Source organism: Oncorhynchus mykiss, chromosome 5, assembly GCF_013265735.2.
Source record: "Oncorhynchus mykiss isolate Arlee chromosome 5, USDA_OmykA_1.1, whole genome shotgun sequence".
Taxonomy (NCBI): Eukaryota; Metazoa; Chordata; class Actinopteri; order Salmoniformes; family Salmonidae; genus Oncorhynchus; species Oncorhynchus mykiss.
In genome coordinates this window covers 57,427,833-57,541,243 of record NC_048569.1, presented here as the reverse complement: position 1 = coordinate 57,541,243, position 113,411 = coordinate 57,427,833, and the positions used below count along the sequence as shown (strand labels likewise).

Genomic DNA, 113,411 nt, shown 5'->3' with positions numbered 1-113,411 from the left:
CAGCGAGCTGAGATAAGGGGGGACTTTACCTAGCAGGGTCTTGTAGATGACATGTAGCCAGTGGGTTTGGTGACGAGTATGAAGCGAGGGCCAGCCAACGAGAGCGTACAGGTCGCAATTGTGGGTAGAATATGGGGCTTTGGTGACAAAACGGATTGCACTGCGATAGACTGCATCCAATTTGTTGAGTAGGGTATTGGAGGCTATTTTGTAAATGACATCGCCAAAGTCGAGGATTGGTAGGATGGTCAGTTTTACAAGGGTATGTTTGGCAGCATGAGTGAAGGATGCTTTGTTGCGAAATAGGAAGCCAATTCTAGATTTAACTTTGGATTGGAGATGTTTGATATGGGTCTGGAAGGAGAGCTTACAGTCTAACCAGACACCTAAGTATTTGTAGTTGTCCACGTATTCTAAGTCAGAGCCGTCCAGAGTAGTGATGTTGGACAGGCGGGCAGGGCAGGTAGAGATCGGTTGAAGAGCATGCATTTAGTTTTACTTGTATTTAAGAGCAATTGGAGGCCACGGAAGGAGAGTTGTATGGCATTGAAGCTTGCCTGGAGGGTTGTTAACACAGTGACCAAAGAAGGGCCAGAAGTATACAGAATGGTGTCGTCTGCGTAGAGGTGGATCAGGGACTCACCAGCAGCAAGAGCGACCTCATTGATGTATACAGAGAAGACAGTCGGTCCAAGAATTGAACCCTGTGGCACCCCCATAGAGACTGCCAGAGGTCTTGACAGCAGACCCTCCGATTTGACACACTGAACTCTATCAGAGAAGAGTTGGTGAACCAGGCGAGGCAATCATTTGAGAAACCAAGGCTGTCGAGTCTGCCGATGAGGATGTGGTGATTGACAGAGTCGAAAGCCTTGGCCAGATCAATGAATACGGCTGCACAGTAATGTTTCTTATCGATGGCGGTTAAGATATCATTTAGGACCTTGAGCGTGGCTGAGGTGCACCCATGACCAGCTCTGAAACCAGATTGCATAGCAGAGAAGGTATGGTGAAATTCAAAATGGTCTTCTAAGGTCTTTTGAAGACCTTAGAAAGGCAGGGTAGGATAGATATACTTCTGTAACAGTTTGGGTCTAGAGTGTCTCCCCCTTTGAAGAGGGGTATGACCGCGGCAGCTTTCCAATCTTTCGGGATCTCATACTATACGAAAGAGAGGTTGAACAGGCTAGTAATAGGGGTTGCAACAATTGCGGCAGATCATTTAAAAAATATATATATGTATATATATATATTTTTCCCCCCAATTTTGTGGTATCCAATTGTTAGTAGTTACTGTCTTTTATCATCGCTACAACTCCCGTACGGGCTCGGGAGAGACGAAGGTCGAGAGTAATGCGTCCTCCGAAACACAACCCAACCAAGCCGCACTGCTTCTTAACACAGCGAGCATCCAACCCGGAAGCCAGCCACACCAATGTGTCGGAGGAAACACCGTACACCTAGACCTGGTCAGCGTGCACTGCGCCCAGCCCACCACAGGAGTCACTAGCGCGCAATGAGACAAGGATATCCCTACAGGCCAAACCCTGCCTAACCCAGACGACGCTGGGCCAATTGTGCGTCGCCCCATGGACCTCCCAGTCGCGGCCAACTGCGACAGAGCCTTGGCTCGAGCCCAGAGTCTCTGGTGGTACAGCTAGCACTGTGCCACCCGTGAGACCCTCGGCAGATCATTTTAGAAAGAGAGGGTCCAGATTGTTTAGCCCAGCTGATTTGTAGGGGTCCAGATTTCGCAGCTCTTTCAGAACATCAGCTATCTGGATTTGGGTGAAGAAGAAATGGGGGAGGCTTGTGCAAGTTGCTGTGGGGGGTGCAGAGCTGTTGACCTGGGTAGGGGTAGCTAGGTGGAATGCTAGGCCAGCCATAGAGAAATGCTTATTGAAATTCTCGATTATCGTGGATTTATCAGTGGTGACAGTGTTTCCTAGCCTCAGTGCAGTGGGCAGCTGGGAGGAGGTGCTCTTATTCTCAATGGACTATCATCGACGGAATCATCGACGCTATCATTGATGGAAAAATCAATTTCCAAGTTTATCCAGACATTTTGCAGTAGAAAGTAAGGCTATCTGACCACCAATTGAAGCTCAACAGAAGTTGGGTGATGCAATAGGACAACAACCCAAAACACAGAAGTAAACAAACAACAGAATGGCTTCAACAGAAGAAAATACACCTTCTGGAGTGGCCCAGTCAGAGTCCTGACCTCAACCCGATTGAGATGCTGTGGCATGACCTCAAGAAAGCGGTTCACACCAGACATCCCAATTATATTGCTGAACTGAAACAGTTTTGTAAAGAGGAATTGTACAACATTTCTCCTGACCGTTGTGCAGGTCTAAACCGCAAATACAGAAAACGTTTGGTTATAGGAGTTTGGAGTTTATTGCTGCCAAATGAGGGTCAACCAGTTATTAAATCCAAGGGTTCACATACTTTTCCGCCCTTCTCTGTGAATGTTTAAACAGTGTGTTCAATAAAGACATGAAAACGTATAATTGTTTGTGTGTTATTAATTTAAGCAGACTGTGTTTGTCTATTGTTGTGACTTAGATGAAGATCAGATCACATTTTATGACCAATTTATGCAGAAGTCCAGGTCATTCCAAATTTCTTGCCACTGTATTTTGATTTAACACTTTTTTGGTTACTACATGATTCCATATGTGTTATTTCATAGTTTTGATGTCTTCACTATTATTCTACAATGTAGAAAATTGTAAAAAAAATAAATAAAAACAAACTTTGAATGAGTAGATTTGTCCAAACTTTTGACTGGTACTGTTAGTTGTGGCTTAAGGCGGCACACATAACTCTCTATAATGCACCATTGACTCAAATCAAATGTTATTTTGAGTGCATTTTACACTAAGGGAGAAAAGCTCTTAATAGTCCACTCAATGATGGTACAATTCCTTAGTTTTCTGTTAGGGCCTACTTTAAATGCTTTAGGCTAACAGGTATACAGCCTAGGATACACATCATACAGTGGGTTGCATAATGTATGTTTAACAGTTGTCATGGAGCCAATATTAGGCTATGGGAAAGGTATCTGCTAGCCTGGTTGCCATCTCAGTTCAACTATTACATTCAAGGAGTGGAATAGCTAAAAAGACTGATACCCAGACTTAGGTATCTGCAGTGAGCATGAACATATTGCTTATAGAAGTTGAGATCCTATTAGTCTCATTAAATAACACGAGTCTCCTAAATAATACATTCATTGACGTGTCCTGTCCAGTGTGAGAATTCTAGCAGAGCTAAATCGATTCTATGCCTACACTATTTTCTTATTTTCTATCCATGTGGGGGCGTAACGCCTCACCTAACTCGCGCTAGCTGTGCGAACAGATGATACAGCATTGCGCGGTATGAGCTCAGAAATGGAACAAAAGAAATCATCCTAAAACAGGGAATGGTGGGAGCACGGATGTGGAAAGTATAGAAGTTATTTTGAACCCATTAGCAAAGGCAAATCATTATTTGGGCCCTGATTTAAAGGGTAGTATTTTGGCAAATGTGCTGTAAGCGCGTTGCTCCCCACCAAAGCCAGCTACAGGGGAGGGACTGCCGATTTCTCGACTTTGCAGCTCTGAATGAAGGGGAGGGGGTCCGTAGACCGAAATTGATGGTAGTGGGCTACTGAGGAAGACTACTCCTCTTGATATTAAAGGCAAAATACACATTTCAGTCGAACACAGCAGAGTTGGTGAAACGGGACGGTGGTGAAACATGGAGTAAGTAGACTTTTGACTTAACTGCATGTAGCCTATTATTATTGTATAGACTAGGGTATTTTATGCACTGACAATGAATGTTCTGGCTCAATTTGAACGATTTCGCCCCGATTGCCACACCTGCAAAAGGGAAAGAATATGTAGGCGAGCTAATTGCAATGTAGGTCTTTTGGGGGGATGAAATGAGGTATTGATTTTTTCGAAACAGTGAAGAACGGATTTTTAATAGGCGAAGTTAATATTTTGATAATAGTCAACCTTAAAACATCGCCAATATGCAGACAAAAGATAATGTCATGTTATTGACTTCAACTTGCATCGCATTTATTTGTCCTCTCTTCAGTGCTCAGTGTTGGGCAAAACATCAAGGCTTTTTAAAAATGTGCGCCTATGCTGTAAAATACTGGACCTATATCTAGACAGGGCAAAGCCGCATGTTCAATAGGCAGTCTATGTAAGGAATATCCTCTTAACAACAGCTGGGGATTTATGTGAAATAAAACATGTGTCCAGAATAACTACTCCCGGCTATATTTGCACGTGTAATTAGCCTACCGTGGATTTTAATGGTCAACCATAACAACTATTTGTAAAATGACCTATCGATTTAGGCTCAGTTTGTATTTTGGGGGATCAATATGGGGAACGTGTGATGCATGCTGCGCATGTTCCTAAATAGCGCGCCGCATATGGGGGATCCTGAATGTCATAGTCCAGTGGTGTGAATGTCGTGCTATTTGGAAATAGGAGGGAGCGCCAGACAACGGTACCAGCCAGCCGTGCCTGCTCTTAATTGTGTGAGTGGTGGGTGCGCATGCATGTGTAGGAACCGGGGCGTGCATTTGTAGGAGCCGTGTTTTCATTTTCTCCCGTTTTGACAGAAATGGGCTGTTCCAACATGGCTGAGTGAGCTGATGCGGCTGCTTTAGTGTAGCCTACATAGACACAGAAAGGTGTTATAGGAAACATGTCATTACTTTGCCATTATGGCTGACTACGGGAGTGAACGTTATTTACAATAAGGGTTACATGGAGAAAATCGGACCTCTCTGAAATGAAAATGGATGGCACTCCCTTCAGCAAAATGTATATAATCTAAACCGTCCCCGAACGCTTGAAAAAAAAAAAAAACAAGTGACCCCTTCTATACAAAGTAAGTGGATAGTAGAGAACATATCTTCCGTTACCCTCAATTCTTGGACAGACCAGAGCCTTAGAAATGCAGTTTTAGAAACTGTTCTTCATCCTGTAAGCATTACATGGCAGTGCAGGAATTTTGCTAGCACACAAGACTGCGGGACAGAAGGTTGTGGGTTCGCAGACCACCGTGGACAAGAATAAGGATGGAAAGGTCTCCTTTATAGTAAAAGCATTGCACGAATCAATGATTTTATTTGCAGGTCCGAGAAAAGATTGCATTTTAATAAACATTTCATGCAATGCTACATCGTTTTACGCATTAGCTGAATCTTTTTAAATAGGCTAATGGACAGAAAGATAGGCCTGTGTTCATCTCATCATATTTCGCCAATGCCAAGTAAGTGTGACTTGTTTGTAACGAAGCTGACCCTGTTTGCAAGTAATTCAATCTGAGAAGTCATTCGGAATCTGAGCATGATACTTCAAAAAATGTGGCCTACCTGGATATAGCAGCTTATTGCATAATTTCCTCTGTCAAACAAGTAGGCCTACTACATATTTCTTAAATAGGAAAAAATAGGCTCCAACACAAAGCCCTCTCATTGTTTGTAAAGTCTAATTAAAATGAAGATGTGTTTATCAGATTTGATGGCCTCACAATAAACCAGATTCAAGAAACTTGAAGCAGCAGCTGTGGCACAATCAATTGTAAATGGACAGCTCATGGTGCTGAAAGTAGGCAAATTCATTCGAGTAGGCATAATTCATTTCAACCATCATGGGCAAGACACATGTTGTTTTTAATAAAAATGAATTATAGTAGTAGCAAGCTATCAAAGTTGACCTCAGGTTCTCCTTCTCATCTCTGCGCTCTCCTCAAACTGAAAATGACATACATGTAGGTGATAGGCTAGTCCACGAGCAAGTGCATTTTTTTGGACTAGGCCTAATAAAGTATTATTTCGCTTTTGACTCTCTTCCTGAACTGCCACCGTAGCCCTACACAGTTTTTGATCAGCAAGAGCAGAGAAGGCATGGGCTCAGGGTTGGATTATCCATTAGTGTGTGTAATACAGCCTAGTTGTATTTACACCATACCAGCAGCTATCTTAGAAATGTAACTTTGCTCTTTGTGTCTCTGAGCATGCACTTCATAGCCTATAGGCTATGGATCATTTGATTGAGACCACACTAAATAGCCTATAGGCGCACTTGATATTGCGTGCCCAGCGGAGAATCAGAGATGAGGGGCGGCATCTGGCACACATGGAAATTTAGCCTGACAAGCAACTAATTCTAAAACACTGAGAAATATTGAAATTTCATCAATTACAAATTACATGACCCTCCCCTGGACTAGATTTAAAAAAAAAAATACTAAACCCTCCCCTTGACTGAAATTGAAAAAGCACGATCTCCCACACTTTCCTCCATGTAACCATTCTGTACATTTCCATATATCCTTAAGTATCCATGACTGACTTACAGTGAGATGAACAAAATATAAAAAGTATACATGAAAATACAATGGGCAATAGGGGACCATGACCATCTTCCATTGTTGCAGGCCTAAGAGCCCACTAATATTACAATGTTACAGTGATGTTGCAGCATTGTTACAATGATTCTTCTTCTTTTTCATAGCCCACATTGCTTCCATCTGACTATCCATCACCTTCGTTTCACCTGACATACTCCAACATCCTCAAGAATGCTATTGTTTATACATACCAATTTGTCATGTTTAACACAGTAGACCTATTTTATTGATTGATATTAAGATTTGTGTTTATTGTTCCACGTTTTGAAGGTGCCAGTAGTAAAGTAGAGCACAAGTGTATGAATTTAAGTTGAAATTACGCTGTAGGCTCCTATGAAAGAGGAAGTGAGTAAAACTGTGTTATAAGAGAATATAGTGCAACATACACGTACCATACAGAGTGCATGTTTGATATCCATCATGGAGCCATGGACTTGAGAAACATCTCCGTTTAAATCCAATTTGAGTTGATTTTGTCTAGGGATGGGAGTTTCACTATTCAAATAGTATCTTACATTTTTGTTTGGATGTCCGGATATTCGAAATACATGTGTTTTTTTAAAGTACTGCTGAGCGAGGGAGAGAGGCTGGCACCCTATTGCTGCAGCTGCAGAGGGGGCGGTGAGTATTGTGGGTGAAAAGAGCCGAATGAGCTACTGTCGCCTACCATTGAATGTCTGACTGACTTGTCGCAATACTACCACCACCTGGCTAACGTCTGCGTGACCCCTGTGTCTTATGCTGTTGCCTACCATTGAACATCGGAAGCCTCGTTCACGCCTGATGTCCACCAGATGCATATGCGTTTTGTTTTGCTGGATGTCTAGCCTGCATTTTTCGTACTTAATGCACGTGTGCTTCGCTTTTCGACTAGCTAAAAGCTAGCTATTTGGAGTATGTGTGTGTACTTCCGATTGTACCACCGCACGGTAAAGCAACACACAGTTTAAAAGATTGAATGCATGCAGGAACACAGAACACAGTGCAGCAGCCTAGTGTAGCATCCCCAACGTAGCATTACGGACTGCTGCATTGACAATGAATGACTTCCGCCGGAACGCAAAGAGTTTGATGCATCTGGTTGACACGAGGTGTCACATTACTCATAAGCACTCAGTTACGTTGCACCGGATGTCATCTATTTCAATAGGGATGTCCACAACGCAGTGGAATCGCAATGCCCCCTTGTGGTTGAAGACTTTGTTGCCAGACGGATACTTTGACATTTTCCAAACATTGCGTTGTCTTCAGTCCAGCCAGAGTCTGTAGAAGAACAGGAAGTTACCAAACCACAGAAGAAGAGAAACATTTGGTTTTTGGCGATGGCTTTATGGGATAGCTAGCATCTTGCAAACAATTACCGATTCCTAGAAGTTAGTACTATTTTAATAGTCATGTTAAATAATACACATTGGCTTTTAAGCCAATTAGATTATATGACTGTTGCCTCCGATTTAAGTTTATTGTGATGGTAAGGACTTAAAAAAAATATATATTTATTAGGTGGAGGTCGCTAGCTACTAGTGGTATCTTCAAGATAGCCTAGCTTTTAGCTAGCTAGCTGCTCTGCTGTGCAAGCTAGCTTGACTTGCTATAAAGTTGGAGAAACAAGTTGAGGAAGAAGTAACTTAACAAAACATGTTTTATTATCACCTGAAACAATATATTTATCCTGTCTTGAATGAAAATGTAATATTTTACAATCTCCCAAAAATAAATGTGATCTCTGACAAGAGACAGCCTCTCCTCCACCTTGCATTACAAACACTACACCCATAGATAGAACAATGAGACAGATATTTCACTGGTTGTATAAATGTGAAGCATCCGGTTGGCGTTTCCACTCACTACTAAATATGGTGATGAAAGGAATCCCAGTGGCCGGCAGTGGGGGAAGATGGGGCGAGATTGATTTTGGCCGACATTCTGCAAATTTTCTCCTTGATTAAACATTTGATCTCAAAGCGGTTTTCTGTTTCCAAAACTAGAATCTGTAACAAACAGAGCAGACTATGTTTTGCAGACTTTACCCTTTGCCCCCCCCCCCCCCCCCAAAAAAAATGGCATAGTTTAGAAGGAGTGCAAGGGCGAATTTAGTTATTGCCCACACTCACTTCCCAGATTAGGCGTTCCCCTACGGACATATGCAAATAAATGCTAGAATGTGCCAATAGGATCTCGCTAGCTCGTGCTTGGCTTTGCCCACCTTGCTTGTTCTGCCCATGATAGGCTCTGGTCTATTTTAGGTTAAAAATAGTATTGAGCTATATTGTTCATCGGCAGGCTATTATAATTCCGTAAGCCTCTCAACTGCCGGAGGGTCTACTCAGAATTTCTATTCTACTTAAAAAATATATTTTAGGTTCAAACAAAGCTGTCTTCCTTTTACATGGTAGGCAACTGCCTATTCCGTTTTTTTTGTTGTTGGGACATTTGATGTAAACACCATGGCAACGATGCACTCCAGTAGTAATCATGTATCAATTCACTGTAGCCCTATCTATAATATACAGTGGGGCAAAAAAAGTATTTAGTCAGCCACCAATTGTGCAAGTTCTCCCCACTTAAAAAGATGAAAGAGGCCTGTAATTTTCATCATAGGTACACTTCAACTATGACAGACAAAATTAGAAAAAAAATTCCAGAAAATCACATTGTAGGATTTTTAATGAATTTATTTGCAAATTATGGTGGAAAATAAGTATTTGGTCACCTACAAACAAGCAAGATTTCTGGCTCTCACAGACCTGTAACTTCTTCTTTAAGAGGCTCCTCTGTCCTCCACTCGTTACCTGTATTAATGGCACCTTTTTGAACTTGTTATCAGTATAAAAGACACCTGTCCACAACCTCAAACAGTCACACTCCAAACTCCACTATGGCCAAGACCAAAGAGCTGTCAAGGGACACCAGGAACAAAATTGTAGACCTGCACCAGGCTGGGAAGACTGAATCTGCAATAGGTAAGCAGCTTGGTTTGAAGAAATCAACTGTGGGAGCAATTATTAGGAAATGGAAGACATACAAGACCACTGATAATCTCCCTCGATCTGGTGATCCACGCAAGATCTCACCCTGTGGGGTCAAAATGATCACAAGAACGGTGAGCAAAAATCCCAGAACCACACGGGGGGACCTAGTGAATGACCTGCAGAGAACTGGGACCAAAGTAACAAAGCCTACCATCAGTAACACACTACGCCGCCAGGGACTCAAATCCTGCAGTGCCAGACGTGTCCCCCTACTTAAGCCAGTACATGTCCAGGCCCGTCTGAAGTTTGCTAGAGAGCATTTGGATGATCCAGAAGAAGATTAGGAGAATGTCATATGGTCAGATGAAACCAAAATATAACTTTTTGGTAAAAACTCAACTTGTCGTGTTTGGAGGACAAATAATGCTGAGTTGCATCCAAAGAACACCATACCTACTGTGAAGCATGGGGGTGGAAACATCATGCTTTGGGGCTGTTTTTCTGCAAAGGGACCAGGATGACTGATCCGTGTAAAGGAAAGAGTGAATGGGGCCATGTATCGTGAGATTTTGATTGAAAACCTCCTTCCATCAGCAAGGGCAGTGAAGATGAAACGTGGCTGAGTCTTTCAGCATGACAATGATCCCAAACACACCGCCCGGGCAACGAAGGAGTGGCTTCGTAAGAAGCATTTCAAGGTCCTGGTGTGGCCTAGCCAGTCTCCAGATCTCAACCCTATAGAAAATCTTTGGAGGGAGTTGGAAGTCCGTGTTGCCCAGCAACAGCCCCAAAACATCACTGCTCTAGAGGAGATCTGCATGGAGGAATGGGCCATAATACCAGCAACAGTGTGAAAACCTTGTGAAGACTTACAGAAAACGTTTGACCTCTGTCATTGCCAACAAAGGGTATATAACAAAGTATTGAGAAACTTTTGTTATTGACCAAATACTTATTTTCCACCATAATATGCAAATAAATTCATTAAAAATCCTATAATGTGATTTTCTGGATTTTTGTTCTAATTTTGTCTGTCATAGTTGAAGTGTACCTATGATGAAAATTACAGGCCTCTCATCTTTTTAAGTGGGAGAACTTGCACAATTGGTGGCTGACTAAATACTTTTCTAGCCTATATATAGTTGCCATCTTTTTCTCTCCTCAAGTCAACATCTTCATTATTATGTTACAGAAATTCCAACTTTTGATCAAGTGGTTAAAGCCTTGATCAAGTGGTTATAGCCTTGATCAAGTGGTTATAGCCAGGCTATTAGGCATACTAGAACGTTGTTTATTTAATGATAAGCATCACTGGCATGTACAGTTTCTCCTGACCCCCACAAGTTCGGAGTTTTGATTAAAGAGATTTAAGTCCAGACAGGTTAGGCCTATTTTAGGAAACTTTCTGAATGGACATAGAGAGAATTAGCAAACTCGTACACGCACACCCACACACCTAAAAGGACCATCAATCAAAGCCGTCTGCAGCCATCTCTCTCAGACATAAGCAAATCACATTTCTCCTTTCCTCCCCAAAACACCAAGTCTTAGCTTCAAATCCTTTCTGTCGGATATCAGAAATGAGTTTACATTATAGGATAATGCTAAATCAATGTAGCCTATCATATCAATTAAGGGGAAGATATAGAGACAGCTGTGATATAGGCTATATGAAGATGAAATTGACAACCATTAGAAAATTGAAACACATCCATAGCCTTTCAGCCGTTGATTAATTTTAGTGAAGCAATGGATGGTTATGTTGACACTAGGCCTACATTTTAATATGAGTGCTTTATCTAAATCTGTGAAACCACTTATTGATAAGGATAGCCTAAACTGCGGTTGATATTTCACTGTTCCCTTCTTGGAATTCACGCAAATCTGCTGGCAACTCGCCTATCTCTTCCTCCTCTGTCTTGCTCTGAAATAGACAATGAACAGCGATATACACTGAACTAAAATATAAACGCAACATGTAAAGTGTTGATGCCATGTTTCATGAGCTGAAAAAAAAAATCCCAGAAATTTGCCATACCCACAAAAAGCTTATTTCTTTCAAATTGTGTGCACAGATTTGTTTACGTTCCTGTTAGTGAACATTTCTCCTTTGACAAGATAATTCATCAACATGACCGGTCTGACATATCAAGAAGCTGATTAAACAGCATGATCATTACACAGGTGCATCTTGTGCTGGGGACAATAAAGGCCACTCTAAAATGTCTAAAGTTTTGAGGGAGTGTGCAATTGGCATGCCAGAGCTATTGCCAGATAATTTAATGTTCAGTTCTCCACCATATGCCGCCTCCAACATAATTTTAGAGAATTTGGTAGTGTGTCCAATCGACTTCACAACCGCAGACCACGTGTAACCACACCAACCCAGGACCTCCACATCCGTCTTCTTCACCTGCGGGATTGTCTGAGACCAGCCACCTGGACAGCTTATGTAATTGTGGGTTTGCACAACAGAATATTTTTATATATATATATATATATTTTTAAAACTTCTTACTACTTTTTCTCCCCAATTGGTAGTTACAGTCTTGTCCCATCGCTGCTACTCCCGTACGGCCTCGAGAGAGAGGCGAAGGTCGAGAGTCATGTGTCCTCCGAAACACAAGCCTGCAAAGCCGCACTGCTTCTTGACACACTGCTCGCTTAACCCGTAAGCCCACCGCACCAATGTGTCGGAGGAAACACCGTATAACTGGTGACCGAATTCAGCATGCGCCCGGCCCACCACAGGAGTCGCTAAAGTGCGATGGGACAAGGACATCCCAGCTGGTCAAACCCTCCCCTAACCTGGACGACGCTGGGCCAATTGTGCACCGCCTCATGGGTCTCCCCGTCGCGGCCGGCTGCGACACAGCCCGGGATCGAACCCGATCTGTAGTGATACCTCTGTAGAATGTGGCGCCACTCAGGAGGCCACAACGGAATAATTTCTGCACAAACTCTCAGGGAAGCTCATCTGCGTGCTCGTCGTCTTCACCAGGGTCTTGACTTCAGTGGGCAAATGCTCACCTTTGATGGCTACTGGCACGCTGGAGAAGTGTGCTCTTCACGGATTAATCCTGGTTTCAACTGTCCCGGGCAGATGTTAGCGTCGTGTGGGGAGAGCAGTTTACTGATGTCAACGTTGTGAACATAGTGCCCGTGGTTATTTAACACTTCTTGGTTACTACATGATTCCATACATGTTATTTCATAGTTTTGATGTCTTCACTATTATTCTACAATGTAGAAAATAGTAAAAATAAAGAAAAGCCCTTGAATGAGTAGGTGTGTCCAAACTTTTGACTGGTACTGTAACTGATCACGCTATGTAACGGGGAATGAATACATTAACAACGGAGGGTAGCTGAAAAAAAAAACGATTCACACAATGAAACATCAAACTGCGCACGAATATTGTCGGGAGGAAGACGGAACTTATACACCCCTATAGGCCTACGTGTCTTATCCAAACACTCATCCCCTCTTTCTTGTCTAGACATTTTTTCATTTTACTCAGTAGCCTTTATACTCAATAGCCTACACATAATCTTTACAAGGAATAGGCCTACTTTCAAACATGTGGTGAGGTGCTAAGTAGTAGTAATTTATTGAAAATCAATGAATATTTGAAAATAATGCAATTTCACTCATTTTTTCGCAGGGGCCATGCGGCGCATATCTAAAACCATAATTATTTTTTACAGATGCCTGTTCTTCCATAAAAACCAGAAGATAGTAAATGCCATTAATCACAATGGTTAGCCTATGCAAATTAATAGGAAAACATTTAGGCCTTATTCATAGGACTACATTTAGCCTATTTGGAGGTGCGGGGAGAGGTCAAAGGGTCCTAGAAGTTAGGCTATTGTTTGTCAAATATAGATTAAATACAGTTAAAGTTGGAAGTTTACATACACTTAGGTTGGAGTCATTAAAACTTGTTTATCAACCACTACACACATTTTTTATTAACAAACTATAGTTTTGGCAAGTCGGTTAGGACATCTACTTTGTGCATGACTCAAGTCCTTTTTCCAACAATTGTTTACAGACAGATGAATTCACTGTATCACAATTCCAGTGGGTCAGAAGTTTACATACACTAAGTTGACTGTGCCTTTAAACAGCTTGTAAAATTCCAGAAAATTATGTCATGGCTTTAGAAGCTTCTGATAGGCTAATTGACATAATTTGAGTCATTTGGAGGTGTACCTGTGGATGTATTTCAAGGCCTACCTTCAAACTCAGTACCTCTTTGCTTGACATCATGGGAAAATCAAAAGAAATCTTGGGAGCAATTTCCAAACACTTGAATGTACCACATTCATCTGTACAAACAATAGAATGCAAGTATAAACACCATGGGTCCACGCAGCCGTCATTCCGCTCAGGAAGGAGATGCGTTCTGTCTCCTAGAGATGAACATACTTTGGTGTGAAAAGTGCAAATCAATCCCAGATCAACAGCAAAGGACCTTGTGAAGATGTTGGAGGAAACAGGTAAAGTAAAACGAGTCCTATATTGACATAACCTAAAAGGCCGCTCAGCAAGTAAGAAGCCACTGCTCCAAAACCGCCATTAAAAAGCCAGACTACGGTTTGCAACTCCACATGGGAACAAAGATGGTACTTTTTGGAGAAATGTCCTCTGGTCTGATGAAACAAAAATAGAACTGTTTGGCCATAATGACCATCTTTATGTTTGTAGGAAAAAGGGGGAGGCTTGCAAGCTGAAGATCACCATCCCAACCGTGTAGCAAAGGGGTGGCAGCATCATGTTGTGGGGGTGCTTTACTGCAGGAGGGACTGGTGCACTTCACAAAATAGATGGTATCATGAGGTAGGAAAATGATGTGGATATATTGAGGCACCATCTCAAGACATCAGTCAGGAAGTTAAAGCTTGGTCACAAATGGGTCTTCCAAATGGATAATGACCACAAGCATACTTCCAAAGTTGTGGCAAAATGGCTTAAGGACAACAAAGTCAAGGTATTGGAGTGGTCATCACAATGTGATGTGTGGGCAGAACTGAAAAGGTGTGTGCGAGCATGGAGGCCTACAAACCTGACCTACAAGCATTCCTCCTGACAGAGCTGGTGTAACTGAGTCAGGTTTGTAGGCCTCTACAAACCTGACTCAGTTACACCAGCTCTGTCAGGAGGAATGCGCCAAAATTCACCCAACTTATTGTGGGAAGCTTGTGGAAGGCTACCCAAAATGTTTGACCCAAGTTAAACAATTTAAAGGCAATGCTAACAAATACTAATTGAGTGTATGTACACCTCTGACCCACTGGGAATGTGATGAAATAAATAAAAGCTGAAATAAATCATTCTCTCTACTATTATTCTTACATTTCACATTCTTAAAGTTAAGTGGTGATCCTAACTGACCTAAGACAGGGAATTTTTACTGGGATTAAATGTCAGGAATTGTGAAACTGGGTTTAAATGTAAAGGTGTATGTAAACTTCCGACCTCAACTGTATAGGTGATAGTGGGCTAAATCAAGGATAAATATAGCCGAAATGTTCAGGCTTTGTCATGATCTGTGATCAAAATAGACGGGGGGTTTTCGGGTTCCGTTCAGGTTATAGGTTATGTGTAAGAACGCAACTGCACTGAAACAAATAACCTGATTCAATGAGATTCCCCTCTCCTGAATTGTTTTGGGGTTGATCTTTTAAGCTTTTTGGTCTATAGATAGATAGACCCATACCGCTTCTATTTTTTGGGCTGTTTGCTGTAAGCATAGCCTACCACTAATATTCTAAATTCCAGAGCATTTTAAACAACCACAGTTTTTTGTTGTTGTGGGATAACGATACTTGCTTTATATTTAAAATTAAATGTTTTGATAGGCCTATAGGCCCACCATGAACCCATGTTGAGGCTGAGCATGGCCTTCGATAGGCTCGTGGACTATGCAGAAAGCATTGTGGAGTTAATTGTTGTTATAACCTATAGATCACTCTTTATATAATCTGGAATGTTGTTTTTTCTCACAATTTATAAACCAACAAGAGGTAGCCTTGCTTTTGCCCTTCTCTATAACACGAGTTAGGGTATGTCCTTGCATACCCCTTCAATTCAAGCCCTACTTTTAACCATAACACATAAAGCCCTCCACAGAAGTTGATAGCATACAGCCTAAGGAATGCATGGTGACAGTGATTGCATCTGTCAAACAGGTAATCCTACCTCCTTTTTCTGAATAGGGCTCAGACGAAGCCATCCTGTCCATATTCATTTGAGAAATAGGACTATATCACCTATAGGCTTTGTACGCAGTAATGGTGGCTGGCTGCAAATCAACTAGCCTAATATTTTTTTTGTATAGAGGTGATAGGCCTATTTTGCCGACAAATTAAATTGATTAGATTACACTGCCAATTAAAAATAATTTAAAAAGCATGTACATGCAGACATCATGAAGACGTTTGTAATGCGTTCATGGTGAGATCTTTTATAAAAACGTACATGTAAAGTGACACGTGCCATGTAAGTGTAACGTGTACATGATGAGACCACTGTCTACATGACGTGAGCGTGTCACGTGACATGAACGTCACGGGTACGTGTAGGCAGCTTGCCACCTATACTTTTATTTTTGTCTCCATTGACTGTCCATGTTAATTCATGGCGGTGTTTTATGGCGCTGGGGAGACGTTAGGTGACACGCTGAGAGGCATCAGTAGCTTCACAGGGCTTGATTCTAGCATGAATCACTCGCGTTGGTGTGTTTGAGATGGGAGCAAGCAGACGGAGGGAGAGAGAGCACCATGGCAACTCGGCTACAGCCAAGGCTAGCTAACTTGTAGCAGCCACCATGTTATGTATCATCCCATATAACAGTGCCTGTCTTGACTGGTGCAGCCTAGAGAAGCTAGTACTATAGTTAGCTAGGCTAATTGAGGCCACATGCTGTGCATTCTCCCCAACCCCATTCAGATAAAACAACAACCTAACTGTTGGTTGCTGGTTGTAGCCTACTCGCTTAGCTTACTTTTCATTCCGTAATTTTATTCCATCTTGCATTGCATTAGTGAACTCTCACTCCACTTGCTACACATTAAGCCTCTTTGCCGCTTTGATTGGCCAACATAAACAATACTTGGAGGCTACCGCCTTTTTATGGGGAGCACACTGTGCACGTCATAAAAACTACATTGAGTTTGTGGTATGTCATGGTACATACTTGTATGTATTAATGTCACAAATGACTACTCATACGTTCATGTTTTTGAATAATTCAATATTCGAATAACATGCACATCCCTAATTTTGTCTTTTAATTATTTGTTTGCAATTATTCGACATCTAGTCGAATATTTTCTTTACCAGACCATGATAAACGTACAAAACTAACCAACACAAATCCTTCTTCATTTCCCTTCTAAGTCGTAAGCTGACAGATACACAGATTGTTCTTCCCACTGCTAATGGCCAACCATGTGCCATTCAATATGTGCCGGACCTTCCAAGTATTGAGATTCCATGGAGAAGCTCTTGGGAGAGCAGATAGGCTGAGATCGTGCTCTTATTTTATTCAGCCTCTCTCATGCCTCAGCCTCTACCTCTCTCACATTCCAGTCATGAAGACTGATCCGCTCCCTGCCATCTCTCCACTTCTCCTTGTTCATCCTCCCTATCCTCTCTTCTCTGCATGGGTCCTCCTTTTCTTCTTCTCAACATCCATTTGGCGTATTCCAATCGTATAAACATATGATTAGATACAGTATATATAGTATAACACTTACAGTATTAAACAATAATCCAACACTCTTAAAAGGACAATAGAAGTTGTCTCATCCCAGTCAGCCCACAAGTGTAATCATCAAGCCAGTCATGCCAGCCAGTGGTGTCCCAGTCCCCCTCTGTCATTTTTCAATCACAGTGACACACATTCAAACGTAGCCTTGGGGGCAGACCTTGTGCAGCAGAGGGGAGTGTGGCAGTGTGGTGTGGGTCATGTCGTCGAGGGTTAGCGCACAGACACATTTGAGGCTAATGAGCAGGCTAGCTTACACAGCCCAGGGCAGCTAGCCATAGCTGCATATCTGGTACATAGATAGATCATAGATACATAGCTGCATATCTGGTACATAGATAGATCATAGATACATAGCTGCCTATCCGGTACATAGATAGATCATAGATACATAGCTGCCTATCCGGTACATAGATAGATAATAGATACATAGCTGCCTATCCGGTACATAGATAGATAATAGATACATAGCTGCATATCTGGTACATAGATAGATCATAGATATATATAGCTGCAAATCTGGTACATAGATAGATAATAGATACATAGCTGCATATATGGTACATAGATAGATCATAGATACATAGCTGCCTATCCGGTACATAGATAGATAATAGATACATAGCTGCATATCTGGTACATAGATAGATCATAGATATATATAGCTGCAAATCTGGTACATAGATAGATAATATATACATAGCTGCATATATGGTACATAGATAGATAATAGAGACATAGCTGCATATCTGGTACATAGATAGATAATAGATACATAGCTGCATATCCGGTACATAGATAGATAATAGATACATAGCTGCATATCTGGTACATAGATTGATAATAGATACATAGCTGCATATCTGGTACATATATAGATAATAGAGACATAGCTGCATATCTGGTATATAGATAGATCATAGATAAATAGCTGTAATACATGTAGAGTAGCTGTACAAAGCTACTAAACAGGCCTCACTAGACTTTTCATTATGTTTTTTAACAAATAGTGGTAAACATGTTTCAACATACTGTGCAACGGGCCCTTTGTACTTTTGCTTCCACTGGTTTTCACTGGTAACAACTCCAAGGGTTTGGATGATTTTGTGTTGCTGTTTGTGTTTTCCCAGCACAGCAACTAGTTCCCCCTCAGATATTTTTTTTTCGCAGGGGAGGTCTCCATAGAAACCATGCATTCTTTCAGTTGGCTGGACAGTTTTGTTTAGAGTCCTTTGAATTACAGCTTTACAAAAACATACAACAAAGAGATGTTGATCTCAGCTAGTGCTTTATGTGGCCGACACCTCTGGAGGAAGGTATGGCCTCTGAAAACAGAGATAGACTGTGTCAACCAACAAGGCTTTGATACATTTATATCTACGTTCAATGATTCAACTAAAGTGCAGCTATTGGTTGTTTCTTGTTTGTCTCCATCATAAAAGCATTATCCAACGTTTGAAGGGATGGTTCAGCTTTTATCATGACTGGAAAAAACCTGAGCCATCTTTACTTGAACATTATACAATCTGATGCTAATGAGATGTACTTACACATTTGGTGCAGAAGCAACAATAATACCCAAGTTCAAGAATTTGTCTGACTGGAATATCACTTGTGTCAGTTTGACTTGGAGATCTTTGAGACTCCATTTCTCTCATGAGACTTCAGATAGAAGTAAGTGTTCTATAAATTATATGAGTAACAGTATCTCTCTCATTGAACACTTGCAAGGGCGATTTGAAAGTGAGGGTGAGTTGAGTGTTTTTTGCCTGGTCGCTAAAAACAGTTGGTCTACAGTGCCTTGCGAAAGTATTCGGCCCCCTTGAACTTTGCGACCTTTTGCCACATTTCAGGCTTCAAACATAAAGATATAAAACTATATTTTTTTGTGAAGAATCAACAACAAGTGGGACACAATCATGAAGTGGAACTACATTTATTGGATATTTCAAACTTTTTTAACAAATCAAAAACTGAAAAATTGGGCGTGCAAAATTATTCAGCCCCCTTAAGTTAATACTTTGTAGCGCCACCTTTTGCTGCGATTACAGCTGTAAGTCGCTTGGGGTATGTCTCTATCAGTTTTGCACATCGAGAGACTGAAATTTTTTCCCATTCCTCCTTGCAAAACAGCTCGAGCTCAGTGAGGTTGGATGGAGAGCATTTGTGAACAGCAGTTTTCAGTTCTTTCCACAGATTCTCGATTGGATTCAGGTCTGGACTTTGACTTGGCCATTCTAACACCTGGAAATGTATATTTTTGAACCATTCCATTGTAGATTTTGCTTTATGTTTTGGATCATTGTCTTGTTGGAAGACAAATCTCCGTCCCAGTCTCAGGTCTTTTGCAGACTGCATCAGGTTTTCTTCCAGAATGGTCCTGTATTTGGCTCCATCCATCTTCCCATCAATTTTAACCATCTTCCCTGTCCCTGCTGAAGAAAAGCAGGCCCAAACCATGATGCTGCCACCACCATGTTTGACAGTGGGGATGGTGTGTTCAGCTGTGTGGCTTTTACGCCAAACATAACGTTTGGCATTGTTGCCAAAAAGTTCAATTTTGGTTTCATCTGACCAGAGCACCTTCTTCCACATGTTTGGTGTGTCTCCCAGGTGGCTTGTGGCAAACTTTAAACAACACTTTTTATGGATATCTTTAAGAAATGTCTTTCTTCTTGCCACTTTTCCATAAAGGCCAGATTTGTGCAATATACGACTGATTGTTGTCCTATGGACAGAGTCTCCCACCTCAGCTGTAGATCTCTGCAGTTCATCCAGAGTGATCATGGGCCTCTTGGCTGCATCTCTGATCAGTCTTCTCCTTGTATGAGCTGAAAGTTTAGAGGGACGGCCAGGTCTTGGTAGATTTGCAGTGGTCTGATACTCCTTCCATTTCAATATTATCGCTTGCACAGTGCTCCTTGTGATGTTTAAAGCTTGGGAAATCTTTTTGTATCCAAATCCGGCTTTAAACTTCTTCACAACAGTATCTCGGACCTGCCTGGTGTGTTCCTTGTTCTTCATGATGCTCTCTGCGCTTTTAACGGACCTCTGAGACTATCACAGTGCAGGTGCATTTATACGGAGACTTGATTACACACAGGTGGATTGTATTTATCATTAGTCATTTAGGTCAACATTGGATCATTCAGAGATCCTCACTGAACTTCTGGAGAGAGTTTGCTGCACTGAAAGTAAAGGGGCTGAATAATTTTGCACGCCCAATTTTTCAGTTTTTGATTTGTTAAAAAAGTTTGAAATATCCAATAAATGTCGTTCCACTTCATGATTGTGTCCCACTTGTTGTTGATTCTTCACAAAAAAATACAGTTTTATATCTTTATGTTTGAAGCCTGAAATGTGGCAAAAGGTCGCAAAGTTCAAGGGGGCCGAATACTTTCGCAAGGCACTGTATTGTGACAGTCTGACATGATCATTGGCCTGTTTTGAGGAAGCATCTTTGTCACTCCTCCTTTTGTTCATTCATGTCACTTTGAGTGTACGGTGCTTTGTGAAGGGCATGATTGCCTTAGTGCCCCTGTGGTCTCCCAATCAGGCGTTCGCTGTTAACCAAACACAATTTATCTTATTAAATCTGTTATACTCCCATTCTTACTTCCACTCCTAGCCAGGGCTGCTTTGCGCCAGGGTAACGTAATGGCACGGCAGGAGCCACAGACTCCCATTGGAACTCCTGCATGCAAGGTCACATTGCTTCTTTGCGGCTCACACCCCTCTGAATGCTCTTCTAAATCATTACTAAGGGAGATAGTGGGCCGTGCCCCATGTAAAGGCCTCAGTGCTAGACTTAAATACCAAAGCCCATGAGATTAGTGGTAGATATATAGTTTCTCATTGTTTGCTCGTCGCACGGTCAACTGAGCAGACTGAAAACGGACGCGTAATGGCCTTTGTCATGTCGTTTTAAGCACCATTTCATTCAACCCGTACGAAATGTTGGGGCAGCCTCCTCGGTACGTTTAGTGTAAGATGACAACAGTGATACAAATAGAATGGTGGACGTGATTAAAGGTCTATTCACTTCCAGCCCTTGTGGCTCCGTGAAAGATCACGGGGACTGTATTCAGTCGTCTTGCATTCCTGCTAAAGGAAAACGTTCTCCGAGGGACAAACAGCAGTGAAAAGTGTCATATGAGCTGTTCCTCTGGGGCGCAAAGACTGAGCAATATTCAGGACAAGAGATGTGTGTCTTAAGACATTGGACATTACTTCCATGGCCATGGAAATGTATAACGCAGCCTAGTTAGGCAAAGTGGAATGACGAACAATAGCCTTGGTTAGTTTAACCCAAGTCTTGAATAAATACATGATTGTATTCGTTGTGCACATTTTAAGTTTAGATTCGGTCCATTTTGTAAGTCTACTGTATTAGTGTCTTACTGTGAAGTCATTGTCTATTAATAGTTCATAGCCTCCTGAAAATGTCTACATATAGACACATTTTGTGTCAATTCCCAAATGATGTGAATGTCATGTGGTGGTATTTTCATTGCTTTGTCAGATTATGATTACAACAATATGCATAATTAATCTGAGGATGTCTATGTGCTATTTATGTGACCGTATGATGATGGTTGATATGCATGTGTTTATTAGTATGTAGTGTGGATTTGTGCCCTTGTTGTTGCTATATCTGTCATATTTTCATCTATTTTATCATCATATTTATCATCATGTTGGAGTATTATATTTTTGTTATATTCATTCATGCACATGACATTTCAATGTATTGTCACACTCAGAAGGCTGTTTCCTGTGTGTTTCTCACTAATGTATGTGGCTGCAAATGGACTTTTAGTGCCTACTCTAATGGCTCACAGTGTCTCACTCCATCCTGTTGTCCAAACAGGATGAGACCAAGGAAACCCACACGTAAGTACGGATTCATCGATCGCCAAACTTTGAGATTAAACAACAAGCAGAAGAGAAACTCTTCCTAAGCAAACAATTGTAACTATTTCTAGACAAAAGCATTCAAGAGCATTTTGGAATGGTAAGAATTTGATTTAGAAATTCACAAAAGTAAAACATAAAATATTGTGACAACCGGGACTGATTTGGGAGTGTAGGAATGTCAAAGCATTCCTTTCTGTTTACAAAAGGCACCCTGTAATCTGCTCATAGCCAGGCTGCAGATTCATCCATCAGCAAAGGTTTTGAGATATTTTAACTGTATTTTGCCCTCCTTGGTCTTTATGCTAAAAGGTTAAGATAATCATCTCTGAGCCCTGAACTTGTCAGCAGTGACATTTCCTCATGGTTTTATTGCACTGGGATTATTTATCTGTGTGGACCTTATCAGGGCACGCCCCATTAGCCTTGTGAGGGTTTGAGTCAGAGTTGGAGCCTCCATTGTCCAGGGGAGACAGTGGTGGTCGGGCTAGGGGAGGAAGGCAGGCCAGCAGGGTTGCAAAATTCTGGATACTTTCCCAAAGTTGCCTGTTTTTTCTGAAATCCAAGCTGAATGGTTCCCAGTTGAAGTATTATTTTCCTGCTCATTCACTCCTGATTTTCGGAATCCTTAAACTGGGATTTTATGAAAAACCTTGGAAGTTTCAAGAATTTTGCAAGCCTAGCCTACACTCTCAGAAAAAAAGTTTCCAATCTGTTTTTTTGCCTGTCCCCTTTTTGGTTCCAGAGAGAACCCTTTTGGGTCCCATATAGAACCCTCTGTGGAAAGGGTCCTACATGGAACCCAAAAGGGTTCTCCTATGGGGACAGCCGAAGAACCCTTTTATGTTCTAGACAGCACCTTTTTTTCCAAGTGTAGGGTACCGAGTGCACAGACAGTGGCAGCCACAACACCGTGACACACCTTCCCCATGAGTCTAGTAAATGGTGTTACATCACCGTCTGTCTCGGTTTCTCTTCTTTCATCGTTGTTGTTGTTAGGTTTTGAAATCAGCAAGGGCACCATAATGGCTTACCATATTTCCAATAGCTGAACTATGATTGTGTAGGACCAGATAAGCTGCAATAAGTCAAAAGGACACTAAAATGGGCAAAATTACCAACCCAAATAAAGAGTAGATTTATGAGTATTCAGTGCAAGTACCCCACCCTATTCTCAGCAGGGCAGGAAATGTCTTGAGACTAGTGGTGGTCTGACTCCATGCCCCTCCCTTCTTTTGCTGCTTGAGGAGGGTGCTGGAGGAAGTGCCCCAGTGTTGTGTTTGGGGATAGAAAAAACCCCAAGCTCTTCTTTTCTATTGGTTCGTTGTCGGTCTGCATGATGTGACCCCACCCAGTCTGTCACTGTGTCTGTGTCCTACACTCCATGTGATGAGGGACAGGATGCCCGTTGGCCTCGATCGCATTACACTGCAGACTAGCACTCTGGACGAATCAGGCTCTTTAGAGCTGCCCTTTGCCGACTCTGCAGAATAATTCCTGTCATTGCGGGGGACAGTGGTGTCGAACATGAAGCCTCAAAGCTGTTCTTTGTCATCTACATGTTTTGTTTTGCTTTTTGGGCTTGACATCATCGGTAAGACATATTCAGCCCTGCTTTGACAACAGAACGTCTGGCCTATGAAGTGTACACTCAGAAAAAAATGTGCTAAGTACTACCATATAGACTTCTTTGGTTTGTTCTACCTAGAACCCTCTATGAAGGGTTCTGCCTAAAACCATCTGAAGGGTTCTACCAAGAACCCTTTTGTCCTCTAAAGCAGTGCTTCTCAACTGGTTTTGGCTTGGGACCCAAATTGAACCAGGTTGTCTCAGTCGCGACCAAATATTCGCCTCCCGAAAAATAATCGGCAAAATACAATCTTGAAAACTATTTTTAATGCTGTATTCATATTAAATGTATCAATTATATGACAAGGGAACAACACCACTTTCATTGTCAATAAGAACATTTTGCCCATATTCTTGACAAAAAATGTTATTACCTCACTTTTTTGAGACGACAAAATCAACCAAAATAGGCCTGCTAATAGCTCTATATTTTTCTCTGAGATTAAGTTATTAAGTTCATTATCATTTCTTACACACTTTCTACCTGGTTTAAGTCGTTTAAGTTCAGACTGGAGTATTTCTTTGTTTTTTTTTTGTACTCAGACACCTGCAACCCAACAGTTTGCTGCTCTGAAGGTTCTTCCTAGAACCCTCTATGAACGGCTCTACCGACAACACTTTTATAGTTTTTTTAAGGGATTTCCTAGAACCTTGTAGGAAATGGTTTTCCTGGCACCCACCAAACCCAGATTTGTCCATCAGAATGCCAGATAGTGAAGTGTGATTCATCAGTCCAGAGAACGTTTCCACTGCTCCAATGGTGGCGAGCTTTACGCCACTCCAGCCGACGCTTGGCATTGATCTTAGGCTTATGTGTGGCTGCTCGGCCATGGAAACCCACTTCATGAAGCTTCCGAATAATAGTTATTATGCTGAGGTTGCTTCCAGAGGCAATTTGGAACTCGATAGTGAGTGTTGCAACCGAGGACAGAGGATTTTTACACGCTACACGCTTCAGCACTCAGCGGTCCCGTTCTGTGAGCTTGTTTGGCCTTCCACTTCGCGGCTGAGCCGTTGTTGCTCCTAAACGTTTCCACTTCACAATAACAGCACTTACAGTTGACCGGGGCAGCTCTAGCAGGGCATACATTTGACGTACTGACTTGTTGGAAAGGTTGCCTCCTATGATGGTGCGACGTTGAAATTCTATGAGCTCTTCAGTAAGGTCATTCGACTTCCACTGTTTCTCTATGGCGATTCCATGGCTGTGTAGTCGAGTTTATACACCTGTCAGCAAAGGGTCTGGGGTGTCCACATACTTTTGTATATATAGTGTATATCATCAGGCCTTTCTTTGAGGGCCTAGTTATAACATAACACATTGGTGATACGAAACTCTTGGTTTACAGGCCGTATCAGGCCTGCAAGTCACATTATGCTCACTGATGTGTAATTCCTATTGGAATCCAGCCAGAGTGAGGATATCTAACAATTTTAACTTTTAATCACCAGCAAACTGCCATCAGAATGCATGCCAGGGTAGTGATGATTGATGAATGAGGATAATCTAGATTGGAACAACCATCTCAGTAATGGGTGCAATAAATTGAACAGATTGGATTAGTTTAGAAAAAGGTTTGCTATTTATCTTTGTGTAGCACAAGATTAATCAACCAATCGATGTACATGCAAAAACACAGATATTTTAAAATATTTGTATCAGGATAGTGATGGACGTGCTCAGGGGGTGTGCCGACCTGGCCATACTCGTATTACTAATCGTATCCGTAAATTGACAGTTTATAGTTGGATCGGATCGGATGATACTCGTGATTGGAAAACCCAAAAGGGTTTTAATATGCCTTCATAGATGTTGGAAAAATACCTATCTTCCTGTGTGTTTTTAGACAAAACAATCTGCAGATTAGGAGCGGTGCGAGGAGGGGTCTGTGTCTGCGTGTGCTCAAACTTGCAGCGGGCAGAGACAAGTTTGCTGTCACTCAGTCAGAATGCATCGGCGTTTCATGTTTTGTATTTTCCCCCTACCCTCGCTATGCTTGTTAGATATCATGCACATTGATAGCTTGCTACAGTTCTAGCAAATGTCCTTGCCATTTGATTTATCATTTACATTTTAGTCATTTAGCAGACCCCCTTATCCAGAGCGACTTACAGTTAGCGCGTTCATCTTAAGATAGCTAGGTGAGACAACCACATATCACAGTCATAGTACATTACTATAGTACAACAATAAGGGGAGGTGGGAGCTGAGATTTCTTATTTTTGAGGTAGGGTTTTTAGACGTTTTCATGGTGCCAGGACAGAGAAGAATTTTGACTGGGCTAAGCAGGAGCTAATCTCCCATAGGGGTGGGACGGCCAAGAGACCAGAAGTGGCAGAACGGAGTGCTCGGGTTGGTTTGTAGGGTTTGAGCATAGCCTGAAGGTAGGGAGTGGCAGTTCAGTTCCCTTTGCTTTTTCGTAGGCAAGCACTATGGTCTTGTAGTGTACATTTTTTTTGGGGGGGGGGCATCTTTATATCAAGTGCAAGGTGCTGTGTGGTCTTAGTAACAGGCTAACAAGCGACAGCAGCAATCTAAACGATTCGACTGAACCATGCGAGGAGAAGTGATCAGGTGAAATGATGAAGCTAAGCGAGTGGATACAGCTTCGCTCTATCCAATCAGAGCAGCAGGATCAACGTACAGCCCGCCCTTGTCTATACAGACAGGCAAACTAGCCAGTTGAGTTATTTAGACCATGTAGGACCGCGCACTTGATTGAAAGATGAACACTGGCACCAGAAAATGTAAATCTTTCAGATCAGGGATAATAACAGAAAATACTGGGATCATAATCGTATCACGACAATTGCCCATATGCGTTACGATACTCGTTTTGTTTGAATACTCGGCACACTCCTGTGCGTGGTTTGTAGTGTTTTTCTCCTTACAGAGTAAAAATGTCACAATCACACTCAACTCTGGTTATTAACACCAACACTGGGGTTATTTTACACCATTTAGTGTTAATTTGACTTCTGTATCAACATTAGAAATGTTGCACTGAAAATCAACACTCTAATGGCTAATTTGCTGTGTAGTATACAATACACTGCTGGTTCACTCATACTCCCTTCTCTTCTCCTACCCTCTGCTCAATAAAATCACAGAAAATACTAATATGAAAGATGGAAATCATGACAAAGATATCAACTATGTCAGTGCTGTACAAGTAAAATTATTAAGGGAATACCAGATACCAAATATTCCCAGATACAGTTGAAGTCGGAAGTTTACATACACTTAGGTTGGAGTCATTAAAACTCGTTTTTCAACCACTCCACAAATTTCATGTTAACAAACTATAGTTTTGGCAAGTCGGTTCGGACATCTACTTTGTGCATGACACAAGTAATTTTTCCAACAATTGTTTACAGACAGATTATTTCACTTATAGTTCACTGTATCACAATTCCAGTGGGTCAGAAGTTTACATACACTAAGTTGACTGTGCCTTTAAACAGCTGGTAAAATTCCAGAAAATGATGTCATGGCTTTAGAAGCTTCTAATATTCTAATTGACATAATTTGAGTCAATTGGAGGTGTACCTGTGGATGTATTTCAAGGCCTACCTTCAATCTCAGTGCCTTTTTGCTTGACATCATAGAAAAATCAAAATAAATCAGCCAAGACCTCAGAAAACAATTATAGACTTTGGGAGCAATTTCCAAACGCCTGAAGGTACCACATTCATCTGTACAAACAATAGTATGCAAGTATAATCACCATGGGACCACACAGCCATCATACCGCTCATCAAGGAGACGCCTTCTGTCTCCTAGAGATGAACGTACTTTGGTGCGAAAAGTGCAAATAAATCCCAGAACAACAGCAAAGGACCTTGTGAAGATGCTGGAGGAAACAGGTAAAGAAGTATCTATATCCACAGTAAAACTAGTCCTATATTAACAGAACCTGAAAGGCCGCTCAGCAAGTAAGAAGCCACTGCTCCAAAACCGCCATAAAAAAAGCCAGACTACGGTTTGCAACTCCACATGGGGACAAAGAAATGTCCTCTGGTCTGATGAAACAAAAATGGAACTGCTTGGCCATAATGATCATTGTTATGTTTGGAGGATAAAGGGGGAGGCTTGCAAGCCGAAGATCACCATCCCAACCATGAAGCATGGGCGTAGCAGCATCATGTTGTGGGGGTGCTTTTCTGCAGGAGGGACTGGTGCACTTCACAAAATAGATGGCATCATGAGGTAGGAAAATTATGTGGATATATTGAAGCAACATCTCAAGACATCAGTCAGGAAGATAAATCTTGGTTCCAAATGGGTCTTCCAAATGGACAATGGCCCCAAGCATACTTACAAAGTTCTGGCAAAATGTCTTAAGGACAACAAAGTCAAGGTATTGGAGTGGCCATCACAAAGCCCTGACCTCAATCCTATAGAAAATGTGTGGGCAGTACTGAAAAAGTGTGTGCGAGCATGGAGGCCTACAAACCTGACTCAGTTACACCAGCTCTGTCAGGAGGAATGGGCCAAAATTCACCCAACTTATTGTGGAAAGCTTGTGGAAGGCTACACAAACTGTTTGACCCAAGTTAAACAATTTAAAGGCAATGCTACCAAATAATAGTTAAGTGTCTGTAAACTTCTGACCCACTGGGAATGTGATGAAAGAAATAAAAGCTGAAATCGTTCTCTCTACTATTATTCTGACATTTCACATTCTTAAAATAAAGTGGTGATCCTAACTGACTTAAGACAGGGAATTTTTACTAGGATTAAATGTCAGGAATTGTGAAAAACTGAGTTTAAATGTATTTGGCTAAGGGGTATGTAAATTTCTGACTTCAACTGTACATGTATCTACGGTTTAAAACATTCTCACACCTATCTTTTTAAACGTATCTTATTACTCAAACTCCTGATGTTAAAGTTTGAACAATGAGGTAAACACAAATGCTTAGTCACTCTAAAAAAACATTATAAAAAGCTTAATCAGATTCAGAAGGGTTCCAAAGAATCATTCTTACCTTCCAAAGAATCGTCAAATAACCCTTTCTTCCAAAAAAGGTTATTTGGACAGTTAAGGTTCTAGGTAGAACCATTTGTCTTGCAAAGAACCCTTCGATGAAAATGGTTCTTGGTAGAACCCTATCCCTCCCCAAAGAAGCCTTTTGGAACCCTTTTTTCTAAAAGTGTATGGCCTAGAAGTGAAGGGCATGAAATTACCTACAGATGTAGGATCTTATGCAGGAAATGTAAAACATGTAGTGTATTTGAGGTTTAAAAAGGCTCGATTTTCCCTTATGTTTTTATTTCTTTCAATCCCTACAAAAATGTCCATTAATTATAATCCACATAATAATAAAATTGACCTGTTGCTGCAGGATTGTTTTCCTGCTGTAGCAAACTGCCTCAAATTAAGATCCTACATCTGTAACAGTGGTAACAGGAGAGTAAAATAAGCTGGCCCATCTAGACATTCTCTCCGCTTGAGAGGAAAAACATCTGCTGCAGTTCATTTGTGTGTCTGATGTCATTTTTTGGGGAATACAGAATAGATGTCTCAGATTCCATATTCTCAATGAGCTGGGTTTATTTTATAAGTAAAGATATATTGTGTCAGAGTGTAACGGTTTTCGTAGGTGGAAGAAGGAGAGGACCAAGGTGCAGCGTGGTAAGTGTTCATGTTGTCAATTTAATCAAAACTGAACACTAAACAAAATAACAACAAGAAATAACGAGAACGAACCAGTTCTGTCAGGTGATACACACAAAACAGAAAACAACTACCTACAACTCAAGGGCAAAAACAGGCTGCCTAAGTATGGTTCTCAATCAGAGACAACGATTGACAGCTGCCTCTGATTGGGAATCATACCAGGCCAAACACATAGAAAATCAAACATAGAACAAAACATAGAATGCCCACCCCAACTCACGCCCTGACCAACCTAAAATAGAGACATACAGTGCCTTGCGAAAGTATTCGGCCCCCTTGAACTTTGCGACCTTTTGCCACATTTCAGGCTTCAAACATAAAGATATAAAACTGTATTTTTTTGTGAAGAATCAACAACAAGTGGGACACAATCATGAAGTGGAACGACATTTATTGGATATTTCAAACTTTTTTAACAAATCAAAAACTGAAAAATTGGGCGTGCAAAATTATTCAGCCCCTTTACTTTCAGTGCAGCAAACTCTCTCCAGAAGTTCAGTGAGGATCTCTGAATGATCCAATGTTGACCTAAATGACTAATGATGATAAATACAATCCACCTGTGTGTAATCAAGTCTCCGTATAAATGCACCTGCACTGTGATAGTCTCAGAGGTCCGTTAAAAGCGCAGAGAGCATCATGAAGAACAAGGAACACACCAGGCAGGTCCGAGATACTGTTGTGAAGAAGTTTAAAGCCGGATTTGGATACAAAAAGATTTCCCAAGCTTTAAACATCCCAAGGAGCACTGTGCAAGCGATAATATTGAAATGGAAGGAGTATCAGACCACTGCAAATCTACCAAGACCTGGCCGTCCCTCTAAACTTTCAGCTCATACAAGGAGAAGACTGATCAGAGATGCAGCCAAGATCACTCTGGATGAACTGCAGAGATCTACAGCTGAGGTGGGAGACTCTGTCCATAGGACAACAATCAGTCGTATATTGCACAAATCTGGCCTTTATGGAAGAGTGGCAAGAAGAAAGCCATTTCTTAAAGATATCCATAAAAAGTGTTGTTTAAAGTTTGCCACAAGCCACCTGGTAGACACACCAAACATGTGGAAGAAGGTGCTCTGGTCAGATGAAACCAAAATTGAACTTTTTGGCAACAATGCAAAACGTTATGTTTGGCGTAAAAGCAACACAGCTGAACACACCATCCCCACTGTCAAACATGGTGGTGGCAGCATCATGGTTTGGGCCTGCTTTTCTTCAGCAGGGACAGGGAATATGGTTAAAATTGATAGGAAGATGGATGGAGCCAAATACAGGACAATTCTGGAAGAATGGAGTCTGCGAAAGACCTGAGACTGGGACGGAGATTTGTCTTCCAACAAGACAATGATCCAAAACATAAAGCAAAATCTACAATTGAATGGTTCAAAAATAAACATATCCAGGTGTTAGAATGGCCAAGTCAAAGTCCAGACCTGAATCCAATCGAGAATCTGTGGAAAGAACTGAAAACTGCTGTTCACAAATGCTCTCCATCCAACCTCACTGAGCTCAAGCTGTTTTGCAAGGAGGAATGGGAAAAAATGTCAGTCTCTCGATGTGCAAAACTGATAGAGACATACCCCAAGCGACTTACAGCTGTAATCGCAGCAAAAGGTGGCGCTACAAAGTATTAACTTAAGGGGGCTGAATAATTTTGCACGCCCAATTTTTCAGTTTTTGATTTGTTAAAAAAGTTTGAAATATCCAATAAATGTCGTTCCACTTCATGATTGTGTCCCACTTGTTGTTGATTCTTCACAAAAAAATACAGTTTTATATCTTTATGTTTGAAGCCTGAAATGTGGCAAAAGGTCGCAAAGTTCAAGGGGGCCGAATACTTTCGCAAGGCACTGTACAAAAGGAACTAAGGTCAGGACGTGACACAGAGGAATGGTGATCAGTGTGAAATGGGCTCAATTCAAAATTGACAAAGGAAATGTCAAAAGGAAAAATAATTATAGTTATTCCATCTCTGAATTCAGATAAAACTGGAAAATAGTAGCAGGCTTCATGGCTAGATCACTGTGTATTATTGCATTGCTATTGAGCCTGGGTTCCGCTGCACTAATTCTACATTTACTCTAACAGTTACTTCATCTTTCTGTCATATTTTGCTAAATATCTTGTCGAGGAAACTGTTTGGTTTATGCGTTGGTTTCCGAATTGTTATTATGACGCACTCAGAATAAGCACCAAGCTCACTCCAAATCCCCTGACCACATCAGCAATGCGGAACACATCTCTCAGTATTTGAAGTGACTCGGCACCTGCGCTCACTAATTTCCCCATTTCCTTTGAATTTTTTACCTGCCTAATCTAATCAAGCTGAGCTGACATATTTCACATACTTTTTTTAGTTTCCTGCACTCAGAACTGTGTCATTGTCCTTGCCATCACCAAGACTTGACTCGAGTATATCCTACTTAGTATGGCATCACTGATTCCGAGAGAAATTGGAATCCTTGAAAAGCCTGCAGTTTTCCCAAGGAGTAGATTTCCTGGATGTGCAATGCATCCTGAAATGCCAAACTTCCAGGGGCCAGAGAGGAGATGGCATGGAGGATGATGGCATGGAGGATGATAGCATTGGCCTAAGCATAAACAATAATGATACAACAACACACAGGCAACACTACCGCACCTCCAACTGAAGTAAAACTAAGATCTAAAACCACATAGAATTTCACAATATGTGTAATCAGAGTAGTTTGTAAAATACCCGTGCAATATACACTGAGTGAACAAAACATTAGGAACACCTGCTCTTTCTACGACATCGACTGACCAGGTGAAAGCTATGATCCCTTATTGATGTTACCTGTTAAATCCACTTCAGTCAGTGTAGATGAAGGGGAGGAGACAGATTTAAAGAAGGATTTTTAAGCCCTGAGACAAAAGAGACATGGATTGTGTATGTGTGCCATTCAGAGGGTGATTGGGCAAGACAAAATAGTTAAGTGCCTTTGAACAGGGTATCGTAGTAGGTGCAGGGCGAGTGTGTCAAGAACTGCAACGCTGCTGGGTTTTTCACCCTCAACAGTTTCTTGTGTATATCAATGGTCTACCATCCAAAGGTCATGCAGATAACTTGACACAACTGTGGGAAGCATTGGAGTCAACATTGGCCAGCATTCCTGTGAAACGCTTTTGACAACTTATAGAGTCCCTGCCCCGACGAAGTAGTACTGCTAGGTTTTACACTGTCAAGTGTAAAAAAATAAAAAATAAATATATATATATATATATATATATATATATATATATATATATATATATATATATATATATATATATATATATATATATATATATTATAAAGCACTGTACAAATGATACATTTGTGACATCCATATTTAAAAAATAAATTACAAAAATGAATCAACACAGTAATATGAGATGTGTGTAAAACATGTACATTATTCACTCACTCACTCACTCACTCACTCACTCACTCACTCACTCACTCACTCACTCACACACACACACACACACAGAAACACCCACCACCTCCTATCTTATACCAGAGCTGTGTGGCTGTGTGTTGGCCAAGACCCATTTGATCACCCAGCTCACTGTTCAAACCCTCAGAGTCCTCTCTGACCACCAGGTCACAGCACACCACAGATTCACTTCCAATGAAATGTTCAACTAAAAAAATATAAACATTGAAATGAAATAAAAATGTGTAATAAAAAGGGCATGGTGTGCCAGTTTTTGGTCAGTATTCATGAGTGAAGTGGGCCAGTACTCTGCAATACCCCCAGGCATTAGAGCCCAATGTGTTGATGCTGGAAGTCTTAACATTCCCACAGAGATTTACCACGGCCATTTTGTCTGGCCCCATATTGATACATTTATCATCCTATCTCTAATGACAAAAAGCTTCAAGGGCTAATATTGTGCAACGCAACAATTTACGCATTTATGAAATATTTAGAAGGGGACATTTTTCATGAAAACGAAGCAGTTTCTGTGGAAGGGGAACAATCTCTTCTTTGAGGCCTGACCAAACCCTCCTGCCGTTGTTTGTGCTTCATTAAAATGCACACGTGACAGTGAGAGAATTAGCTTGTGAATGCTCCGAGACGTATGATATTCATTTTGGAGAATTCCGAACATTCAAAGCATGCACTGACTCAGTACTGCAGCTGAAAAACAAAACAAAATCCTGGCTAGATTGTTAATTTGCAGAATAGATTCACTACTGCTCTTTGACCCACTAGTAACCCTCTGAATGTTTCTGCACAGATTGATTAGTTCATCTCCTGATTTTGCCACTCAAACAGCCTCCATCAAACCTCTGAGCTTAGCCTGTACAGATTGGTAGATAGCCTTTACTTATTGGTGGATAGCCATTACTTATTGGTAAATAGCCTTTACTTATTGGTGGATAGCCTTTACTTATTGGTAGATACCTTTACTTATTGGTGAATAGCATTTACTTATTGGTAAATAGCCTTTACTTATTGGTGAATAGCCTTTACTTATTGGTGGATAGCCTTTACTTATTGGTGGATAGCATTTACTTATTGGTAGATAGCCTTTACTTATTGGTGAATAGCCTTTACTTATTGGTGGATAGCCTTTACTTATTGGTGAATAGCCTTTACTTATTGGTAGATAGCATTTACTTATTGGTAAATAGCCTTTACTTATTGGTAGATAGCATTTACTTATTGGTAAATAGCCTTTACTTATTGGTGAATAGCCTTTACTTATTGGTGGATAGCATTTACTTATTGGTGAATAGCCTTTACTTATTGGTAGATAGCATTTACTTATTGGTGAATAGCCTTTACTTATTGGTAGATAGCATTTACTTATTGGTGAATAGCCTTTACTTATTGGTAGATAGCATTTACTTATTGGTAAATAGCCTTTACTTATTGGTGGATAGCATTTACTTATTGGTGGATAGCATTTACTTATTGGTGAATAGCCTTTACTTATTGGTGGATAGCATTTACTTATTGGTAAATAGCCTTTACTTATTGGTGGATAGCCTTTACTTATTGGTGAATAGCCTTTACTTATTGGTAAATAGCCTTTACTTATTGGTGAATAGCCTTTACTTATTGGTGAATAGCCTTTACTTATTGGTAGATAGCCTTTACTTATTGGTAGATAGCCTTTACTTATTGGTGAATAGCCTTTACTTATTGGTGAATAGCCTTTACTTATTGGTAAATAGCATTTACTTATTGGTAAATAGCCTTTACTTATTGGTGAATAGCCTTTACTTATTGGTAAATAGCATTTACTTATTGGTAAATAGCCTTTACTTATTGGTGAATAGCCTTTACTTATTGGTGAATAGCCTTTACTTATTGGTAGATAGCCTTTACTTATTGGTGAATAGCCTTTACTTATTGGTAGATAGCATTTACTTATTGGTAGATAGCATTTACTTATTGGTGGATAGCCTTTACTTATTGGTAGATAGCATTTACTTATTGGTAGATAGCATTTACTTATTGGTGGATAGCCTTTACTTATTGGTAAATAGCCTTTACTTATTGTTGGATAGCCTTTACTTATTGTTGGATAGCCTTTACTTATTGGTGAATAGCCTTTACTTATTGGTAGATAGCCTTTACTTATTGGTGAATAGCCTTTACTTATTGGTGAATAGCCTTTACTTATTGGTAGATAGCATTTACTTATTGGTGGATAGCCTTTACTTATTGGTAAATAGCCTTTACTTATTGGTGAATAGCCTTTACTTATTGGTGAATAGCCTTTACTTATTGGTAAATAGCCTTTACTTATTGGTAGATAGCCTTTACTTATTGGTGAATAGCCTTTACTTATTGGTGAATAGCCTTTACTTATTGGTAAATAGCCTTTACTTATTGGTAAATAGCAGTTACTTATTGTTGAATAGCCTTTACTTATTGGTGAATAGCCTTTACTTATTGGTAAATAGCCTTTACTTATTGGTAGATAGCATTTACTTATTGGTGGATAGCCTTTACTTATTGGTAGATAGCATTTACTTATTGGTGGATAGCATTTACTTATTGGTGGATAGCCTTTACTTATTGGTAGATAGCCTTTACTTATTGGTGAATAGCCTTTACTTATTGGTAGATACCTTTACTTATTGGTAGATAGCCTTTACTTATTGGTAGATACCTTTACTTATTGGTGAATAGCCTTTACTTATTGGTAGATAGCATTTACTTATTGGTAAATAGCCTTTACTTATTGGTAGATAGCCTTTACTTATTGGTAGATAGCATTTACTTATTGGTGGATAGCCTTTACTTATTGGTGAATAGCCTTTACTTATTGGTGGATAGCCTTTACTTATTGGTAGATAGCATTTACTTATTGGTAAATAGCCTTTACTTATTGGTAGATAGCATTTACTTATTGGTGGATAGCATTTACTTATTGGTGAATAGCCTTTACTTATTGGTGGATAGCCTTTACTTATTGGTGGATAGCATTTACTTATTGGTAAATAGCCTTTACTTATTGGTAGATAGCATTTACTTATTGGTGGATAGCATTTACTTATTGGTGAATAGCCTTTACTTATTGGTGGATAGCCTTTACTTATTGGTGGATAGCATTTACTTATTGGTGGATAGCCTTTACTTATTGGTAAATAGCCTTTACTTATTGGTGGATAGCCTTTACTTATTGGTGGATAGCCTTTACTTATTGGTAGATAGCATTTACTTATTGGTAAATAGCCTTTACTTATTGGTATATAGCATTTACTTATTGGTGGATAGCCTTTACTTATTGGTGAATAGCCTTTACTTATTGGTGGATAGCCTTTACTTATTGGTAGATAGCCTTTACTTATTGGTAAATAGCCTTTACTCATTGGTGGATAGCCTTTACTTATTGGTGGATAGCATTTACTTATTGGTAGATAGCATTTACTTATTGGTGGATAGCCTTTACTTATTGGTGAATAGCCTTTACTTATTGTTGGATAGCCTTTACTTATTGGTAGATAGCCTTTACTTATTGGTGAATAGCCTTTACTTATTGGTGAATAGCCTTTACTTATTGGTGGATAGCCTTTACTTATTGGTAGATATCAAATCAAATCAAATGCGCCGAGTACAATAGTGAAATGCTTACTTACCCCTAACCAACAGTGCAGTTTCAAAAAAATACAGATAAGAATAAGAGATAAAATGAACAAGTAGTTAAAGAGCCGCAGTAAAAAAAAATATATATATATATACAGAGGGGTGCCGGTACAGAGTCAATGTACAGGGGCACCGGTTATTTGAGGTAGTATGTACATGTAGGTAGAGTTAAGGGGGTGGGGGGGGCAATGCAAATAGTCTGGGTAGACTAGATGTTCAGGAGTCTTATGGCTTGGAGGTAGAAGCTGTTTAGAAGCCTTTTGGACCAAGACTTGGCGCTCCGGTACCGCTTGCCGTGCAGTAGCATGAGAGAACAGTCTATGACTAGGGTGGCTGGAGTCTTTGACAATTTTTATGGCCTTCCTCTGACACCGCCTGGTATAGAGGTCCTGGATGGCAGGAAGCTTGGCCCCAGTACATCAGTAGTGATGTGATGTACTGGGCAGTTCACACTACCCTCTGTAGTGCCTTGTGGTCAGAGTCCGAGCAGTTGCCAAATCAGACAGTGATGCAACCAGTCAGGATGATCTCGATGGTGCAGCTGTAGAACCTTTTGAGGATCTGAGGACCCATGCCAAATATTTTCAGTCTCCTGAGAGGGAACAGGTTTTGTCGTGCCCGCTTCACGGCTATCTTAGTGTGCTTGGATCATGTTAGTTTGTTGGTGATGTGGACACCAAGGAACTTGAAGCTTTCAACCTGCTCCACTGCAGCCCCGTCGATGAGAATGGGGGAGTGCTCGTTCCTCCTTTTCCTGTGGTCCACAATCATGTCCTTTGTCTTGATCACGTTGAGGGTGAGGTTGTTGTCCTGACACCACCCGGTGCCTCGTTGTTGTCGGTGATCAGGCCTACCACTGTTATGTCATCGGCAAATTTAATGATGGTGTTGGAGTCGTGCCTTGCCGTGCAGTCATGAGTGAACAGGGAGTACAGGAGGGGACTGAGCACGCACCCCTGAGGGGCCCCTGTGTTGAGGATCAGCGTGGTGGATATGTTGTTACCTTCCCTTACCACCTGGAGGTGGCTAGTCAGGAATTCCAGGATCCAGTTGCAGAAGGGAGGTGTTTAGTCCCAGGGTCCTTAGCTTAGTGATGAGCCTTGAGGGCACTATGATGTTGAACACTGAGCTGTAGTCAATGAATAGCGTTCTCACATAGGTGTTCCTTTTGTCCAGGTGGGAAAGGGCATTGTGGAGTGCAATAGAGACTGCATCATCTGTAGATCTGTTTGGGTGGTGTAGAAATTGGTGTGGATCTAGGGTTTCTGGGATGATGGTGTTGATGTGAGCCATGACCAGTCTTTCAAAACACTTCATGGCTGCAGACATGAGTGCTATGGGTCGATAGTCATTTAGGCAGGTTACCTTAGTGTTATTGGGCACAGGTACTGTGGTGGTCTGCTTGAAACATGTTGGTATTACAGACTCGGACAGGGAAACGTTGAAAATGTCAGTGATCACACAGTCTTCCGGTACAGCTGGTGCAGTGTTATTTGCCTCAAAGCGAGCATAGAAGTAGTTTAGCTCATCTGGCAGGCTCGTGTCACTGGGCAGCTCTCGGCTGTGCTTCCCTTTGTGGTCTGTAATAGTTTGCAAGCCCTGCCACATCCGACGAGAGTCAGAGCCGGTGTAGTGCGACTCGATCTTAGTCCTGTATTGATGCTTTCTCTGTTTGATGGTTCGTCGGAGGGCATAGCGGGATTTCTTATAAGCTTCCGGGTTAGAGTCCCACTGCTTGAAAATGGATGCTGTCTGTAATCCATGGCTTCTGGTTGGGGTATGTACATACAGTCACTGTGGGGATGACATCATCTATGCACTTATTGATGAAGCCAATGACAGATGTGGTGTACTCCTCAATGCCATTGGAGGAATCCCGGAACATGTTCCAGTCTGTGATAGCAAAACAGTCCTGTAGCTTAGCATCTGCTTCATCTGACCACTTTTTTATTGATCTAGTACCTGGTGTTTCCTGCTTTAATTTTTGCTTGTAAGCAGGAATCAGGAGGATGGAATTATGGTCAGATTTGCCAAATGTAGGGCGAGGGAGAGCTTTGTAAGAGTCTCTGTGTATGGAGTAAAGGTGGTCCAGAGTTATTTTCCCTCTGGTTGCGCATTTAACATGCTGATAGAAATTTGCTAAAACTGATTTAAGTTTCGCTGCATTACAGTCCCCGGCTACTAGGAGCACCGCCTCTGGGTGAGCGTTTTCTTGTTTGCTTATGGTGGAATACAGCTCATTCAATGCTGTCTTAGTGCCAGCATCTGACTGTGGTGTTATGTAAACAGCTACAAAGAATACAGATGAAAACTCTCTCGGTAGGTAGTGTGGTCTACAGCTTATCATGAGAAACTCTACCTCAGGCGAGCAATAGCTTGAGACTTCCTTAGATATCGTGCACCAGCTGTTGTTGACAAAAATAAAAAAGAATGTCCTGTCCTGTCCCGCTGTCCTATCCTGCCGGTACATCGTATAACCAGCCAGCTTTATGTTGATGTTGTCGTCGTTCAGCCATAAGCAGAAGATGTTACAGTTTTTAATGTCCTATTGGTAGTTTAATCTTTTCGTAACTCGTCGATTTTATTGTCCAAAGATTGCACATTTGCTAGCAGAATCGAGGGAAGTGGGGGTTTATTAGATCGCCTTTGAACTCAGATCACGGGGCTCGGGGCGTGTTCCCGAAGGAGCCCTATATCCTCCGCCTCCGGCTCGTCAGAGTCGTGAAAGAAGAAAAAGGATTCTGCTAGTCCTTGGTGAGTAATTGCAGTCCTGATGTCTAAAAGTTATTTTCGGTCATAAGAAACGGTAGCAGCAACATCATGTACAAAATTAGTAAAAAAATAAGTTACGAACAATGCAGATAAACAAACAAAAAAACACAATCGGTTGGGGACACATAAAACATCTGCATTCTGCTCCGGCGCCATTTAGATAGCATTATTGGTGAATAGCCTTTACTTATTGGTGGATAGCCTTTACTTATTGGTAGATAGCCTTTACTTATACAGATTTGGATTTGGCCTAGCTGTGGCTGGGGCTGAGGCATAAAGCACGTGTCGCTGTGTATGCTAGCATCGTTTATGCAGTGTCCTAGAGGGTGCTATAGGTAGCATTCAGATTAGTCAGCAGCGATGGTGGCCAGCACATGGCTTTGTCCTGTCCTCTCCCTCTCCCTCTCTCTCCGACCTGTCAGCCCAAAGCTGCTGACTGGGCACACAGCAGCAAGCAGGCATTTCCCCCAGACAATAGCCCATACATGATGCAGCTCTGCTGAATTCTGCATACTCGGACCCAGCAGTCACAGCCACACATAGCATTAGCATTAGCCTAGCGTAAGCATTGAACATGAGCCGCGTTAATAGCATTCTGCCCCCGGGACATAGTGTCTACGCGAATGAAAATGTCTGGTAGATATGGTCCTAGGCTGAGTTCTGCTGTTTCACCTTGAGACCCTAGTTGTGAATTATAACCACCCGCTCTCCGCTTTCTCTGCTTACCCCTTCAGCTTCTCAGACCATTCTCCACTGTAAGCCAAGCAGCCAAATATATTTCACTTAGGAGCCCCAAAAAAACACATGGTATTTTTACAGGTGGTGTGTGTTATATAGGGGGTGGTCCTGGGGGATGGGAAACACATGTTGGGGTGGCAGAGGTTGTTGGGGCCGGCGGGGTAGGGCTGTAGCGCAGGCCAGGCATTCCTGCGTTCCCTCATGGCATGCCGTGTGTCTCATCTTTCAAACAGGGCTATCAGAGGGGGGCCCGTTCCCGACCAGCACACTCCCAGTCTGGGATGGAATGGTACTAGGGGTGCTGGTAGTGGTGGTGTTGTCTGGGTGGGATGCATACCTCTCCTCTCCCTCTCTTCTCCCATCGGAGCATGCTCTGACAGAGCTCTGAGGCATCTCAGACGGGCTGTCTGTCTTGTGACCTTCCAGGAGACGTGCGGTCAGTCATTACGCTGTGTGAGGCATTGTAAGTTCACATGAAGAGTCACTGTCCCTGTTGTAGAGAGAGAGAGAGAGAGACACTGTGTGCAGCTTGAGGTTTCCCCTACTGTGACTTCATAACAAATTATGTCTTGATGTCATATTTTGGTATTGGAAGTCTAGCAGTTTTTCGGGGGGATTTTGCAACCTGCCTGTGGAGAAAGCAAGGGGAAACATTGGCAGCCTTGCATCCTGCGTTCTCGCTGGATGCTCTCTCTCTCTCTTGACACTGTTCCCCTGCAGTCTCCTCCAGGAAAGAATTCCATCATTTTCACCCTCCCCCTCAAAAGAAAACTAGCGTGAAAAAAGATGATATTGAGCCAGCTTGAGCCTCAGCTTGTCTCTCGCCCTTTTTCACGCTCAACTTGTCTTACTGTTATTTATCTAATTATGTAATTCCGGTGTCGGTCATCTTGGCTAGCCCACGAAACCCAGAGTGACAATGCATTGCTACGGATGTCGATCGCTCTTTTAGACGAGGGCTCTTGAGTCATGCACTCACTCAACTTGGTCCTTGCCTATTCTACTAAGCTACCACTAAGCTACTGGCCATTGCTGCTTGAGGCTAGATTGTCCTTTTGTTACACGTTCTCTGGGGTTGAAAGATCAAGGAGAGGCTGTCCTTCTGGCATTCTTACACAGACCTCTCAACTGGAGCGTAGAGACAAGTGCTGCTGCACCGTATGCACGGCAGATCAATCCTCTGGAACCTGGAGGAGCCAAATTAATCCAGGGCCAAACTCAAACTGGCCAGAGAGAGGACCAATCCTGACTTAGCTCTGGTGAAATAGCCCTGGTGTGATATAAACACTGTATGGTTTGGCAGTCTTTAACAATTGTTCTGATGTAAGGGTAGACTTGGCCACCATTCATTTGAGTTTAGTTACAAATATAATGTGTATAAGGATTCAAATGTGTCTAATAACACAAACTGCAAACTGGACAACAGTTGTAGCTTACTTACACTGTAAATACACTATACCTATCTACATATGTAGCTACAGTACCAGGTAAATACTGTACGTAGTTTTTTTTGGGGCACTTCATGTAAAGTGGGACCATATGACATTCACTGTGTGTTAATGTGTTTTATTGTGTTTGACTGTGTGAATATGTGGCCGCACATTTTTGTGGCCTGAATATCTGGAATCAATTAGCCAAGCAGGCGCTTGAGAAACATTGTCAACAATAGGCCTGCAGCATATTATCGCCCGACATCAGTATTTTCTTTGTTCAATGACCCTTGTTCCAATTTCTTTCTTCCTGTTTCATGAGATAAATGGAATTACCTCGTGTGGTGATTGGTGACTGTTCATGCGCATCCTTATTTCCCCACAAAGATATCAAAATGAGAACGTGTGAGGGGGACGTTCTACAGAATTATCCGTGGAATCTATTTTATAAGTCAATACTTCCTTTAAGGTGTTGGTCATATGTATTTTTATGCTTTTCTTAAGTCAAAGAACTTGTGTGGGTTGTGATAAGTCGTGCTGTTGCCAATGAATCAGCGATTTGTGTGGTCGTCATTTTCTGGGCTTCATTCCACCCATTGAGTCCTATGCACGAGCAGTTACTTTCTTTGCTATAGTATTTGCTTTTTATTCGGGGGGTCAGTGATGTGAACTAATTGAACTGCCCTAATTCAGCTCTAGTCCAGCAATGAACCATACACATACAGTATTGCATATACAGTATGACTAGGAGTCTATCCAGGAAAGAATGTGTGTATGAAAGCTGATCTACACATGCTCTGAATTCCTCAGGTATGAAAGCATCGACGCATACATATGTTTCCTCTCTAGTAAAATGCTTGACAGGCAGGAATTAGATATTACAACTGTCAATGGGACGGGAGGATGAAATCCAGATTTCTCTCTCTCTCTCTTGCTCGCTCTCTCTGTGTATGTGTGTGTGCGCGCGTTTCAAGTTTCACATTTTATTTGTCACATGCAGTGAAAAAATGAATACATCCCAAATACCTCCTCCCTATCCTTTCTGCAGTGTGTGTATCATGATGTCCTTCTTCTTTCGATTTATTAGGTCTTACTTTACTGTCTGGTATTCATTTGAACGAATGCTTTTGCAACATTGGGTCCTCTGTGTGTTTGAATCCGACGGAGAGAGAAGGAGATGGTGGGCGATGATCGTTCATGCCTGTTTGTGAAATTAAGTTAATAGTTTGTAATTAAGGTAACCAGGGGTTTAAGGAATGCAACCTGGCCTTTCCCATACATCTCATTATGTTTTAAATGCAAAGAGACCCATGGTATCCAAGACCACAAACCTGTAAGGCTGGCTATTTCTTAGAATGATGTCTTCACGGCCAATTGTCTTGTGGGTTTTTTGTTAAACAAGTTAACTAGCGCTCTCTCTCTCTCTCCGCCCCTCCCGCCCCCCCCCCCCCCCCCCCCCCCCCCCCCACCCCTCTCTCTGGCAGGATGTCTGAGGGGCTGTCACAGCAGGAGAGACTCCAGGCTATAGCGGTAAGTGATGAGATCCTCCTGCCATATGTGGTTCACAACCGTTACACTCTCATGGCCAAAACACTTACTATACAGTATAATGTACACAGCGCACTCCGACATTACTGAGCAGCGAAACGATTGCAATTAATATGTTTATATACAGTAGTAGATGGACTGGTTTTGGTTTGATGGGTTTGACGGGAGATTTCCTGCTCCACTTTAATTTCCGTCTCGAAGCGTTCCACGAGCGTATCCTTTTTAGTGGCTTTAATCATTAATGCCAACCGACGGGGAAGGAGAAATAAAACCTTTTGATCCCTAAGCCCATGGCTTTCAGCGTCTTCCTCTGAAGACACCCCCAACTCTCTCTCTCCCCTCTCTCTACTCTCTCTCTCCTCTCTCTCCTCTCTCTCTCCCCTCTCTCGACTCTCTCTCTCTCCTCTCTCGACTCTCTCTCCCCTCTCTCTCCCCTCTCTCTCTCCCCTCTCTCTCTCCCCTCTCTCTCTCCCATCTCTCTACTCTCTCTCTTCCCTCTCTCTACTCTCTCTCTCCCCTCTCTCTACTCTCTCTCTCCTCTCTCGACTCTCTTTCTCCCCTCTCTCGACTCTCTCTCTCCACTCTCTCTCTCCCATCTCTCTACTCTCTCGCTCTCCCCTCTCTCGACTCTCTCTCTCCCCTCTCTCTACTCTCCCCTCTCTCTACTCTCTCTCTCCCCTCTCTCTCGACTCTCTCCTCTCTCTCTCCCCTCTCTCTCCCCTCTCTCTACTCTCTCTCTCTCCCCTCTCTCGACCCTCTCTCTCTCTCCCCTCTCTCGACTCTCTCTCTCCCCTCTCTCTAATCTCTCTCTCCCCTCTCTCTACTCTCTCTCTCTCTCTCTCTCCCCTCTCTCTACTCTCTCTCTCCCTCCCCTCTCTACTCTCTCTCTCTCTCTCCCCTCTCTCTACTCTCTCCCTCCCCTCTCTCTACTCTCTCTCCCCTCTCTCTACTCTCTCCCTCCCCTCTCTCTACTCTCTCTCTCCTTCCTCTCTTTCTATATCTTTATTGCACGCACGCACACACACTCAATCACACATACACACACACGACCCTCTCAAACATACACACACATCCTACCACACATACACTCAAACTTCCCTCCATTTTGTTCTTTGGTCTTTTGGTTTTAGTAAGCCACAGAGAGGGGTAATGCAGTCTCTAATGCACCAATCGATCTGCACACACACACACACACACACACACACACACACACACACACACATCAATCGATCGATCTTTAAAGATTTTGCTTCATTTCTTTTCTCTGCCGTACCTCTCTATTTCTCCATCTCCCTCTCAATTTGTCTCTCCTCTCAGTCTTTCAATTTAATTCTATCCCTTTTCAATAATGCTGCATGGGCAAAACTTACAGAAAGACTTAGCCAAGGCCAGTGCTGCAGACTGCACAGTTTAAATGGACGCTGTAAATAACACAAGTGTCAACGCTAATAACACTCACTTCCAATACATTTCCCATCCATAATAATGATAAAGTCTAAGGCAACTTAATACAGTTATTCTTCCCACGTGGGAATCAAACCCACAGCTGTAGTGTTGTGAGCTATGTGCTTTAACCAACTGCGCCACTGGGCCAGCCATCTTCCTTGTGCCCTTGGTTTCCCCTTCTATTGTTGGGACAGGTCATATCATTCTCTCTTCTTCACCACAGTCCACTGCTTTCAGATTAAGCTTTTGCTGATGTGGCAGATATACTCTCTCTCCCATGTACCATGTTGGAGCCAGGCGACAGTGTGTGTGTGTGTGTGTGTGTGTGTGTGTGTGTGTGTGTGTGTGTGTGTGTGTGTGTGTGTGTGTGTGTGTGTGTGTGTGTGTGTGTGTGTGTGTGTGTGATCTGCAGATCTTCTTATAGGGCCACAGATAGTGAAGTGAACCTTTTTCCTTGATAAACAGAGGGATGTGGCATGCACTCAGCCGACTAGGGTGATTGCTATTTTCAGCATAGAAAGAGAACAATCCCAAATCAACCCCTAGCCCCTACCACTATGCCCCGACAAAGGCCTGGGTTTAGGGGCGAGTGGATTCTCTCGGATTGGACTCTAGTTGGCAGGGTTGTGTATTGTATTTCTGTGGAGCTGGCGTCTCTGAGAGGCAGGACAGAGAGGAAGTCATGCCCAGTATGGCCAGACCTTTTAAACATAATACCCTGTCACAATGAGAAATGCACTGCCCATTGTGTCTGTGTGTGTGTTTGCATGCATGTGTTCATGTGCGTGCATCCATTTTTGGGAGGTTGAATATGAAGTACAAGTCGTGTTAGGGCATAAGAGAGGTTAAAGTTAAAGTCATGCCATGTGTTCCTATAACCTCAAATCAACCATTTCTATAAAACCTTCTCTATTCTCAACATAGAGCACATGTTGATTTAGATTTGACATCCTATTAGCGCAATACGAAGTTCAGCCTAGAATGTCCTTTCGTACAACTCATATCCAAATGACAAGCCTGAAGGAGGGGCTCATCACTGTCAGTGATGTGTACGCTGAGGGAACTTGAAGCTTTTCACTTTCTCCGCTGCGGTCCCATCAATGTGGATAGGGGCGTGCTCCCTCTGCTGTTTCCTAAAGTCCACGATCAGCTCCTTTGTTTTGTTGACGTTGAGGGAGAGGTTATTTTCCTGGCACCACTCCGCCAGGGCCCTCACCCTCCTCCTTGTAGGCTGTCTCGTCATTGTTGGTAATCAGGCCTACCACTGTTGTGTCGTCAGCAAACTTGATGATTGAGTTCGAGGCGTGCGTGGCCATGCAGTCATGGGTGAACAGGTAGTACCGGAGGGGGCTGAGCACGCACCCTTGTGGGTTCCCTATGTTGAGGATCAGCGAAGTGGAGGTGTTGTTTCCTAACTTCACCACCAGGGGATGGCCCTTCAGGAAGTCTAGGACCCAGTTGCACAGGGCGGGGTTCAGACTCAGGGCCCCAAGCTTGATAGTCAATGACATGGCACATTTACATCTGTAATTGTTGCAGTTAACCTTTCTGATCTCCCCATCCCGGATGTACGCTGAGGGAACTTGAAGCTTTTCACTTTCTCCGCTGCGGTCCCATCAATGTGGATAGGGGCGTGCTCCCTCTGCTGTTTCCTAAAGTCCACGATCAGCTCCTTTGTTTTGTTGACGTTGAGGGAGAGGTTATTTTCCTGGCACCACTCCGCCAGGGCCCTCACCCTCCTCCTTGTAGGCTGTCTCGTCATTGTTGGTAATCAGGCCTACCACTGTTGTGTCGTCAGCAAACTTGATGATTGAGTTCGAGGCGTGCGTGGCCATGCAGTCATGGGTGAACAGGTAGTACCGGAGGGGGCTGAGCACGCACCCTTGTGGGTTCCCTATGTTGAGGATCAGCGAAGTGGAGGTGTTGTTTCCTAACTTCACCACCAGGGGATGGCCCTTCAGGAAGTCTAGGACCCAGTTGCACAGGGCGGGGTTCAGACTCAGGGCCCCAAGCTTGATAGTCAATGACATGGCACATTTACATCTGTAATTGTTGCAGTTAACTTTTCTGATCTCCCCATCCCGGATCCGGGATCGTGAATACAGACTCAAGCTCATTACCATAACGCAACGTTAACTATTCATGAAAATCGCAAATGAAATGAAATAAATATGCTAGCTCTCAAGCTTAGCCTTTTGTTAACAACACTGTCATCTCAGATTTTCAAAATATGCTTCTCAACCATTGCAAAACAAGCATTTGTGTAACAGTATTGATGGCTAACGTAGCATTTAGCATTAGCATTCAGCTGGCAACATTTACACAAAAAAACAGAAAAGCATTAAAATAAAATCATTTACCTTTGAAGAACTTCAGATGTTTTCAATGAGGAGTCTCTCAGATAGCAAATGTTCAGTTTTTCCTGAAAGATTATTTGTTTAGGACAAATCGCTCCGTTTTCTGCGTCACGTTTAGCTATGAAAAAACCCCTGTACCCAGGATTGTGTAAATCTATCAGCAAGCTCATTAGCATAACACAACGTTAACTATTCATGAAAATCGCAATTGAAATGAAATAAATATGCCATCTCTCAAGCTTAGCCTTTTGTAAACAACACTGTCATCTCAGATTTTCAAAATATGCTTCTCAACCATAGGAAAACAATCATTTGTGTAAAAGTAGCTAGCTAGCGTTAGCATTTAGCGTTAGCATTTAGCGTTAGCATTAACGTTAGCATTAGCGTTAGCATCCAGCACGCAACATTTCAACAAAAACATAAAAGCCTTCAAACTAAAATCATTTACCTTTGAAGAACTTCTGATGTTTTCAATGAGGATACTCTCAGTTAGATAGCAGATGCTCAGTTTTTCCAAAAAGATTATTTGTGTATTAGAAATAGCTCCGTTTTATACATCACATTTGGCTACCAAAAAAAATCTGAAAATTCAGTCCTCAAAACGCGAACTTTTTTCCAAATTAACTCCATAATATCGACTGAAAACATGGCAAACGTTGTTTAGAATCAATCATCAAGGTGTTTTTCACATATCTCTTCATTGATACATCGTTCTTGGACACATGGTTTCTCCCCTATATCAAATGGAAACGTACGAGCAGCTGGCAATTGCGCACCGAATTCCACGCAGGACACCAGGCGGACACTTGGAAAATGTAGTCTCTTATGGTCAATCTTCCAATGATATGCCTACAAATACGTCACAATGCTGCTAAGACCTTGGGCGAACGACAGAAAGTGTAGGCTCATTCCTTGCGCAATCACAGCCATATAAGGAGACAATGGAAAACAGAGCTTCAGAAATTCTGCTAATTCCTGGTTGATGCATCATCTTGGTTTCGCCTGTAGAATGAGTTCTGGGGCACTTACAGACAAAATCTTTGCAGATTCTGAAACTTCAGAGTGTTTTCTTTCCAAAACTGTCATATGAATATGCATAGTCGATATATGCATATAGAATATGCATAGTCGAGCATCTTTTCGTGACAAAATATCGCGCTTAAAACGGGAACGTTTTTTATCCAAAAATGAAATAGCGCCCCTAGAGATCTAACAGGTTAAGAGCTCTTTAGGAGGAGAGTGTATATGGTTTCCTCTGTACTTAGTAGGGGGAAATGGTCTGGTAAAGCTTATCTCTCTATATTTGGCCCATGCAGGAATCAAACTCACTCATGTTGTTGCTAGCACTTTGCTACAACTTACTTAGGAACCTTCAGGGTTCCATAATACATCCAACAGCTATTTACTGTTGGTTTGCATTTAATGTCTTCTCCTCACATACTGACTGTGTTTTTCCTATACTTCAACAGGAGAAGAGGAAGAGGCAGACAGAGATTGAGAATAAGAAGAGGCAGCTGGAAGATGACAGGAGACAGCTCTCTCACCTCAAGGTAAGAAGGAGGACAGGATGGGACACTGGGGGAACACTGAGGGGTGGATGGGACACTGAGCATCCAGCTGTTGGGTACAGTTATTTTGGTTTCACAGTACAACAGGATTGGGTGCAGGAGTGTTGGAAAGTACAAATATTTTTCACTTTGAAAAGTGCAGTAGTGCCAACGTTGTCACGGCAACCCCTCAGAGAATTTGGAAAATGTCTTAGCCGTCCGAATCGCTATCTCTTATATCACTTTCATCTCAGACATTTGTGTGTGGTTGTCCTATGGTTGTTTTGCATACAACCTTCCCACAACTATCTGGGAATGGTGCAGGACAGTTTTGGAACATTCTGAGCACATGTAAGGAACTTGACAAAAAAAAGTTATTTTCTTGGTATTTCATTACTTTGACAGAACATTTCCTAAAAGTTCAAACATGGTTACATTTAATTAGATTTTTGGTCATGTTCTATGAACGTTCTTCAACTGGTTTGACATTGGGAATGTTCTCAAATAGTTCAGAGAATGTTAAGAAACAACATTCGTCTGTGCGAATTTCAGTACTTCGGCATAACGTTTCCTACAGGTTTCTTCATGATTCTATTTAAAGTCGTGTTCTCAGAACATTAAGAAAACTTTCCAAAAAAGACAAGAAAACCTTAGTAACATTCAAAGAACGTTCTAAGAATGTTATTTAAAAACAAATACATTCCATTCTCACTGTCCAAAAAACTCTCTCTATCCTCTATCTCAATGGTCACCAACCTTTTCTGAGTCAAGATTACTTTCTGAGTCAAAATGCAAGCAGAGATCTACCACAACTTAAAAAAACATAAGCCTATGCAACATTAACCAATTAAAAACAGTTATGTAGCAATGAGGCTTATGCAGTAGGCTATAGGCCCAATACATTATCACTGCATATTGGCTATGCTTGAATTGCCCTGCCAGTGTTGTTATTCTCAGACCGTTTAGAAGTTATATATATATAAAAATAGGTATATGATTACGCCGGTAATAGATCATTTGCACTCTGGGCCTACCGGGTAGGCAGAGTTCTACCTTCAGACACATTAAATGGTTCAACATTGGAACACTTTGCTCGGGCTGCTGAGTTAAGCGCACCTACAACCAACAACGCGAGAAAAAAAAAAAAAAAATGGGGGTCTGTTTGAATAGTCTAAAATAAACAGCGTTGTATGAGTTTTAAAAACATAGCAGGCTAGCCCCATCCTGGTGGCCCAGTGGACAACTTCCATGGATAGAGAACAGAAGACCACTGACGCTGTGCCACAATTAAAAATACATGTGTTTGCATGATTAATGTCTAAGTAAATGAATTTCCATGTGTCCTATCTGTGCTTGGTGTTAACAGTTAAACTAAGCTAGCAGTGTTATTAAAACATTCAGAAAAAGTTTTCAGGAAGTTATAATTTTAAAAAAACTCCAAATAACCTTTACATTTCATTCAAAACATTTACGGCAGTTAGAGAATGTTTTCAGAACGCTATTTTGTCATTTTAATTACCTTCAAATAACGTAAAATGTCAGTTCTCATAACGTTAATAAAAACCTCCCAGGAAAACTTTCAGGGAACCATAATAAAAACACTCTCAGAACCTCCATGCAACCTAAAAAAAGTTCCCAGAACAGGCAAAATGTTCACTTCCGTTCTCAGAACGTTTAAAAAAACATTCAGTTTAACCGGACAGGAAAATGATGGCTTCGTTCCCAGAACCAATGAGAAACTAAAATCGTACCTTCCCACAATTTCCAAGGAGTGGTACGGTGGCTTGAGTATGATGGTTTCCTACACCCTTTTCTTTTAATATAACGTTTATTTATGAGTGCTGCATTGACAAATCAGTTTTTAGGGGGGTACTTAACCGTGCCAGTGAGGCTTGGCAGTGGTTGTGCAAGGAACTGGGCACCAAGTCCTGAAGTCTAGAGGAGTAGAGGGGCCCTCTCTATGGAATGAGCACAGCAGGGACCTAGAAGGACTTGGCTGGGGCTGGTAGAATTGAACTCCTGCGCTGGACATCAGTAAAGGATGTGTGTGTGTGTGTTAATGTGTGCGTGTGTGCGCATGTGCATGCGTGTGTGTGTGTTCAAGGGTCCTGAAAGCACATGGCTGGACAGAGGAGGCCCTATGCTCAGACAGCAAAAGAAGAAGAATCCCTCTGAAAAAAAACCCTAAAAAGTTTGGCTTTGAAAGACATCCTGTTTTGGGGCAAGAAAAAAAACACACTTCCCCTGCTAAGTATGCAGTGCATTGTCTTTCCCTGATTTACTTTCAGCTAGCTGCATTCTTGTATTGTGGAAAGTGAATTTGGCGTTGTTGTTTTTGGTTGCATGGCTTTTGGCTTTTATTCCGTTTCGAATACTTGTGGCCTCTAAAACAAGCTTTAATCGATTTTCAATTACCCTTCACTTCAATTATGACTCACCTTTTGAAAACAACAAGAGTAAAATGGCTAGTAAATATAATAAAATGTTTATAAGTGCAATCTCCATATTGGAGTCTGTTACTCTTCTATTTCCTCTGTTGGTCCATGGATGGATTGAGGATCAATAGATAGTGAGTGATCAAGTCTCCACATAGGATGTGCCCCAAATGGCAACCTATTCCTTACATATAGTGCACTACTTTTGACCAGGGCACATACAGTAGCGCTCTGGTCAAAAGTAGTGCACTTTATAGGGAATAGGGTGCCTTTTGGGATACATCCATAGTTATCGGTAAGGCGGATACAGCTAGCCCAATGCAAGCAGAGAGAGAGAGCCGGCCAGCCAGAGGGAGATAAGATCCAAAAACTGGACTCATTAGCAGTTTCCATGCAGCTCAACTGTCTAGTCAGCAGACACACTGGACAGAGAGAGAGAGAGAGAAAGAGGGAGAAAGAGGGAAAGAGAGCAGGAGGTAGAGAGAGAAAGAGATGGGGGCAGGTGATATAACAAGAGAAACAGAGGGGGAGAGAGATGAGAGGGAGAGAATGGGTAGGGGATAGAAAGAGAGAGAAAGAAAGAGAAACAGAGATGAGAGAGCGAGAGACACAAATGTAGAAGTAGAAACAAGAGGGGAGAGAGCGAGGGAGAGGCAGGAAGCTGAATGGTGGGTGAATACAGACCAGTTGCATTCAGCTTTTTCACCTCACTGTCACTCAGCAGACATTGTTGTTTTATTTCTGTTTATTTTTGATTGGTGCAGGTATGTAGATATTATAGGCTATTTGTCCTTGGGGTGGACAACAGGGCTGCAATAGGTTAATGCCCTCCCAACACAATCAATCCAGGAAATGTACTGCAATCCAACTCGTCAATTGGTACTGTGCTGTTATTGTCTATAAAGGTTATTTAGATTTCTTAATTGAATTTCAGTACATTTCCTGAGTTGAGTAATCAAAATAGAAATGGCCCCCGCTACCCTCTTAGAAAAAAAAGATGCTGTCTAGAACCTAAAAGGGTTCTCTGGCTGTCCCCATAAGAGAAACCTTTGAAGAACTCTTGTTGGTTCCATGTTTACACAGAGGGTTCTTTACACAGAGGGTTCTACATGGAACCCAAAATGGAACCCAAAATGGTTCTACCTGGAACCAAAAAAGGGTTTTTACCCGGAACCAAAAAGGGTGCTCCTATGGGGACAGCCGAAGAACCATTTTGGAACCCTTTTTTTCTATGAGTGTATGATGGTCACAGGAGGTAGTAGAACAGTAAAGGATGTCAGTTTGGGACTCAACACCGCAATATGCAGCTTGTCTGTTATTGTTATAATTATTCTGCAAATGTAGTTTCAGTACAACAGCTGTTTTATTATATTTCCCAGTAGAGTCCGTTTAGAAATATGAAAAGGATATTGAGTAGCTATTATTATACAACATTGCTTGTCTGATCATGTTTCATTTGCAGTAAAATGTAATAAGGTGAAGCTAACTGCTGGTGGCTAGTTCTGTGCACCTGATATTTTACAAATGAGTGAAATGCCCAGTTGGTGTGAGAGTGTGTGTACCGTATGTGTGTGTGTGTGCCTGTCAGTATGCATGTCTTGTGTGCACATCTCTCTTTCTGTGTGTGTGTGTGTGTGTGTGTGTGTGTTTACGTTTATGCACATATACGTGTGTGTTTATTCACGGGGCATTGTGCTCCCCCAGAACAATGGATCAAACACAGGGTACATGTGTGGGAGCTGCTGTGGCTTTGTCCTCTTGCTTCCGACGGGGGGCGACGGTGTGTGTGTGCGTGTGTGTGGAAGGGCGTGAACAGGTGATGATGTCACCCAATCATAGAGCCCACCAGGGGAGAGGCAGGGAGAGCATACGCAGGAGAGCTGGATAAGAGAGAGAGTGAAAGGGAGAGGAGAGAGGAGGGAAGGTGAGAGGGGGGAGAGCGGTAGAGTAGAGAGGATTGTGAAACAGATCGCCTTTTAGTCATGTAGTAACCAAAAAAGTGTTAAACAAATCAAAATATATTTTCAATTTTAGATTCTTCAAAGTAGCCACCCTTTGCCTTAATGACAGCTTTGCAATTATCTCAACCAGCTTCACCTGGTATGCTTTTCCCACTTGTTGTCTGCTTTTCCTTCACTCTGCGGTCCAACTCATCCCAAACCATCTCAGTTGGTTTGAGGTCGGGTGATTGTGGAGGCCAGGTCATTGATGCAGCACTCCATCACTCTCCTTCTTGTCAAATAACCCTTACACAGCCTGGAGGTGTGTTGGGTCATTGTCCTGGTGAAAGACAAATCATCATAGCTCTTGATGATTTTTGCGACTGCACTTAAAGAAACTTTAAAAGTTCTTGAAATGTTCCTGATTGACTGACCTTCATGTCTTAAAGTAATGATGGACTGTTGTTTCTCTTTGCTTATTTGAGCTGTTCTTGTCTTAATATGGACTTGGTCTTTTACCAAATAGGGTTATCTTCTGTATACCACCCGTAGCTTGTCACAACACAACTGATTGGCTCAAATGCATTAAGAAGGAAAGAAATTCCACAAATTAACTTTTAACAAGGCACACCTGTTAATTTAAATGCATTCCAGGTGACTACCTCATGAAGCTGGTTGAGCGAATGCCAAGAGTGTGCAAAGCTTTCATCAAGGCAAAGGGTGGCTACTTTGAAAAATCTCAAATATAAAATATATTTGGATTTGTTTACCACTTCTTTGGCTACTTCATGATTCCATATGTGTTATTTCATAGTTTTGATGTCTTCACTATTATTCTACAATGTAGAAAATAGTAAAAAATAAATGAAAAACCCTGGAATGAGAAGGTGTGTCCAAACTTTTGACTGGTACTGTAAATACATCATGTTTTTTTCTCAGAGAAAGGGAGAGAGAGAGAAAGAGAGAGAGAGAGAGAGAGAGAGAGAAAAAGAGAGAGAGAGAGACAAACCAGCTTATTGATAAGAGTAAGATGGTTGGGTCATGAGATAGTTGGGTTAGATGGATTTTTCCTGCCTGGGGTTGAATTCATGAATAGTGATATTATTCTATGCTGGATACACTGGCGTGGCATGAGGCTCTTTCATTGCTGCAAAAATAACCTTTACCCACATTTTCCTGCTTTTGAAAGAGATTGGGTTCCTATGAACCAGTCCCCTAAATTAACCCATCGGCCAAGGGGAAATTATGCAAATCCATCATTCTGCATTGAGCTGATTTCAGCCCATTCCTAAGTGGATGCGATTCAAGTCAAGGGATTTACATTCACGTTACATTTTAAATAAGTTGGAAATTAACATACAGAGTATTAATACATGATATGAATCCCGTCTACAGTTTGAATGTGTGTGTGTGTGTGTGTGTGTGTGTGTGTGTGTGTGTGTGTGTGTGTGTGTGTGTGTGTGTGTTTTTTTTTGTTAGTCCCCACAAGGTCAAATGCTTTTTCTAGGGGGTTCAGGGTTAAGTTATAATTAGTGTTAAGGTTAGGATCTATGGTTAGGTATAGGGTTAAGGTTAGGTTTTGAGGTTAAGGTTAGGATTAGGGTTAGGGTACCTGTTAGGATTCGAGGTCAGGGAAAATAGGATTTTGAATGGGACTGAATTGTGTCCCCACAAGGTTAGTTATACAAGACTGTGTGTGTGTGCGTGTGCATGCCTGCATGTGGGTGTGTTCACGTAGAGGTGTGTAGTTACAGTATGGCTTTGAGCAAGAGAAAAAGAGAGCAAGTCAGACAGACAGACAGACAGACAGACAGACAGACAGGGTGCTTCCTGTCTGTATTTCTATCTGTAATAAAGCCTTTTTGTGGGGGAAAACGCATTCTGATTGGCTGGGCCTGGCTCCCCAGTGGGTGGGCCTAGCTGCCATGTGGGTGGACCTATCTATGCCCTCCCAGGCCCACCCATGGCTGCACCCCTGCGCAGTGTCATGTGAAATCCATAGATTAGGGCCTAATGAATTAATTTCAATTGACTGATTATGACTCTCTCATACATTTCACGTTTTTAGTTTTTGTTGTCCTAGGCTACATGGCTAAAAAGCTTGCTCGCTTGCCTAACTTCCTTTCATGGGCAACTATGAGCCAGCTAGTTAGCATTAGCCTACTACATCTAGCTACATATTGAACTTCCATCCTCTCAGGCCAGAGGCACAATATACGAATTTATGGTTGAATCAGAATCGCCGTTATAATCATTGGCCAGCACAGAAGTTAGGTAAAACAACAAATCCCTATCTCCATCCATGGCTAATTTAGGAAAATGCCAATTTTAGCTAGCTAGCTAGCCACCAGAGAACGACACAACAAAATGCCCAACTGTCATTATTCACTATCTCAATCTCAATCTATCCAACAATGTCACCAACTCACCAATCTACTAAATCACACATGCGTAGTATTAGGTTCATTCTCTGCTCCTTTGATTGGATGGACAACATGTCCATTCAATCACCACATTCTTATTGGCAGACTCGACAACCTTGGTTTCTCAAATGATTGCCTCGCCTGGTTTACCAACTACTTCTCTGATAGAGTTCAGTGTGTCAAATTGGAGGGCCTGTTGTCTGGACCTCTGGCAGTCTCTATGGGGGTGCCACAGGGTTCAATCCTCGGGCCGACTCTCTTCTCTGTGTACATCAATGATGTTGCTCTTGCTGCTGGTGATTCTCTGGTACACCACTACGCAGACTATACCACTCTGTATACATCTGGCCCTTCTTTGGACACTATGTTAACTAACCTCCAGACGAGCTTCAATGCCATACAACTCTCCTTCCGTGGCCTCCAACTGCTTTTAAACGCAGGGAAAACTAAATGCATGCTATTCAACCGATCACTGCCCGCACCTGCTCGCCCGTCCAGCATCACTACTCTGGACGGCTCTGACTTAGAATACGTGGACAACTACAAATACCTATGTGTCTGGTTAGACTGTAAACTCTCCTTCCAGACTCACATTAAGCATCTCCAATCCAAAATTAAATCTAGAATTAGCTTCCTATATTCCAACAAAGCATCCTTCACTCATGCTGCCAAACATACCCTCGTAAAACTGACCATCCTACCGATCCTCACCAAAGCCCCATACACTACCCACCATTGCGACCTGTACGCTCTCGTTGGTTGGCCCTCGCTTCATACTCGTCGCCAAACCCATGGGCTACAGGTTATCTACAAGTCTCTGCTAGGTAAAGCCCCGCCTTATCTCAGCTCACTGTCTCCATAGCAGCACCCACTCGTAGCACGCACTCCAGCAGGTGTATCTCACTGGTCACCCCCAAAGCCAATTCCTCCTTTGGTCGTCTTTCCTTCCAGTTCTCTTCTGCCAATGACTGGAACGAACTGCAAAAATCTCTGAAGTTGGAGACTCATATCCCCATCACTAGCTTTAAGCATCAGCTGTCAGAGCAGCTCACAGATCACTGCACCTGTACATAGCCCATCTGTAAACAGCTAACATCTATCTATCTACCTACCTCATCCCCATACAGTATTTATGTCATGTTGTGTCTTGTCTCTGTCCTTTCCCTTCACCCTGTCTCCCTCTGCTGGTCGTTGTTAGGTTACCTTTTCTCCCCCTCTTTCCCCCAGCTGTGCCTTGTCTCCTCCTAACCACCTCGTCACCCCTTTTCCCACCTGTTCCCTTTTTCCCTCTGATTAGGTCCCTATATCTCTCTCTGTTCCTGCTCCTGTCCTTGTCGGATTCTTGTTTGTTGTGTTTCATGCCTGAACCAGACTGTCGTCATGTTTGCTGTAACCTTGTCTTGTCCTGTCGGAATCTGCCGGTCCGTCTGAGCCTACCTATGTTTGGTAATTAAAGAAGCTCTGTTTAAGTTAATTCGCTTTTGGGTCCTCATTCACGCACCGTAACAGAAGAATCCGACCAAGAATGGACCCAGCGACTTCGGATCCTCTCCACTCAGCCGTCGGGATCCAGGGAGCGATGCTAGGCAGACACGAGCAGGAATTGTCTGCTGCTCGACATGCCGTTGAGACCCTGGCCACCCAAGTCTCCAACCTCACAGAACAGGTTCACCATCTCCGCCTCGATCCACCGGCCACTTCCAGGGCTTTCGAATCTCCGGAGCCCAGAATCAATAACCCGCCGTGTTACTCTGGGGAGCCCACTGAATGCCGCTCGTTCCTCACCCAGTGTGATATTGTGTTTTCTCTCCAGCCCTACACTTTCTCCAGGAGCACTGCTCGTGTCGCCTACGTCATATCTCTCCTTATTGGACGGGCTCGTGAGTGGGGCACGGCAATCTGGGAGGCAAGGGCTGAGTGTACTAACCAGTATCAGGACTTTAAGGAGGAGATGATACGGGTTTTTGATCGATCTGTTTTTGGGGAGGAGGCTTCCAGGGCCCTGTCTTCCCTATGTCAAGGTAATCGATCCATAACAGACTACTCTATTGAGTTTCGCACTCTTGCTGCCTCCAGTGGCTGGAACGAGCCGGCTTTGCTCGCTCGTTTTCTGGAGGGTCTCCGCGCAGAGGTAAAGGATGAGATTCTCTCCCGGGAGGTTCCTTCCAGCGTGGATTCCTTGATTGAACTCGCTATTCGCATTGAGCGACGGGTTGATCTTCGTCACCGAGCTCGTGGAAAGGAGCTCGCGTTCTCCGTTGCCCCCCTCTCCGCATCACTACCATCTTCCTCTGCCGGCTCGGGTGCTGAGCCCATGCAGCTGGGAGGTATCCGCATCTCGACTAAGGAGAGGGAACGGAGAATCACCAACCGCCTCTGTCTCTATTGCGGTTCCGCTGGTCATTTTGTCACTTCATGTCCAGTAAAAGGCCAGAGCTCATCAGTAAGCGGAGGGCTACTGGTGAGCGCTACTACTCCTGTCTCTCCTTCAAGATCCTGCACTACCTTGTCGGTCCATCTACGCTGGACCGGTTCGTCAGCTTCCTGCAGTGCCTTAATAGACTCTGGGGCGGAGGGCTGTTTTATGGACGAGACCTGGGCTCGGGAACATGACATTCCTCTCAGACAGTTAAAGGAGCCCACGGCCTTGTTCGCCCTGGATGGTAGTCCTCTCCCCAGGATTCAGCGTGAGACGCTACCTTTAACCCTCACTGTTTCTGGTAATCATAGTGAAACCATTTCTTTTTTAATTTTTCGTTCACCTTTTACACCTGTTGTTTTGGGCCATCCCTGGCTAGTTTGTCATAATCCTTCCATTAATTGGTCTAGTAATTCTATCCTCTCCTGGAACGTCTCTTGTCATGTGAAATGTTTAATGTCTGCTATCCCTCCTGTTTCCTCTGTCTCTTCTTCACAGGAGGAGCCTGGTGATTTGACAGGGGTGCCGGAGGAATATCACGATCTGCGCACGGTGTTCAGTCGGTCCAGGGCCACCTCTCTTCCTCCACACCGGTCGTATGATTGTAGTATTGATCTCCTTCCGGGAACCACCCCCCCCGGGGTAGACTATACTCTCTGTCGGCTCCCGAACGTAAGGCTCTCGAAGATTATTTGTCTGTAGCTCTTGACGCCGGTACCATAGTCCCCTCCTCCTCTCCCGCCGGAGCGGGGGGTTTTTTTGTCAAGAAGAAGGACGGGTCTCTGCGCCCCTGCATAGATTATCGAGGGCTGAATGACATAACAGTGAAGAATCGTTATCCGCTTCCTCTTATGTCTTCAGCCTTCGAGATCCTGCAGGGAGCCAGGTTTTTCACTAAGTTGGACCTTCGTAACGCTTACCATCTCGTGCGCATCAGGGAGGGGGACGAGTGGAAGACGGCGTTTAACACTCCGTTAGGGCACTTTGAATACCGGGTTCTTCCTTTCGGCCTCGCTAACGCTCCAGCTGTCTTTCAGGCATTAGTCAATGATGTCCTGAGAGACATGCTGAACATCTTTGTTTTCGTTTACCTTGACGATATCCTGATTTTTTCACCGTCACTCCAGATTCATGTTCAGCACGTTCGACGTGTCCTCCAGCGCCTTTTAGAGAATTGTCTTTTTGTGAAGGCTGAGAAGTGCACTTTTCATGCCTCCTCCGTCACATTTCTCGGTTCTGTTATTTCCGCTGAAGGCATTAAGATGGATCCCGCTAAGGTCCAAGCTGTCATTGATTGGCCCGTCCCTAAGTCACGCGTCGAGCTGCAGCGCTTTCTCGGCTTCGCGAACTTCTATCGTCGTTTCATCCGTAATTTCGGTCAGGTGGCAGCTCCTCTCACAGCCCTTACTTCTGTCAAGACGTGCTTTAAGTGGTCCGTTTCCGCCCAGGGAGCTTTTGATCTCCTCAAGAATCGTTTTACATCCGCTCCTATCCTTGTTACACCTGACGTCTCTAGACAGTTCGTTGTCGAGGTTGACGCGTCAGAGGTGGGCGTGGGAGCCATTCTTTCTCAGCGCTCCCTCTCTGACGACAAGGTCCACCCATGCGCGTATTTTTCTCATCGCCTGTCGCCGTCGGAACGTAACTATGATGTGGGTAACCGCGAACTGCTCGCCATCCGGTTAGCCCTAGGCGAATGGCGACAGTGGTTGGAGGGGGCGACCGTTCCTTTTGTCGTTTGGACTGACCATAGGAACCTTGAGTACATCCGTTCTGCCAAACGACTTAATGCGCGTCAGGCGCGTTGGGCGCTGTTTTTCGCTCGTTTCGAGTTCGTGATTTCTTATCGTCCGGGCTCTAAGAACACCAAGCCTGATGCTTTGTCTCGTCTCTTCAGTTCTTCAGTAGCCTCCACTGACCCCGAGGGGATTCTCCCTGAGGGGCGTGTTGTCGGGTTGACTGTCTGGGGAATTGAGAGGCAGGTAAAGCAAGCGCTCACTCACACTCCGTCGCCGCGCGCTTGTCCTAGGAACCTTCTTTTCGTTCCCGTTCCTACTCGTCTGGCCGTTCTTCAGTGGGCTCACTCTGCCAAGTTAGCCGGCCACCCTGGCGTTCGGGGTACGCTTGCTTCCATTCGCCAGCGTTTTTGGTGGCCCACCCGGGAGCATGACACGCGTCGTTTCGTGGCTGCTTGTTCGGTCTGCGCGCAGACTAAGTCCGGTAACTCTCCTCCTGCCGGCCGTCTCAGGCCGCTTCCTATTCCCTCTCGACCGTGGTCTCACATCGCCTTAGATTTTGTCACCGGACTGCCTTCGTCAGCGGGGAAGACTGTTATTCTTACGGTTGTCGATAGGTTCTCTAAGGCGGCTCATTTCATTCCCCTTGCTAAGCTTCCTTCTGCTAAAGAGACGGCACAAATCATCATCGAGAATGTTTTCAGAATTCATGGCCTTCCGTCAGACGTCGTTTCGGACAGAGGTCCGCAATTCACGTCTCAATTTTGGAGGGAGTTTTGCCGTTTGATTGGGGCTTCCGTCAGTCTCTCTTCCGGCTTTCACCCCCAGTCTAACGGTCAAGCAGAACGGGCCAATCAGACTATTGGTCGCATCTTACGCAGTCTTTCTTTTCGCAACCCTGCGTCTTGGTCAGAACAGCTCCCCTGGGCAGAATACGCCCACAACTCGCTTCCTTCGTCTGCGACCGGGCTATCTCCTTTTCAGAGTAGCCTCGGGTACCAGCCTCCGCTGTTCTCATCTCAGTTCGCCGAGTCCAGCGTCCCCTCCGCTCAGGCTTTTGTCCAACGTTGCGAGCGCACCTGGAAGAGGGTCAGGTCTGCACTTTGCCGTTATAGGACGCAGACTGTGAGGGCTGCTAATAAGCGTAGAACTAAGAGTCCTAGATATTGTCGCGGTCAGAGAGTTTGGCTCTCCACTCAGAACCTTCCCCTTAAGACGGCTTCTCGCAAGTTGACCCCGCGGTTCATTGGTCCGTTCCGTATTTCTCGGGTCATTAATCCTGTCGCAGTTCGACTTCTTCTTCCGCGATACCTTCGTCGCGTCCACCCGGTCTTCCATGTCTCCTGCATCAAGCCCGTCCTTCGCGCCCCCGCTCGTCTCCCCCCCCCCCCCATCCTTGTCGAGGGCGCACCCATCTACAGGGTCCGTAGAATTTTGGACATGCGTCCTCGGGGCCGTGGTCACCAGTACCTCGTAGATTGGGAGGGGTACGGTCCTGAGGAGAGGAGTTGGGTTCCCTCTCGGGACGTGCTGGACCGTGCGCTGATCGAGGATTTCCTCCGTTGCCGCCAGGTTTCCTCCTCGAGTGCGCCAGGAGGCGCTCGGTGAGTGGGGGGGTACTGTCATGTTGTGTCTTGTCTCTGTCCTTTCCCTTCACCCTGTCTCCCTCTGCTGGTCGTTGTTAGGTTACCTTTTCTCCCCCTCTTTCCCCCAGCTGTGCCTTGTCTCCTCCTAACCACCTCGTCACCCCTTTTCCCACCTGTTCCCTTTTTCCCTCTGATTAGGTCCCTATATCTCTCTCTGTTCCTGCTCCTGTCCTTGTCGGATTCTTGTTTGTTGTGTTTCATGCCTGAACCAGACTGTCGTCATGTTTGCTGTAACCTTGTCTTGTCCTGTCGGAATCTGCCGGTCCGTCTGAGCCTACCTATGTTTGGTAATTAAAGAAGCTCTGTTTAAGTTAATTCGCTTTTGGGTCCTCATTCACGCACCGTAACAATTTATTTATTTATCTTGCTCCTTTGCACCCCAGTATCTCTACTTGCACATTCATCTTCTGCACCCCTTATCTTACCTCATTTGCACTCACTGTACATATACTTTTTGTTTTCTTTTGTTCTACTGCATTATTGACTATGTTTTGTTTATTCCATGTGTAACTCTGTGTTGTTGTATGTGTCAAATTGCTATGTTTTATCTTGGCCAGGTAGCAGTTGCAAATGAGAACTTGTTCTCAACTAGCCTACCTGGTTAAATAAAGGTGAAATAAAAATGTAAAAAATTAAATACTGCAAAAGCTTTTGTTGGTTGGAGGACGTCCTCCGGAAGATGTCATAATTGCCATGTCAGTCTATGGAAGGGGTGAGGATCACTCGCCTCCAAGGTTTTGTATTGAAGTCAATGTACCTGTCCTCCGGCTACACCATGGCGCTACCCTAGAGGGCAATGTTGAGATTACTATAGATCTTCATTGCAAAACAATGTTTTTATCAGGTATTTGGTGACGTAAAATATATTTAGTATAGTTTTATCGAAAAAGGATGACCTTTTTGTTTCATTATTTTACATCTGCATTTACAAAGTGGGATTGAAATGAATATAATTGTTATTTACTTTACTCTGTAATTACTCTGTAATGTCAAAGTGGGAAAAAAATTCAATAACAAAAATAGAAAAGAAAAAAACGTATATACTTTGATTAGATAAGTAATCACCCACCTGAGTCAATACATGTTAGAAACACATTTGTGAGTGATTACAGCTGTGGGTCTTCTTGGGTAAGTCTTAAGGGCTTTGCACACCTGGATTGTGCAATATTTGCCCATTATTCTTTTAAAAATTCTTCAAGCTCTGTCTTTGTCAAGCACACCCATACCATGATGCATCTTGACTGAGTGGCCATACACAAGTTGTATGTATGGAGGACAGAGGAAGGGGTAGTCATTTAAAAATCATGTCAACCCCTATTATAAGTCCATGAAACTTATTATGTAATTTGTCAAGTCAAATGTTACCCCTGAACTAATTTAGGCTTGACTAAACAAAAGGTGTGAATACTTTTGCAGCAACTATTTGAGTTATTTCATTTTGATAAATGTCTTAACATTTGTAGAATGTTCTTTTCACTTTGACATTATGTAGTATTTAGTGTAGATCAATAAAACAAATCACAACTAAATCCATTTCAGTCCCACTTTGTCGATCAACAAAATGTGATGAAATCAAAGAGGGGTGAGTAATCAGTGATTGATGTTCCTATGTTCTTCTGTCCTGTCCAGCAAAAATCCCTGAGGGAAAGATGGCTGCTGGATGGAGCTGCTGGCTCGGAGCAGGACGAGGCCAAGAAACAGCTTGCGGAGGACGAGGCCAAGCTCAAGGGCATGGAGGAGAACATCATTAGGTACGTATACAACCCTGGAACACTGGGGTACCTACCAGTTGCTCTCGGTGATGTTTAAGATGAGGATGAGGATTATATATATTTTTTTTTATGAGCACATGGCCTTGTTTCTATTACAGCATATTGGATGACTGTCATTCATATTCCATTCACCCAGTTCAATGTAACAGTGATAGGTTTGGGCTACTACATGCTACAACCTACATTGTAGAATAATAGTGAAGACATCAAACTATGAAATAACACATAGCTTAAAATAATAAAATAACATTTATTTGGATTTGTTTAACACTTTTTTTGGTTACGAAATGATTCCATATGTGTTATTTCATAGTTTTGATGTCTTCACTATTATTCTACAATGTAGAAAATAGTACAAATAAAGAAAAACCCTTGAATGAGTTAGGTGTTCTCAAACTTTTGACCGGTAGTGTAAGTGCACAGGTCAATAAATGTAATCAAGGGGACAGACAGTGACACATTCAATACCGCCTTGCACACTCTTGTCTGATCTAGGCTATACTCATTAGTCCAACAGTTGCAAATGAGAGTTTCTATTGGACAAATTCAGGTATGTTTATCCCCATTTCAAATCAAATCGAAATCAAATCAAATTTATTTATATAGCCCTTCGTACATCAGCTGATATCTCAAAGTGCTGTACAGAAACCCAGCCTAAAACCCCAAACAGCAAGCAATGCAGGTGTAGAAGCAATATTCCGTAGTCATATTCAACATAGCTAATAGAACTAACATGTTAGTAAACCCACTACAAACATGCAGTACAGTGTACAGTCAGAATGCAGTTTAGCAGTTACAACAGTGGGCCCCAGTGGCAATAAATTAATAAAACCATGACTTGGAAGGGAATACAGTATTGGATAGCCATAGCCAGCTAGCTAACATAGCATCCCTCTCTGTTTGAGTCGGGTGTTTAAGTAGGCTAACTAGCTAGCTGCATTCGGTAGTTAAGAGAAAGTAAAAGTTTTTTTAAAATACTAACAAATATAACTATCTCTCTCTGTTCAACTATTGTCTTTCTCTGTCTTTGAGTTAACTACTCACAACATTTTATACACTGCAGTGCTAGCTAGCTGTAGCTTATGCTTTCAGTAGTAGATTAATTCTCTAATCCTTTGATTGGGTGAACAACATGTCAGTACATGCTGCAAGAGCTCTGATAGGTTGGAGGACGTCTTCCAGAAGTTGTCATAATTACTGAGTATGTCTATGGAACGGGTGAGAACCATGAGCCTCCTAGGTTTTGTATTGACGTCAATATAGCCAGAGGAGGACGGAAGCTAGCTGTCCTCCGGCTACACCATGGTGCTACCCTACAGATTGCTGCTGAGGCTACTGTAGACCATTGCAGAACAGTGAGTTTTAATCAATTATATGGTGAAGTAAATTAATATATTTAGTATAATTTTATCTAAAAATAATACTTTTTCAAATGTTTCACTATATAAAAAAATATATAAATTTACTGAGTAGGAGTGTCCTCCCCTTCCTCCTCTGAGGAGCCTCCACTGGTACCTACTACCTATAAATGTTTCTGGATTCATTATATGTCTTTATTTAACCAGTCTTTAACTAGGCAAAATCTGCTCTTAATTTATAAAAACAGATACAATCTTGATATCCTTTTCTCTCAATATAATTTTGGCATGCCAGCTCATAGCTCAATGTGGCCCAGCATATTTGCTATCAGTGAGATCGTTTGCAATGCTTCTTAGAAAATGTTTAATAAGTTTAACTCTTAGCAAGAAAGGAGTACAGATGTAGGATTTTAATTTGATCACTATGTTGTTGATGACAATTTTCCTGCACAGCAGGAAATGCAAACTTGTAGTGTATTCGAAGTTTAAATGTATCAACCCCATGCAAAAAAAATCCATTAATTATAATCCACATAATATTCACATTTCCTGTTGCTGCAGGATTATTTTCCTGCTTTTCCTGTTTATTTTTCGTATTTCACACGTGTGTAGTAATACTGGAAATGAGAGCGTGATCACAGCAACCATGGGGCATATCGACAGATTTTTCACCTTGTCGGCTCGGGTACAGAAAGGAGACCCAGTAGCCAAGAACAGACCAGCCTTCCACCACCACCCCTCCCTCCTTGCTCCAACCATTTTCTTTCTCACTCATAGAAAAACAGTGTCATCAGTCTTCTTCCCCTGGCAATCCAATTCGCTAATTAAATTCCCCCTGGCTGCTGTAGTCCTGGCTGGCTATTGGGGCTCAGACTGGGGCAACATTGGCACTAAACTGGCACAGCACCCAATGAGCAACGCAAGCGTACAATTGCCGGAGCTAGGGAAAATGCGGAATTGGAGAAAGCTAAGGAGAAGCTTTTGTCCATTTCCCAAATAGGCTCTTAATTCTGTTATATGGGCCATAGTGAGGAAGGACAGGGAGGTTGTTTTGGTATTGAACAATACCAGGACACTTAAAGAAATAGTTCACGGTTTAAAGGAAAGGGGGGGGGGGGGGGGGGGGGGGGTCGCTAATATTTCTCTTTCATTTTGAACAACTCCTTATGCACTCAGGTCATTTATTTTAGACCAAGAACAAGTGCATCTGTCAAATCATCTTCCCAATGGATGAGCACTGTTGCCAAAAATAACAAACATTTTTAAATAGACAAGACAGAAATCCAAAACTGCTTTGGAATGCTACGGCTCGTGAATGCATGATGTGCATGACTTGCCAAGCATTCTCACACTGTTTGTGTGTCATTGACCATGTCTGTGTGTGTGACTGATAACACCTCTCTCTGTTCTGCAGAATGGAGCAGGAACTGGAGGTGCTGGAGACGGGTGTGTCGGCGACCTCTACCAAAGAGAGCCTGACAGACGCAGCAACGAAGGAGGAAGCCAAGACAGCAGACAACAAAGTGAGTCTCCCTCGCCTCCTACCCCTCCGAGGGCAGCTGGACACAGCAGGTCCACCGGACACACACACACACACACACACACACACACACACACACACACACACACACACACACACACACACACACACACACACACACACACACTGTTAGAGACAGGAATGGGGAGTGTGTGTGCGTGTGTGTTGAGGGGGAACGCTTGAAGTAGGAGGAGTAGGAGATGGCGGAATCAGAAGGGAGGGGAGAGGTTTAGGAGGCCGACGCAAGCCTTGGGGCACATCGGAAAGTGAAAAAGCCCTGTCAAATCAAATCAAATGTATTTATGTAGCCCTTCTTACATCAGCTAATATCTCAAAGTGCTGTACAGAAATGTGTGTGTACAGTAACTGCCCTTGTGATAAACTGACAGTGGCATCTCCACTTGAGCAAATGACATCTCAATATTATGCCATCAGTGATATCATTAGTGACGGTCCGGATGGGCCCGGAGAGTCAGACACTGGGTCTGACAAGCAGTGTATGGGGAACAGTTGTTGACAGGAGGGAGGCTCTTGTCCAAAGGGGAAGTTCATATTGACAGCACACACTGGGCAGCTTTTAACATGCGGGTTTCCTAGCAACGTCTAGAAAAGATGCTCTGTCTCTTCGCTTTTCCCTTTTGAACTTGTTGGCCCTTTTTGCTCTTTCCTCCACAAGTTAAATATCTACTTCTTCAACCTATCCAGCCTGGCACCTCTTTAGTCAAAGGGGAAAGTGCTTATTTAATGTGGCGTCTGTTTCTACCCCAATAATGTTTCTTGCTTCCTTGTCATCCATGTTTTTTGTGGCATAAAAATAAATAGTGTATGTTCCTTCCCTCAAACTAGGTTTTCAATGAAATACGTTAAATACTGTATGTGACATAATGCTCATTCATTATGTAGCCATGCTTTTGAATAAGAGTGTCTCTTCAGGAAACAAATCTATTACCTCAAAGCTGTGGGTTGTCAGTAGAACCGTTTCATTCCATCTGTTAAAGTATTTTTAGAAATGGATGCTGTTCGACTGTGCGGCTGCATTGATACAATAATCCCAATGATTCATATCACAGAAATAGACCCACCCCTTTACCACCCCTCTGGTAATGTATTTGATGGGTTTGACATTTGAATTTTCTGAGTTTAATGCTGTATGATACATGGGTTAAAATAGTGGTGTAAAGTACTTAAGTAAAAATACTTTAAAGTACTACTTAAGTAGTACACCCAAAAGTACTTGTTACATTTTGAATGCTTAGCGGGACAAGAAAATAGTCCAATTCACACACTTATCAACCAAACATCCCTGGTCATCTCTACTGCCTCTGATCTGGCGGACTCACTAAACACACATGCTTTGTTTGTAAATGATGTCTGAGTGTTGTAGTGTCTCTTGCTATCCATAACTTAAAAAACACAAGAAAATTGTGCCATCTGGTTTGCTTAATATAATTAAGTTGTATTATAGTTTTGATACTTAAGTACATTTTAAACCAAATACTTTTACTAAAGTACAATTTTACTCGGTGACTTTCACTTTTTCTTTTGTAATTTTCTATTAAGGTATCTTTACTTTTACTCAAGACAGTTAGGTACTTTTTCCACCACTGGGTTTAAATACTGTTTTCTCTCTTTCCCTCTCTCACAGGCTCCGGCAGGCACTGTGCACGGTAATACATCTTCAGTCAGATATTCTTCCTCCTCCCTCTCTTCTTTCTCCTCTTTTACATGTGTTCTGTGTTTGTCGCTCTTTCTCTCTCCCTCCCTCTCTCTTTCTCACCCCACTTCCTTGACCGCTTATAGAGGTCAAGGGAGTTACAGAGGTCAAGGAAGTAGTCAAAGTGCACACCAGCCCTCATCTGGAAATGTCTGGAGGTGCCTCAGATAGGATGAGAGCAGGTGAGTCTCGGTACCCTGTAGAGAGACATCTTAGACAAATGTTTTGCCTCCATTTTTTTCCACTTAGAGTCTGTCATGCTAAGCATATTAAAGTGGTGTTTTTCCTCTCATTGTACAACAAATGTAGATATTCAATGTACCCACTCCTATTTCATTCAGGAATATAGTAATTGATTGATAGGCAATTGATACATTATTGACTGATTATAATGAATCATGTAAGTTGCATCTGTACAATTAGACATGCAATATAGTCTCCCGAGTGGCGCAGCAGTCTAAGGCGTCACTACAGAACCGGGTTTGATCCCAGGCTGTGTCACATGAGGCAGCGCCCAATTGTCCGAGTTAGGGGAGGGTTTGGCCGGCTGGGATTTCCTTGTCCCATCAGCGCTCTAGCGACTCCTTGTGGCGGGCTGGGCGCCTGCAAGCAGACTTCGGCCGCCAGCTGGACGGTGTTTCCGCCGACACATTGGTGCGGCTGGCTTCCGGGTTAAGCAAGCAGTGTGTCAAGAAGCAGTGCAGCTTGGCAGGGTCGTGTTTCGGAGGACGCATGGCTCTCGACCTTCGCTTCTCCCGAGTCCATAGGGGAATTGCAGCGATGGGACAAGACTGTAACTACCAATTGGATATCACGAAAAAGGGGTTAAAGTAATAAATAAAAAAATATATGAAAAAGAAACGTCCCTTTTTCTTTCAAAGATAATTTGTAAAAATCCAAATAACTTCACAGATCTTCATTGTAAAGGGTTTAAATACTGTTTCCCATGCTTGTTCAAAGAATCATAAACAATTAATGAACATGCACCTGTGGGATGGTCGTTAAGACACTAACAGCTTACAGACGGTAGGCAATTAAGGTCACAGTTATGAAAACTTAGGACACTAAAGAGTCCTTTCTACTGATTCTGAAAAACACCAAAAGAAAGATGCCCAGGGTCCCTGCTCATCTGGGTGAATGTGCTGCAAGGAGGCATGAGGACTGCAGATGAGGCCAGGGCAATAAATTACAATGTCCGTACTGTGAGACGCCCAAGGCAGCACTACAGGGAGGCAGGACGGACAGCTGATCATCCTCGCAGTGGCAGACCACGTGTAACAACACCTGCACAAGATCGGTACATCCGAACATCACACCTGCGGGACAGGTACAGGATGGCAACAACAACTGCCCGAGTTACAACAGGAACGCACAATCTCTCCATCAGTGCTCAGACTGTCCGCAATAGGCTGAGAGAGGCTGGACTGAGGGCTTGTAGGCCTGTTGTAAGGCAGGTCCTCACCAGATATCAGTGGCAATAACGTTGCCTATGGGCACAAACCTACCATCACTGGACCAGACAGGACTGGCCAAAAGTGCTCTTCACTTACGAGTCTCGGTTCTGTCTCAACAGGGGTGATGGTCAGATTCGCGTTTATCGTCGAAGGAATGCGCGTTACACCGAGGCCCGTACTCTGGAGCGGGATCGATTTGGAGGTGGAGGGTCCGTCATGGTCTGGGGCGGAGTGTCACAGCATCATCGGACTGAGCTTGTTGTCATTGCAGGCAATCTCAACGCTGTGTTACAGGGAAGACATCCTCCTCCCTCATGTGGTACCCTTCCTGCAGGCTCATCCTGACATGACCCTCCAGCATGACAATGCCACCAGCCATACTGCTCGTTCTGTGCGTGATTTCCTGCAAGACAGGAATGTCAGTGTTCTGCCATGGCCAGCGAAGAGCCCTGATCTCAATCCCATTGAGCACGCCTGGGACCTGTTGGATCGGAGGGTGAGGGCTAGAGCCATTCCCCCCAGAAATGTCTGGGAACTTGCCGGTGCCTTGGTGGAAGAGTGGGGTAACATCTCACAGCAAGAACGGGCAAATCTGGGGCAGTCCATGAGGAGGAGATGCACTGCAGTACTTAATGCAGCTGGTGGCCAAACCAGATACTGACTGTTACTTTTGATTTTGACCCCCCCTCCCCCTTTGTTCAGGGACACATTATTCAATTTCTGTTAGTCACATGTCTGTGGAACTCAGTTCATGTCTCAGTTGTTGAATCTTGTTATGTTCATACAAATAGTTACACATGTTAAGTTTGCTGAAAATTAACTCAGTTGACAGTGAGAGGACGTTTCTTTTTTTTGCTGTCTATATATAAAAAAGACATGCAATAGAGTCCAAGTTTGTCCAAAATGGAAGAAGTGTCAATAAGATTCTCTTGGAGTCTTCTATCGCTATCTGTCTTTGCCGAAACCTGGCCACCTCTGTGTTTGTCTCTTTCTCTCTCTCTCTCTGTCATTCTCACCCCACTTCCTTGACTGCTTGTAGAGGTCAAGGAAGTGCTCAAAGTGCCCAACAGCCCTCGTCTGCACATGTCCGGAGGTGCCTCAGATATGACGAGAGCAGGTGAGTCTCGGGAACCCTGTAGCTCACAGACTGAGACACACTGTAGCGAGACAAATTCTACTCTTTGCCTCTTTTTATTTTTATTTTTTCACTCATAAACTCGGTCTCTGCTTGCCTCTTTACATAGACGGCTGAGTACTATATCTGATGTTAGTTTATTTGATATAATTTACTTACTTTTATCATTTTTCAAATATATAACACTTGGTTATTCATTACTCAGACATGAACAAACATTCAATAGGTATTAATAGGTATTACATTGTAAGAAAATATAATATTATCCCCTACCCAAAATCGTAATTTTTGTTGTATCCTGTTCACCCACTCTGGCATCAGCTACTGGCATTAGCATCCTGGGTAACTGGATTAGACATATAATAAATGTAAAAATCTATAAATTCAATATGGAACTCCTCAGTGGAACTCATTATGTAAACACAACCAGTTTGATTGGCCCGGCAGTAGCTCCTCAAGCGTGTTGTCAGCCGTGTCACAATGTCTAATCTAACACGTTATCGAATCTTCATTTGAATGGAGCGTTGATTGAATGACAGCTAAAGGATACCTAAATAGCTGGTCATTTACCCCACTGTCATATACAACACCTCAGTGTAGCTCAGCGTATTGTAAACACGAGAAGTTAGAAACATCTGGGGACGACTTTATCTCCTCAGCAAGGGGTCTTTTCAGCCATATCAAGGGGTCTCAACCTTCCTCCTCCTCACACGTGGGCCTCTGTCCCTTTTAATCAAACATGTGCTTTCATCAGCCTCACAGCTCTGGAAGGAGAGTGAGGGACTCCACTGAAGGGCTCTTCTCCACAGCGATTGAGATATAGCGAGAGGGGGAGAAGGAGATGGGGCGAGTGACTAATTAGTTTTACCTCTTGAGCTCCGGTCCTCATACGTCTTATCTAGAGGACCCTTGCTGAGCAGAGCGAATACTTCATGTTTGGTTTCATCGAGACCCAAAATTCTCATGGCCAACTCTTTCCTGGATATGATCGTTTTTGGTAACATGTTGGTGTAATATCACCATTGGATAGGAGCTAAGTAACTAGAAACTAAGAAAGTAACACAGTATGGTTACTATACCCTGTGCATAAACAAGTTATAGATGCCCAATAGATATCTAGAAGCTGGAGAAGTTGATAGGACACAATAGAATAGAGAGGGACTGTTATGGGGGATGATTAGAAGGGGACGTTTATGTGGCGTATACATCTACCAGTTCCATTCTGTGTAGTAGGATGTAGTGCACTTCCTGTTTTACTGGTGCGAGTGTACTTTGACGCACTATTTGAATGTGTGGGTGGGAAGGTAAAACAATGTTGAGTCATGTGGGAGGAACTATTTTAATGACGGACCACTCGGGGTATTTCATCATTGCTATGTACCATGCTTTCGTGACACCTTTTAGGAGAACACAAAAGCAATGGAAATGCCATTGAACACGTTGCGCTCTCTGAAGTGCCGTGGTGTGTTTCATGTCCTCTATTTTGTTGTCGCTAACATTGTGTCGTGTTTCCGTACTGTGTTTTCCCCCTAACATTTGTCTTCTCTCCTAAACTACACAGCTGTCAACTGTCTGCCTCCGTGTGTTTGCCTATCTGTATGGGAATGTGTTTGAATGAGTTGATGTGAGTCTGTCTGTCCGTCTGTCCGTCCGTCCGTCTGCGTATTGGTCAGCTCTTGTGGACTTTCACTCTTGTGGATATTCACTGTGGTTTGTGGCTAAAAGGTGTTAAAGCAAGAAGAGTGGTATGTTTGTATAGAGTTAGCCAGGATGATATACTGAGAGTCCCGTTCTCACAGTACATCTGTTGTGTGGGGATACACTATATATAGTCTTCATCAGACGATGCGACGTTGCCAAGGCAACGCAGCTCCGGCTAAAGAGTACAATTTCTCTATCCGTCAACACGGCAGCGTTAGACTCGCATAGTGTAGGCCTGCCGATGGCCAATGTTCGAGTTTACCTTAGTTATAGTGTATGTAGCCAAGTTATTGACCGTTCTACAAAGACGTGCTTCCTTAACATCCACACAGTCGTTCAACTTGCCCAGATATGCAGTCAAAGGAATGTCATGAATCAAAGTTGACTGTCTTCTTCTTTGCTTATAGTCGTGTGTGTTACATGGGCTGTAACCAAGTGGTGTATTTGTTGGTGGAAAATGGTTGTTTAGAGTGGTTGTCTGGTTTTGGCTGGTATTATTATACATGTGTATTGTGGAGAGACTACATAGTTATTTATAATTGTGAAATATGGTTGAGTGGAACTGGTATGTCTCTAGTCTTGTTGAGCGAGAGATAATATGGGGTGTGAAAGGGAGTATGTGGTGCGAAAGAGAGAAAGTGAGAGAATTCCTGTGTTCCATGGATGTGTGGTATGACAGAGAAAGAGAGAGAGAGAGAGAGAGAAAGAGAGAGAGAGAGAGGACACCTCTGCAGGCTCCTAACATCTCCTCTTGTTGACACCCCATGCACCCAGCAATGTACTCAGTAGAGATCACCGTTGAGAGGGACAATGTCACGGGCGAGACTAAGGTGTTGTCCACCAACACCCTACTGCCCATTAACCTCTCTGGGCAAGGGGTCAAGGTGTATGAGGATTACCAGAAAGGTGATTTCCCAACATGATTTCAACAGCAAAACGAAACACTTGGCTAAAACATGCGTTATGAGAAGTGTTAACAATTATGATGAGAGCTAAGATATGTGTTATGGTTTTATTAACATGAATAACATGTACAGTGTCTTCAGAAACTATTCACACCCATGGACTTTTCCCACATTTTGTTGTGTTACAGACTGAATTTAAAATGGATTAAATTGTCACTGGCCTACAAAAATTACCCCATAACGTCGTGTTTTTTGACATTTTTACAAATTAATCCAATTGAAAAGCTGAAATGTAGTATTCAACCCTTTTGTTATGGCACGCCTAAATATGTTCAGGAGTAAAAATGTGCTTAACAAATCACATAATAAGTTGCATGGAATCTGTGTGCAATAATAGTGTCTAACATGATTTTTGAATGACTATGTCATCTCTGTACCTCACACATACAATTATCTGTAAGGTCCGTCAGTAGAGCAGTGCATTTTGAGAATGGTGACGTTATTAATTGCACTTTAGATGGTGTATCAATACACCCAGTCACTACAAGATACAGGCATCCTTCCCAACTCAGTTGCCAGAGAGGAAGGAAACCTCTCTGGCACCTCTAGTCACCTCTAGTGACTTTAAAACACAATACACAGTTTAATTGCTGTGATAGGAGAAATATGAGGATGGATCAACAACATTGTAGTTACTCCACAATACTAACCTAACTGACGGAGTGAAAAGAAGGAAGTCTGTACAGAATACATGCATCCTGTTTGCAACAAGGCACTAAAAAAGTATTACTGCAAAAAAATGTGGCAAAGGATCGGACCCTTTTTTTCACCTAAAACGACATACCCAAATCTAACTGCCTGTAGCTCAGGACCTGAAGCAAGGATATTCATATTCTTGATACCATTTGAAAGGAAACACTTTGCAGTTTATGGAAATTTGAAATTAATATATGATAATATAACACATTAGATTTGGTCAAATATAATGCGTTTTCTCTTTGAAATGCAAGAGAATACATACATTGAGATGGGATTCTAGGTGTAATTTAGAAGCTGTCCACAAGATGGCAGCAGTGTGTGTGGACAGTTTCAGACTGATCCAGTGAAGAATTACATCCCTACACAATATTTTGTCTGCCAGGAGTTTGCCCAAATGTGCCGAATTGGTCAATTGATACATTTTCATGTACTTTTTTTTTTTTTTTTACCTGTATTTAATTAGGCAAGTCAGTTAAGAACAAATTCTTATTTACAATGACTCCAGGAATGTTATACATGATGGATAATTAGCTTCCCTACAGAAAATACACTAACCTTCACACATCTAGATGGCCAGGGGGGTGGGTGTGGAGCCAAAGACAGCAGAGGGGTCTAACTGTAGAACCCAGGTCCTACATTTGAATATAAAAATTGATTTTATCAAACAAAACTATGCTACATTTTATATCTGGGACCCTCAGGATGACAAATCAGAGCGAGATTACTGAAAGTAAGTACATTATTTACCGTCAGAGGTTAATGTATCAAACTAGTTGCCATGATAAAAGTGTTTTGTTGTTGTGCACTATCCTCAAACAATAGCATGGTATTTTTTTTATGTAATAGCTACTGTAAATTAGACACTGCAGTTAGAATAACAAGAATTTAAGCTTTCTGCCCGTATAAGACATGTCTATGTTGTTTACAATGTCATTCTAGTCACATTATCGCATATTGAGCAACAACTGTCCCGGTTTAGGGACACCGATCCCGTAGAGGTAAACTTTTTGTCTGGAATACAAAGTGTTATGTTTGGGGCAAATCCAATACAACACATTACTGAGTACCACTCTCCATATTATCAAGCATAATTGTGCTGGTTCATGTTATGGGTATGCTTGTAATCATTAAGGACTGGCGAGTTTTCAGTATAAAAAGAAACGGAATGGAGCTAAGTACAGGCAAAATCCTAGAGAAAAACCTGATTCAGTCTGCTTTCCAACAGACCCTGGGAGATTCATTCTATTTGGAAATCTATGGAAAGACCTGAAAATGGTTGTCTAGCAGTGATGAATAACCAATTTGACAGAGCTTGAAGAATTTTTTTAAATAATAATTGGTAAATGCTGCACAATGCAGGTTTGGAAGGCACTTAGTGACTTACCCAGAAATACTCACAGCTGTAATTGCTGCCAAAGGTGCTTCTACAAAGTATTGACTCAGGGGTGTGGATACTTTTGTAAATTAGATATTTCTGTATTTCATTATTTGAAATACATTTGCAAACATTTCTGAACACATGTTTTCACTTAGACATTATGGGGTATTGTGTGTAAATGGGTGAGAGAGAAACTGTCATCCATTTTGAAATCAGGCCACAACTCAACAAAGTGTGGAATAAGTTAAGGGGCATGAATACTTTTGGAAGGCATTGTAATATCAGAAGAAGAAAAAATAATGTTGTAATATATGACCTGAGACAAGTCTACCTAAAATAGTTATTACAGACATTGCTTGTCTGATCATAGCCACTGAAAGACAAACATCTTGTGGTTCAATAAACTTGACAATGCATTTTCACTGGCATAAGCTCATATAATGATTGCCGTGAATTCAATAATTGACGCTAGATATTATTACCTTGATATTACCACTTCTCGTAAAGTAAAATGAATAATTAAGCATAGCATGACACAGTGTTGCAGGGTAACCAATAAATCCAACCCTATTTATAGACCTGGTTTTAAACCAATAATTCTACTTCAATAGTTCAATTTGTGAACGTGAACTTGGGCTATTATGTATTGGCGCAAAACACAGTCAGTACATTCAGAACTCATTTGAAATTGCACTTTTGGTGTCCCTGTAGCACCTGTTTTGCTCCCTGACACAGACAACATGCACTGGGCTCCTGATGGAGCAGCTGTGGCATTCGCTTTGTTTCCCTCCCTGCTCTCTTTCAGCTGCTCTCCTCTCCTTGTCTGCTTTCCTCGCTCACCTGCTTCCTTCCCTGCGACTTGACTGTGACTGCCATCACTGGTCAGCTACAGAGCACGTCATTGTTCTATGAGTGGAGGTTTGTGGGGAAAAAGGCATCGCGTTAAATAGCCTCCCTCTCCTTGTTTCTCGAAGGATCTTAAACAATTGTATAGGAGCCAGGTGGAAGCCATAGGTCCATGACATTGCTTTGGTTGTATCAGATCATTCATGATTGCTTCAAGGAAGGATGCATTTTTTAAAGAATTTGAACAGGGCCTAGTTCTCCATGCTCTCATGAGGAAGGCTCTGGTTATCTTCTGTCAATGACACATCTGTCTCTCTCGCTCTCTCTCTTTCTGTCTCTGTCTCTCTCGTAGTGGTACACGAGGTGAACGGGGAGAACGGGGTCCACCAGCTCAGCGCCAATGAGGTGGACGAGCTCATCCACAAAGCCGACGAGTCCATGATGAGCGACGCCACCACCGCTGGCACCACCTCCACTGCCCCCGTCGTCCCCACCGATGCCGAGTTAGCCGCGGAGCAGCAGACGACACCACAGAAGGAGATCACTGGCATGGAGGCCAAGGCGGGCGGCGCCAGTCCCCAGCCAGGTGGAGGCGAGGTGGAGGCCAGTGCTGAGAACCCCGTCACCATGGTGTTCATGGGCTACCAAAGCGTGGAGGATGAGGCGGAAACCAACAAGGTGCTGGGCCTGGAGGGCACCGTCAAGGCCCAGCTGGTGGTCATCGAGGACGGCGAGGGCAAGAATGTGACGGTGGGGCCCAACCCCGCCACTGTGACCGTCACCGAGGGAGGCACCAAGGAAGAGCAGTCGCCCCCGCCCAACGGCAGTGCCGCCGACCCCGTTAAGACCCCCCAGGAGAAGGCCCCCGTGGGGGAGAAGGGGGGCGAGCCAGAGGGGGGCGCCACTGAGCTCAACAATAAGGAAAAGCAGCCCTGCAAGTGCTGCACCATCATGTGAGCCACCGTTGTGTCGCCGCATTCCCCCCGGGACTTGACTTTTCAAGGAGAAATGACAAACCAACAACAACCATAGCGTGAAAAAAAAACAACAAAAACTCACCCCTTTCCCGTTAGCCCCCCTCCCGACAAAAAAAGGCATAAATGTTCTGTATCTTTTGATAGCCGGCTGTTGTTTCCCAACTTCATTTTCATCTCTTGTTTTATATATTTCATTTCATTTTTCTCCTTTCATTCTTTTAACTTTTGTATGATTTTGGGTTGTGATTAAAACGGATGGCGCCAAAGGCGAGCCATCCCTGCGTTTTCACACTTTGAGGTTTCTGAGGGAGAGAGGAGATATAAAAGGAAAGATAGAGGGAGAGAAAGACAGAGGAACTGGTTCGTTCACACACCCAGCATTGTCCAACAAGCTTTTTTTTTAATGACATCTCTAATACACCCGTCATGAGTTTTGTAATCTTAACTTTCTGTATGAAGGACAGATATATGTCTCTATATATCTAAATATATAAATTCTTTATTTTAAAGATATATTTATTTGACTTTTTTGATTTTTTGAAAAAGCCCTGACAGAAGCATGTTATACATTGTGCTTTCTGTCCTCTGCTAGTGCATTTTAGATAAAAACATGGGGAAATATGTATGACTGATGAAGCTGTTAGAGAATTCTCTTGGATTTTGTTTTCCAGAAAGAAAAAAAAAAGAAAAGGGACTTTGGAATTTCTGAGACTGACTCCAACCACACTGCTATTTGAAAGTGACATGCAATGAGACGTGATATTGATGACATCATTGTACTGTGTGCGTGTGTGTGTATGGATATCCGTGCGTGGGTGTATGAGCATGCATGGATGTGTGTTTGAATGTGTGTGTGTTGGATTACAATGGCCTCATTGGTCCTTATATCATCCTACACTACACTACCCACAATCCCCATCACCTTTTTTCTTTCTGGAAGAAAAAACAATACTCGCTTATTTTTTTTGTCATTTTCCTGCGCCCAAATCAACTACACTAGTTCGACAACACTAGTAATGAATTGAATAACATGCGTGAAGGTCTTTCATACCGAAGCTTGAGACTGATGAAATGAATGCCCCTGTGTAAGCCTTGACGTTTGTGTGGTTCACCCCCACTTAACTACATTACCAAGAATACAACTACCCCTTTAAAATAAATAATGCCTTTGTGATAACAGTATTAACTATTTTTCCTTTAACTCAATGACATAATCCAAGCTCTGGCTCCTGATGTGATGACCTACCAACAACTGTGTTTTGATATGATGGTCGGCCTGGACAGGCCCTTCCAACGTCCCAAAGATTTTCAGTTGGATATCAACTACTGTGGAATTGGTGCATAGAGCATAGTCTGTTGTTTTCAACCTTGGCACAGCAGCGCATATACTAAACTGTGTTGCAAATACTGTAAGAAGTTGCTCCATTCAGACTTTTAGGAGGAGTGCCATTTGGAGGGGGTTGGGGGTCATATTGTATGTCGACCTCAGAGTTGGTGTGGAGGAGCTTCACTTTAAGAGTATTTGGTTTCCTGTTTTCCTGTTTGAACTCTACTGTTAGGCCCTAGTTTTGTCATTTAAGGGAAACAAAACCAAACAAAAGTTGAAGTAGGCCTACTTTTCATTTTTCATTCAGTGTATCTATCTGTCAACATGCTAGACTTGAGGCAAAAAGCATGGAATTTCAACATTTTTACAGTCCTAGAAGTTGACAGAATCCTTTTCCACAGGGAGTGGCAAATTTAGCTCCAAATTCAATGTTGCAATAATATTTTTATTTTCCTCACAGATAATTTGTTTTGCGGTGTAGCTCAAATTGAACAGCTGTATTTTACTTTTGTGTGCGTTTTTGCTGCATTATGGGTGCCTGTAGCTATAGAATATCTTGCTTCTTACTTATTTTTGCCATCTTGGAGCCAAATTTCCAGCTGAGCTGAGGGTCATGTTATTATTGTCCAGTGTATTTTTCCAGTGGTGAGTTGAGTCAGTTGAGTTGAATTGGTCAAGCTAGGAGCCAGATCTTTTCAACCGACGCACTGACACGTGGACCAAGTAAACGTGGTCCATGTAAACGTGGTCCATGTACTATTCGCATGCGGAATAAAACAAACATTTTGTTTTCAAAGATGGCTAAATAGTGGATGGTCTGCGTTATCTTGAAGTGAGTCAAAGGTGTGAGTTCTCTCCAGCAAGAGGTTGACTGACCTTGGGTAATGTTTGCCTAATCCTCGTTTAATATTGTTCCATGTGCATTTGTACCTATCCATTGATATTTATAGAGCTCTATAGGTTATTTTAACAGTGTATGTCATTGGGCTCCCGAGTGGGGCAGCGGTCCAAGGCACTGCATCTCTGTGCAAGAGGGCATCACTACAGTCCCTGGTTCGAATCTGGGCTGTATCACATCCGGCTGTGATTGGGAGTCCAATAGGACGGCGCACAATTGGCCCAGCGTCCCCGGGGTAGGCCGTCATTGTAAATGAGAATTTGTTCTTAACTGACTTGCCTAGTTAAAAGAAAGGTTAAATAAACGTCTTTGTGAGGGTTCAAATCAAGAACAGGATGGACATAGAAAAATAAAATAAAAATCTGATAACAAGGTCTGATAAGCCTTGTCAGAATAATGCTGGTAAATCCAGTACATTGTAGAAAAAAACCAAATGGAACATCTATTCATTTCATCGTGTAAAATATATCACGAAACAAATGTATTTTGCCAATCCCCTTCAATCCCACCTCCTCCTGTGCATTCAAATGGGCAGGGCAATCATTGATATGCCGACACCTTCTCCAATATGCTGCATCCAGCATGGAGGAAGGAGCAGAAAAAGCTGAGTCAGTGTACAGTCAATGTACGGTCAGTGTACGGTCAGTGTACACATGACATGGCCTGACTCTCTAGACTGCTCTTTGTCTCTGTGAGTGGGCGCTGGTCACGACGAGGGCACAGACATGTGCGTTACTCTATAGGACTGTCAGCATGGGGTGTTGGTCTAGAAGCTGTCCCGACAAAAACACTGCCTTCGATCCGTTCAGGCATCACTGAAGACCAGTCCTCGTCAAGTCATATTCCCACACTGCTGGATCCAAACCTATGCAAGAACTCCCATGCTAACGAATCACCATAGGTATAGCATATAGGACTGGATAAGAGGCTTTAAGGTCATCAGTATATTACACAAAATAATTATCTAAAGGGCCAAGCATTGAACCATGGCCCATCCCTTCCTTTGTATGTGTTTATATGATTATGCCTTTTTATTTCTGAAATACTTTCTAGCTAACAGCTCACTACATATACAGTACATGTGGCTCAGTGGCTGTTGGTTGGCATAGGTTCGGTTGGTCCATTTCAATATTAAAGGTGGGGAAAAGGATTTCATATGTTGGCACTGCCAACTTGGTTGCACATGACATGCTGGGATGGCTAAATGTGGGTGGTGTGTTTCTGTGGTGCTAAATCATTGATACTGTCATATCTGACTGCCGAAGATGAGATATTATGTTAGATATTATTTTCTGCGACTTGTGTTTTAAGAAAATCACAGATATTTCTATTTGCAGTGAAATATGGTGACACTTAAGTTGAAGAAGACATGCATGATACCTTCCTAATATGACGATAGAGGAAAGAATTACTTGCCACTTTCGGAAACAAGATGACACTGTTAATCGTATTTGCTCCATTGGTGCAGCACATTTTGCTCCATCAACTTTGAGCTTAAAGGTAAACAAATGTCAATGTCGTTCTTATGAAGGGTAATGAATGCCAAAGCCATTCTTATCAGGGGTAACGCATGGACACCTCCACTCGAAGTGCCCTCACTGAGCAGAAGCGGGAGTCAAATGCAGGGTCAAATATTTTTCTATGCCTAATGTCTTAGGTTAGGATAGGGGTATAGGGTAATCCGATCCTAGATCTATGGTGAAGGGTAACTTTTACCTCGAGCTCCTGTTGAATACCCAATACCCTTCCTTCTTTGGCTCCTCCCTCTTGGTGAGCTTGGTGCAGCGGCAGTGAGGCTTGTCGCCCCTGGCAACCCCAGCTCCTCCCACTCTGCACTGCCTGCACCGTGGTGCATTGCTTGCTGTTTGGGGTTTCAGGCTGGGTTTCTGTATAGCACTTTGTGACATCGGCTGATGTAAAAAAGGGCTTTATAAATACATTTGATTGATTGATGACTCTGCAGCAGCACCCCCTGTTGGTTCTTATCAATATTTACATTCCAGTTCTGGCTTTCTCTCTCTCTACACACCCCCAATGCCTTGTAGTCTGGCCCCCGGCCAGGCATATTTTTTGTAAATGCATATATAAATATCTACATATAAATGTCTTTGTGCAAAACAAAATGTCTGTCGCTCTCTCATCCTCTAGTGTAGACTCATAGATCCCTGTCCCTTCCCCAGTGACTCTGCGCTCATGGCAGTCAGTCAGTGGAGGGCCCAGGTAATAGAGTGAGTGCCCACAAACTGCTGCTTTCGTATTGCTTTGTTAGTTGTGAAGGTCTGCTTTCTTACAAATTGGAAAGTGCTGTAGAGGAAAGTGTTTGAAAAGACAAATAAAAATGTGATGTGCTTCAAAGGTCTCCCGGTCTCTGTTTTGTTTTTGTGTTCCCTCCCTCCATCTTGAAAATAGTTTTCACCTCAGTCAGTACAAATTTGTGAAAGTGTGTGCGGGTGCATGTGAGTGTGAGTGTGTGTCTTTAGCCTTGGTTCTTAGACTAAGTTGAAATCCCCCTTGAGGTTTGCATCAATCTCGAAGGCCTGCATTGTGAAATCCTCACAGTCCTTTCCTATGAACGAAGGTCCTGCCCACTTATGCACCACAATGCAATGTTTTTACGGGTGGTGTGTTTACACTGCTAATCTAAGACCTGCTGCACCATTGTCACGGCCATTGTCATCGACAGTCACCTGGCTACACAGTCACTGTTGGTAGAGGCGGGACTGTGTGTGCGCGCGTATGCACAGATGGCTCCTCTTTTGTCCGGCACTTTGTGATGGTCAGCAGCATTCCATTGCAATTCCCCTGTCCTCAGCAACAGACATGGGAGCAGTCACGCCACCCAACGCTTTGTGTTCTGGAACCCCCCCCTTACCCTCTCACTCCCTTTTCACCCACTCCCCCACCACAACCGGTCAATATCTCTGGACTAGCAGCTTTGATGGACAGGGTGGGGGGGTGACAGATACCGTTGGGGGGAGGCGTGGGGGGTAACAGGGAGGGGTCCAGTCAGAGGGACAAACCACAGACCAAAACACCAGCGGAGTCCGGAGACCCAGCTGTTAGGCTTAACACAGTAGGGGATACGAGGGGGGTGCAGATCCAGACGGCAGAACACCTGCTGGAGAACCCAGACTTCTAGGAGGGCAAGTCTAGAACCGAGAGGTGAGTTAAGGAATGGGGCGAGGGGGGGGGTGGGGGTCTTTGATTAAGCTACTGACCAAAAAAATCTTATTCCTTGTGTACTCAAATATGGACATTTGTGAAACATGTACAGTCATTTTTAATTGCCAGATGAAAAAAAACGTAAGGATTAATCAACCAAAAAAGCAACTGGAAGGTTCACCAAAATGTTAGTTTAATCAATGTTTTGTTTTATCATGTTCTGTCTTACCCCAAAACTTTGAATTCAAATTCAATGTACTGTCTTTCCCATTGTTGAGTGTTCTACCTCCCTCCCTTTCTTGTCTCAGAATGAGCACACCTGGCCTGAGTTGATCTTGATTGCCCCCCTGCACCTAGCCTTGAATCCTGTCACACAGAGACCTGAACACATTCACCAACACGCTGTAACACACACACAAGTGCTCTCTTACACAGATAGACATACACTCACACTGCAGGATGTTCAAGTACACTCCTCCTTGGCAGGTGCTGTGTAACAGCATGGAGCATGAGACCAAGGTAAGACAACCCTTACCGCAAACACACAATGACAGGGGTAGTTACAACAATGTTAAAGGGATCCTGATTGCAGGCTAACAATTTGTTTTGCTTTGACATTCTCCCCCCCATTTACCAACAATCAACATCCCACACAGTTGGATCTGCATTGTTAATGTTTGTACCACAGCTGTTGCAGACTAGATTCTTCCCATGGTTTCCATGATATTGGGAAATATTTTTCACTATGGCGTTCATTGATTTAAATGTCATTTTGGACAAATACATCACAATAGTACCCATTTTAATGTCTGATGTTTCATCTGTCATGCATTTGATTCCTAGATGTAAGACCATAGTGGTGTGAAGTAGATCACAACCACAAACATTCCTTTGCATTAGTAAGCTAAACTGAGATCCATATTATGTTTGTCATGACCCCTTCAAATTTTTATTCAGCGTGACAAAGTTGATTGAAATACTCTGGTGTAAATGTACAAGGTAGCCACTAGAGCGCAGCAAAGCTATGTTCAGTGTGAACCTTCCCATTTCTCAGAGCGAATGCCCTTTTATATGGAATGCCCTCTATCAGGGGTGTAATGCACCCCAAAAGTCTGAGGGGACACAAAGTATGTGAGCATGGCTGGGGGGTGAAAGACACCTGAAACAACCTTTTCCTGCAATCTAGAGCCATAATCATTATTTTATGTAAAAAATGTATTTTTTTATGCATTTCTAAGTAATGAACATTTTGGCCATGATGACTCAAGCTCTTCCACTGGACTAGCTGTAGCAGTGACATCCTCTCAGGTGAACTTCAACCCCAAAGGAAGATTATTCTTTAACAGTCCACAGGCAACATACTGATGTCTCAGTACTTTTGATGTCTCATACTGATGATGTCTCAGTACTTTTGTGTTCTTTTCTGTTTTTGTTTCCTTATGAGACCAATGATAGATAAAGGGAATGGACATGTTTCCATAAGTTTGTCAAGTCATGTCATGAAGGAAAGGAGAAGAAGGAAGCTTCTGTACTGAGACACAAAATGATCACCAGGAAATTAGCCAACTCATTCCCTTAGGCCAGGGTTCTCTGACTCTCTGACAAATAATCAACTAATTACGGACTTCAGTTTGGACCACAGGTCATTTTTCATCTGGGTCGTCTTGTTTGATTTGCCTTGGTGACGTAAATGGGTTTCTCTTCTCTCCCTACCTTTGTTATAGCGGTTTGTCAGTCTTGTGCACTTATCCCTGTTCGGTAAGAGGGTGTGGCTTCAATAACTGACGTCATATTGGCTGAACTTTGCCTGTGCTCTAGGGTGCTCAAAAGACCGAGAGCGGGAGACACAAGACAACAAACTTGTCTTGTTTGCGGTATACTAATTAAGGTAGGGTTCATTACTTAATTTTCCCAAATTAACTGTACTTTTGATCCAAATGCATTTCAATGGCATTATCAATACTTACATTATCTATGAATTGTAAGCACTTCAGTTAAGTGGTAGTTGGGTGATCAGGTGCATTAGCTTAGAAGACACTGGATTGGATGGTTGGATTTTCCATCTTGTCACACTGTCTACATTACTGAATAATGACCTCTACTTCTTTTCAAAAGTTGATGTCAAATTAAACCCTTGTGCATTGACTGAGGGAAGTAAGCCTAATGTAAGTCTATTTCCCTATACACTTTTTTTGTGTGTATCAAGTAATGGCTGTTCTCCATGTTTCTCCAAATGCTACAGCCTACCCTATTTGAGGAGGACCTTGTATACCCTGGTCTCTGTAACTACACAACCTATACCCATGGGAACACCATCACATTGTTAATTTGCTAAATGTTCTCTCCTTTTTTTGTTAATTAGTAGAGCTTTAATGAGCAGTTGGCATGGTTGTCCTTCCAAGACATGAAAACTAGTTTGAAATCTGTATGGTCGACAGACATAAGCTGTAGGGTATGACAACATGTATTTGGGCATTTATTTCAGACAGTCGTGTGTGTGTGTGTGTGTATATATATATATATATATGTATGTATGTGTGTATGTGTATATATATATTAGCCTTGAATAAGTCTGAAGGTTTTGACGGGGACGACTTATCTGTGGCAAAATCTTTATTGCGTAATTTGTTGTATTATCTTGTGTGCTACATGCAACTTGGCCTTAGTCGATCCATGCCACAATAGGCACTTTACTGACAGGAACTAGTGGGTGTTTCGTACACACACACCAGTGTGAGGTAATAAATTAGTAGAGGCGAGGACACTTGTGTATCTCCTGTCCCCCACCGATCACTCCTCTTCTCTCTCAGCCAATGAGCAAAGGGCAAGAGGAGCCGATTCCAGAAAGTGGCGCTGAAAAGAGCTTATCAGGGGTACACAGTCCACTGTCACACAAGTGGTCACATGCGCGCATTCACACACTGCAGGCTGCCTTAGAACTCTTGGGATAGTGCGTTACTTTTTAACCCAAAATGTATGTATATTTGCTGAAGCGCTTATTCTGAGGTCAGCCAAACGTCTTGGCATCTCAGGGAAGGTTAGGACTGGGTAAACTCCGGTCCATTTGTCTAGTGTTGTGCATCTGTCATGATTAGTTTAATAATTCTGTGTCAGCAGGGTTACAATGACAATTGTGAAATGCAAGATTGCTTTGTCAATTGAAATTACAATGTTGAATGGAGTGGAAGCTTCCAGGGGCTATAGGTTTTACTCATTAGCCAACATACTCGAATAGCAGTGAGCATGTTATGCTAGAGTATGCTGTTATGCCAAAAGTGCTATAGCGATTCTAAGTGATACTGCTAGCTGCCATTAAATATTTTCCTTTTAATCCTTTGTGTGGCATATAAAAAATGATTGACAAGTCAACCCGCCATTGCACCCAGCCTCCAGTGTAGTTAGTTCTACATCAGTCGAGTGAAGAGGAACTCATCTGTTTTCATTGGCCAAGAGTATCTAATATCCTGCTCGAGTGTCAGTACTCCCACCTCCAGATGAGTTGTGTGAGAAAGGAGTGAACACATTCCTCTCTCTCCCTCATTATGGTTCTTCATATATCTTCTGACAACTAGGCACTTTGAAAAGCAATTGTAGCTGCACACTCCAGGTCTCACTCCAGGTCAGGCTTCTCCAATCCCAGTTGTGACCAACCTGAATAATTTTGTCAACCAGCTAATTATTAGAAACCGATGCCCTAAACCTACAGGATGGTAGTTCTCCAGCAGCAGGGTTGGAGAGCCCTGCTCTAGGTACATGTCTGCAGGTTTAAGATGAATCCATTGCTTGAATAAATGGATAACGATTCATAATAACTACACTGAACAAAAATATAAACGCAACAAGTAAAGTGTTGGTACCATGTTTCATGAGCTGAAATAAAAGATCCCAGAAATGGTCCATATACACAAAAAGTGTATTTCTCTCAAATTTGGTGCACAAATGTGTTTACATCCCTGTTAGTGAGCATTTCCCCTTTGCCAAGATAATTCATCTCCCTGAGAAGTTAGGCATATCAAGAAGCCGATCAAATGGCACGATCATTACACAGGTGCACCTTGTGCTGGGGACAATAAAAGGCCACTCTAAAATGTGCAGTTTTGTCACGCAACACAGTTTTGAGGGAGCGTGCAATTGGCATGCTGACTGCAGGAATGTCCACTAGAGCTGTTGCCAGATAATTTAATGTTACTTTCTCTACCATAAGCTGCCTCCTTACGTTGTTTTAGAGAATTTGGCATTATGTCCAACACGTGTACGACAGCGTGTTCCAGTTCCCGCCAATATCCACCAACTTCGCACAGCCATTGAAGAGCAGTGGGACAACATTCCACGATCAACAGCCTGATCAGCTCTATGCGAAGGAGATGTGTCACGCCGCATGAGGCAAATTGTGGTCACCAGATACTGACTGGTTTTCTAATCCACACTGCTACCTTTTTTTTTAAGAATCTGTGACCAACAGATGCATCTATCTGTATTCCCAGTCACGAAATCCATAGATTAGGGCCTAATGAATTTATTTCAATTGACTGATTTCCTTATATTAACTGTAACTCAGTAATAAGCTACGGACAACAAACACCATTTTACTGATGGCAATTTGAATGCACAGAAATACCGTGACAAAATCCTGAGGCCCATTGTGAGACTTGTATTCTCATGTGAAATCATTGATTAGGGCCTAATGAATATTCTTCAATTGACTGATATCCTCATATGAACTGTCCCTCAGTAAAATCGTTAATTGTTTCACGTTCCATTTATATTTTTGCTCAGTATATAAAAGCTTGACTGTATGAGTTGTGCCGATTTAAAAAAAAAAAGCAATCCATGTACAATATTATGAATCGGAATGTCTTGGCTAAGACGGGAACAGACGGTGTTTATGGCTCTTCATACAGATCTTTATACAGTATCACAGCAATGGATCTGGTAATCCTCCATACAGAAACTAAGGTTTGCAATAAATAGAGGTCTGACTGAGACGATTGAACCTTGTGTGTCATTCCCTTGCACACCAGCTTAACATTCCTTAGTTGCCTTCTAGACCAACGCAAACATCTTTTTAGACCATCTCGCACGTTGGTTTGCTCTACATTTTCCCAGTTTGAGTTCCCGTGTCTTTCCTGATCAGCTAGGTTCACTGCACACATGGTCTCTCGTTCTCATGCATTACATTTTAAGCTGTAAATGTTATTGGCAACTTTTATATTGGCATTCCAAAGAAAATCTCAGCATCCTGTCTTGCATAACTTTTTATTTTTATTTCCCCTGTTAAACAGATTCCTGTAAACCATAAACCCCTGTAGTGTTATGCAACTCATTTAATTTTGGTGGCACAAGCCGTGTTCTGTAATATCTGTGAAGTGGGAATAACAGCCATTGTCACTGTATGCAAAGATTTTTTTTAAACATTTTTTAAAATTTATTTAACCAGGTAGGCTAGTTGAGAACAAGTTCTCATTTGCAACTGCGACCTGGCCAAGATAAAGCGTAGCAATTCGACACATACGACAACAGAGTTACACATGGAATAAACAAAACATAGTCAATAATACAGTAGAACAAAATAAAACAGTCTATATACAGTGAGTGCAAATGAGGTAAGATAAGGCAATAAATAGGCCATTAAACACTGGAATGGTAGATCGGCAGAAGATGAATGTGCAGGTAGAGATACTGGGGTGCAAAGGAGCAAAATGAATTAATAAATACCAGTATGGGGATGAGGTAGGTAGATGGATGGGCTGTTTACAGATGGGCTATGTACAGGTGCAGTGATCTGTAAGCTGCTCTGACAGTTGGTGCTTAAAGCTAGTGAGGGAGATGTGAGTCTCCAACTTGAGAGATTTTTGCAATTCGTTCCAGTCATGGGCAGCAGAGAACTGGAAGGAAAGACGACCAAAGGAGAAATTGGCTTTGGGGGTGACCAGTGAGATATACCTGCTGGAGCGCGTGCTGCTATGGTGACCAGTGAGTTAGTACTACAGGATGCAAATTTCTGTTTGAAAAAGCTTGCCTTAGCTTTTCTAACTGCCTGTGTATATTTGTTCCTAACTTCCCTGAAAAGTTGCATATCACGGGGGCTATTCGATGCTAATGCAGAACGCCACAGGATATTTTTGTGCTGGTCGAGGGCAGACAGGTCTGGAGTGAACCAAGGACTATATCTATTCCTAGTTCTACATTTTTTGAGAGGGGCATGCTTATTTAAGATGGTGAGGAAGGCACCTTTAAAGAATAGCCAGGCATCATCTACTGACGGGATGAGGTCAATGTCATTCCAGGATACCCCGGCCAGGTCGACTAGAAAGGCCTGCTCGCAGAAGTGTTTCAGGGAGCGTTTGACAGTGATGAGGGGTGGTCGTTTGGTCGCAGATCCATTACGGATGCAGGCAGTGATCGCTGAGATCTTGATTGAAAACAGCAGAGGTGTATTTGGAGGGCGAATTAGTTAGGATGACGTCTATGAGGGTGCCCGTGTTTACTGATTTGGGGTTGTACCTGGTAGGTTCATTGATAAGATGTAGCTACTCAAAGTGTTTTCAATAAAATATTGAATTGTAATTATGATAAATTGTTAGAATTATTTGGACAGTGGATAGCTTGTTTGATTGGTTATAATGATCCAGTTGCCACTTGACCATTATGTTGCTTAAGTGTTGGCCTATAACTTTTTTTAAATTGGTTGCAGAGACTCTCAGTTGCTGCACCTGACGATTGCCAGGATGTGTTGACCCAGGAGGAGGGTGACCAGATAGTGTGTCAATCCCACCAGCTTCCTGCTGCAGAAATCTCACCGTCTACACAGGAAGACACCACATTCCAAGGAACCATGGAAAGCACACCCAGAAAATGGGTGCTTCAGCCCATGTCACCCAAACTGGAGCTGGCAGTAGACCTTCGCACCATGCTCAGCCCCACCACCGATGAGCCCTTTAGTCTGGACCGGAGCTGGATCTACAATCGGAATGACAACTCTTCGGCTTTCAGTTTTGACAGCATCTCCGTGACCCGCACCCAGTCCACAGTTATCGTATCCACCCAGCAGAAAGTGTCCCGGGATGTGGTGGTGCAGGCCAGGCAGGTGGCGGTGTCAGAGGAAGATTGCGGCAACACCAGTGAAGACTGGCAACCCAGTAGCCCTAGCAGTGCAGGGAGCACGGGCTCCCAACGTGGCTTCTACTCCTTTGTGGATGATCCGGTGAGCCCCGAGGCGGAGATGAACGAAGCCTGGATGGTGTCCCCAGAGAGACAAGCCAAGTTGGCGACCCTGAAAGAGGAAAGCAGTTTCAAACTGCAGACATACGCCGGTGGGAAGAAGCCAGGGAGTCTGTTCGAGGACGACGAGGACTCCCGCTACCAGGTGAACACCAACGGTGCCCAATTCAAGGTCGAGGAGGAGGAGAAGCAGCTTAGGCAGGAGATCATCCACAGTCAAGCCCCCAAAAAGATTGCCACATTCAGGGAGCAGTGGAGTGCACTTGAAACCCTGGATCTCAGCAAATCACCCAACAAATTGCTTGAAGGGTTCAGCTTGTGCTACGAGCCAAGCAGCACCAAATCTGAGTCCACACCAGCAGCTGAGCCATGCACCATCGACAACGAACAGATCAACTTCAGCGCAGCACGGGAGCAGTTCCTAAAGATGGAACAGTCGAGGCTCAACCCATTCCTGCAGAGTCCCAGCTCTCTAAAACCACAAAGACTGTGGCAGTCAGAAGACAGCTTGCTGTCACCAAGGAGTGAGAAAAAAGACTACCACTCTGCGGAATGGTTTAACCAAAGTCTGACCCCAGTGAAACGTCAGGACAAAGGGGAAAATGTCGCTGGCAGAAAGGTGTACCGCACAGAGGAGAGGGTAACCAAGAGGCAGAGTAGCCTGTTTGATGACCTTGACTCTGGTCTGGAGGATCTATCGGGTGACACCAGTGTTGGCTACACAAGTGACGGAAGCATGTCCAATGACAACCCTCAGCCAGAAAGCAAGGGCACCCAATCGGCAAGTGGTTACAGAGAGACGCCCATAGAGAGGGAGATTCGTATCGCTCAGGAGAGAGAAGAGAGTCTTCGGCGATTGCGGGGCATCAAGCACACCGACGTCCAAGAGATGGTGGAGGTCAAGTCTCTGCTCTCCCAGCCTACACCGCCACTGATGCCTGTCAAGGCAAATAAGAAGAACCGGGTGAGCTTCTTCATCCAGCGTGAGATCAAAAAGGACAGCCAGAGGGAAGAAGACTTGCTGCACCAGGGGAGAGTCCCAGGTCTGTATAACCGGGGAACTCCTCAGGAAATGGAGGATCGGAGAAAGATCTTTGAGCTTAAAGACCAATCTGGAGCCGAGGTCGAGACGATGAAAAGGACTTGGTCATCACCCAGGGTCATTGTGAGGAGTAGCAGCTCAGATACGGAAGGCTACCCTTCCCCTTGCTGCCCTCACCGGCACTCCGAAGAGACCGAGTTGTACATCGGCAGCATGAGCGCCACTCCAAGCGTCAATACCACCAGCGAAGGCTGGAGTTCAGAGTCCCAAGACTTCAATAGAGTACTGCCAAGCAGCTTCCCAGAGGAGAGCGTCATGTTGAAAGGGAATGAGACCAGTAAGGCAGAAAGCGCTCAAGTCACAGTGGTGGTGAAGACCAGTACTAGTGAAATAGTAAATTACCCATCATGGTTAGTGGAAAGAAAGAAGCCAGTTCCAGCCAGAGGCTCCTCGGCTAAAGAAGCCTCCTCTTTGTCATCCTCTTCCTCCTCACCTACACCCACTGCATTTGCAGTGCAGGTGTCTGAACCGAGTGATAAGCCTGTTCCAACCTGGCGGGCGCACCTGGATTCTGGCGGCCTGCGACATCGAAGACCAAACGCTCCAGATATTATCCAGAAGGAGATTGAGCAGGATCTGAAACGTGAGCAGGAGCTCCGGAAACTGCGGGAATCCCGTGGCCTGTCCGCCTCTATGGAAGGAAGCTTGGACTGTATAGAACGAGACGCTAAAGACGCATGTCAATCACAAAGCCTGCGAAGAGTCATTGTGGAACAGGAAGAGTCTGTCTTCTCTGAGAGCCCTTCACTTCCAGTAGAGCATACGAGCTTGGCCAGATGGTCCTACTCATCTATCACTCCAGTATCAATGCTAGGTAGGATGGTTCAGTTAATTTATCCATACACAAATCTATACAATTACAAGACTAACCTAACAGAGGAATTATTCATGATGGCAATATCTTATACTTGTTTTTGGCTTGATTTAAGCAAATGTCTACATGCACCAATTGTCAAATGTCCTCACAATTCTAGCTTTTAGTGGAATTTGTTTGTCTTGTATACTGCTGGCTTTCTTAGACTGGAAGACATGACAAACTTAATTAGATCCTGAACTTTGGTCATATATGAGCAGAGGAACCAATGCTGTGTTACCAGCCATGATTAATCATTGACACAAAGGCTATTACTTTGCATCAAAAAGGCTCAAATAAGTCAGATAAACAGAACAGTGAAAAGTTTAATAAATTATTATTTCATTGCTGCTTTTCCTGACGCACTGAAATTGTGGTTCAAGGCCCAGTGCGGTTAAACGTGCTTGACCTGTGTTCTATACATATTTCCACATTGAGGTTAGAATAATATTGTAAAAATTATGATAATGCCCTTTTAGTGTAAGAGATGTTTGAAAAGACCACGTAAAATTCTTGCCTGTTTTAGTGGGATGAAGTTTTGACCTGCCTGGTGACATCACTAGGTGGAAAATGAGTCAATAGACCAATAAGAAAGAGTTCCAAACCTCTCTGCCAGTAAGAGCTAGTTTCAGCTTTCCCCTCCCCACTCAGACCACTCCCAGACAGTCCTAGCAAAATTGTCTGAGATTGTTCTTAGCTAAGAAGCCATTTCTGTTTCTTTTTGACAATTTTAATTGAAAATAATCACAGTAAGGTACTAAATTATTACCCAGAAAGGATTTGATATTGAGTTTTTTTGAATTTTTAAACGGCTGCACTGGACCTTAAGATTATTCTACCTCCAGTCACATTAAAGGGCCAATGCAGCTGTTTTTATCTCAATATCAAACAGTACCTTACTGTAATAGTTTTCCATAAAATTGGTGAAAAATAGCATTTTAGCAAAAACTTTCTCAAGCTAAAACTTTGCTAGGACTGCAAGCAACACTCACAACCAAGTTCCAAACTGCCTCTGGAAGCAACGTCAGCACAAGAACTGTTCGTCGAGAGCTTCATGAAATGGGTTTACATGGCCAATTCTAAGATCACCATGCACAATACCAAGCGTCGGCTGGAGTGGTGTAAAGCTCGCTGCCATTGGAGCAGTGGAAATGTGTTCTCTGGAGTGATGAATCACACTTCACCACCTGGCAGTCCGACAGACTAATCTAGGTATGACAGATAAGAGGAGAACACTACCTGCCTGAATGCATAGTGCCAACTGTAAGTCCTTTGGTGGAGGAGGAATAATGGTCTGGGGCTGTTTTTCATGGTTCGGGCTAGGCCCTTTAGTTCCAGTGACGGCAAATCTTAACGCTACAGCATACAATGACATTCTAGACCAGGGGTGGCAACTCCAGTCCCCGAGGGCCTGATTGGTGTCACACTTCTCCATCCCTAGCAAAAACAGCGGATTAATCAAATTGCATTCTAAACTGAAGATCATGATTAGGTGATTATTGGAGTCCGGTGTGTTAGCTGGGGCAAAACTGACACCAATCAGGCCCTCGAGGACTGGAACTGCCCAACCTTGTTCTAGACGATTCTGTGCTTGCAACTGTTTGGGGAAGGCCCTTTACTGTTTCAGAATGACAGTGACCCCTTGCGCAAACCAAGGTCCGTACAGAATTTTTTTGTCAAGATCGTTGTGGAAGAACTTGACTGGCCTGCACAGAACCCTGACCTTAACCCCATCAAACACCTTTGGGATGAATTGGAACGGTGACTGCGAGCCCAACATCAGTGCCCGACCTCGCTAATGCTCTTGTGGCTGACTGGAAGAAAGCCCCCGCAGCGATGTTCTAAATTGTAGTGGAAAGCCTTCCCAGAAGAGTAGAGACCAACTACATATTATTGCCCGTGATTTTGGAATGAGATGTTCAACGAGCAGGGGTCCACATACTTTTGGTCATGTAGTGTAGTTTCATGTGTTTTGTATGTACAATATCATACAAAACACAGGAAAAACATAGTTTTGACTGCACTGGGCCTTTTTAAAACTAGTTTTACGGCAAGATGTCTACCAGTGTCCATTTTCATAGTCAAGTGTGTACAATGAATGGTATGACTACAATTCGGCTGTCTTTATGTACAGTGCCTTCAGAAAGTGTTCATACCTCTTGAGTTATTCCACATTTTGTTGTTACAGCCTGAATTCCAAGTAGATTAAATGTATTTGCTCACTCCTCTACATATGTCAAAATTAAAACATACATATTTTTTTTTTTATACCTATTTTTGCAAATGTATAAAAAATGAAATGCAGAAGTATCTCATTTACATAAGTATTCACTCCCTTAGTCTCTTCTTTGTAGAAGCAATTTTGCACCGATTTACAGCTGCGGGTCTTTCTGGCTAAGTCTCTAAGAGCTTCCACACCTGGATTGTGCAACCTTTGCCCAGTTTATTATTTTCAAAATTCTTCAAGCTCTGTCAAATTGGTTGCTAGACAACCATTTTCAGGTCTTGCCATAGATTTAAGTAGATTTAAGTCAAAACTGTAACTCGGCCACTCAGGAAAATTTACTGTCTTCTTGGTAAGCAACTTCAGTGGCCTTGTGTTTTATGGTGTTGTCCAGCTGAAAGGTGAATTCATCTCCCAGTGTCTAGTGGAATGCAGACTGAACCAGGTTTTCCTTTTGGATTTTTCCTGTGCTTAGTTCCATTCAGTTTCTTTTTTTTATCCTGAAAATCTTTAGTCCTTAACAATTACAAGCATACCCATAACATGATGCAGCCACCACTATGCATGAAAACATGGAGAGTGGTGCTCCGTAATGTATTGGATTTGCCCCAAACATACATTAACACTTTTTGTATTTAGAATAAAAAGTTAATTGCTTTCTGACTTGTTGCAAACAGGATGCATGTTTTGGGATATTTGTACAGGCTTCCTTGATTCATCCTCTGTTTTCTCCTATCACAGCCATTAGTCTGTTTTTAAAGTCCCCATTAGCCTCTTGGTTTTTTTTTTTTTTAAGTAGGGATTTCACCATCTACCAATAGGTGCCCTTTTTGCGAGTCCTTGAAACCCTTCCCTGGTCTTTGTAGTTGAATCTGTTTGAAATTCGCTGCTCAACTGAGGGACCTTACAGATAATTGTTTGTGTGGGTTACAGAGATGAGGTAGTCATAAAAACAATTATGTAACACAGTATATCCATGCAACTTGCTAATCACATTTTTACTCCTGAACTTATTTAGGCTTGCCATAACAAAGGGATTGAATACTTAGACACAAGACATTTCAGCTTTTCATTTTTTAACATAATTCCACTTCCTATTGAGTTGTAGGAATATTTTTGCTCTAATAACCTTCCGCATATGAACACCGCCTTAATCATTCTCCTGGTCAAAAAATAAGTTAAAAAATAATTTGCAAAGCCAACAGATTAGAAACTATTCTTCCCAAAATAATACATTCTGATCAAAAGGGTTTTATGAAAGTCTGACACTCTAGTCAACAGGCGCCTCTTTGACATCATGCATCTAGCTTCCCGAACAGAGTTAATATGACCTTCCTGAACTTGGCACTTGAGGAATTCGGTTTTAGTACAGCTATATGCAAATGGTTTAAACTTCTCTCTAGCTCACCACAAGCCTTGATAATTCAGTTCAGATGTAGGCATCCGTTTTGCAAAATAAGTCTTTAGACTGATATTCTGATGTTCGTACAAGAACCCAATCGATCATTAGAACACGTGCTCTCGACAATCAACATATTCAGCAGTATATCAGGATATAAGATTAACTGGGACAAACCCGAGATCCTCATATGTATTTAACTGGAACTCTGGCCAAAACTCTCCCCTTCAGATGGTCAGTCAATCTGAGATGACCGTGTCTTAAAGTAATTATGGACTGTCTTTTCTCTTTGCTTATTTGAGCTGTTCGTGCCATAATATGGACTTGGTCTTTTACCAAATAGGGGGTTTCGTCTTGTATACCACCCCTACCTTGTCAAAACACAAATGATTGGCTCAAATGCATTAAGAAGGAAAAAAATTCCAGAAATGTAACTTAACATGGCACACCTGCTAATTTAAATGCATTCCAGGTGACTACCTCATGAAGCTGGTTGAGAGAATGCCAAGAGTGTGCAAAGCTGTCAAGGCAAAGGGTGGCTACTTTGAAGAATCTCATAAATATATTTAGAATATATATATATATTTTTTACATGATTCCATATGTGTTATTTCATAGTTATGTCCTAACTATTCTTCAATGTAGAAAATAGTAAAAATAAAGAAAAACCCTTGAATGAGTAGGTGTGTACAAACTTTTGACTGGTAGTGTGAGATTAGTTTGCACCGTATTAAAAATAACAATTCCACTTTGACATTACGGGGTTGTGTGTGTGTGTGTGTGTGTGTGTGGGCCAGTAAAACAATCTCAATTTAATCCACCTTAAATTCAGGCTGTAACACAACGTGGAAAAAGTCAAGGGGTGTACTTTCTGAAGGCACTGTAGTTTTCATGTTGCTTTCGACTTACATTTCAAATGTACTCTTAACACATACATGCTTGTAATTGTGTTAACTCAATGTTTCTCTTTCTCTCCCCCTCCCCCCCGATAAAGTGGACAGCGCATCTCGCTTTTCCACCGCCATTCGTCCCACTGCCCGTCTTCCCTCCTTTTCCATAGTCACTGCCCAGCCATGGGGCTCCCCAAGGCCCAGCTCCCCTGTGGTGAGCAGGGTTGCCCCCCTGTTGCCTGCTAGCCCGTGGGTAGAGATGGGTGGCTCCCCTGGGATCCCCACGCAAAAAGGCCTGACCGAAACACTGCTAGAGGACTTTGAGGAGAGGAGAATTAAACTGAAGCTGGAAGAGAATGCTGTGAGGAAAGACTGTAGTTATTGATGCTGTCTACATACATTGAAAATCCATTATAGACATAAAACATTTAGGCACAGTTTGGAAAGAAATACAGCAATGCAATATGCCTACAAAAGAGTACTGATAGTGTTGGCGAAACCATGTACATCTTGTGAGACTTCTCAATTCATAGGTTTTGTATCCTACAATGACAGTGTGCTAGTTGTTGAATTAGACTTTTCTGTTACCTCTAGTATGCAGGAATTCAGCCTACTGACGATGTGAACAATGAAGTAAGTGGTTGCTCTTCTCTCTGCTGATATCCATTGAGTAATTTGTCTCAGAAGGTCTTTTATCACAGGTCCAATATGATATTGATGCTATTTCTTCCATTGCAGGTCTTGGAGGCGACCCGCGTCACCAGGCACAAAAACAAGCGGGCACTGCGCTGGGAGGCTGGCGACTACACCAAGGAGGACAGCCAATGAGTCCACCAGCCTTCTCCACTGGAGGGTGAGCGAACATGGAAAGGAGAAGAGGAGATGGAACAACAGGCAGTTTAGGGAAGTTGTCCCATCTCAGCACATAAGAATATACTCCGTCTACACACTACCTGGCTGAACTAATGATTGGTCAACTTTGTGATAACCCCCCCCCCCCCGTCCATCATCTGCCACCTGAGCATTGCCCTGACTAGGGCAGGTACCTTTTCACGATTTTAGAAGCGAAAGGTGAACTGAAAAATATATGTAATAGATGAGACAGGTTTTTAGCTGAGGCAGGGAATGGAATGGAAGTGGAATTTAAGGAGTTCTGTGCCTGCTTAGAATGCATTGCCTTGTTTTGGGATGAAACGGTGTATGAGTTATTTTTAAGTCTGGCAGTCACTGCTAGGTAGCTTTGATTAGGCCCATCCGCCCTCAAAAGGCTGCATAGAAAATGAGTGAGGGAGCTATTTTTGTCTTGTCAGTTGTGCTTTGCAAAGCAAAAACAAGCAAGAAACCATCAGATATCCATTATGTATTTAATAAAGTAAACATTTCCAAACCAATATCCAGTCCAATGAAGCACTTGCAGTAGTCTTCAGGAAATGTTGACTTTTGTCTAATTTAATATGAAATAATATCTAATAAAGAGTTAGCTACAGCTGATACCAGTATGTTTGTGTTCTTAATTGACATGTATGTGCTGTGAAAGCAGAAATTTGTGCAAGACTTGAACCTGCCAGGTTCTTAGGTAATGTGTTTATAAAAATATTTAAGTACTACTAAAGTTGTTTTTTGGGGTATTTGTACTTTTACTATTTTATATTTTTCGCAACTTTTACTAAATTCCTGAAGAAAATGTACTTTTTACTCCATACATTTTCCTTGAAACACAAAAGTACTTGTTACATTTTTCTTAGCAGGACAGGAAAATGGTCTAATTCATACACTTAGCAAGAGAACATCCCTGGTCCTCCCTACTGCCTCTGATCTGGCGGACTCACCAAACACATGCTTCGTTTGTAAATTATGTCTGAGTGTTGGAGCATGCCCTAACTATCCGTAAATTAAAAAAGAAAGAAAATGGTGCCGTCTGGTTTGCTTAATATAAGGAATTTGAAATGATTTAGTTTTACTTTTGATACTTAAGTATATTTAAAACCAAATACTTTTACTCAAATAGGATTTTACTGGATGACTTACTTGTCATTTTCTATTAAGATATCCTGACCTTTTACTCAAGTATGACAATTGGGTACTTTTTCCACCACTGGTTATATGAATGTAGCCTAGCAGTTAAGAGCCTTGGGCCAGTAACCGAATGGTCGCTGGTTTGAATCTTCAAGCAGACAAGGTGAAAGAATCTGGCGACGTGCCCTTGGCAACCCTAGTTGATCTGGATAAGAGGTTCTGTTAAATTACTAAATTGTAATGTAAGTTCAATGACAAGTTTAATCACACTCTAAACCCGACTGTTTGCAACATGACACTCTGGTTTTGATGGAAAGACTACGGTATGACTTACATCTGAGAATAGCCCAGGGAATGTAGATGTGATAAGAGATTCAACTCTGCTACATTTGGTGGTAGCGGTGGGATACACTGCTTAAACGAGTGGCGACGTCAAATCGGATGCATTGTAGATGAATAAGAGAATGTCAAACTGATTCAAATGGAGCAAGACATTGCCATCTCCTGGGCAGACACTTGAACTGATTGTAGGGGATTTGAGTGGTTAACTAACATTGAAACTAAAAAAGTATGACCATAAGTATGTGGACACCCCTTCAAATTAGTGGCTATTTCAGCCACACCCATTGCTGACCGGTGTATACGTTCGACTACACAGCCATGAAATCTCCATAGACAGAATGGCCTGTACTGATGAGCTTAGTGACTTTCAACGTGGCATCGTCATTGTCACCGCTCCGACAAGTCAGTAAAACTTCTGACCAGCTAGAGCTGCCCCGGTCAACTGTAAGTGCTGTTATTGTGAAGTCGAAACGTCTAGGAGCAACAACGGCTCAGCTGTGAAGTGGTAGGCCACACAAGCTCACAGAACGGGATCGCAGAGTGCATAGAGTAAAAATCGCCTGTCCTCGGTTGCAGCACTCACTAACGAGTTACAAACTGCCTCTGGAAGCAATGTCCGCACTAACTGTTCTGGTAACAATGTCAGCACAACAACTGTTAGTCGGGAGCTTCATGAAATGGGTTTCAATGGCCAAGCAGCTGCACACAAGCCTAAGTTCATCGTGCGCAATGCCAAGCATCTGCTGGATTGGTGTAAAGCTCGCCGCAATTGGACTATGGAGCAGTGGAAATGTTTTCTGGAGTGACGAATCAATCATACTTCACCATCTGGTATTCTAACGGATGAATCTAGGTTTGGTGGATGCCAGAATGCTACCTGCCAGAATGCATAGTGCCAAATGTAGAGTTTGGTGGAGGAGGAATAATGGTCTGGGGCTGTTTTTCATTGTTCGGGCTAGGCCCCTTAGTTCCAGTGACGGGAAATCTTAACGTTCCGTCATACAATGACATTCTAGACATTTCTTTGCTTCCATCTATGTGGTAACAGTTGGGGGAAGGCCCTTTCTTGTTTCAGCATGACAATTTTTATTTTTTATTTAACTAGTCAAGCTGTGATGCAACCTGGATTTCGAACAAGGGTGTCTAGTGACGCCTCTAAGCACTGAGATGCAGTGCCTTAGACAGCTGCGCTTCTCGGGAGCCCAATGACACTGTACACAGCGAGGTCCATACAGAAATGGTTTTTCGAGATCGGTGTGGAAGAACTTGACTGGCTTGCACAGAGCCCTGAACTCTAACCCAATTGAACACCTTTGGGATGAATTGGAACACCTACTGCGAGCCAGGCCTAATCACCCAACATCAGTGCCCGACCTCTCTAATGCTCTTGTGGCTGAAAGGAGGCAAGTCCCCCAGCAATTTTCCAACATCTAGTGGAAAGCCTTCCCAGAAGAGTGGAGGCTTTTATTGCAGCAAAGGGGGGACCAACTCCATATTAATGCCCATGATTTTGGAATGAGATGTCTGATGAGCAGGTGTCCACATACTTTGGTCATGTAGTGTATTTAAAGGGCAACTGCACCTGCTGATTTGGCATTGTTTTTTTGGCTTGCTCCACAAATGCTGGTGGCCATGAGAGAAGCCAAATGTGATTTGGCTTGGGGGTGTGGTTTGGTGTGGGTGTTCCTAAGGTGTGTCATTGCTGACGTTGTCAATCGAGCAGTGAATTGAGAGCTTCAACATTGTGCGGCCCTTGCTCTTTTCTAGTATTCCCAGCACCTATGTTTTTAAGGATGTGCGTATGACCACAAATGCTTCTGGTGTCCTGTATACAACATGAGTTTCCTGATCCTGGCGCCGAATACACAGGGTTTCTTCAACCCCATATTGACTGATACCGTTCAATTCAATAATAAAAGACAATTCAAGTAAAAGTGAACTACTGAAAATGTTATTCAGAGTGCCAGGTCTCTCTCCATTTAGAGACCTCAGTATCAAGCCCATCTGCAGTGGTGTAAAGTACTTACCCCAAAAAACGACTTTAAAGTATTTTTACCTATCTGTACTTTACTATTTATATTTGACTACTTTTTCTCCACTACATTCCTAAACAAAATATTTACCTTTTACACCCATACATTTTCTCTGACACCCAAAAGTACTCTTATCATTTTGAATACTCAGGCAGGACAGTAATATGGTCTGATTCACACACCTATCAATATAACGCATTGTCATCCCTGCTGCCTCTGATCTGGCAGACTCACTAAACACAAATACTGTGTTTGTAAATTATGTCGGAGTGTTGAAGTGTGCCGATAAGTCCATAATTTTAAACAAGAAAAGCATGCCTTATGGTTAGCTTATTGTAAGGAATTGAATGTATAGCATTTACTTTGTACTTTTATCCAAGTATGACAATTTAGTACTTTTTCCACCACTCTACTTAAGTACATTTAAAACTAGATACTTTTAGACTTTTACTGAAGTAGTATTTTACTGGGTGACTTTTCTAGTAAGTTAGCTTTACTTATACTCAAGTATGAATATTGAGTACTTTTTCCACCACTGCCTGTCTGTCAGTCTGCAAGTTTAAGTGCTGGCTCCATAGATGCATCTGTGAACACATACAGTGCCTTGCGAAAGTATTCGGCCCCCTTGAACTTTGCGACCTTTTGCCACATTTCAGGCTTCAAACATAAAGATATAAAACTGTATTTTTTTGTGAAGAATCAACAACAAGTGGGACACAATCATGAAGTGGAACGACATTTATTGGATATTTCAAACTTTTTTAACAAATCAAAAACTGAAAAATTGGGCGTGCAGAATTATTCAGCCCCCTTAAGTTAATACTTTGTAGCGCCACCTTTTGCTGCGATTACAGCTGTAAGTCGCTTGGGGTATGTCTCTATTAGTTTTGCACATCGAGAGACTTTTTTTCCCATTCCTCCTTGCAAAACAGCTCGAGCTCAGTGAGGTTGGATGGAGAGCATTTGTGAACAGCAGTTTTCAGTTCTTTCCACAGATTCTCGATTGGATTCAGGTCTGGACTTTGACTTGGCCATTCTAACACCTGGATATGTTTATTTTTGAACCATTCCATTGTAGATTTTGCTTTATGTTTTGGATCATTGTCTTGTTGGAAGACAAATCTCCGTCCCAGTCTCAGGTCTTTTGCAGACTCCATCAGGTTTTCTTCCAGAATGGTCCTGTATTTGGCTCCATCCATCTTCCCATCAATTTTAACCATCTTCCCTGTCCCTGCTGAAGAAAAGCAGGCCCAAACCATGATGCTGCCACCACCATGTTTGACAGTGGGGATGGTGTGTTCAGCTGTGTTGCTTTTACGCCAAACATAACGTTTTGCATTTGTTGCCAAAAAGTTCAATTTTGGTTTCATCTGACCAGACCACCTTCTTCCACATGTTTGGTGTGTCTCCCAGGTGGATTGTGGCAAACTTTAAACGACACTTTTTATGGATATCTTTAAGAATTGGCTTTCTTCTTGCCACTCTTCCATAAAGGCCAGATTTGTGCAATATACGACTGATTGTTGTCCTATGGACAGTCTCCCACCTCAGCTGTAGATCTCTGCAGTTCATCCAGAGTGATCATGGGCCTCTTGGCTGCATCTCTGATCAGTCTTCTCCTTGTATGAGCTGAAAGTTTAGAGGGACGGCCAGGTCTTGGTAGATTTGCAGTGGTCTGATACCCTTTCCATTTCAATATTATCGCTTGCACAGTGCTCCTTGGGATGTTTAAAGCTTGGGAAATCTTTTTGTATCCAAATCTGGCTTTAAACTTCTTCACAACAGTATCTCGGACCCGCCTGGTGTGTTCCTTGTTCTTCATGATGCTCTCAGCGCTTTTAACGGACCTCTGAGACTATCACAGTGCAGGTGCATTTATATGGAGACTTGATTACACACAGGTGGATTGTATTTATCCTCATTAGTCATTTAGGTCAACATTGGATCATTCAGAGATCCTCACTGAACTTCTGGAGAGAGTTTGCTGCACTGAAAGTAAAGGGGCTGAATAATTTTGCACGCCCAATTTTTCAGTTTTTGATTTGTTAAAAAAGTTTGAAATATCCAATAAATGTCGTTCCACTTTATGATTGTGTCCCACTTGTTGTTGATTCACAAAAAAATACAGTTTTATATCTTTATGTTTGAAGCCTGAAATGTGGCAAAAGGTCGCAAAGTTCAAGGGGGCCGAATACTTTCGCAAGGCACTGTACACAGTCACTGTTCTATTACCAATGGCAGTTAGTATAGGCAATATCTGACATACATACAGTGCCTTCAGAAAGTATTCATACCCCTTGACTTATTCCACATTTTGTTGTTGCAGTCTGAATTCAAATTGATTAAATACTTTTTTCTCACCCATCTACACACAATAACCCATAATGACAAAGTGAAAACATGTTTTTTGAAAATACAGAAATCCATGATTTACATAATCCTTTCAATCTGTCAACTAAATTAGGTCCGTATTGTGCAGTAACTACAATGTTGTTGATCCTCAGTTTATCACATCCATTAATCTCTGTTTTAGCCTCATGGTTAAAACTCTGAGAGGTTTCCTTTCTCTCCGGTAACTAAGTTAAGAAAGACGCCTGTATATTTGTAATGACTGGGTGTATTGATGCACCATCCAAAAAGTGTAATTAACTTCACCATGCTCAAAGGGATATTCAATGTCTGTTTTATTTTATTTTACCCATCTACCAATAGATGCCCTTCTTCCAAAGCATTGGAAAACGTCCCTGGTCTTTGTAGTTGAATCTGTGTTTGAAATTCCCTGCTCGACTGAGGGACCTTATAGATAATTCTGTTTGGAATACAGAGATGAGGTAGTCATTCAAAAATCATGTTAAACACTATTATTGCACACTGAGTGAGTCCATGCAACTTATGTGACTTGTTAACTTATTTAGGCTTGCAATAACAAATGGGTTGAACCCTTATTGACCTAAGGTATTTCAGATTTCCATTTAAAGTTAAATCAAAAAACATAATTCCACTTTGACATGATGGGGTACTGTGTGTAGGCAGGCCATTAGCAAAAAAAATCTCAATTTAATCACTTTTAAATTAATGCCGTAACACAAAATGTGGAAAAAAAATCAAGGGGTGTGAATACTTTCTGAAGGCACAGTATGCTACAGTATGTTGAAGTTTGAACAGGTCAGACTAAACCTACCTAATACTGGTCTCCCCATTGCCAACCGTTGGTGAGCAGGCAAAAGGTGAGGCTGGAAGTAAGGTCTTTGCCAGCGCCCCATTGATGAGCATGGCATGTCAGCTCTTGGTAACCCTATGTTGCATGTTCAGCTGCAAACTGGACATCTCTTGAACAACTGCAGTAGGCAATCCTCCTAAAAAAAAAATGTGCTTCCTCATCTTATGTGGTGTTGACAGAGGCCCGTGACAGGGTGAAAACAATTGACAGCCAAGTGGTAAATTGCATTTTGTTAGGACAAAGACTTTTGATAATGCACTTCATAACCAAAATGACTATACTGCTTGTATCTGCTTGGCTGGGTAATTAATCTACTAGTTTATCAAACAACTTTTCACATAACTGTTGTTGAGGAAGCAGTCTGTGTCATCGGGGCAGTAACTTGGGACAAGCTAATTCTAGGTAATCACTAGTTACCACACCAACAAAGTCAGAAGACTGCCTATTTCTACAATCTCGTCTTAAAATGTGATTCTAACCCTAACCACATTGATCCTGGTTTTGTGTTTGAGTTTCTTTGCCCTAGCACTATACAGGCGATTAAAATAATGAGTTGGTTATTTGAATCAGTTGTGTAGCACTAGGGCAAAAAACAAAACTTGCATCGGGTGGGGGTTGAGTTTGGTAAACCCCGAGTTAGCTAGCCTGCCTTGCTAGATTATCAAATAACATTACATAGCCAGCTACATGTATGAGCTGCTAACTAGCTAGCTAACTTTACTGTATAGCTAAGTAAATCAAATGGCATCATTGTAAATTAAAAACACAAGCTCCAAATGTATTTGTAGATAACAGCCGTGGAAGGGGGTGAAAGGACTGAAGCTCCAGTGGTCAGTTCCAGACCCTAGTAAGGAAAACTATTAGGACAGAGAGACAATAGCAACATAATTTCAGTGCTGTCTAATTCTGTGATGTTTTATGCCTTCAGATACGGAGAGCTGTAAAAGCCTGTCCGCAGATGAAGAGGTCCCAATGAATGTCCCAAGAGACTAGGGGTATATCGTTGTATACCACTGGTTATGTGTACCTATTAGCAAATGTTGTATACTTGAGCAATATGGCCCGAGGGGGTGTGGTATAAGGCCAATATAATCACAAACCCTCGAGGTGCCTTATTGCTATTATAAACTAGTTACCAACATAATTACAGCAGTAAAAATAAATGTTTTGTCATACGTCTGATATACCACGGCTTTCAACCAATCAGCATTCAGGGCTCGAACTACCCAGTTTATAAAGTTAAACATTGCACAATGTATAACCCTATTACAACTGGAGCAGGCCAACCCTGCTCCTGGAGGTCTGCTGGCTTCTGTTCCAGTCCAGCACTAACACACCTGATTCACACAGTGCAAAGTGGTGGAATAATGGAACTGTTTGTCAAATGTTGAAAGGGGAAAATATACAGTATGTTAAAATGTGATATTGTGAAAGCAATTTAATACTTTTTCATTGCATGAATTCACAATGGAAATACAAAAAAAAAAAAAGCTATATCATTTCAACACCACTGCATTTGTTATAATAATCCATATAAAGTAACGTACAGTAATTTGTTAAATTAGAGGTACATTTGAAAGTAAAACCATTGTTGAAATACTATAAAAGACTGAGAGATGGCTGATCTTACTGTGTTGGAAGATTTGGCATATCACAGCCCTCTGAGTCAATGTTTTGGATGCAACAATCAGCTAAACGAACGGTAACATACAATTTCCATACACCATTGCGCAACAGGTTGAAGTCAAGAGGAGTTTGTTACTTTGCAATGATGCCTTCCAACCTGGTATCAGAGCATTTTGTATTCTGTATGTAAATCTGAGACATGATAGTTTGATATGTTACATTTGGTATGGTATGTATTTATTTGTGGATGTCCATCACCCATTTCATATTATACATTACGAATTTGCAAAACCTAGAATATGTTACAAATTCTTGCTAGGTGGCTAACATTAGCTAGGCTAGGGGTTAAGTTTAGGTTAAAGGGTAAGGATGAACAAAAGGGTTAGGGTTAATGGGAAGGGTTAAGGTTAGGGTTAGCTAACATGCTAATCTAAAGTTGCTAATTAGCTAAAATACGTAATACGTAATAAGTTGTCTGATGAGATTGGAACTCGCAACCACCCACCCTTTTATTTTTGCCTTAAGTAACCAAGTCTTATATAACCATACCAAATATAACGTATCATACTAGATGGAGTGTCGACTTAATGTACATAATACAACACGCTCAGACCAGGTTGGCGTTTAACACCTGGATTTGTTAGCAGTCAATGTCAACTAGGGATATCATGTCACTTCTCTGCAGTCCGGCGCAAGCAGGATCATACTTAGGCCTATCCAGCAGCGGTTGCAGGATCAGATGGAAAGCACTATCCGTCTTTAGTCTTTCTTCCTCACAAATATCGTAATCAATTCACAAGAATATGTTACATCTTCATCCCATGTATTGAAGGTAGTGCGATTTCACAGCTCTCTTTGGACATAAGCAGTACTACCACTGAGGTTTATAACCCACCCAAACTATGCCTATCTGAAATGTGAACATTAATGAAATCACCAGGTAGCTTACTGTCATGTAGTCATTTAGCAGATGCTTTTACCCAGAGGCGAAGATGCGCCCGTAGCAGTTTGCTAAATGGTACTTTATACGAATATTATGAAAGTAGGTAGGCTACTATGTTTTTCCCAGGCTAAACCGGAGAAATTTAAACAAGCGCTACCTGGTCACTAATCTGGGTATGTGCGCCCACTTTTGCGTTCCAATGCTGATGACTGGACATCATTCAAGACTTGCAACTTTTTGGTTCTGAAGCACAGATAAAACATATAGTGCTTGCGCCGGACTGCAGAGAAGTGACATGATATCCCTAGTGACCAGAACGATTAAGCAAAGGTATAAACATTTAAAAAAAATGGTAGGCTATATGTAGCCTATTAAAATATGTATGACTTGTTTCCCCCATTCAGTTTCACACTTGCAACCCCCCAAAACGTTCTCACTGCTAGCTCAAATGACCTGTGTTGTTTCAGTTTGCTGGTCCAAATCAGAAGGCTGTGTGTTTCACTATAGCGTTTTATTTTTTTGCAAGCGCGATACCGTCTCTGGCTTAATGGAGAGTAAATCCACTGGAGACCCAAATCCACAAAACGTTACAAAACCTGGCCAGATAATTTCAAGTCATCAGTCTCAAGTCAAAGTCCAGAGTCTTGAGGCACCCAAGTCAAGTCACTTTATTTTCTATCAAGTTTTCTATCAAGACTCAAGTCCACACCTCTGGGATGCAAGTCTACTGAGAAATGGACTGCGAGTGAAGTACAGGAGAGAATCTATGAACATGAACGCCGCAGGAAGGCCACCATGTGTCAATCTACCGCTGTATCCTCAAAGCAAGTAACAGTACATCCCCAGATAACTCCATGTGAAGGTGGGGTCAATGCTGGTGCGTGCAGTGACACACTTCTCTCACATCAAGAGCCAAACAAGATGGGCAGAGTGCAAGTATCGAGACTCATTCACCTGCTTGAACGTACCTTAGAGAAGAGCCTACCACCCGTTATGGTTTCACAGACACAGGCCAAGGCACCATCTTTCCCCACCCAGCCCTTCAGGCGTAGGGAATGCATGGTTTGTGGCTCAACAGATCACTCCACTGTGATGCACTGTAGACATGATAACCTGTGCCTCCGGTGCTTTTCCCCAGATCATTGGAAGTCAAATTGTCCTAAACCGGGGGAACGCTATGCCAATCCCGGTGGTGAGAGACGCCCACCACAACAGCAGAGAAACTCACCACCACAGCAGCAACCGTTAAACTGTCACGCCCACAGGTGAAGGGGGGAAATGTGGGTGTTCAACTGTCTACCCCCAAGAAAGAATTTGATGATCTCGAGAAAACGTATGAGATTTTGTGCTCTGATGCGAAAGGAGAGAAAATTGTTATGTTAGGTTCACAAGAAGTTGAGGCTTTTTCAGATTTGTTTTACACCTCTGTGTCTGTACATGGGAAAGTGCAGCTTAAGGGCATGCTTGACACTGGGTCTATGGCCTGTACGTCGAGTGAACATGCGGAGCAGAGACTTTTGGAAGCAGGTGCCCTTCCTCAGCATTATCAGCCTCCCACAGAGTTAGTATTAGTGGGGTGTGGGGGGGAAGAAGACCTCAGTGTTTCTATGATTTGGAGATGCAAATCTATGGGATTGATGTTAAAGTGCCCACTGTAGTTGTTCCTGGACAGCGTGATGATCTCATCCTGGGATCGAATGTCATTAAGCATCTATTGCATGAGATGAAAGGCACTGACGAATACTGGAAGCTCGTCAACAACATGGATGGCCAGACCCACTCAACAGATGGTGAGCAGTTTCTGCAGATGATGACAAGTGTCACAAGATGGAAGGGACAGCGAGTCAATGGCAAGATTGGGACAGTGAAGCTCACTCAAGCTGTGACTCTTTCGCCCAAGACTGAACACTTAGTTTGGGGTAAACTTCCTAAAAATGTGGCATTGTCTCCAGGCAGCACTGTAATAGTCAAACCTACCAGGTCAAAGGTCATGCCCAGAAACATACTCATGGGTAGAGTTATTACACCCATGTGGGGAGATGGCTGGGTCCCTTTAAAGGTAGTAAACTGTTCTGACAAACATCTCACCCTAAGACGTAACATGAGCTGGCAGATGTGTCTACATGCTTGGCTGTTGAGGATGCAACAATCTTTCAGGGCCTTCATGAAGTGAGGAAAACCCCAATGAAACAGAAGCAGGATGACAATGGCTGCCACAATCTGAAACAAAGACTGTCTGATCTAGGATTAGTAGACATTGACATTGATGGATGCCAGGTAGCTGACCAGTGGAAGGAAAAGCTTGTGAATACCATCACAAAATATGAAGACATCTTCTCAAGACATAATCTGGACTGCGGAGAAGCCAGGAGTTATGTTCACCGTATCCACCTGGTTGATGACAGACCCTTCCGGCTACCATACAGAAGAGTTCCGCCTGCTCATTACCTGAAGCTGAGGAAGGTATTGACAGATATGGAAGAAGTAGGTCTTATACACAAGTCAGTTAGTGAGTATGCCTCCCCTTTAGTCATGGTATGGAAGAAAGACGGGAGTCTGAGGTTATGCACTGACTTCAGGTGGATGAATGCACGAACGGTGAAGGACGCTCATCCCCTTCCTCATCAAGCAGATTGCCTCGCAGCCCTTGGTGGCAGTGCATTTTTCAGCACCATGGACTTGACCTCAGGATTTTATAACATTCCAGTTCACGAAGAGGACAAGAAGTACACAGCCTTTACCACACCGACGGGACTTTATGAGTCCAATCGCATGCCACAAGGTCTGTGTAACAGCCCGGCCTCTTTCATGAGAATGATGTTGAGTATATTTGGGGACCTAAACTTCTCAAATCTCCTTTGTTACCTAGATGACTTGTTGGTCTTTGCACCCACCGAGGAACAGGCTCTACAGCGACTTGAAGTTGTGTTTAACCGTCTAAGGGCCAACAATCTCAAGCTAGCACCCAAAAAAATGCCACTTTCTACGAAGAACAGTGAAATTCCCCAGACATATCATTAAAGAGGATGGTGTGTCAGTGGATCCTGAGAAGGTGGAGGCCATTGCCAAGATGAGCCAAGCTCAGCTGATGGAGGCAGATGGATGCACTCCCTCTGCTCGGAGGCTGAAATCCTTCTTGGGTATAGTATTATATTACCAGCACTTCATTCCTGACTGTTCTGCTATAGCCAGACCTTTGTTTGCACTCACTGGGGGTCAAAAGAGAAGAGGAAGAGATGGGAAGAAGGGCAACAGTGGGATTTTCCGGAAACTGACGCTATCGGATTGGACTGAGGAGTGTGTCGTTGCATTCCAGAAGCTGAAGGATGCTCTTTTGAATTGTGTCGTGCTAGCTCACCCTGATTTCGAGAGGCCGTTCATTTTCTTCACTGACGCTTCCTTGGATGGTCTTGGGGCTGTGCTTTGCCAAGTACCTGAAGGTGAAGATAAGGCAAGGCCCATAGCATTTGCGAGCAAGACCATGAGTAAGTTGCAGAGAAGGTATCCGGCACACAGACTTGAATTTCTAGCACTGAAATGGAGTGTGTGTGAGAAATTCAGTCACTGGCTTAAGGGGCACGAGTTCACTGTCTGGACAGATAGTAACCCGTTAACGTACATCATGACAAAACCCAAGCTGGACGCTTGCGAGCAAAGATGGGTTGCCAAGCTGGCACCGTACAACTTTGATTTGAAGTGTATCCCAGGCAGCAAGAATACAGCAGCAGATGCACTGAGCCGCGACCCCTTTGCAGTGACTGTTGCGCAGAGACTGATGAGGGAGTCCTACCTAGCACTTCTGTCTGAGGCTGTTGGGACGCTGAATGATGATGTCCAAGATGCCTTCCGTTGGGCTTCTTATCCCCAGGAGATAACCTCTTTGACCACTGCTGAAGTGAAGGCCATATGTCCGCTCCATATTGACTGGGAATGTTCAAAGGAGATGCAAGCAATCCAGCTTGGTTCCAACACCCAACGGCTGCTTTCTCCTGGTATTGACACTTTGCCTGAACTCTCGCACGAGGAACTTCGAGATCTCCAGCTGCAAGAGTCTGTGACTTCCAAGGTCATCCCTTTCGTCTTCAATATGAAACGGCCCACCAGACGAGATCGATAATGTTGTTGCTGATGAAAGTGGGATCGCTTGATCTTAAGAGAGGGAGTTCTGTATCGTGTCATTAAGGAGAGTCACACAATCTGGAGAAAGTTCCAGTATGTCTTGCCAGAGGTGTTGAGACTCAAAGCGATGACTGGCATTCACAACCTTGCAGGACATCAAGGCCAAGCTAGAACTCTAGCTCTGGCCAGACAGAGATTTTTCTGGCCTGCAATGGAGAGAGACATCAAGGAGTATGTGCGCTGCTGCCAGAGATGCGTTCTAGCAAAGACTCCAGAGCCAGCGGCTAGAGAGCATCAAAACTTGCTCTCCCATGGAGATGGTGTGTTTGGATTTTTGGACAGCGGAAGACAGTAAGAAGAACTCAGTTGATGTTCTGGTGGTGACTGACCACTTCACTAAACTTGCCCTTGCATGGCCATGCAGAAACCAGACAGCCAAGCAAGTAGCTCGTAAACTGTGGGATCATGTCTTCTGTGTCTATGGCTTTGCATCAAGGATCCATACTGATCAAGGCGCAAATTTTGAGAGTGAGCTAATAGCAGAACTGCTTAAGCTCTCCGGTGTCCAAAAGTCAAGAACCACAGCATATCACCCAATGGGGAATGGAGAAACTGAACGCTACAACAGGACTTTAGGTAGTCTAAAGGAGTCAGGAGTCTGCCCTTGAAAACCAAAGAACATTGGCCTGAACAAATCCAGTCATTAACATTTGCCTACAATGCCACTGTTCACGAGACTACGGGCTATGCTCTAATCTTTCTCATGTTTGGTAGAGTCCCTCGGCTACCAGTGGATGTTATGTTCCGCAATGTTTTGGACGACTCCAGTGTTGTGGATTGCAACAAGTATGTCGAGACTCTGATCACTGGGCTGAAGGAAGCCATGAGTGTTGCCCAAAGGCACACTAACAAGCAACAGAGACGACAAGGTCGGGAGTATGACAAGCGGGTTAAAGGCATTGGTTTGTCCATGGGGGATCGTGTCCTCATCGCCAACAAGGGTGAAAGGGGCCGCCGCAAGTTGGCTGACAAGTGGAACCCCGAGATTTTCACAGTGACTTCAGTCAATCCACAAACTCACACGTACATAATCCAAGACCATTACGGCAGAGAGAAAGTGGTTTACAGGAATCTACTGCTGCAGGTGAATTTCCTGCCATTTGAAATTGATGATTCAGTGCACTTCAATGACAGTGATGCTGCAGGGCCTTCAATCAATGTAGATGCAGGAGAGGTCACCCACTCCGGCGATGGACTGGACAGGGAAGACATGGAGGACTCTGGGGAGGAAAGTGCATCCTGGCTGGCGGAGGATTCAAGCGATTACTCCGAGCTCTGGACATCGGATGGAAAGTCAGAGCCAGAAGAACCTAGTTTGCTTGAGGAAAATGACCGGGGAAGCACCTCAGATTCTGGAGCTGATTCCTTCAAACCCACCTCTGATCAATGATCTAAGGCCAGAGCCACCGTTAGTTACCATGGCCCCTAGCCCAGTGGCAGGTCGCACAAGCGCGGGGAGGGTAGTTAAACCAGTAAAGAGACTAATAGAGTCAATCCACCAGAAGGTGTAAGTTTAACATAGCACAGAGAGATGATTTAGTACAGGATTATTTTTTTTAAGGCTAAGAATGTAGATATAGTGTAAGAGGCACTATGCATCTAGGGGCAGTTGAAGGCCTGACCAACTTTCACTTGCCCTGAACCCTATGGGTAGCTTTGAGCTGCATTCAGAATTAAGCCTTGAGCTTGGTAGGTTATTTTGTTGTTTTACAAGGTTGGTGAAATAACAGTTGTTAAAGTACTATGTGAATTTCACCAGGTTCATATATCAATATGTTGTGTTGATTTGTTATGCATGCCTGTATCCTGGGAGAAGGGGAGTGTGTACTTACGTTTTGCCCGGCGTGCTCGTGCTCAAATCATTTTGATGCACTGAGAGAGATGCAGGATGCAGAGTCAGTTCTGCTTGATTAAAACTACCTGATCTCCAAAGTCCACGTTTATAGTCTCAATCAACCACACACAATGCAGAGTTACAGCGGTGCAGTATAGCACCGGCTACAAATGTACCCATTGATTCTTGAAGAATATAACTCATAAATGCCTCATTAGCTTAGCCAACCTGTCATACCCCAGCAGAACCAAAAATATAGGGCTCTAATTAATCTGTATCGCTGAAGCATTACATATTTAAATTTCAATCACGCTGTCAAGCTGAACTTCTGCGATACGGATTGAATAGAGGGCAGGGCATAAGCTTGTTTTAAATCAAAATCTAATTTTTCACATACGAATACAACAGGTGTACCTTACCGTGAAATGCTTACTTACAAGCCCTTAACCAACAATGCAGTCCAAGAAATAGTTGAGAAAATATTTACTAAATCAACTAAAGTAAAACATGTGATAAAAAGTAACACAAAATAACAATAACGAGGCTATATATAGGGGGTACCGGTACCAAGTCAATGTGCAGGGGAACAGGTTAGTCAAGGTAAATTGTACATGTAGGTAGGGGTAACGTGACTATACATAGATAATAAACAGAGAGAAGCAGCAGGGGGGGGGGGTCAATGTAAATAGTCCAGGTGGCCATTTGATCAATTGTTCAGCAATCTTGTGGCTTGGGGGTAGAAGTTGTTGAGGAGCCTTTTGGTCCTAGACTTGGCACTCCGGTACCACTTGCCATGCGGTAGCAGAGAGAACAGTCTATGGGTGACTGGAGTCTGATGATTTGTGGGGCCTTCCTCTGACACCGCCTAGTATATAGGTCCAGGATGGCAGGAAGCTTGTCCCCAGTGATGTATGGGGCCATACGCACTACTTTCTGTAGTGCCTTACGGTAGGATGCCGAGCAATTGCCATTCCAGGCGGCGTTGCAACCGGTCAGGATGCTCTCGATGGTCCAGCTGTATAACTTTTTGAGGATCCAGGGACCCATGTCAAATCTTTTCAGTCGACCGTCTTTGGTGTGTTTGGACCATGATAGTTTGTTGGTGATGTGGACACCAAGGAACTTGAAACTCTCGACCTGCTCCACTACAGCCCCATCGATGTTAATGGGGGCCTGTTTGGCCCTCCTGTAGGCAACGATCAGCTCCTTTGTCTTGCTCACATTGAGGGAGAGGTGGTTGTTCTGGCACCACACCGCCAGGTCTCTGACGTCCTCCCTATAGGGTGTCTCATCGTTGTCGGTGATCAGGCCTACCTCGATATATACCCTCAAAACATGGTTAAATCTGATGTTGAAATCGTGGACAGCAAGTCCTCGCATCCATAGCTCAGTCTATGAAGTTGAGAATGATGACAGTCTCCAGCTCTATCCCTCAGCTTTTTACCGAAACAGTGGCGGGTCACCTGCTTTGCTATTGCTTCAACTGCTGACTGAACCTTTAAAAAAGTCAATTCAGATTGAGGCGACAAATGCAGTGTTTACCGTGATCTCGCGAATGTGGGAACATTGCCTTTAAAAGCAGCGAAGCCTATATCCCAAGATTCGAATTGAATCCCAGTGGTGATACTGGTTTGTTGGGACTGATG

General features: G+C 42.8%; 2 protein-coding genes across 5 annotated transcripts; both read left to right on the top strand.

Annotated features, from left to right (window-relative positions):
- Positions 1–3,331: 3,331 nt before the first annotated feature.
- Positions 3,332–81,080, top strand: LOC110524123 (paralemmin-1). Of its 3 annotated transcripts, XM_036977940.1 has the most exons (10): positions 3,332–3,755; positions 42,945–42,990; positions 48,281–48,361; positions 62,587–62,708; positions 65,502–65,610; positions 67,273–67,294; positions 67,428–67,523; positions 69,835–69,912; positions 72,406–72,537; positions 75,872–81,080. In XM_036977940.1, the coding sequence occupies exons 1-10, from the start codon at positions 3,751–3,753 to the stop codon at positions 76,474–76,476; spliced, it is 1,296 nt and encodes a 431-aa protein (XP_036833835.1). In that variant the 5' UTR covers positions 3,332–3,750; the 3' UTR covers positions 76,477–81,080. The 3 variants fall into 3 exon arrangements, with proteins under 3 accessions (XP_036833835.1, XP_036833836.1, XP_036833837.1); XM_036977941.1 differs by lacking the exons at positions 69,835–69,912; positions 72,406–72,537; XM_036977942.1 differs by lacking the exons at positions 67,428–67,523; positions 69,835–69,912; positions 72,406–72,537.
- Positions 81,081–81,742: 662 nt separating this feature from the next.
- LOC110524122 (mitotic spindle positioning) lies at positions 81,743–97,068 on the top strand. Of its 2 annotated transcripts, XM_021603475.2 has the most exons (6): positions 81,743–81,883; positions 82,192–82,402; positions 88,578–91,020; positions 95,677–95,933; positions 96,167–96,205; positions 96,311–97,068. In XM_021603475.2, exons 2-6 carry the CDS (start codon positions 82,343–82,345, stop codon positions 96,398–96,400), a joined length of 2,889 nt encoding a protein of 962 aa, XP_021459150.2. In that variant the 5' UTR covers positions 81,743–81,883; positions 82,192–82,342; the 3' UTR covers positions 96,401–97,068. The 2 variants fall into 2 exon arrangements, with proteins under 2 accessions (XP_021459150.2, XP_036833834.1); XM_036977939.1 differs by lacking the exons at positions 81,743–81,883; positions 82,192–82,402 and adding an exon at positions 83,624–83,771.
- Positions 97,069–113,411: the final 16,343 nt, after the last annotated feature.

Coding starts and splice junctions, on each gene's coding strand:
- LOC110524123 (XM_036977940.1), top strand. Junction 42,991..48,280: donor AGAGACTCCAGGCTATAGCG/GTAAGTGATGAG, acceptor ATACTTCAACAG/GAGAAGAGGAAGAGGCAGAC. Junction 48,362..62,586: donor GACAGCTCTCTCACCTCAAG/GTAAGAAGGAGG, acceptor TGTCCTGTCCAG/CAAAAATCCCTGAGGGAAAG.
- LOC110524122 (XM_021603475.2), top strand. CDS start 82,343: ATGTTCAAGTACACTCCTCCTTGGCAGGTGCTGTGTAACAGCATGGAG. Junction 91,021..95,676: donor CACTCCAGTATCAATGCTAG/GTAGGATGGTTC, acceptor CCCCCGATAAAG/TGGACAGCGCATCTCGCTTT. Junction 96,206..96,310: donor CTGACGATGTGAACAATGAA/GTAAGTGGTTGC, acceptor CTTCCATTGCAG/GTCTTGGAGGCGACCCGCGT.